Raw genomic sequence first — 116,351 nt, 5'->3', positions numbered from 1 at the left:
GAAGTGGAAGTCTCCAGTGGCAGCACAGACCAGTGACTTCTCCACGACAGTGGGACTGGGTGGGGACACTAACAGGCAGTGGTACCAGCCACCTATGGAGGCCTTACAGTGACCATTGCACTTGTCAGGCCAACACTGGGGAAGCTTGCTCACCAGGGCCCCAAGGGTGGGGCAGTGACATTGCTGAGTACAGTTGTCTGTCCAGAAAGTCTGGCCTTGGTGCAGGAAGCAGGGGCAGTGGGCACGGGGCACGCATCGGTCCCCTAGCAGCAAGTAGCCAGGGAGGCACTGGCAGGTTGGAGCACAGGGGTGGCTGCAGTGCTCTGGGGCTGCAGGGTTGGCACATGTGGCTGGGCATCCAGAGCCACATGGAACAAAGTGGGAGCTTTCTGGGCACTGGGGACTGGGCCTGGGGAGCAGGGGTGGGGAAGGTGGGGGAACCAGTGGTGGGGCCACAGAGCTCGGGGCAGGGCCCAAGGTGGCTGTGGGGGAGAGAGAAGATCAGGCACTTATGAGTCCCAGGGGTCTGGGTGACCAGTCCTCTCCTTCCCAGGACTTAGGAGTCATGCCCCAATCTCTGACCCCTCAGACCACAGCCCCAGGCACCTTGCAAACGGCAGCTTAGGACTCCATCTGTGATGCCACAGACCTCCTGCATAGGGCAGCTGAAGGGGACACAGGCCACACCCTCCCCTAGCTGGCAGGTACAGGAGGAGGAGCAGTTCTTGATGAGGACAGTCTGGTCCGGCTGTGGAGGAAGGGAGGAAAGCTGAAAAGGGAGGTAGCTTGAAAGGAAGGTGCAGCTAGAGGTTCTGAGATGAAACGCACACAAGGAGGTGCGCGGAGATCTGAGGCAAAGTGGGAGGACCCAAGAGGATGCTCACAGGGAAGTACTGGCCATTGTGGAAGCAAGGACAGTGGTCCACAGGGACGCAGTCACGCCCGGCCGGGAAGAATCCATTTTCACACTCGCAGCCCTCAGCGCAGGGAGTGGGGAGCCGCACCACTTCCTGAACACCTGGACAGGCCGCAGGGCAGGGATTCACACACAGACTGTAGTGGCTGTGGCGGGGGCACCGCATGGCTGTGGAGAGGGGGCTTGTCAGACTCCGGCAAGCCAGGGGCCTGCCCTCCACTGGCCCAGCACCCTCAGATCGCAGACCTCCCCCTCAGATTAATGGCGACAGCGATAACAACCCACAGGGACTGAGCAGTGTCCGCATATGCTACGCAATGCACTAATGCACTAGCTGCTTGAATGTATCCCAGATACGACTAACAGGGCTTCCCTGCTCTTTGTCTTTTATGGGGTTTTCCCTCCCCATCCTATGTCTGATCATGACAGACAGAGATGGAGGCGACCATCCATCTGTAAGTAAAGAGCACCCCAGATTCCAAGAGCAACCCAGATTCCCCCCAGGAACATCTGAACCTAGAGACAGAAGGAGGTCAGAAGGAGATAGACGCTGACACCACAATAAGTCAAGGTGAGGCCGAGAGTCCATGAGGATCAAGGAGAAGACGTGGACAGAGAAGTTGGAAGTTGATGAGAATTTGTTAAATGAACAAAATATTCAGATGCCAGCTAATAAGTCATTGTATAGGTGTGTGACACTGGGCAAATTCCTTAACTATCTATGCCTTGGTTTCCCACATCCATGAAGTGTACTTGCCTGATGGGGCTCTTGGGAGAACTGGCACAGTAAGGTCAGCTGTTCTTTTCATGTTATTATTGGAACTATTTTTACATTATTGTTGTGAGAGAAACTAGAGCCTAGGGCCCTAGAGAGGGGATTCTGGGGCCCGGTGACAAGCCAGTTCTGCCCCGTACTGGCTGTGAGATCTGGAAAACTCTCTGCGCCTCTGGCCTCGACTAGGGTTAGGGTTAGGGTTAGACAGTTGTCCCTAACTCCTGGAGCAGTTTGTAGATGGAGTGAGCAGACTTAAAGCAGCTAAAACAGGTTCTCAGACACAGCCTTGTGTCCAGGTCTCCTGCAGGACTTGTTTAAAACAGATTGCTGGGTCCCACTCCAGAGTTTTTGATTCAGTAAGTCTGGGACAGGGCAAGAATTCGCATTGTAAACAAACCCTGAGTATTGCTAGTCCAGGGGAACAATTTTAACACAGCACCTGATATTGAATGAGTGCTCTATAAATGTTAGCTAAGGGATAAAATCAAAACTGTTTTCCCAGCCACAGGGTGTGCAGGGCTTTGTCCCATTTGGCGCTGTATCATCAGCTGGAACCGACACATAGTAGGTCCTCAACTAACACCTGTGTTATGAATGAAACCCAGACCGCGGTCTCCCTCCCCGGACCCCACCCGGGCCGGCTCTGAAGCCCTCTGCGGGGGGACATACGGCAGAAGCTGGGAGCCCTCCAGGGCCTCATCTCCGCACCAGCCGTCTGGCAGGCAGCCACGTAGGCTTGCAGGAAGGCACAGAGCACTTTGCGGTTCCCGCGGGCGCGGCCCATGTCAGCCATGCAGGCCTGGAAGAAGGGCTCCGGCGGCAGGAGTGCGTGGCAGGGTGCCAGGGGGCCGCTGGGCTCGCGCAGGAGTCCGCAAGCGCCACGCCACGCTGCATCTGCGCCCGCGTTCCCGGCGGCCGGTGGACAGCCCGAACCCGGGCAGGGATGTGGCGCGCCGCAGGGTCCGGGCCTTGGCAGCTGTAGGTCATCAGACGCATTGCCGTTGAAGTTGCCGCAGAGGCCGCGCGTGAGGCCGCGGTAGGCCGCAGGCAGCTCCACGCTCAAGTGGCCACCGAGCCCGAAAAGCAGGCGCGGGCCCCCTCGCACCGCGAGCACCTCGGAGGCGCCCCGCGCGAAGGCGCGCACCCTGCGGTTGGTCAGCGCGAAGGGCAGGCAGCGCCGCAAGCCGTCCACCTGCGGGCAGGGGTGGGGCAGCCTAGGGTGAGGGGGAAGGACCGGGTCTGGGGAGAACGGGGAGAAGACTGTGAGCAGGGGTGGTGCGGGGAGGGTGTGCCAGAACCGGGGAAGAATGGAAGGGACTGCTGGAGTGAGAGGAGGGACCCGGGGAGGAGAGGAATCAAGGGGTAGGAACATTCAAGGCGGCGCTTGGGAGTGGGCATTGTGGGAAGGGGGAGGGGGGGAGTTGAGTGAGGGGTAGGGAGAGTGATGAGGTGGACCTGGAGTGCAGGGAGAGAGGGAAACTCCTTACTCAGGGGCTGGAGAGGTACCTGAGGCATCCACGGACCTGGGGAAGGAAGGCAGCAGAGGACGGTAGAGCTGGGAAAGAGGAGGGAGGGGATGTGGGGACAGGAGGAGGAGAGAAGGGAGGGGCCACTTTGGAGAGAAAAAGATGGGGAGACCTCGAGAGGAAGGGCAGTGGGGAGGCAGGGGCACCAAAGAGGGGGTTGGGCCAGCAGGCAGCAAGGGTCAGGGAAGGCTGGGTGGGCCTCCTGGGGAAGAGGTGATGGTAGTTGTGAAGCAGGAGAGGGCGCATGGAGCAGGAGAGGGCACCCTCCTTCCCGTGGAGGAGGAAAAGAGGCCAAGATGAAGACTGGCCACCAGGGAGATAGGCAGGGTGGGTGTGGGTGGTGAAGAGAGGAGGGAAGTGGGAGAAACAGATCCTGAGCATCATGGGACGGGAATGTGCAGACACAACTGTTGAGAGAGGGATTGAAAGGGGAAGGGGCAGAAGGAGAGGGGGCCCTGGAGACGGGAGGAGGAGAGGAGTGGAAAGGAGGTTGTTGGAGAGAGGCGGGCATCAGTCAGCGACTCTCAGAGATCCCACCTGTCAGAACAGAGACGGCCAGGCAGCTGAAAGGAGGCGGACCATGGGGCGGGGACTCACCGTGATGTTTCCCCAGTCCTCCCAGTCTAGGTCGAAGCGGTGACCATGCACGTGGAGCAGCACGCGCCGGAGCTCGGGCGTCCGTGGGCCTTTCTCCAGCACCACCTCGAAGGGCCACACACCCCGAAGGCGGCCCATGCCCGTGCCCACCATCGAATAGGTGCAGGCGTCTGGAAGGTGGAAGGTGGTGCCATCGAAGGTGCGGAAGCGGAGTCCGTCTGAGGCGAGGCAGACGCCTGGGCGGCCCCGGGCTGCGCGGCAGGGTTTGCAGACCACCTGGCCGCCAGCGTGGCAACGGCAGCAGCGGTTGGTCGCGGGGTGAGGGGGAGGCAGCGGCGCGCCGGGTTCCAAGTAGCGGCCGGCGCTCAGGCAGCCGCACTGAGCCTGGGGCACGCAGACGGCGCCACTCAGCAGAAAGCCCGCGTCGCACACGCAGCCCTCGCGGCAGAGCCCAGGGCCGTGGCAGCCAGGCGGTGTCTTCAGCCCCGCGCAAGTGGCTGAGCAATCCGGAGCGCACAGCGTGTAGTGCGAGTGTGCGGGGCACAGCGGGCCTGCGGGAGCAAGGAGGATTGGAGGATTACTTCAAGGCATTTGCTATTGGGAGTCTCACCCTCCACCTCTGGGGCTAGGATGGGGCATCTGGGGCCCTGCAGGGGTAAAGGTCTACTTGGGCAGAGCTGCAGGAACCTTCAGATAGCAAAAGACCAGGTAGTTAACCATGGATCAGAGGCAGAGCCAATCTGTAGGGCCTGGATGGATAAGGGCTGGGCGGCTGGACCATGAACAGGTCTGAGTCCCTGAGAGGTAAGGGGTGAAGGGCTGGTCCATAATCAGGGCTAAGAAGAGGGAAGGATGAGAGCTGGGCTGGACTTTTGTTGGAGTAGGCCTGACACTTTAGGATAGGCCAAGGTTGAGGGTCTGGTGGGGAGTGGAGGGATGCATGGAAGCCAGCGCAGTGGGAAGTCCAGGGTCTCAGGGATACATTGTGCAGGGATGAGCTGACACCCTGGGATGGGCAACAGCCCAGGAGCTGAACCTCAGTCAGGAGTGGGACCAGGTTCCCCAGATGAGCAAAGATGGAGAGGCTGGACTGAAGCCCTAGGCACTCACTGCACAGACTCGAGTTCCGCCAGGGGAAGACTTGGCCGCCCAGCAGCTGGCAAGTTTCACAGTAGAGGCTGAGCATGGGGCAGGGTCCAATACCCAGGCATACATCCACCATGCAATCTTGGACATAGGGGCCTGGTGCCAGCATCTCATGGCACAGCTGGAAGGGCCCCAGGGGGTCCAAGAGGATGTCACAGATGTGGGCAAAGTGGGCTGGGGTGCTGATGGTTGGCAGGGTGACACAGGATGCTGGCGGTGGCGGCATCTTGTCCGCAGCATTCAGGCACTCAGTCGGGGAACCCACCAAATAGCTATGGCCAAAGGCCCAAGCCAGTGCATCCTCAGGCATGTTGGTGCCCAGCACAATTCCAGGCACCTGGAGGTCATCCGCGGGATCCCCATTATAGTTAGCACACAGCCCCACCACATGGCCCATATATGCTGCTGGAAGATCCACTACCACGCGGATCCCAGGGGCATAGGTCACACGCAGGCCAAAGGGGCAGCTGATCACAGTGTCCCAGCCATGGCGAAAGATGAGGGTACTGTTGCTCAGAGCCTGGAATGGTAGATTCTGCCAGTCTCCATTCACCTGTGTGAAGAGGGTATGTCAAGCTGGGGCTCTAGGGACCCAGTATCAGTACAAAAGATGCCTATGCCCCTAGGTATGAGCAGGGCCTCCAGAAGACCTTGTTGAGGGACTAGGGGTCTCTTATGACCTAAAACAAAAAAAGCAAAATCAAACTAAATGCTTGGGATGCTGTCCATAGTACTGATACTTTTTCCAACAAATACTTGGATGATGAGAACTGTGGATTCTGGGGTTTGGGTCTGTGGATCAGATCAGATCAGATTCCTGGATCAGATTTGGGGAGTTGAAACCAACAGCCTCTGAAAGTGACACATGTGCAGTGCCTGGCACTTAGTCTGTGTTCAATAAATATTTGTTGAACTAATGCATGGATGAATGAGTGAGACTCATTGGTCAAGTTAGGCTGTAGAGTTCTAGAGATGCTGGGATTTCTAGGTAATGACAGGTGCTCCAGGGTGCTATGCAAATATACAAATGTTGAAGCTGCTGTTCCTGGTCTAACCATATTTGCCCACAGCTGCTGGGGCTGAGAGTGTAAGCATTGGGGGTGAGGGTTTGTAAGCTTTGGGAACTGGGGATTTGGAATTCCTGGATTGGGTCTGGGGATGCCCAGGACTTGGACTGAAATTGCGTCTGAAATACAGTTAACACATGTAACCTAGAATGGTGGCTGGAACACCGTAGGTATTCAATAAGTGATCATCGAATGAATAAATGGGATTCCTGGGTCAGGACTGGAGTTTCAAGAGCCCAGAATCAGGACTGAAAGCTCTGGTATACTGGGGATCACAATGAAGTCAAGACTAGAAGTTTTTGTCCCAGACACTCAAAGCCAAGAGTATCTGTCTTAAACACTTAGGTTGAACTATATGAAACTGCCACATTTGTAGGAAAAAACATTGAGTATTGGCAGCTTCACATGGTCTGATTTTAATAACTACATGTGTTAGGACAATGAAGTGAGGTAGTAAAGTGCCCTTTGATTTTGGAGTTAAGTTATCTGGGTTCAAATCTTTGCTCCTAGTTTGGTTAGCTGTCTCACTTTGGCAATTTAACTTCTCTGTAAAATGAAAGAAATAATAATATTCACTGGAAAAAACTGGAAGGACAAAGTAAGGATTTGTATCCTTCACTGGAAGGCAGTGTTCCTGGGCTAACTGAATTTAAATAAAATAAAATAAAAATAAAAAATAAAATAAAATAAGACTTATAAAAGCAAAAATATACCATATTGGTGGGCTGGCAAACTCAACAGTCTCTCCAATTGGAGTTATAGATTCAATAAAATTACAATGAAAAAATTCCTCCCCAAAAGAAAAAAAAATGGCAATCAGTGATAAATTTAAAATACAGCCAAGGCAAACTGCTGATGAAAAATAACTGACAGTGTCTGGGTCCTGTCCTGTGTTGGTCGGTGAATACTCATCCCTCATCCCCAAAGCTCCACAGCTGCTCTCCCAATGTCTCTACCCACTGTCCTTCCCACCTTGATGAGTAAATTTGCCACACTGAAGTGGTGTCAGAGTCATTGGAGACTCTGAATTATGTTTCACAAAGGAAGAAGTTGAGGTCATGTGTTGTTTGTTTGTTTGTTTACTATTTGCAGAGACAGCATAACAGACCCTGGAGCAAAACCGCCAAGGTTTAAATACCAGCTCTGTTATCTATGAGCTGTGTGACCTTGGGCAAATGGCCTCACCTCTCTGGGCCAGTTTCCTCATTGGAAAATGGCAAGGTCAATTGTATCTACCTTAAAAGGACTCTTGTGCATTCTTTGCACTAGGCACTCAGGCCTAGTGAGTGCCTTCCCTGTAGCCTTTTCAACATTACAACCTTTTTTCCTTTGCCACAAGAAGTTATAGGGGACTGGGTTAAGGGGCTTCTGGATTTAAGGTTTGGTCCTAAAGACTTAAGGCTTGAGTTCTGATTTGGGGGTTAGTTAGTTTTGGGGGATTAAGGTTAAGTGGCTGGGTCAGAGACCACAGGGCAAGAGGAAAGAGGTGGGAGTACTGGGTTGAGGGTCTAGTATCATAGGACAAAAACTCAAGGTATGACCTTAGCTTTAGGTTAGGGGGATCTAGGGATCAGGGTTGGGAGTCTTGAGGTGAGGACTCTAGGTGAGAGGTTATAAAGTGGGATCCCTTGGTGCATGTGTGGGCAGGGTTGGGATTTTCTCACCAGGACATGACCGGGTTCCTTGGGGTCCAGCTTCAGGTGGTAACCAGACAGAAGCACTTCGAGGCTACTTGGGACTCCATCAGGACCAGTGCCCAGGAGCACACGGAAGTCTGCCAGCTCCTGTGGTGCGGGAGAACTAAGGCCGCTCAGCAGGTACACACAAGAGCCAGGGAAGCGAAAATGGCGCCCATCGAAGGTGATGTAGTGACCTCCGCCGGCTGCCACGCATGTGGCCATGCTCCAGGGCACACAGGTGCGCAGGCCGTGAGACAGAATGCAGCGCTCGCCTGGTCTGCAACCACCCTGGGTGCAGATCACGCTCCCTCCTGAAGCTGGGCAGACACAGCGGCGCGTGCAGCCTACACCCTCCCATAAAGTGTCGCCTGGTCCCAGCAGACGTCCCTGGTGTGTGCAGCCACAGCCACCAGGTCCCCGGCGCCGCAGTACGCAGGCAGGACCGCTGTGAACATAGCCGGCGTCACAGGCGCACGTTTCCCCGCAGGGCAGCGGGCACGACGCTCCCAGCGGACCCATGCACGTCTCAGGGCAGGAGGAGCCACACGGCTCATAATGGCTGTTTTGGGGGCACTCGATAGCTGGGGGCAGAGGAGAAGAAGGTGGAGTGGAGAGAGTGTTCACATCAGGACCTCCCAGTCTGGTTCCAAAGACCTAATTATTCAGCTACCCCCGAAATGGAGACATTCTAGCCCTCAGCTTCCAAGAGTCGTGACTAGGATCCTGGGATCCTCCTTCTTAGAATGGAGGCTTTCCAGCAATCTTCATCTCACAGAGTAAATAAGTTTCTATCATCAGAAAGCAGAAGTCCCCTTTCTAGAACATAAAAGTCTGGCCCTGGGACACAGAACTCTCACCCCAGAGTCTGGAGTCCTTGTCACCCAGAGGACTTTTCCATCCACCAAATGCAGGAAACTTGCCTTTTAGAACTAACTAATTCTGGATCCCAGGGCCGGAAGCCTTCGCCCTAGGACCCAGAAACCCCACACTCCCAAGACCTAGGTGTTCTAGCTCCCAGAAACCAGAAATCCCGCCTCTAGGGCGGAGGAGTCTCCATGCCCAGACCCAACGAACCCAGCCTCTGGTGCTTCCGCAGTCCCACCCCAGGGACCCTGCAGGCTTGCCTCAGGAATCAACTCCAGCATCAAGAAGTGCCACCCCCTAAGTCCCAGAATCCCCTTCCCCAGTAACTCATAGCCTTTTCCATCTAAGGCTCACTCACGGCAGCCAGTCTGGAATCTCCAGGAGTCGATGCGGATACCCAGGCGCTGACACGCGTGCGCGTAGACCTGGAGGGTTAAGCAAAGCGCAGGTCGGTAGTTGGGAAAGGGGCAGATCCAAGCCCTGCAGCTGATCTCGAAGGGCGCAGGCAGCAGCACGTCGTGGCAGGGGCTAAAAGGCCCGTTCAGATCGGCCAGAATGGCGCAGGGCCCTGGGGTCTCGGCTGGGGACGCTGGCTTGGCACAGGGAGCAGCCCAGAGGTCGTGGCATGGGGCGTCCGGTGGCTGCAACGCCCAAGTGCGCAAGAAAGCGCGCAGGTCCGAACCGCCCACATCGTCTACCGGGTCCTGGTTGAAGTTGCCGCACAGGCCCACCACGTGCGCCCGGTAGCCCTCGGCCACTTGCAGAGAGAGCGCGTGCTGCCAGTCGTACACCAGGCGCAGCGCTGGTGGCTCTTGCTTCAGACCTGCCTCTGCCCATAGTTCTGAGCTGCGGAAATGCAACCGCAGCCTCCCTCCGTGCAGCGTCGCCGGCAGCCGGAGCCGCTGCTGGTCCACCTGCAGGGGTGACCCAAGAGCAGGAGTCAGGAGTTACTGGGACAGTGACAGAAAGCACGCATTCCTGAGCATTTGAGGGGAAGTGGGGGATGGAGGCTGAGGGGCTTGGATTTGGGGATGCGAAGGGAGTGGCGACTTTGGGCCGGGAAGGTGGGAATGAGTTACAAAAAGCACTTGGCACAGAGTCCACCTCACGCTTCATAGGAGGAGGGTTGCTATGCTTCTTGTCCCCTAACACTGGCATCTGGAACCTCCAAATCCTGTGAGCTTTGGACGTCTCCTAGGACCACATGAAGCCACTGGCATGTCTGAAATTTCTCCTCAGGGAAAGTTTAGAGCCATTATTCTGGTCGGATGGTCACTCCATCCACTAACCAGGAGTCTTTTTATTTTTAAAATTATTTTTAATTTTTTCTAACCGGGACTCTTGTTACCAATACCCAGATGTGACCTCGTGCAAAATTCAGAAGTCTTCCTTCTAGGAATCGAGATAAGTGATTCTACTAAGAAGTCTCCAGTTCACAGGAGAGCCTTTAGCTAGGACCCCAATATCTTTTCCCCAATTACCAACAGCCTCCGCCAGGAACTTCTGGATCATTTGATAGCTCTCCTCCCAATCCATGATTTCCATTTTTTTCCATCCAACCACTGAGAACGCTACCAACCCATCTTTTACTCTCATTCACGACCTCCACCCTGGTCCAACCATCATCTCCTGCCTGGACAATGGTAGCAACCTCCTCACTGCGCATCCTTCATAAGCCCCATGGTCTGTTTCCCCCCATGGCAGCCACAGGGATCCTGCTAACACCCAAGTGACATTTCATCCCTCCTCTGCACACAATCTTCCCTTGGCTTCCACCTCACACAGAATAGAAGACAAAGTTGTTGCAAGAGCCCTTATGGCAGCATACAGTCTGACCCCATGGTCTCTCCTCCTCCTCCTTCCCACAATCCCTCCTTTTCAGCCTGGCTTCTTGCTGTTCCTCTAACGTGGCTGTCAGATTCCCTCCCGCCTTAGGCATTTGCTGGAGTGCTCTTCTCTCGGATATGCCCATGGCTCTCTTCCTCACCTCTTTTAAGACTTGGCTCAAGTTTCATCTTCTTAGAGAGGTCCTCCTACTTAAAACTATGCTCTCAGACATCCTGATGCCACACTCCTGATCCGTTTTTTTCCTCCTTAGCATGTATTACCTTTGAACATATTACATAATTAACTTCTGTTTATTGCTGATCTTTCTCCAGTAGAATATAAGTACTGTGAGAACAAGGATTTTGTCTGTTTTGGTCACTGATACGTCCTCTGTGCCTTAAGCAAGGTCTGGTACATAATAACAAGACATTCCTTAATTGATGAAGAACCCGGGAGTATCAGGTCCTTGAGAGATGGGGGCTCATTTGATGAGAGTATAAATCTGATGCCCTGAGGATTTGAAGGTGCTAGATACCTGGGTTGGGGTGCTGGTTGCTGGGGGAGCCATAAGAGCACTTGGGGAACTCTTGACTCCTAGTGGCAGGTGGGTTCCCAAGAAGTGTGTGGAGGGGAGTGTGGAGAACCATGTGCTCCTGCAACAGGTCCCAGCATCTTGCTTCTGAATTTCCCATGCATGAGCCCATTGGAGCCCATTTCCACACATGAGCCCACAGTCTGATGAGTGAAATCTTTTCATCATCTTGATTTTTCCAGAGGAATTAACTAAGGTCCAGAGAGTTTAAATAATTTGCCTAAGGTCATACAGATAACAGATGGTCAACCAGGGATTTGAACTCAGGCCATTAGGTTCCAGAGTGCATTGTCTTTCTACAGTGGTGCTGAGGAGTGGCTTAGTACATCCATAACCTCATAGGTTTACTCCCTCTAGCAACCCTGATTAAATATATCCTAGTCCCCACAACCTTGCAGAGTAATGCCTCCCAACCTGAGGAGAAATTTCGCACCTTCCAGTGGCTGCCTGTGGTCCAAGGTTAAGTCCAAAGCTCCCAGAATGTAGAGGTTCCAGTTGTTAGTATTAGGGGACAATAAACCCAGCAAACACTCCTCATATGACACTTACCAGGAGGTGGACTCTGTTCCATGCTTTCTGTATGTTAACTCATTCCCACTTCACAGGAAACTGTTAACAGATGCTAGAGATCCACAATCCCTTAGCCCCAAATGCGAAAGTGGCCTGAAGACTGAGACGTTTTGTGTATTTGATGTTAAAATGTAACTGGCAGCCAAAGTTGATCTGAATTCGTGGTATGGCTTCTTAATGCCTTCATTTATCCCACTTAGTGTGCATATTCAGACCTTGCACTGCAGAGATATTAATGTTTGTAATTATGTACTACTTATTGGAATTATTAATAATATACGGCATTTGCATCGTATGACCACTTGAAATTCCACAATCAGAAATGCACCGGGCCCCAGGCATTTTGGATAAAGGACTATGGACTTATATATGATTGCCTCCACCGTAGAGCTGACAAAAATGAGGGACAGAGAAGGATACAGTTTCCCAGGATTCCATACATAATGGTTCTTACCTGCACAAAGCCGAACTCATGCTTGACAGCAGTGATGGTGACACCAAAGATACGCATTGTGACAAAGTGCATGGGCTGCCTCTCTCCAGAGGTGGCGATCCACAGCTGGAAGGCAGGGAGGCCACTGGGTAGGGCCTGAGGGCAATGGCTCAGCATGTAGGTACAGCCCCCAGGCACAGGAAAAGAGTAGCCGTCAAAAGTGTAGATGTATGGTAGTCCAGAAGCCCAGCAGGTGCCCCCTGTAATGTCCCCCGGCCCCTTACTGGAGATGCCCACTGTCTCCAACTTGGCCTCCAACGCCATTTTGGACTCAGACACAGTTTCAAGTTCTTGCCTGAAAGCCTCTGAGCCTGGTTTAGTCACTGCCACCACCTTGAGCCCCAGCTTGGCTGCTGGGATGGTTTGTGTCTTGGGTTTGGACTCTGGTTCAGCTGCGGGCACGGGCAGGGGGAAAGGTGCGGGTGCTGGTTCAGCCACAGCCACGGCTTCAGGAAATGGTTCTTTTAGAGCCAGAGGTTCAAGTTCTGGCTTTCCCAAAGCTAAAGATTGAGGCTGAAGTTCATTCATGGCCACGGAGACAAGCCCTGGCTCTGCTTCAAGTGTGCTATCTGATCCTGGTTTGGGCACTGCTGTGGTTTTAGACCTGGAGATGGACACCATTTTGGAGTCCTTCAGAGATACTGGCTTGGGACCAAACATGATCTCGGTGGCCGGGGTGCGGGGCACACACTCAGGTTTGTGCCTCACGAGGTAACATGTGGTTCCACTGGAGCATACATGGTCCTTACAGGATCCTGGGAACTGGAGTGGCATCATCAGGGAAGATTCTAGAAGGGGATAGAATTCTGTGGGAGGGTTCAGATCTTCCGCAGTCAGAATATCTGGAGATGAGATGAGATGAAATGAGGCAACAGAACCGGATCCTGGCATTTGGTCCCATCCCTTTCCTGTCTGCATGCCCTAGGCCTTTAGGGCCCTTGGAGACTCAACATCTACAAGCTAGCAGGGTTCCCAATGTAGAGTGAAGAGGGCCTATATCATCAGAAAGAGAAGGGGGGCGGCGAAGGACAATACAGAAATGGTCAGCACAGTGTGGGTATACAACAGGGCTCTGATGAGCTGGAGGGCACAGACTCCATCCAAGAACACCAATCAGTTACTACAAAATCTCTGTGCTGGTAAGTCTAAACACATCTGTGGGTCGACTTCCAGCTTGCCATGTTAAGCAGCCTTAAGAATGTGTGTGTATGTGTGTGTGTGTGTGTGTGTGTGTGTGTGTGTGTTCTGTTGGGATCTAGCCACCCCGTTTCCCAGGGAGGGGAGTTATTTTTTCATAGCTATTGAGGCATGACGCTCGACACCTACAAAGTGAACTTTGAAAAAATAACTTTGTTCTGTAGCGGTTTGCATATTTTCCATCAAAACATAATAAGGACTTTTGGTATGGATTAGAATATGAACCAAAGTGTCAGTGCCCTGTGGTAGGAATGTTTGTGTGCTGTACATTGCTGCATCTCTGGTGCCTAGAACAGGCCTAGCCTGAAGTAAATCTAAAAAAAAAATTGTGGAAAATTAATGTTTACTGCATGCCAGACACTCTCCTATTAACTCATTTTTTTTAAAATGCCACAACAACCTTATGAAGTTGTTGGGTTTTTTTTCTTTTTTCTTTCTTTTTTTTTTTTTTTTTTTTTTAATTTGACAGAGATCACAAGTAGACAGAGAGGCAGGCAGAGAGAGGGGGGGAAGCAGGCTTTCCGCTGAGCAGAGAGCCCGATGTGGGGCTCGATCCCAGGACCCTGGGATCATGACCTGAGCCGAAGGCAGAGGCTTAACCCACTGAGCCACTCAGGCGCCCCTGTTGGTATTATTATTCACACTTCACAGAGGAGAAAGTTGAGGTTCGGGGAGGTGACGTGACTTGCCTAAGGTCACACAGCTTGTAGCTGGATTTGAATCCAGGCCTTTTGCCTCCAGAATCCAGCTCTGAGCCAATTTTAATAAACGAATTGAAGTCCATGTTTTCATTTCTAAGAAACCCCAGCCTTTCTGACTCCTCCCTCACTTTTCTCTCACCTCCCTTGTCTCCCACTGTTTTTTTGGGGACTGGAAGCGATTGAGTGGGAGCACCCAAACTGCATTCCGGCCCATGGTCACTGTCCAGCTACTCTGTAGTCTGGGCAGAGCGCTGAAGTGACAAGCCTCTTTCTCAGCAGCCTGAGCAGGTTTTGGGCTTGCAGCTGCCACCTGCTCAGTGTGTAGCTTTGGATGGTGATTTCTTGCCTTCAGCCTTCAATTGCTTCCTCTATAAAATGGGGAAAACAGGGGCGCCTGTGTGGCTCAGTCAGTTGAGCATCCTGCTCTTGGTTTCGGCTCAGGTCATGATCTCATGGGTCCTAGGATCTAGCCCCACGTTGGGCCCACTTGGCAGGGAGTCTGCGTGAAGTTTCTCTCCTCTGCCCTTCTCCCCACTCTCTCTCTCTCTCTCAAATAAATAAATCTTTTTTTTTTTTAAATGGGGGTAATAAAGAGGCCTGCCTCCAGAGTGGCTGTGAGGAGTACACCGTATAATGTACATACATTATATATAAGAGAATTTACCACTTAGTTTAAAAGTCTAGACTCTAAGTCTGTGTGAAGCAGTACAAAATAAAGCAACACAAAAAGGTAGCTGAAATCTTGTGCTCTGGAAGCAAGTAGACCTGGGTTCAAATCCTGACTCCGCCACTTTCTAGCTGTGTGAACTTGGCAAAAGATTTGACCTCCAGCCCTTCCCCTCGCCAGAAAAAAGGAATTATTACAATACTGTTATATAGTCAACCTCAAAGATTGGAGGGAAGGTCAAGCACCCATTATTTTATCCCTTCCCCTGACCCCACTGTTTACAATTTACAGTGTAGTAAAGAAAAAGAACATGTGACCTTCAACAATAACTTCCTTTTTGAGCCCAGTGCCTGGCATATGATTTGGTACACACTTAACAACTTATAACCATTATTATTCATTCCACAAATATTTACTAAGGGTTGAACACTGTCCTACCTAAAAATCGTACAATTAACTGTGTATCTTGGAACTTCCTTAAAATTTTTTTTTAAAAAGCACTGACCTCAAGGAACTAATGGGAGACAGAGAAAGAGAAAAAGTAGGTATATAGAAAGTGAGATGAGCTGTGAAAAAAATCAGGGAAGGGCTGGAGTTTTGTAAGGGATAGGGAATTAGGATTTTAAATGGAGTGGTCAGTTTGGCCTTGGTAAGAAGGTGGCATTTGAGCAGAGACTTGAAGGAGATGAGGGTGCGATCCGTAAAGATATCATGGGAACGGTCAGTGTTGAAGGTTTTGAGAAGGGAGAAGAAAGTAAGGTGGCTGGTGTGGCTGGACTGGAGTGAGGGAAGGCAAGAATGAGAAGAGATGAGATCAGAGAGGTAATGGGAACATTTTGTATGGGGCCTCATTAAACACTGTGCTTTTTGCTGGAAATAATTGCATGGGGAGATTTTGAGCGGAAGATTTGCTTTAAAACAAAAAACAAAAAACAAGAAACCCTGCCTCTCGGGCTGCTATGTGAGCAACTAAAGGTAGTGTTACGATTTTCCCCGTCCCTGATCTGGAATCCCATCATCTGCTCAACTTCCCACCGCCTTGGGCCCCAGTGCTGCTCACCCACGCTTGGCTGCCCCATGGCCTGGGTCCCGAAGCCCGCGCCAGGGGCGGTGCCGAAGCTAAGCACGCCCACGGGCGGCCCGGGAGTCTCCAGGAAGTGCACCACTCCGGGCTCAGGCCCATATGCCACCTCGGTCCAGACGAAACCCGGAGCGGGCGCCTGGCTTTCACCAGAGTGCTGCTCTGGGCCGCCGGGGATTAGGCGCCAGTGCAGGTTGGGCAGCGGCTGCTGATCAAGGAGCACCGGGGTCGGCTCGCGCGCCAGCAGCACCGCCACGTTGGAAAAGCCGGGCTGCGCGGTGAGCGCGAAGCTGCGGCTGAACGCGTCCACCGGAGGCAGGAGAGCGAAGAAGGGATCGTAGGCGACGCCCCCGCGGGCCGCAGCGGCCGCTAGGAAGAGCACCTGCAGGCCGGCGGAGGAGCGCAGCACCAGGGGGCGCACTGGGTCCACCGCGAAGTGCAGCACGGTTCCAAGGCGCAGAGCTCGCGCCCCTTTGGCGCCGCCCCCCCAGAAGCTCAGGCTGCCCAGGCTGTCCGCCACCACGTACACACGGTCTCTGGGTCCGGGAGCCGCGGGCGCGAACGGGGGTACCGCGTAGACGCGGCCCCAGTAATCCTGGGGCAGCAGTTGTTCGGACACGTGGCCACAGGCCTTATCTCTCGCTTGCAGGCAACTGTGGCCAGCCAGCAGCGCGACGGGACGAGTGGCCACGACGCGGGTGCCTGAGAGGTCGCCTGCGCTCTGCACTTGCAGCGCCTGGAACGGGTCGAGGTGCACGAGGAGGGGCCGGCCGGCAGCATGCTCGACGCCATCCAGCAGGATGGGTACCGGAGGCGTGAGGCTCAGGCGCGTGGGCCAAGCGCCGGCCACCACCGCAAACTCCTTGTGCCGGTCGCTGGGCTGCAGCGACGGCGTCACCACCACGTAGCGAGTACCCAGCAGGCGGCGCGGAAGCGCTAGCGCCGTGTCTAGGGAGGTGCGCCCACGCGCGTTCACCACTGTCACGCCCACCGGTCGCGACGCCGCTAAGCGCACGGCGCCCCCCGCCGCCCGCCGCGAGCCCCGCAGCTCCACAGCGCTGGGCAGGCGCACCCACGCGGTAGTGCCTGGCAGCAGGTTCAGCGCGCGCCGAAAGGGCGGTCCCCCCGCCGGGTGCGCCCTCACTTGCACCGCCGTCGGGGGCCCCTTTGGCGGTGGCGACACGTACAGGCGGAAGTCGGGCTTCTCAGCGCCCCCATTCTCCAAGAAAGCCGTGATGAAGTAACGGCCCTGGTATTCCACAAATGCAACCGTTGGGCCTGAGGGAACCCGAGGGGAAAGGAAGGAGTCAGCATAATCAGATTTTGAGGTCAAATGCATCCTGACTTCCATGCCCTAGCCGTGTCAACGTGAGCAAGGTACCACCTTTGGGCCTCGGTTTCCTCATCTGTAAAATGGGAGTGTTGGCTGAGCTATGGGAATATTAGATGAGATAATATATGTAAAGGCCAGGGAACAATGGTAAATATTAACTTAAAATAAAGTTGCATCCTTTGAACCATCTGTTCCAGAAAGGCCTGCTCAGGCCCCTTCCCACCACTGGTTTGTCCAATTTCCCGCCACAGAGTCTATACAAACAGTCCCTGCTTCCAGCTGGCCAGGGCCCCGTCCCAAGAAGCTCCACGGTGGCCAGTCCCCTGTTACAGAACCATGCCAGGCAGCCCCAAACCCCAGTCCATCCAACCAGTCCCCTGCTGCAGACCCAGATCAGCTCACCAGTCTTCTGCATCCCCTGTGAATCACTCACCCCACAGGCAGCCCAGGGCACCAAGGCACAGCAGGGCAGGGGAGACGGCAGCCATGGCCCAGGGAGAGGCTGGACAGATACCGGCTAGTGCCGCCTCTCCTGCCAGTCTGCCTCCGGCCCCTGTACCACAGGAGCAGGAACAGATTGGGGGGCACAAGGGGAATGTCAGAGAAGGGCTCAGGCCTTGGAGCCCAGGGAAAAAGGCAAGGCTGGAGGTCTCACCTGCAGGAGCTGGGCTGAGGCCACAGGGCGGGGGTATTTATAATCCCAGATGTCTGAGCCCAGACCTCCCTGGGTCCGCACACCGGATGTCCCCATTAGCACCGGTTCCAGTCTGACCTGGTGCCATTGATCAGAATGAGGTCTAATTATGTGGGTGGGGGCAGGGAGACGGACAGATGGAGAGACAGAGGGGGAGGGACACAGAGAGAAGAAGGGAGGGGCAGATGGGGGAGGTGAATTAGGAGATCAAAGGGGGGCAGGGCGAGAATATCATGGTTTCCAAGAAAATTGGGACAGGACTCCTGAGCCTGCCAAGGACAGAGAGGCTTCAGGCTTGAACTTTTGGGGTTCCGGGAAGGAGGGGGCCAGGAGCGGGCTCCTGGATTCTGAGGAAGGAGGGGGAGTAGACGCTGGACTTCTGTGTCTGAGGGAGGAGGGGACTGGGGATCTGAACTCCTAGGTCGTGTAAGCGGACTTGCTGTGCTCCATGTGGGGGGTTGGCGGATACAGGGTGGAACTGCCCAAGAGAAGACAATGGCTTCCGTGTGACTCCCCTCCTTCCAGAACATCCTGAGCTAGAGAACAATGGAGTTGCACCCTACAAGGAGGATGGGACAGGGACAGTCTGGCACTCCAGACAAGGAAAGGCAAGGGACCTTGGATGCTGTTTGCAGCCCCTTCCTTTGCAGGTCGTAGGAGCCTGCACCCCTAGTTCCTTTCTCCCCCCCAGAACCCTTGCCTTTGGTAGGGGGGAGGGTAGAAGGAGAATTCAAGAAGGAATTCTTTGAATGGCTTCATTTCTCACCTGCTTAAGATCCTTCCCCTCCTCTTCAGCACAAGCAGGGGAGGTGAAGGAAGGCTCCCCCGAGGCACAGGGAACCGTGGGTGTGTAAAAGGGTGGGCTTTTCAGGGAGTGCTTATTTTCTTCCAGCCCGAGGTGGGGAACATAGATGCTAGAGATGGAGCTGCGGGCAAGTGGGGGAGGGGGCAAGGCCTGTCCTGCCAGGCTGAGTCGCCGGAACTTTGTCCCAGGAACCCAGGAGAGCCATGGAGGGTTCTATGCAGAGGAGGGTCAGGTTTGGCTTTACAAAGATTCCCTGATCTAGAGTGGGAGACTGAAGCCGGGACCCCAGGGGGAGGAGATGCAGGGACCCAGGTGGGTGAGGCAGGAGCCGGAACGGGGTGGGGCCAGAGAAGGGAGGATGGCCAGGTGGGAGGGCTGCCGGGAGGCTGAGTGGAGGGCGGCCCTGAGAGAGGATCCAGGGAAGAGGGGCAGGTTTGGGAAGAAGCTAAGGGCCTGTGTGGCACCCGGTGGATGTGCGAGGCCTGGGGGCAGTCCAGGAAGCCAGAGAAGGAAAGCAGAAGCATGGGGGCACGCGAGAGGTGCTGCCCCAGAAGGAGGTGAGTGGAGAAGCAGGAAGGGGGTCCGTTCCCAGCCCCGGGGGAGGAGGGCCCCCCACAGTGTTTAGGGCTGTGGATGAAGAGGAAGTTCCTCAGATCTGCTGTTTTATCCAGAGGACTGGGGAGAGGGAAGAGCACTCCAGGGGTTCCACAGAGTTAAAGCCAGAATATACCCAGAATAAAGTCCTTTGAAGTCTTACATTTTATACTCTAAATTCTTGCCAATTTTGCATTCACTTTCATCAGTCTATCCATGTGAGTTCTCATATAAAAATTTTCAAGTACCTATCAGTGACACCCATTAACCTACCCTTGAGCACACCCCCCCAACCGTGAAGATCTTCAAGTGCAAATGAAGCTCTAGATTCAGCCTGTGCCTTTGGGTCTCCCTGGCCAGTCTCCTGGTGCCTTGGGGGTCCGTCACCCATGTATTCAAGGATCTTCATAAGCCTGCATCCCGGTGACCAGACACTCTGACCCTTTCCATGGGCAGCCCAGCCTCCCACCAGACCTTGTTCTTTGTCATGTGGCCCTAGCCCCCCTCCCCACCACAGACAGATGGATCTTTCCGAAGTCCAGACCTGACACCGTTCCTCCGCAGTGGCTCCTTAGGGCCCCTGGAATGGAGTCACTGCTCGTCAGCCTGGCAGCTGACACCCGCCCCCCCAGCTTCTGGAACTTGCCCCTAACTCTCTCCCAGCTTCCACTCTGTGCTCTAGCTACACAGAACTTCGGCTAGCTCTTCAAGAGTACAATCCTCTCTCCTCGTGTTTGGCACACATTGTTCTCTGTCCTTAGAAGACCCTCTCCTCTCCTGGCTCTTTTTGTAATATCCCGCAAGGATGCAGGGCCCCGTGCAAAGTGCCAATGTGGAGTCCTTTGTCCAAAAATTACTAAGAATGTCATGAGGGTGACAGCAGGGCATTCAACCAAGCACAGGGCCCTTCTAAATGTGAGGTGTTGTGGTGGGACTCTGCAGGTCACAGTGCTGAAGCTGGCCCCGTCTTCAGGTCACCTCCCAAGCCAGGCGCAGTAAGATGCCCATTCTGGGCTCCCTTGCACTTAGGCCCTAATCAGTCTTCCCTGTGCTTCCGCCATCCCAGCCCTCTCCACATTGGGGTGCCATTGGTTGGTGAGCACGTATTTCCTCCAAGGCCTGGAGCTCCGTGAAGGCAGGGTCTGGGGCTAGGTTGGTCCCCCTTGTGTTCCCAGCATCGCTCTCTGTACAGGTCAGGGCAGCATCAAGCACTGACACCCATCCTTTTGTTTTGTGAAGCATGAAGGGGCACCAGGAAGACATCAGGGAGGAATCAAAGGCAGAGGCCACGCTCAGGTTCAACCCAGAATAGAAATATCCCTTTTCAGAGGACCCCTTTATCGGACTCCCCCACATACATGCCCAGGGAACCAGCTGTGAAAGCTCGGCTTTAGTTGAGGCCTGGCAGGGAAGGGATCCCAAACTTGGGGACACCCGGGGCCTGTGCTAGCTTCGCCGGACGCAGACATATAGGTTCGATGTGGCACATGCAGGTAGGGGAGCATCCTTGTATGAGAACTACACTTACTTTGAGAAAACGCTCCAGGAGCCTGGAACTTTGGTTCCGGGAAACCTGGTCTCAAAAGTGCACAAGGCATTCTCAAAGCCACAGTGGGGTTGGACCGTAGGAGGAGGAGGAGCCCTCGCTGAGCTCAGGAAATTGGTGGACTCTGCTGGGCAGAGTTGGAAGGCTACGCTTTACCTTTAAATTCTAGATACATGGGATCATTTGTCCATAGGAGTATTGTTCCTACATGGGGATGGGGGATGACCCAGGCGCCCAGTTGGGGAGGCAAGGGGGACCATGCTAGAGGAACTAGCATGCCCCCATCTCTCTCCTCCCATTCTCTTTGCTTCCAAATGCATAATTAGCTACTGCTGGGTGTGTGTCCCCCTTCCAGGCCTACATTTCTTGGAAGGAGATTCCCCCCAACCAGCCATGGTCTCTGCCTTGCAGAACCAACGTCCACTTTCTGCTTGGTACTTGAACCTGGAAAAAGTTAATTCTTATGCTACAGAGAGGTCAGCTTCCTCATCTGAGGGATGGATCCTTGCATAGCAGATACCAGGGTCCCACAACTCTTCTTTCCAGTCTCTGCAATCTTGCCCGAGAGCCAGATCATTGGATAGTGGTCCGCACTGTCCTCCTTTGCATAAGGAACGGAGGTCTCTGGTGAGGTAGCCTCAAATCTCTCTGCAGTCCATCCACTTCAGGCCTGATCTGGGTCAGCATTCTGCCTGGACTACTGCAGTAGCCCCTTCCCTGGTCTCCTTTCTTCGCTTCTGTCCCTGCACATGCAAACAGACCTGACCCTAGAGCTTCCAGAAGAGCAGGGAGCTCTACTCTCCTCCCTGTTCAAAACCTCCAATGGCTTCTCATGCCACTTTTAATAAACCCAGACTCTTCCCAGCAGCTTACAGAGTCCTGTATCACCTGTCCCCTTCCCTCACCCCACCCCACCCCCCAGCCCCTACTCTTCTGCACGTGCTGTACTCTTTGCGTCGGATCCCCTTTCCACCTCCGGTGCAGTTAACTCCAACCTGAGCATCCTTCAGATCTCAGCTGAGTAGTCACTTCTAGGAAGCCTCTCTCAACCTCAGTTCCTGGGTCAGGTCTCCTGGTTCACGGTTCCATGGATCTCTCCTTCATGCCGCTCCTCCCTCCCCCTGCCACGGTCACCACAGATGATTTACACTGGCCTGTGTGATTATTTAACATTTGTCTCCCCACCAAATGGTGAGATATGTGAGGGCAGGCCCTGTGCCTGCGTTTGCTCAGTCTTGAATTCCCAGCATGCTGCAAAAGTAGACACACAATAAATTGTTCAAATTTAAAAGAGAGGGTTGAGGCATGGTGCCCTCTGGCTCCCCCTCGTGGCACCAACTGGTATTTTGCGGTTGGCACTAGATCTCAAATCTTCCCACTCCCTAGCCCCCCTTGGCCAACACACCTCACTCACCCTGATGGCTTCACCTGACCTCAGCCACCAAGGGCCACAAACGGGAAGGACCTCATTATGCTTCTGGAGGACTCGGGAGTCAGACCAGGTCCCTGGGACTCAGATTGTTCCCATGGCTGGTGGAAGCTCGTTTTCAAAGCCTACACCCACCAAGAAAACCATTACAGAATCTAGGATGTTATCCCATGAGGACAAGGTCATGTGCACCAGGTCTTGAGAATGGCCAGCCCAGTCTTGGGCCCTCTTTACCATGCCCCTCACACCAGCATCATTCCAGAGAACACTTGTAGGACTTAAGTCCATCTCCCCTACCCCTATTTTCTCTGCCTCTGGACCCACCTCCAAAGGAGGACTGGGGCCTGTTCCTCTTACTGCCTATCCCATTCCTGGATCTCCAATGAGGTGCGGTGTTACCAAGACCCAGGGTTTGGTCTTCCAAACCTCTAGGTCTGGTGTCCGAGGGAGCCTAAGGCAGTCCAAGACAGAGTGAGAACCAGCCTTGCAGAGACACAGGGCTGACAGGTCCAGATGATCCAGGCCCTAGGTCCACAGAATCACAGGGACTACGTTCCCTAACTATACTTTCTGACTTCCTACTCTCAGATCAGCAGAATCTGGCCCCTGCCCAACCAATCCCCTAACACTGTTCTACTGAGGTCACTATGGCCTGACATAACTAAACACAATAGTCACTTGGGTCTGACTTGTCTGGTTTGCTTCACTCTGTCCCTCCCTCTACTGCTTCTATTTAGTAGTCTTTGTCAGGTTTCTCTTTGCCTGTCCCTTAAATATGGAAAGTCCCGGAGGCTGTCTCATCACCTCAGTGGCCTCATTCCCCATCTCTGCCAACATAGCCTTCTTTTCGGTTCCCAGCTCCAACCTCAGACCAGGGCCCTGAGGCCTCCTGGCCACCACCCCGTGGATGTCTTCTGCCCCCCCCCATTCACCCATCCCCCACTGGCCTCAGCATATTCCCCAAATCTGTACCTTCTTCCTGGTTCTGTATCAGGTGGCTCCCTCCCTTGGCCAGAGACCTGGGCCTCACCTTGTACACTTTCCTCCCCCACAGCCCTTCACCTCCATAACCTGTCCATTCAGCTTCCTCTCTTACTTACCCCTTACTCCTTTCCCCTAGCCCTACCCCTGTCCAGTCTTGTCCTTACCCACTTGGGTCCCTGCCTTGGCTTCCCCCACACTCCCAGCTTCAGTCTTCCCCTCTGGTCCACCTCTTCATGACAGCTAGAAAGAGCTTCCTAAAGCCCTTTCCTGACCCTCTCCCCCCCACCCCCCCATAGAATCCTCTATGGCTCCCCAGTGCCATCAGGCCAGAGTCTGAATTCCTCAGCCTGGAGGTCCTGTACCCTGCTCACCCCTCCTGCCTTACCTCTACCACAGTACTCCCCAGTGTCTGGCATTTACTCAGTCCTTGCTTGTGCTGGGCCCTCTGCCTGGAACAGCTTTCCCTTTGCTCCTTGCCTAATTATCTCCTTCTGATGTCATGCTCAGAGCTCATCTTTCCTCCAGGAAGCCTCCCTCACCACACCCTAGGTTGAGCCAGGTTCTTTTCCTGGGCTCCCGCAATCTCCTAGGTCTCCCTCATCACCACATCTCCGCTCACTCTGAATTGTCACTGTCTGAGCAGGGCTTGGGGCCACTTGGTTCATGGCAGCATCACCCAGGAGAGGGCATGCCCAGGGGCTACGCTCATGGAATTCTGTCAACTGAATGAATGGCCATTCTCAGCCTCATTCAGGAACCTCAGACAGAACAGGCTTGGGGGGGTCTCTTCCCAGAGGAGGCATTCCCAACTCCAGACCCCTGCATGATCCCCCCCAGCCCCCACAGACAGAGACAAGGGCAAGGGCCTAGGCCCCAGCTTAGAAAAATAGGACTTTCTTGTTGTGCCCCGGTGCCCCCGACACCCTCCCCATCAGAGTTTTAAAAACCGTGAGCAATTTGGTGAGTCTGAGGCCAGGTCCCACGGGGTGCCTGGCTCCTCCCACCCCTGGGGCCAGAAGGGCCGTAGAGGTGGGCGTGAGGCTAGGGTCCCGTGGGTTCGTGGCTGGGCCTCCAGGGCTCACAGTCCAGCTGGACCACGGTGTGGGCCCTGGGCGCGGTGGGCTCAGGGGCGGGCGGGGCAGGTGTGGGGCCCAGGGCGCCGTTGGTCTGCGAACAAACGCTGCTGACGGGTGCAGGTGCCTTGGCCTTGCCGGGGGGCTGGCCGCCGTGCACCTTGTAGCGCATAAGCAGCACGAAGATGAAGACCAGTACCGAGGCCACGATGACTCCACCGAGGGCGATGATCATGGTGCCGCCCAGGAAGGGTGCGTGTGGGGACCCGCACGGCCGCAGCGCCGGCTCAGTGGAGAAGCGGGCGCAGCCCACGGGCCGCGTGGCGGTCAACCCCGTGGCGCTGTCCTCATACACCGCCAGCACGCACAGATCGTAGGTGCGGCCCGACGCCAGGTCCGATAACAAGAAGGAGCGGCTGTCGGCGGGAATCATCCTGGAGGGACAGGCAGGTGGGGGTCAGGTCTCTGCTCTGGCTGCCCAGCACCCACCCTGCACTGTGCCGCAACCCCTCCTGTCTGGCCCATTCCCTCCAGCCCCCTGTTAGCCCAAGTTCCTTCCCATCACGACTCAAATTCCCTTCAGTCTAATACCCAGTCAGCCTCCTGACTGATAACCCACGGGTCCTCTTAGGTTCCTGGCGCTTGCCGCTCAAATCCCCGTTTAATCTCCCTCTAGCCACAGTGCCCAGATTCCCTCTGGGGACGCTTCCCACTGCTCCTCTGCTCTGTGGGTTCAGGGCAGCCTCATTGCCCAGCTTCCCTACGGTGCAACTTTCCCTCCAATCCCAGCTCTCCGTCTCCCTCTAGACCCTTGCTCAACTTTCCAGGTTTCCCCAGATTCCCCTGGTCAGCCCCGCCTCCATCTGGGGCCTGATTTCCCTTTTCCAGCTGCCCCACGTTGCTCCAGCATCCAGCTAGAATTCTCTCATCTAACCGCCCGATTCCCGCACACTGCTGATGCCCGCCTTCCAACCTGCCCATGAATGTCCCCTAGCCCCACTGCCTTCTTATCATTATCGTATGTATACCCCGCTTTCAGTGAGCCATCTCTGTTCTCATGAAACTGACGTACTTCAGCCATCACAGCTTTCTTTTTCTCCCTGTTGCCTTATTTCTTCCAGCTCTGGCTCTCAATTCCCTTTTTATCTCTGTTGCCTGGGTTTTATCCTCACCTTTCCCATTTCCTTTTATCCCTAGCACCCAGTTCTACTTTCCTTCCTTTGGCAGCAGAGCACCCTGTTGGGGATTTAACTTGTTTTACAATCTGTCTTATTCCTAAACTGCTTTAATAGGGGAATTACAGTGATTGTCTCTGAGAGGGTGACTATCTAAGAGAGCATTTGTCTCGCCCCCTGCCAGGCAAGGTGGACAGGGATTTGTGGGATTTCTAAGTGTGGGCCCTCCATGGAGCCGACTCCCCCCCTCCAGGCAGTATGGCCATCCGAGAGAGGGAACAGAATAAGCTCGCTAGATTTCCAGGGCTGTAAAGGAAATCAGATGACGACCTCTTGAGATGTGGGCCCCTGGGGTAGGAAAGGGGACCCAGGTCCTGGGTTTATAACATGCACACCCCAGGCATTGGGAGGCTGGCTCTTTGCAGGCAGGCCTCAGGGACTGCACCCTTTGCCCAGCCTGGTAGTGAAAAGAGGGAACAACCCACAGCCAGCCATGCAAGGGTAGAAGGGTGAGAAGTGTCAGCTGCAACTGGGTTAGAGCGACCACTCCTGACCACATGGGGCCGGCCACAGCAGATGTTCCAAATGCTCTCCAGCTCCGGGGCAGGAGATGTCCTGATCCACCTACGCATAAGCCCCCGAGTCTCTTCTATTGTTTGCCACAATTCCATAGAGAAGGGAGTCCCCAACACTGGGCAAATTGAATGTTCCCTTTCACCTAGCAGGTGGAGCATGAACTAGATTGAATTTGATTTAGAAAATAAAAAATGGAGATGTCACTGTATTGGAACTCTAACATCTGGAGCAGTTCACACTGCATAGACCCAAACCCTGATCTCTGTTCTGCCACCTCCCTCATTTCGTTTTCCACATGAACTCTGTACCTTCCTATTTGATCTCCTTTTCTTCTTACAATTTGGCTTCTATCTAGTCCTGTCCTCTGGAAACACCCAGTTCCTCTTTATGTTTTTATTCAATTTGTTTGTACTTCTCCAACCTTGTCCCCCTCCCCACAATTAACTTTCTATTCTTCTGGCCTGATTACTTTTTACTCTCGCTGCCTGATTTCTTTTTTGTATCTGTTACCATTGACTTTTGCTGCCTTGTTTCTTTTTATTTTTTTATCTGCCTTGTTTCTTTTTATGCCAGATTTCTTTTACCTTCTCTGCCTGATTTCTTTTACTTCGCTGTCTGATTTCCTTTGTAATCATTTCAGCCTCATTTCTCAGCTGCGTTGCAGCCTGGGGTGTCAACAGATGTATCTCCAACCCTCCCCCCACCTCCTTCTGCCACCCACGCTGCCCACTGCCGGGCTGTGCACCTGTAGACGAGGATGTCGTCGGCTGAGCTGTTGTACTGGATCTGGTACATGCGGATGCCTGGGATGGGCCGCTGGTCCGGCCACTGGACAAGAGCGGCTGTGGCCCCATGCTCAGTCACCTGGACCCCGCGGTCGGTAGGGGGCCCAGGGTCAGCTGCCTTGGCGGAGGCAGAGGCGGCAGAGGGCGGGGTGAGGGCATCAGGATCCCCGTCCCGCGGGGGGTCACAGCTGGTGCTGTTGGCTAGCTGGGGAGGTGGTGGGGGACCCACGGTCAGCTCAACAGCAGCGGTGGCCTCACCGGCTGCATTAGCCGCAATGCAAGTGAAAATACCCCCGTCGCCCGGCTCGGTGACCAGTAGCTCCAACGTCCCGTTAGGGAAGGCACGGGCACGGCTCGAGTTGCCCACCAGCCGGCCCTGGGGTGACACCCAGCGCACGCGGGGCTCAGGGTCCCCCACTGCCCGGCAGCGCAGAGCAGCTGGTCGGCCTGCAGGCACCGCCAGGGGTGGCGAGCGGTGAGTTACCACGGGGGGCTCACACACGAATTCCTCCTCACCCACAGCCCAGAAGTAGCGGCCACCCAGCGCAGGCGGGGAGGCGCAGGCCTCCAGGTCGTCCTCCCGGGCCAGGCGCCGCAGCCACACCAGCTCGCAGTTGCAGTGCAGCGGGTTTCCGCCGAAGGCCAGCACCAGGGCAGAGGCGGGGGAGCCTCGGGGCCTGGCCAGCAGCGGCAGGCGGGAGAAGAGCGGGTCGGGTGGGATGGTGGTCAGGCGATTGGAGGTCATGTCTAGCCGCGCCAGCTTGTGCAGGCGGGAGAAGGCGCCGGCAGGCACAGACGCCAGCAGGTTGTGGTCGAGGCCCAACGTGTTGACGTTGCCCAGGCGACCCAAGGCCTCCCAGGGCAGCTGCTCCAGGTTGTTGTAGGAGAGGTCGAGGTCCTCGAGCGTCTCGGCGCAGTCGTCCAGGGCACCGGCCGCCAGGGCCGCCAACTGGTTGTTGCTGAGGATGAGATGGCGCAAATTGACCAGGCCGCGCAGCTGACCCTCGCCCAGCGAGGTCAGCCGGTTTCCGTCCAGGTGCAGGGCCCGCAGGGCGCGCAGGTCCGCGAAGGCACCCACGGCCACGTGGCGGATGGTGTTCCGCGACAAGCTCAGATGCAGCAGGCCGGTCATGTTGGCCAGGTCGCGGCGGCGCACGGCCGCAATGAAGTTGTCCGCCAGGCGCAGCTCAGCGGCCCGGCGGTCCAGCGAGGGGGGCACGAACAGAAGGCCTGCCCCCGGGCACAGCACGCTGAGGGGCAAGGACTGCGTCTGGCAGCGGCAGCGGCGGGGACACGGGCTGGGTGTGGCTGGCTGCGATGGAGACGAGGCAGGGGCCAGCGGCAGCAGGCAGAGGAGCAGTGGGAGGACGGCCATTGCGGGCAGGGGCGGCCTACAGGGGAGAAGGGAGGCATTAGGGCAGACTGAGGCCAGAAGAGGAGTGCCAGAGGCCACTGGGGTGCTTCAAGACCCTAGAGAAGGTCACAGTGGGCTGGAAACCAAACAGTTGGGTCAAAGAGCGTCAGGCAGAGGAGCAGGAGTGGTCAGACCCATCAAAAGCCAAAGGAGATCGTCAAAGACTCAGAGGAACATGTCATGGAGGGTCAGAGGGAGCAGACACGAACAAAGACAGTCAGGGGAAGGGGAGGTAATTAGAGATGGTCAGAGACAGAGAATGAGAGCGTTGATCAGAGTGGATAGAAGGGAAGCCAGAGGGCTTGAAACGTGGTCAAAGACATGGTCAAAGACAGCCAGAGAGAAGAGGTGGTCAAGGTGGTGGGAATGACTAGAAGTAGTCAAACATGACCAGAAAAGGGAGGTGGTTAGAGATGGCCAAGAAGAGCAGAGGTGGACCAAGGAAGGGGACATGGTCAGGGTGCTCAGATCTAAGAGACATGGTCAAAAAGATGGTCAGAAATGGTCAAGAGCCGGAGAGGTAGTCAGATAGAGGAGGAATGGGCAGACATATCAGAGACAGCTGGAGATGAGGATAGCTGGTAGGATGGTGGGTGCGAGGAGAGGTCATCAGAGAGAGGAAAGGCAGACAGAGATACTAGAGATGATGAGACAACTCCAGTGCTCCAGAGAGACAGAGAGAGGAGAGGTGGTCAGTAAGGGTCGCAGAGTGGCTGTTGGGACAGGCGGTGGGAGGAGGGCGAGAGCAATGGCAAAGGATGGTCAGAGACAGGCCAAGGCTCAGAGTCAGGGATCGGTAAGAGCAAGAGAGCTAGTGAAAGATGATTAGAGAGAGGCATGGTGGACAGAGATGCCAAAGGTGGTCGGTGAGTGAAGAAGCAGACAGAGGTGGCCTGAGACAGCAGCGGTGGATGGAAGTGTTGAAGATGAACAGTGAGGAGTGGGGAACAGAGATGGTCAGTGAGAGGAGCGCTGGCCAGGAGAGGCGTCTGAAGATGGTCAGATGAGACAGATGGTGGGAAGAAATTGGAGAACAGAGTGCAAGATCAGAGACCTGGAGGTGCCATAAACTGGGGAAGAGGAGGTCAGAGAGGGCCAGTGCTGGTCAAATCAATATCCAGAGAGTATATGAGGCCCAGCAGGAGATGGGGGCAAACCCTTGGAGGAGGCGGGGGTGGGATATCTGTTTCCTGGGGAAACCCCAAGGGTGCCCAGGGGGACCTAGTCCTCACTTCCCTCTACCTTCAGCCACAAAGATCCTCCCAAGTCCCTCCCCACCAGCAAGCCCTCCCCCACCCCCTCACCCCAGTAGCCTTACCTGAGCTGGAAGCCGCCCCAGGGAGCAGAGTCCTCAGGCTCCAAGGGGTCAGGAGTCAGGGCTCTGGAGGGGGGGCCTGGTCATGCCTTCTTTGTTCCCAAGGCCTCTTCTGTAGAGGGACCGTGTTGTGTCTCAGCCCAGATCTGTGGCCATGGAGTCTCTAGACCTTGATACTTGGGGTCCTAGATCTCTAAATATATGGCCTCTAGGAACCAATTTTAGAGACCCAGGCTCCAGTTCAGGTTGGTCAGAGCCAGTGTCTCCTAGCTCTGGTCTTGGGATGCTAAACAGCCAAATGGAGAGTTTAGGTCTGAGTCTCAAGCCCAGTCCTGGGATCCGATACTGGGGTGCTGGGTTCAGAACTGGGGTGCCAAATCAAGATTTGGAGGTCTCTAGCCCTCAATTTCAGCATTCGGGTTTGCAGCAAGGACTTCAGGCTCTAGCACAGGCTTAGGCCCTTTGGAATGCCAGGGTTCAGATCTTGGAATTTGAGGCCTAAATCTCAGGGTTTGGGTCCCAAATAGGGGGTTCCAGAGTATAGATATGGGAATCTGGTCCCAGATTTCAAGGTCCCAGGCACAGCATTCAGAGTTCAGTTCCAGATTTGGGGCTTTAGATGAGAAATCCTGAGGTTCAGTTTCCAAATTTGGAGGTCCATATTCCAAGTCTTGGGGTTCCAAGTCTGATGTTGAGATTCCAGCCCCAGATAGTAGGTGTTCAGGCGCCAGGTCTTGGGGTCCCAGCCCCAGATCAAGGTCTCAGGCTCAGGTTTCCAGATCTCTGGATCCAATCTCGGGGTGCAGGCCACTGATGTCGGGGTGCGGGCCCTGGGTTTGGGGCGGCTTGGTCCCAGCTTGCTTCCCTGGCCGCGGCGGGGACTGGCCCGGAGGGAGGGGAGCGAATGCGGTGGGGGGGTGGTGGCAAGGCAGCCCCTGGGGCCGGGGTGGGGCGAGGCCTGGGCGAGGACGGACGGACAGACGGGGACACGCGGGGTGGAGACACCGCAGCGCAGGTTGGGGCACAGGGGGGAGGGGCCGCGCTCAGAGACCCCTCCCCCGCCGGGGCCGGGGCGGGGGCCGGGCGGGGGCCGGGCAGGCGGGCCGGGTCCGGGCGCTCCCGCGGCCTCCTCGCCGGGAACCCAGGGCCTCGCGCGCGCCCGCGCTTAAAGGCGCAGGCCCCGCGCGTGCCCGTGCTTAAAGGTGTAGGCAGCCCCCATCTCTCAAAGGCGCGCGTCCGGGCCCCATCTCCCATGGAGTCGCCCTGGCGTTGCTTGGGAGCGAGAAAAAAAAAATCCTTGGATACGGAGGGACCCAGAGAGAGACCCGGAGACTGAGACAAAGAGACACACAGACTGAGAGAGAGACAAAAGATGGGCAGGTTTAGATCCAGAGACAGGAGTAGAATGAGAGAGGCAGAGAGACAGAGAGATAGATACACGTATTCAAGGATGGAAATACACAGAGACAGTGGGAGAGCCGGAGAGAAATAGAGAAGGGCAAGACAGAGATAGACAAAGACAGAGACACAGAAAAAGTCAAAGAGACAGAGACACGGGTGGGCTGGGGTGTGGGGGTGCAGAGACTGAACAGGGTGTGTTTTCAGTTCTTATTCACAGCTTTGAATATGGCCTTCCATCCCAGAGCCTCGGGCCCCTAAGCCTGTCTCCTGCACCACCTTCCTGGGATGTCCTTCCCTAGGTGGGGTTTCCTTACTTGGACCCTGCCCAGCAACAGGCCTGATCTTTCAGACCAGAGAGGAGACTCTGCTCCTTCCCCCAAGCCTCCTTGCCCTGGCTGCAAGGGGAAAACTTGGCTTCCAGACCCTGTGCCCTCTGGAATTATAGTTAGACCTCAAGACGCACTGGATAGATATTCCATGAAGGATGGGCAAGATAGGAAATGGGACAGAGGCAGGGGGCTGGACAGGTTGACCCAGAGAAGTGTGTCCACTGCCTTCCCCTCCCCTGACTCAGGTCCACTGCCCCATAGAGGACTCTACTAGAATTATACTAACACATGACTCACCAGGAGTGGGGCCTGCCTGTCCTGACCATTGTGAGAGGGTACTGAAGGGGGGGGGGGCTCCACAGGTCTTCTGGCACATGGTATCGCAGGAAGAGGGATGTGAGTGGTAGTCTGCAAGCCTGCCCTGGGAACTTAGTTATAGCAACATGGGGGACCTGTTCTTTGGGACCCCTGCTCTGAAGGGAACATAGTCTTGGCCTTTGGTCATGGCCCTAACCCTGGGGGAACCTGAATGGTCACATACCACCCTCAGGAATGCCACCCCCCACCCCAAGTAGAGGAGTAAAGCCCCCTTGTTGGGGATAGGGACATGTATGCACATTGCCTTGCATCCCTAGATCGGCTGAAGGTTTCAGAACAGACTTTTGGCTCCTTCCACTCATGTGTATTGAAAAATTGCAGCTAAAATTAACTCAGCTCTAGGGCCCGCCTTTCCGATCATTAGCAAAGTTCATCAGAGCTCCCGGTCCAGCATAGTGGACACCAATTACTCAGACACTCAGAAAAAGGATGCAGAAGTCTCAGAGACACTACAGAAGTGTTGGAGGTGGGGAGATAGACAGAAATACCTGGAGATAGTCTAAGAACAGATTGGGATTAGAATTCAGTGGAACTGACTGATTTGGGGGTGACCCCAGGAAATGGGCAAGGGATTGGGAGGGAATGAAGGAGGGGAGGAAGAAACTTAATAGACAGTTCGGACAAAGAGCAGATTACCCCTCTGGGCAACGGGGGCTCAGTTCAGCTGGGGACCATTAAGGAACCTTGTAGAACACATCAGAATTATGGTTCCTCCCCTTTCTTTCCCCCCACTGCCCTGCTCCTGCATTTATACCCTAGTCCTTATGCCTTTGGGTGATGGTCATCTCTTTGGTGGGAGGGAGTGGCACTGAGAGCCTCTGAGATCTGAGGCAGAAAAGCAGAGAGGGATACCTTACATGAACTAAACCAGTTGTCCTCACACTTTTGTTGTGTTGGGATCACCTTAACAATAGATCTCCAGGCCCCAGTCCCAGAGTTTCTGATCCAGTACTTTTTTTTTTTTTAAAGATTTTATTTATTTATTTGTCAGAGTGAGAGAGAGAGCGAGCACAGACAGACACAGTGGCAGAGGGAGAAGTAGGCTCCCTGTGGAGCAAGGAGCCCGATGCGGGACTCGATCCCAGGATGCTGGGATCATGACCTGAGCCGAAGGCAGCCGCTTAACCAACTGAGCCACCCAGGTGTCCCTCTGATCCAGTACTTCTAGGTGAGGCCCAAACATTTGCATTTCTAACAAGTTCCCAAGGGATGCCAATGCTGTGGGTCTGGGGATCCCTGGATACACTTTGAAAACCACTGGGCTAAACCAGGGCCATCTGCTTACTTGCAGGGAACTGTCCACTACAGCTGTGCTGAAAGCTGGTGGATTGAGGGGATTTAGCATTCTAAGTGTGTGCCAGAGAAACCAATATACTTAGAGAGGTAAAGCGGGGCCCAGAAACAGAGAGGGGCAGAGGCAAAGATGCTAGTTCAACATTTACTGTAGGTATCTGGCTATGGTTTTGTGCTAAATGACACTGCACCAGACATGTGACCAAGGCAGTGTCAGGTCCTGCTTTCACTGAGCTCAAATTTCAAAAGCAAAAAAGACACTCCTCCAGACAGCCCAGAGTGATCAGGGCTGGGCTGGGAGAAACTTGGGCTGCACAGACTGGGGCTGTAATGACAGAGGCCCAGACCACAGTGGCTGGGGGTGGGGGTGGGGTGATAGGAGACACACAGGGGAAAATAATTAAGGGCTTTGATGGCAAACCGCAGGCCAGAGTGGTCAGGGCTCTGATAGAGGAAGCAGAGGGGATCCCAGAGGCAGAGTCTAACCTTTTAGGCTCCCCCAGCCCCTGTCCCCAGTCAGGAAGGCTTCCTGGAGGAGGAGACCTTTATGCTGAGGCCTGAAGGATGAGTACCAACAAAGCAGGTAGGCAAAGGGGCCCTCTGTATTGTTTGTGTGTCCTCATGCTATAGCATGTGCAGTCTGGGGCGTCCCTGCGGTACCTGGATAGTCCCGTGCATGTGTCTGTATGTGCTGTAATCCTTCATCAGCTCCTCCAAGGGGATCCTGGTGGGATGGTGGTTTGGGGGGCTCTGCTTAATTGCCGCATTTACTTAATTACAACATCTGGAGAAGGGGACAAAAGGAGCAGAAAGAGCCCCAGCAGGAAGAATGAGGTTGAACTTCCTGAGAGCTGAGGGGGCCTTGGGGGGAAGGGGACTGCTCGTATACACACACAGAACCTGCCTAAACATACAAATACGCACGGCAGACACATCCATATTCCTACATGCACGTCACGTACTCAGAGGCTCACCAAACACAGACAGGGCAGGTGCATGGAATGCGTGAACACCTGGTTTCATGTTCAAAAACAGGGGACATACACAAGTGCACACTTAGTCACACACCTCCAATACACACACACACAGACTCACACTCAGACATGTGAGAAATCATACATGCAGAAACATACTCTACTCAGATTCTCTCTTGCATGCATGGTGAGCTACATTCTCACACATGTACACAAGAAAAATATTCAGAAAGCCTATCAAACACCTACAAGGGATGGGCACACACACACGTGCATACACACATGCATGCACATGGACATTCAAATCAATGATGTCACTCTGTCAGAAAAAGAGTTTATAAATAAACTCAGGCCCCTTTCAAATTGGGGGTTGTTTGAGCAGTGATGGATAGAGGTGGTGTCCCTTTGTCCTCAACTAATACCCACCAACCCAAGTCCAGCCTCCGGGGTTCACTGGAATTAGCTCAGCTTTGTAATTAGCACATGAATCAGGACTGGGGACTAGGAACTCACTTTATTATTTTTTAAAGATTTTATTTATTTATTTGACAGAGAGAGAGAGAGCATAAGCAGGGGGAACAGGAGAGGGAGAAGCAGGCTCTCCACTGAGCAGAGATCCCAATGTGGGGTTCGGTACCAGAACCCTGGGATCAAAACCCAAGCCGAAGGCAGATGCTTAACCGATTGAGCCAGACAGGCACACCTAGGACCCTACTTTAAAACTTAGGTCTGGGGGTGCCTGAGTGGCTCAGTGGGTTAAGCCTCTGCCTTCGGCTCAGGTCATGATCTCGGGGTCCTGGGATTGAGCCCCACATCAGGCTCTCTGTTCAGCAGGGATCCTGCTTCCCCTTCTCTCTCTCTGCCTGCCTCTCTGCCTACTAGTGATCTCTGTCAAATAAATAAATAAAATCTTAAAAAAAAAAAAAAGATTAGGTCTGAAGGTGCATTCCCGTATGGATGGGTCAAAAGAGACAGGCAGGAAGATGTGTATATCCTCCCTACCTTCCCAAACATATACACTAACCACCCTAAATCAGACTGATGGGTTTCTGGTAAGCACGGACTTTTTTCAGGGCAACCACAAGATCCTGTGTATGAGACTCTGCTTAACGATGGTAGAAGACCTAACTCAATGCTTGAGGTCTGCTTTAATGACTTCCAACTGTCAGCCCGGAAGAGAACTTCCATAAGAACATCAGGGGAAAGTTTACATTTGTGCAAAGCATGGAGGGGAATATACTGGTAATTTTTGATTAGTAAACATAAAGCCTTTGGGCCACTGTATGAAACTGCTATGTGAAAGCCTGGACACCACAACTAGGGATTAGAGGTTCATGTCGCAGAATGACAGGCCGGTGTCCAAGGTTTACTGTTATCAGGGGACCAGAGAGGAAGGGTCGGAGTATCCGTGCGTACAATGTCAGCTACTGTAACAAAGAACCCTCTTGATTTCAGTGACTTCATACAATAGTTGATTTCTTGCCACAGGTGTCCTGCTTGGTTGGCAGCTGTCCTCCATCTGGTGACTCACACAGCAGACTTGTTAATCTTCTGCCTCCATTATTTCCTGGGGCTCAGAATTATCTGCTTCCACCTGGCAAATGGGAGGAGACAGGGTGGAGAAGGTTCACCATCTTAAAAAACTGGCCCCAGAAAAAAACTTTGATAAACCTCCCTTCTGTCCATATTTTACTGGGAAGAACTAGTTACATGGCCACCCTGGACGCAAGGAAGGCTGAGAATTTATTCCCAGGCTGGGTAGCTTCCTCCCAGTCACGATTATGCAGAGTTTATGGATTATAACGGACCCCACATCAACCATCACCAGATCTACAAGCTCAGGGCAGGCAGCAGGAACAGGCAGTGGGATCTCCTTCCATCGGCTGCACCAAATCTCCCTCCAGGGACACGTCTTGGCCCCACCCTGACCACCCATCCATCTATACTGGGCCCCTGCCTTTGGGCTGGGTGACCACAAATTTTACTTCTTTGAGGGAAAAGTGAATCTGGCTTGACTTGATAAATGTTTAGGTCGATGCAGAAAGAGGATGGTGAGTGTCCCATCCCCAAGCATTCTTTCCCCAAGCATTTATTGAGCCCTCGCTGTGTGTCAGACCTGATGCAGGGAATGTACCTGTGAATCAGATACGGTCCAGGCTTTGGTATTTTGTCTCCTCATAAGGCAGAAAGAGAATAGGTAATTTCTGAACTGTGGTTGTCACTGTGATATTCCGTTACGAACAAGATGGAGGAGAGGGGAGGAACAAGGACATCACCAAGTCTACCTGCCAGTGCGTGATGGTGGGTTGGGGGTGGAGGTTCAGTGAAGGGATGAGGACAACATTTAAGGAGGAGGTCACCTGGCCCAGAAGGGGGTGGGGCTTTCTAGGTGTGAATATAATCCCAGTAGGCACAGATCTGTGTGCTAATCAGAAACTAATGATTCCAGCTTCTAACACAAATGGCTTTTGATTCAAGTGCTAATCAGAAATCTGAGCTCTGTGAACAGATACTGTGCTGATTCATGTGCTAATTATAAATTTATGCTGATTGTAAACTCTGTCCTGGAGCAAGGCTAAATCACAAATTTGGGCAGAAACTCATAATCCCCAACTCAGAGATCCACATGCAAACGGCCATTTTGAGTTGATTCATGTGCTAATTACAATCTCGGGCTAATTTAACAGAGTGATCAGAGGGTGTTACCGTCTTAGTGAAGAAAAGCACCCACTGGGAAGACTGACAGCCTAAGTTCATATCCCAGCTCTGCCACTGACCAGCTGAACTGACTTTGGGCAAGTTATTCCCTTCTTTGGGCCTCAACTTCATTCTCGATAGTACCTCAAATGGCTTGTTGGGAGGATTAAATGAGATAATTCATGTACAAAGCTGGAAGCAGTGGTTCACATGTAAGTACTCTATAAGTACTAGCTGTAATGATAACAATAATATACAGCCAACAGTTCTGTCATTTCTCTCTTTTTTAAAAAGATTTTATTTATTTATTTGACAGAGAGAGAGAGTAGGCAGACAGGCAGGCAGAGAGAGGGGGAAGCAGGCTCCCTGCTGAGCAGAGAGCCTGATGAGGGACTCGATCGCAGGACCCTGAGACCATGACCTGAGCAGAAGGTAGAGGCTTAACCTACTGAGCAGCCCAGGCCCCAGTTCTGTACTCATTTCATTTAATCTTCATAATGGGCCCTACCTCCAACTTATTCACCACCACCATTCTTCCTTGGGCCAGGTGCGGGGCCCCTTCCCTCTGGACTGGCCTCCCAGAGGTTTCCAGGGCAACCTCAGTGTTCCCCAGTGCCGGCCGCTTCCGCTCCTCTCAGCACTATTCCCTGGTTTAGACATAACCGCTCATCTGCCACGTGGGGGCAGCAACACACCGCTCAGCCACTACGCGCGCGGTGCATTGTGGGGCGCGTAGTCTCGCGCGTGGGTTAAACGGTGGTTCTGGCCTACCAAGCCCACTGCATTTCCCAGAAGGCTACGCGACACCCTCTGCCTCACCTTGCTCAAATCTGGTGGCTGAGGAGGCCTCGCCCCCTCTTGGAGCGCGCCTCCAGAGCGGCGCGGGGGATTGTGGGATGTGGGAACTGAGCCCTGCGCCCTGTGGGGGGACTGCTGCGCAAGCGCGGGGGGCTGGTCAAGCCAGATGGACCTTAGCAGGTGGGTATGGGCCACTGTTCTGTCCCAGGAGTCGCAGCCGCTTTGAAGCAGCAGGGGGAAGGGTTATGGGGGGGGCGGGGGGGGCTGTGCAGTCCTTTAAGAACCAGCGAGACCCCACCGCTGTATATGTCCTGGAACCAGCCTGCGGCTCTCCTCAATCGCCACTATCCCCTGTCAGCTCTCGAGCCTGTTCATAGCGCTTTAGTCTTAAAAGAAGAAAAATCCCTTCCCCTTCTTTTCTCTCTTTTCCTTCACAGCTACCTCTCTACCCCCTTTAAAAGCAAAAAAACCAAAAACTCCACCTTATGGTAATGTTCAACGATGCATAAAACCAGAATAGTGTAATGATCCCCCAGGTACCCATCACCTTTCTTCAGCAATTATCAACATATGGCCAATCTTGTATTTTTCTGCCTCCCTCCCTGCAGAATTAGTTTAAAGCAAAATCCCAGACATCATACGCATTCATCCATAAATACTTCTTTATGTATCTCTAAAATACACGTTTCTTTAAAAAAAAAAAAACAACAACCTGTATCGCACCCAACAACAAATAATTTCTTAATTTTATTTAATACCCAACTTGTCCCGAAATTTCCCTGATTGTCTTATAAATGTCTTAACTGTTGACTGGCTCATATTAGAATCCAAACAAGATCTATGCATTGCATTTTGTTGGCACCTGTTTAAGTCTTTTATTCTAGGGCGGTTCCCCCTCCCTCTCATTTATCCCACAGTCTGATTTGGCTGGTTGCATTTCTTGGTGTCCTTTATTATGTTCTTCTGTCCCCTGTATGTCCTGCAAACTGGTAGATCTAGAGGCTGGGTCAGATTGAGGTTTAATTTATTATTTTTATTTTTTATTTTATTTTTTAAAAGATTTTATTTATTTATTTGACAGAGAGAAAGATCACAAGTAGGCAAAGAGGCAGGTGGGGGGGAGCGGGGAAGCAGGCTCCCTGCTGAGCAAAGAGCCTGATGTGGGGCTCCATTCCAGGACCCTGAGACCATGACCCGAGCGGAAGGCAGAGGCTTCACGCACTGAGCCAGCCGGGCGGTAAGAATACTTCATGGGTGATGTTGAGTTCTTCAGTCAGGAGGCACATAATAATGTCTGGATGTTTCTTTTGTGTTTGTGATATTAATATCCAGTGTTGGGTTTCAGTGTTGTCAGCCTGATCCATCCATTATAGTAACACAGGCAGACTTTAGGAGGGAAGTGTCTACATGCTCTCCCCTCCATCTCTTTTCCTCTGTTTCACAAAAAAACCCAACACTTTTGTGTTGCTAAAACTCCTCCGTGTAGCTAAACTCAAGAGGCAGTTCTCTGTCCTTAACACTAATCCTGCAACAGCCGGCCTATCCTGTGCTGTCCAGTATGGTAGGCACTAGCCACACAGGGTACTGAAGGTTTAACTAGTCCTAATTTAGATGTGCTTTAAGTATAAAAACACACTGGGATTTCAAAGACTTATTACTAAAAAAAAAAAAAAAGTAAAATATCTCAAGAGTTTTAAAAACATTGGTAACATGTAGGGGTGCCAGGGTGGCACGGAAGCATCCCATTCTTGGTTTTGGCTCAGGTCGTCATCTCGAGCTCCATGTTGAGCACGGAGTCTGCTTCAGATTCTCTCTTCTCCCTCTGCCCCTCCTGTTCGTCCTCTCTCTCTCTCTAAAGAAATTAATTAAAAAAAATTTTTTTAAAAACATTGTCAACTTGCTGAAACAAGAGTATTTGGGATGTATTAATAATAAAACATATGACTGGACTATTTTATTAAAATACTTTCACCTGTTTTTTTTTTTTCTTTTTAACTGTGGCTACTGGAAAATTTTATTTTATTTTATTTTTAAATTTATTTAAGTAATCTCTACACCCAACACAGGGCTCGAACTCATGGCTCCCATGATCAAAACTCACATGCTCTTCCGACTGAGCCAGCCAGGTGCCCCCCCCCCGCCAATTTTTAAATGATGCACATGGCTTACATTATATTTCTATTAGAAAGCATCGTTTTACACCTAGTGGTTTTCAAAGTGTGATATCTGGGTCTGCAGCAGCAGCATCATATGACAACTTGTTAGAAATGCAAATTATGTTGCTCTAGACCCACTGAACTGTAATCTCTGGGGACAAGACCCAGCAGTCTGCATTTTAACAAGTCCTCCAGACCAGTCCTGTCTGAAAACTCCCCTTCTGGTTTCTGTGACGTAGCTCTCCCAAACCCCACAACACTCTTGGTTTTGGCTTCTGCCATGTTGGGTTATCTGACAACATGGAGCCCACTTGTCTGTTTGGGCACAGTGGGCTGGAGCTGCTCTACCTGTGAGGGCCTGATGAAGATACAGATATTAGAACAGAGGGATGTTGACACATGGAGATGGTTATGCACCAGATGGAGGAGCTGGGGGGCTAAGCGGGAGCCAGCGAAGCAATCAGAAATTAGCAACAGTGGGAAGCCACTGTCACTCCACGCTGGAGGAAGAAAGGGAGGAGGTGGCATCAGGAAAGCCCAGAGACAAAGTCACCTAAAAGAAACTGGAGACCCAGTGGGACTGTCAAGCTGGCTGGAGCTGTGAGGAGGCACAACCACGGGGAGAGAGATGAATTGCCATGGCCCCTTGCTCCCACTCCAGGCTCCTGTCACTGCTTCCCACTGGCAGAACCCCAGATAAATCCAGATAAAGGGGGAGACTGGGAACTGTGGCTGGGATGCAGGCAGGAAGGGGAAGATGAGCAGTTCTGGGGGTAAATACAGCCTAGAGCAGCACAGCATGGGTTCCCTGGTAAATCAGGGTCCCCCACCATGCTCTGCTATCCCACACCAGGCCCCACTCATTGGCTTACATTACATGTCTGGCTACTATAGGATGCAGGTTAGGGTAGAATTTGCAACCCCAGTGTTTCAGTTATCTTTTGCTACAGAACAAATTGTCCAAAAATTAAGCAGCTTAAACCAACCATTTTCTTTTTCCTCTGACTCTATGGATCAGTTATTCAAGAAGGGCTCAGTGGGGCTGGGCTGTGCTCACTTGGTGTCCATCATATGGTTGAAGTCAGATGCTGAGTGGGGCTGGAAGCATTTGAAAACTCAACTGGAGGGATGCCTGGGTGGCTCAGTGGGTTAGGCAGCTGCCTTTGGCTCAGGTCTGATCCCAGGGTCCTGGGATTGAGTCCTGCATGGGGCTCCTTGCTCAGCACAGAGCCTGCTTCTCCCTCTGCCTGCCACTCCCTTGCTTGTTCTCTTTCCCTCTCTCTCTCTCTGATAGATAGATGATAGATAGATAGATAAATAAATAAAATATTAAAAAAGAAAAGAAAACTCAACTGGTCCGGGTAGCCAAGGTGGCTCACTCACATAGCTGGCAATGTTGACTGTTAGATGAAAGGTCAGTGGGCTGTTGATCAGAGCAAACACACAGGGCCACTCCAGCATGGTGCTCTCACATGGAGGCTGGCTTCTTTCTCCCAGACCGCGTGTCCCAAAAGTTCCAGGGCATTTTTTTTTTTTCTGAATTTATTTGGTCAGAGAGCCTGTATCAGCTGTTGTTGGCAACTGTCACTCCATTTCCTTCTTCCACATTCTTTTGACCTCATCCGTTCCCAACACCTGCTCAGATTCAAGGGCGGTGAGGGGGTGGGGGGAGCGGAATAGACTCCGCCCTTCGAAGGAAGTTGTGGTAAAGTCAGATGGAAAAAGGCAGGGAGAGGGGTGAAAAATTGGAACCATTTTTGTAGTCTTCCAGAGTCTCTGCTTTAGGGAGTGTATTAGGTAAGGTAAGTTACTAGCTACTGTTAACCAAGGAACCCCCAGATTTCAGTGGCTTAGTATAGTCTATTTCCTTCACACCATAGTGTAATGCAGTCAGGATCTGCAGCTGAGTCACCCCGGGAATCAGGCTCCTTCCATCCGTTGGCTCTGGGCAACTTTAGTTGGTTTGCACCTCCCTGCTCCCCGTCCTCTCTAATAGTGGTTGTTGAAAGAGGTGAGGGTCACAAGTGGGAGGTTTTTAGGGTCACACCAGTGAAACGCATTTGCTCATGTGCTGTCGGCTCACATACCTGACTGCAAGGGATGAGGGGAAATGTCCAGCTGTGTGCAAAGGAGCAAAGGGAAGCCATTTTAGTGACAAATTAGCCAGTCTCTGCTGCACATTTTAGAACGTGGTATCTCTGAAAATAGGAACGTTTTATTTATTTAGTTTTCTTGTCTATTGCCTGTCTCCCTCCACATAGGATGTAAGCTCTGTGAGGGCAGTTTTGTTCATCATTACATGTCTATCACCCATCCAGGGGCCTGGACAGTTATATATTGAATAAATGAATATGTGCATGAGTGAATAAAAGTTCAAAAACTTCAGAGGATATAATATTACAAATCCAGTAAGACTGATATTTTTTTAAAAGATTTTATTTATTTATTTGACAGACAGAGATCACAAGTAGGCAGAGAGGCAGGCACAGAGAGAGGGGGAGGCAGGCTCCCTGCTGAGCAGAGAGCCCGATGTGGGGCTCGATCCCAGGACCCCAAGATCATGACCTGAGCCGAAGGCAGAGGCTTTAACCCACTGAGCCACCCAGGCGCCCCAAGACAGATATTTCTAAGGGAGTTTTAGAAACAGGAGAAATTGCTCATGTGTAATGAGCACTTAGATAGGACATAGGTTAGTAGGATATGAACCCTATTATAGAATTCTACATAACAGTGGCTTAAACAAAGTAGAAGTTTGTTTCTCTCTCACCAATAAACCAAGTATAAACAGTCCAGGGCTTCATGGTATCAGAGATCCAGGCTGCTTTAACCTATGGTTTTGCCGTCCGTTGGGGAACAGCCTGACCTTCGTGGTCCAAGATGGCTCCCACCACTTCCACATTCCAGGCAGTGGGAAGAAGAAAGAGGAAACAGACTCACCCCACAGCTCTTTCTTAGCATAGGTGAACTGAGAAATGAAATCTTAGCTTTGGTGTCTAATATATTTTGCCCTCTGTAGTGTGATGGTTGTTTCCTTGGTTCCTTTCCAGGGCAAAGAGCAGAGGTCTAACAGCAAGGTCAGGTCACAGATGAACAGTTGAAGGGAATATAGGTGCTCGTTCCGGGTTCATACAAATAATTTACAAAAAGGGGCAGGACGAAAACTTGCATATATGATATGGTCAGAAATCTGAAGTATTTGCATGTACATTGTCATATCTATTGATTCTGCTTGTTCTTGTTCATGTTGTCTTAGACTTGTAGGAAGACTCTGAAGACCAAATACAGTTGTATGTTACTCCAGAGGGGATATTAATCCAGGACAAGACCTAGGTTTACCTGGCTTAGGGCATATAAGGATAAGCTATTAGTTCACATGAAGGCTACGTGACTTTGAGCTCACTCTTACCTTGAGTGCGACAGCATTCAGATCCCAGCTTAAAATGAAGAGCTGATGTTCAGACTCTCTGGTCAGGGTGGGTCTGGGCATTTACTTCTGCCTCTCTAGTCCCAAACTGTCTTCTGGATTGGAAAATGCCCGTAGAACAATGTGAAAGCATTTCTTCTGAAGGCATTTGCGCTCCGGGTTCCTCTCTTGTTTTATTTTGGATTTGGGGTAGTATTTCCTTACCCTTTTACCAGTGCTTTGCTACTTAGAGTAAATCTTCCCATATATTTCATCCTGCATTTTCATTTGTTCTTCAGTGAGATGGTGCTTTCTGATTTCTTAGACCACTATTACTGGCAGCAGAAGTCCCGTCTTTTTATCCCCCTGCCTTTATGTATTTGTTGTGTTTTCTGAAATTAAAATATTTTTTAATGATTATGCAAGTTAGAAATACTCCCTGTAAAAACAGAAACTTTAAAAATAAAGAAAATAGAAGCAACCTAAATCTCACCACCCAGAGATTCCACTGTTGATATTCTCTTGAATGTCATTCAGTTTATGCTGTGCGGATAAACACAATTTTACATGCAAAATTTGATATAAAAGGCATCTTGTTATACACATTATTGTTATCATCTATTTCTTTCACTTGCAACCCTGTTTTGCTCTTATCCTCCCCGATCTCCTATCCTGACCCCCAGGTCACCGGTGTTACCAATGGTGGCAGCCTGAGGTGTCTCCTTCCACAACTTTATGCATCACCTCTCAATATGCAAACCTATATCTACATGTTTACAAGGGATTCTTTTGGTCACTGTTTGGCCTCATACTGTATTCTCTTCTCTCTATCTTACTTTTCTCAATTAAAATCCCTTCAAACCAGCTTGAAGAATTCTCTTTCATTTATAATGACTGCATTGATGACATAGATGAACCACAATTGATATATCCATGGATCATTGCTCTAATTATATTTCAGAGACCTTCATTTCACAAATAAAAAGTCAGTTGTTGTGGTCTAGGATGTCTGTCCATGCCCAGTGTCAGGGTCATGTTCCTGCCAAGAGGAAGAATAGAGAAAGGGAGCCCACATCTTTGCCTCTAGGGACACAACCTGGAAGTTGTTTCTTCCCACATTCCACTGGCCAGCAGACAGTGACAAGATCTCACTGGGCTCCAAAGAGGCTGAGAAACATAGCCTCGGCTAGGAGACCAGATGCCCAATTACAAATTCTATTTTTTTTCAAAGATTTTATTTATTTATTTGAGAGAGAGACAGTGAGAGAGAGCATGAGCGAGGAGAAGGTCAGAGGGAGAAGCAGACTCCCCGTGGAGCTGGGAGCCCAATGCGGGACTCGATCCTGAGACTCCGGGATCATGACCTGAGCCCAAGGCAGTCGTCCAACCAACTGAGCCACCCAGGCGTCCCTACAAATTCTATTTTAATAGAAGGGGAGAAAACAATGCCCATCACCGGATCCTGCTTCATTCATTCACCTTGCAAGTCAGTATTTGCCAGCATTTTCCCAGAAGTCAAAGTGGGAAACATCTGTTTACTTGTCAGCGTTGCAACTGGTAGGAAATAAAGACATCATGAAACCTCTTTACCGGTTCTTTTGGTGCTTACAATTTTCATCTCTTTAAAACAGTTTTTTTTTTTTCAGGTAGAATTTACATAGAGTAAAATACATCCTTTTTAGTATATTGTTTTGTGAGTTTTGACAAGTGCATACAGCCATGTAATCTTCACCACAAGAAAAATAGAGAATTATTTTTTTTTCAATTTTTATTTTTTTATTTGAGAGAGAGAGAGAGCACAGAGGGAGAGGGAGAGGCAGACTCCCCACTGAGCAGAGAGCCTGGCATGGGATTTGATCCCAAGACCCCAAGATCATGCCCTGAGCTGAAGGCAAACATTCAACTGACTGAGCCATGCAGGTACCCTCCCCCCCCGCCTTTTAAAAAGATTTTATTTATTATTTCTTTGAGAGAGAGAGAGAGAAGCAGACACCCTGCTGAGCAGCTAGCCTGCCAGGACCCTGGAACCTTGACCTGAACCACAGGCAGATGCTTAACCGACTGAGCCACCCAGGTGCTCCTCAAGAAATTTTTAATTTAGAGAATTTTGAAAAGATGAAACATAAAAGAGTATGAGGAGTCCTCCACAGTCTATCTACCCCCCGACAACCATCCAACTAGGGCCCATCCTTTCCCACTCATTCTCCTCCCCTGTGTGGTTATGTATGTAGCATCGTATTTTACCTGGAAATAGTTTGGTATTCACATCAGAATTTTATCTGAAAGTGAGAAGAAGAAGGAGGTGCCTTAAGCACAGTCCCTCAGTGTGTGCCATTTCCAGGCAGGCTACCTGGCTTGCAACTGCCCGCACTGTGACTGTCTTAGGACTCCTTCCACAAGTTGGAGCTACCTACACCCACCTCTTGACTCTGGTCATTAAACCAAGGTTACGCCTGACCCAGATGAGGCAGTCACGTTCTTCATTGCATACAGTAGAAGCACTAACTCGTTTAAACAGCAAACGGGATGTGTTCAAGAATGTTAGGGCCCATCCACCACGTTCTTTGTCAAAGCAAAAGGCACTGAGGCTTCTTCTGTCTTCTCCCTCTTTCATTTTGATGATGTTGCCCTCATCTACTTGTTCTAAGATTCCTACATTCAAATTCCAGGGAATGAGGAAATCAGGAAGAGTGGAATGCATCCTTCCACAAAGGCTAGGACTTCTAAATTGCTCATTTATTCCCACATTGCTTATCAGCCAGAACAAAGTTCTATGACCACTCTAAACACAAATGAGGCCAGATGCCCTGCTGAAAATTTCATGGAAGAAGAAGCAGGAGGATATTGGCAGACACTAGCATTCTTATCTGACAAGTGATCAATTCAAAAAGAAATGGTGGGCATGTCTGGGATCCCTTAGACCTCGGCAGGGTTCAAGAGCCACCCTTCATCCAACCCATTACTGGTGGCCATTTATTGAAATATTGAAAGAGTATTTACTGAGCATCTACTATATGTGCTGAGGATATAACAGTGAACAAGGCAGGAAGGTTCCTGTTCTCATGGAGTTCCATTCTAGAGAAAGTAGCAGACAGGAAAAATGGGAACACACAGTTCAGAGAACTTCAGGTATGATAAATACAGGAAGAAAATGAAATTGATGGTGGGAGGTGGCTTGAGTGGTGGTGGGCAAGAGAGGCCTCTGTGAGGGTGTGACATTTGAGCTGAGATCTGGAGGGTGAGAAAGGGCTGACTCTACATGAACTTTGAGAAAAGCATCATAGGCAGGGGGAACAGCAGGTACAAAGGCCCTGGGGTGAGAATGAACTTGACTTAAACAGAAGGCCCGTGTAGCTGGAGTAGGGGAAGCGAGGGAAAGAGGGGTAGGAGGGGAGGACAGAAAGATGGGCAGGTCTTTATGTAAATATATGCTTTATTTCTCTTGGGTAGATGCCTGCTTCTGTGGGATTGCTGGATCTCTGAGTAGGTGAATATTTACCTTTATGAGAAACTACCAAATTCTTTTCCAAAGTGGTGGTTCTGCTTTTCATTTCCACTAGCAGCGTGAGATTTCCAATTGCTCCCCGTCTCTGCGGACACTTGAGAGGGTCAGTCTTTTTCATTTTAGTCACTCCAGTGGGTGTGTAATGGTATTTCATTGTGGTTTTAATTCGTATTTCCCTAATGACTAATGATGTTGAACGCTTTCACGCATGCTTATTGGCCATCCGGGTTTCTTCTTCTGTGATGTATCTGTTCACATTTTTTGGCCACTTACAAAATTGGTTCTCTGACTTTTCAAAAAGCCTCCTCTGACCACTACGGGGAGGATGGGTTGTAGGGGGCAAAAGTAGAAGCAGGGAGAGTAGGGAGGGGCTGTCGCTTCCACAGAGACAAGCTTCCTCACAGGCTCACCACATTGCCTGCTTTCTGGCAAAGTCAGCCTGGGCCTTGCCCAACTCTTGGGCTGCTTGCCAGGACAGATTAAGACACTTCACAGATCTCATGGGAGGTGAAGCAGCCCTACTTCCTAGAGCCTGGCACTGGGTGAGGGGTGTCTCCCAGTCAGCTGGGTGCCCTCCAGCTCACCCTTTTTTCATCCAATGGCCCATCTACCCACAGAGAGCCCAGGCCGACCAGCCCGGATCAGCATTCTGTGCTCCGTACCAGTATAGTCGTACCAGTTGCTAACATATTTAATACTTTTAGTTGGTAAGGAGCCCTACTCCCCGCCCCCCCCCCCCCCCCGCAGATATCTGCCACCACCTCAGTCTGTTCCTTTGGGATACCTCGGACTTCCCCACATCTCAGCCACTAAAAGGGGGGGTGGGCTCCTGGACCCAGACCCGGCTGTATGGCCACATTTGCTTGATTGGTTGGTGCACAAGTGTGCTGGCTATTTCTGGGGACAGCTCGGGCCTGGCTGGAGTCAGGAGGACCAGACCGGGAGGCCGAGTCTGAGGGGTTGAGAGAGGCTGGTTATCAAGGTGAGCCCAGAACTGGAGACTTGAAATACTAACAATAACAGTAATGAGGAGGACGGTGATTAAGAGTCACTGAGCAGGGCGCCTGGGTGGCTCAGTGGGTTAAAGCCTCTGCCTTCGGCTCAGGTCATGATCCCAGGGTCCTGGGATCGAGTCCCACATCGGGCTCTCTGCTCAGCAGCGAGCCTGCTTCCCTTCCTCTCTCTCTGCCTGCCTCTCTGCCTACCTGTGATCTCTGTCTGTCAAATTAAATAAAATCTTTAAAAAAAAAAAAAAAGAGTCACTGAGCAGATAGAACATGCCAGGCAGACATTACTCTGAGAGACCTCACAAAATCCTCACAATAAAACTGGACCACAGCAGCTGTGCCCCTCACAGTCTGCTCCCCCAGCCCAGCCACAGTGAGCCCGAGAGCACTGAGTGCTGGAGTCAGATGAAGCCCTTCCAGGCTCAGAGCTTCCCCAGCTCTCTGAAAGCCCGGAGGCTCATTCAGCTTCCTCCATCTCGAGGCCCTCTGGGGCCTGTTTTTCTGCGCCCACTGCAGGCCTGGTGGTGGTAGTGGTGGGGATGTTGGTTCTTTAGAGACTGGACGGGGCCAGACCTGGGTGCTCGTGGCTGTTGGCAGCCAGTGCTACCTGGGACTGGGCCCTGGCCCTCCTCCGGCTTCCAAATCCCCCCACCAGGAAGGGCCACTCAGAATCTGTCCCATGACCAGCATCCAATTTCCCCTTTTCTCTCCTGAGACCAGGCCCAGGGAGCTATGGGGTGTGACGCCTGGGTGGGGGAGGGGGGCTTCCTGCCGTGGGCCCATCCCCCCAGTGCCCTAACCTCAGGTTCCTCCTAGCCAGCCCCAGCTCAGGCTCCGGTGGTGGTGGTGGTGGCGGCGGGGACTAGAAGTCCCTGTCTCCTCCTGGGTGGCCTTCCCTCTGTCCTCACTTCCAGCTACTTCCTCATTCGGTGGTGCAACGCAGCCCAGCCCAGTGGTCCGCATGTCATGCCCCACTCGCCTCCCTCCAAACCCCCAATCCTGTGTCTGTGCTGTCTGTATCTGTGTCCCTGTCTATCCCTCTCTCTCCTTGGCCTCGCCACCCCTTTCTCCTTCCGTATCTTTCCTCTTGGCTCTTTTTTCCTTCTCTCTAAGGGTCAAATATCTGTCTTTGTGTCCTGTGTTTCCTTACCAAATTTATTTGCTATGTGACCTTGGGCAAGTGTCTGCACCTTTCTGTACAACGGGGATGACGATGACAAGGGCGTCTACCTCAGATGGCTGCTGTGGAATTAAAAGTGTTAACACCTTAGGACAGAATGCCTGCAGCTCATTAGTGCCCATATCCTGAGGGCTCTCTTAATATCCTATAAACATCACAAAGTTCTGATTATCAAATAATTATAGCTGGTGCTTATAAAAAGCTGACAAGTGTCAGACCCTGTTCTAGAGACATTAATCCATTTGCTCCCCACAAACTCCTACAAAATAGGCACTATTTTCCTCCTTATTTTACAGATAAGGAAACTGAGGCCCAGAGAGGTTGGATGACTTGTTCAAGGTTGCCCAGGCAGGAAGAGGCAAAGCTGGCTTCAGTCATAGTACTAACTTCCTGGTACACTGATGGCTGACCCCCGACTGGGCACATGAACCCTTTCCCCTTTTATGTCCAGTGATTAGGGGCTACAGCATGGCCCCCTGGGGGTGTCTTGGCCTGATTCTTCCTGGCGTTATCTGTCTCTGTCCCTCCTCCTCTACTGTCCCCTCCTCCCTCCTGCCACCGCCCACCTCAGACTTCCTCCTTCACTCGGACGCAACACCACATCCCACCGGCCCTTGGACTCCGGTGTCCAGCGGTGTTGCCTGCGTCATGGGGGTCCTTGGACCTTCCACCAGGCTCCTGTTCCTGCCTCTCCTTCTGACTCTGTGTGGTGAGTTGGGGGCTATCACAGCTGCCTCCCGAGTCCCTGGGCTCAGCTTGGGGCAGAGCAGGGAGCAGGGTAGAGAGAGAACCAAAAGGGGAGAAGGGGGAAAGCAGAACCCCAGCCCCCCAAAACTTATGGCTGTCTCCCAGAGCCTGAGACCCCAAGATGTGGCCTCTGGTAGCAGCGGGGGGAGGGGACTCTACCAGTGTTGCAACAGAACAAGTCGAGGTAGAAGTTAACACAGTCAGTGACCTTGACGCTGGCCCACAGGTCCCACCAGACATGGCTTTCCACTCTTATCTCCTGGCTCTCGGGACCCACCCTCCCCAGCTTCTGCCCCCACCCTCCAGTCACAACCCCCTGCCTCAGTTTACCTTCTTTTTCTCTCCTCAGGTTTCAGCTTTGTCCAGGCACAGGACGGTAGGCCTAGACTCTGCAGTCCCCTTCCCTACCTCCCAAAGAACTCCCCATCTCTGTTCCCCAAGCTCTCCAAACCTTCCCCTGTTGACACCTCCTCCCAGTTCCCAGCCCCCACTGACAACCCCCAACCCCTGTCTCACATTCTCAGGATGCAACTGCTCTGTGGTGAGTCCCGGGGTGCTGGCGGGGATCGTGCTGGGGGACCTGGTGCTGACCCTCCTCATTGCCTTGGCTGTGTACTCCTTGGGCCGGCTCTTCCCTCGGGGGCGAGGGGCTGTGGAGGGTGAGTGGGGCTGGAGGGGATAGCCTGGGGCCCTCTGAGGGAGGGGTAAGCTCCCAAGTCACAACCAGCCAAAGGGACAATGATGGAGGGGCTGATTTTGTAGCAGCAAAAGGATCCCAGTTCACCGCCTTAACTCTGCATTCTGCACTACCCCCCAACCCCCAACAGTGACCAGGAAACAGCGCATCACTGAGACAGAGTCGCCTTATCAGGTGAGAAAACCCGCTTTTCTTCCTCACATCTCACTCTTACCCTGTGGGTGTCTGTCTTAAACACTTCCCCAGTCCTTCTAGAACCTAGACCCTAAAGCCAATTTCTCAGCAGCATTTCAAACCCTCAAAGACTCATGGAGAGCATCTGTCCAAAACTGCTTTCTTTTCTTTTCTTTTCTTTTTTTTAAAGATTTTATTTATTTATTTGACACAGAGAGAGAGATCACAAGTAGGCAGAGCAGCAGGCAGAGACAGAGGGGAAGCAGGCTCCCCGCCGAGCAGAGAGCCCGATGTGGGGCTAGATCCCAGGACCCTGAGATCATGACCTGAGCCGAAGGCAGAAGCTTTAACCCACTGAGCTACCCAGGCGCCCCTTTTCTTTCTTTCTTTCTTTTTAAGATTTTATTTATTGGGGCTCCTGGGTGGCTCAGAGGGTTAAGCCTTTGCCTTCAGCTCAGGTCATAATCTCAGGGTTCTGGGATCGAGTCCCTCATCGGGCTCTCTGCTCAGCAGGGAGCCTGTTTCCCCCTCTCTCTCTGCCTGCTGCTCCGCCTACTTGTGATTTCTCTCTGTCAAATAAATAAATAAAATCTTTAAAAAAACCTACTTATAAGATTTTATTTATTTGACAGAGAGAGACACAGTGAGAGAGGGAACACAAGCACAGGGAGAGGGGATGGGAGAAGCGGGCCTCCCACAGAGCAGGGAGCCTGATGAGGGACTTGATCCCAGGACCCTGGGATCATGACCCGAGCTGAAGGCAGACGCCCAATGACTGAGCCACCCAAACACCCCACAAAACTGCTTTCAATGATCAATCATGACCTTATGCTCAGCTTAAAACATGTGAGGAAATACAGGGAGGGCTTTACCTTCGCAAGGGCAAATGCAGGCCTTAGCGAGAAGGCAGGCATGGAATTGTTCGGGACAGGATGATTTCTGGGAGAAGCTCTAGAAAGGCAGAGGACATGTTTCAGCCCTAATTTGGTAATCTGAAAAGAGAAGTTCTAGGATTTTTTGGTCCTGTATCCCTTTGAGAACCTGATGAAAGCGAGAGACTCCTCAGAAAAATCCACACAAAAATTTACGAAATTGTGAATATAATCTAGGGGTGGTACAGGGATCTTGAAACCCTTCTTAAGAACCACCGTGCAGGGGCACATGGATGGCTTAGTAGGTTAAGCACCTGACTCTTGATTTTGGCTCAGGTCATGATCTCAGGGTTGTGGGATCTAGTCCCCGCTGGCTCTGTGCTCAGTGGGGAGTCTGCTTGGGATTCTCTCTCTCCCTCTCCCTCTGCCCCTCCCCTCCCACTCTTGCTCTCTGTCAAATAAATAAATCTTTATTTATTTATTTATTTTAGATTTTATTTATTTATTTGACAGACAGAGATCACAAGTAGGTGGAGAGGCAGGCAGAGAGAGAGAGGAGGAAGCAGGCTCCCTGCGGAGCAGAGAGCCCGATGTGTGGCTTGATCCCAGGACTCTGGGATCATGACCTGAGCCCATCCCAGGACCCTGGGATCATGACCTGAGCCGAAGGCAGAGGCTTTAACCCACTGAGCCACCCAGGTGCCCCTAAATAAATCTTTAAAAAAAAAAAATTCTCCCCCTCCTCCCCCTCCACGTGTGCACACACATTCTCTCTCTCTCAAAACAAAAACAAAAACAAAAACAACAACCTCAATGAGAGGTATCTTTCCATTGCTTGCCTCTTTATCAATGCCTTTCTCAACTCTTTAGGGGGTCAAGGGCTTCTATGAGAATCTAATGGAGGCCAAACAGACCCCTTCCCATAAAGGTGCATACCCAGACCAGTCATTTGCATATGATTTCAGGGACTCAGTCTGAGGGCTGCCTCTTGGGGCCATTAGACCTCTCCTCCCAAAACTGTAAGCCTTGTTCTGTGAAGTCTCTTACTTATTTGCAGCCAGCTTTGCTTTGTGTCACTTGTGGATAAAAAGTCTCTTTGTAAAGCATAAGCATCTTGAGTTTGGCTTTGTGAGGTCCAGAAGAATGAGGGAACTTTTCAGTCATCAGGGGCCGTGAAATTTTAGGGCAAGGCATTATTCCAATTTATTCATCCTTAGGTGGAATTTGTTGAGCCCCTACATAGCAACAGAGTTTACATCCTAGGAGATGGACCTGAAGCAAATTAAGAAATAAGATAATTTGAGGAGGAAATAACAACTGGTGTGACAGGACCTGGAGTGTGTGTGTGGTGGGGAGAAGTTAGATGGCAAAATCAAGAAACACTTCTCTGAGGAAGTGACATGAGCTGAGACTTGAAGGGGGAGAAGGAACCATCCATGGGAATATCCAGGAAAGCAGTGTTCGGGCAGAGAGAACAGCTTGTGCAAAGGCCCTGAGGCTGGGGTGTAATGATGAGGCAGAGGAGACAGGGAAACACTAAATGCAGTTGATTAAAATCCAGATCTTTGGGGTGCCTGGGTGGCTTAGTGGGTTAAGCCTCTGCCTTCGGCTCAGGTCATGGTCTCAGGGTCCTGGGATCAAGCCCCGCATCAGGCTCTCTGCTCAGTGGGGAGCCTGCTTCCTCCTCTCTCTCTGCCTTCCTCTGCCTACTTGTGACCTCTCTCTGTCCAATAAATAAATAAAATCTTAAAAAAAAAATAAAATCCAGATCTTTTCCATGGCTACAAGGTTGAAGAAGCTGCTAGGAGCTGTATAGGCCACTGGGAGAAGGCTGAACTTTTTTTAAGTTTATTCAGTGGACCTTACCCACTAACGGTTCCCACCTTGTCCCTCCCATTAGGAGCTCCAAGGTCAGAGGTCAGATGTCTACAGTGACCTCAACACACAGAGGCCATATTACAAATGAGCCCACATTGCAGCAGTCAACAACCTGATGCCTGGATCGGGTCATTCCTGATGCCTCCCCAGCACCCTATTCCTACTCCCACCAAGATACAGATCCTCAGAATGCCCTGCCCGAGGGGTCAGACTTCTCTCCACTACTGCCCCCAAATAAACACGGCACACAAAACACTGTTGAGTTATTCCAGATCTCTCAGCTGAGGGGGCAGGGCTATGTGGGGTTCTGGGAGGTCATGGACCCAGAAACAGCTAAGTGGGAGGGAGGCTTTGGGCACCCTGGGGTTCTGTGAGGAAGAATCAGAACCAGAGGTGGTTCAATAGCTTTATTCCACCCCAAAGTGGGGAGTGCGTTTCCTGTGTGGCGGCACACGATGCGGGATGAGAGGGTCTGAAGTCAAAGGTCTCACTTACAGGGGGGTCAGCCCCTGCCAGGCATGTTGATGTAGATTTTGTCATCTTCTGGGGGTGGGGGAGAGAAAGCATGAGGCCTGACCACCTACCACCCACCCACATCCCCACCTTCCTGGGGACCCCCTGCTTCAGGGGTTTCCTCCGGAGTTCCCCCCTGCACCGCCCCTAGGGTTTCCCCAGCATCTCCTCCAGGGCTTCCCTGGGGGACCCCTCCCTGGGGACCCCCGCTCTAGGGACACCTCTCCCTCCGGGCCCCACCCTGTCTCTGCCCTCACCTAGGGTGGGCCGGCGGCGTGGGCAAGCACACGCAAACACGACTGCGATGATGAACAGTGACACCAGCGCGTCCGCGGCCATGAGCCCTGCCAGCACTGGCAGAGAGAGGGGCCCACATCCGGAACAGGAACCTGGAGGGTGGGGGCCGAGACAAGAAGGCGGTTGAGGGAGGTTCCAGACCCTCAGGGCTGCACTTGGGGCCAATGGGGCTGAGGAAGTCCTTGGTCGGGGAGGCAGGAGTGTCTGAGATTCCCTGAGGTTGACTTGGGGATGAAAAGGGAGGTGGGGGCCTGGAGAGAAGCGGGGTGTGGGGTGGGGGGGATCCCAGCACAGAGAGACATACATGGTGCTTTGGGCATAGTGGGTACTCCCAAAGAAGGCTGGGAGGTGGCTGAGTCCTTGGGGCTTCATTTTGGTGATGAGGGCAGTGAGATGGGGACCCAGAGAGGACCGTAGATCCCCTGCGGTTCTGATTTGGGGGTGAGAGGGGAGCTGGTGACCTAGACAGTATCCTCAGGCCACACTTCAGGGATGAAAGCAGTACCACGGCACTAGGGAAGGGGTGCTAATTTCTCACCTGGGGTCACCAGAGCGGCAGCCACTGTGAAAAGAGAGGGAACGTGGATTAGCAGGGAGAGGTGGTGTCCTGAGAAATAACCTCCATTCGGGAGAGAGCAAATGAGAAAGAGGCCAGAGAGATAGAAAATCAGAAGTGGAAGTAGAGACAGACTCAGCAGTGAGAAGGCGAGATCAACAGGCTCCAGGCTCAGCTTCTCTCCCACAAAGAACCAGGCTCTGCAGCCAAAATGGATCTCCAGGGAGGAAGGGGTCCTAGGAGGATGTGTCCTCAGCACTCCTCCCTTCAGAGGTCGCCCAAGCCACCCCTCTCATAGGGACTCTGCTTGCCACTCCCCCTCCGCCCCCCATAACCACTTTTGCTCACCTGGGAGCAAAAGAAGGAGCAGGATGACACCTGAAGGGGCCATGGTGGGCAAAAGGCTTTGGTCCAGAGAAGTTCTGAGGAACAGTGGGGGAGTAAAGAAGCAGAATAGCGGATGTCACCCTGCTGGTGGCAATGTCACCTGCTTCCTGTGTGAGGGTGGGGGAGGGGGAGAAGTAAAAAGTGGGTCCCTGTGACTGCCTTTGGGGATGAACTAGGAGTAGGGTCAGAGCCCAGGGAGGCTCCTATGATCGTCCAGGCAGGAGGGGATGGATGGCCTGGGTTGTGGGCATTGAGGAGATTCTGAGGAGATTTTGGAGGTGGAACCAACAAAACTTGCTGGTCATGTACATATGGGTGTGTATGAGAGAGAGGGATTCAGGATGACCAAAGCTTCTGGACTAAGCTACTGGAAAGACGGAGCATCCCTTGACAGAGATGGAGTAGGAGGGGAGAGTAGGTTTAGGGGAAAGTGCCAAAGTCTGGGGACACCGAGTTGGAAATGCCTCCTAGATCTCCCTGCAGCACTGAATGACCACAGCTGCATCTGTGAATTCAGGGATAAGTTTCTGGCCTGAGATGTAAATTTTCAGGTTGATTGCTTATGAATGAATAAAGCCACGTGACTGGATGAGATCACCCAGGAAGTGAGTTCAGACGGAGGAGTGCCCCTGGCCTCCAAGAATGGGTGAAGAGGTGGAAATAGCCCAGGAAACTGGGAAGGAACAATATGTGAGGGAGGAGAATCAGGACAGCCCAAGTCTTGAAAGGCTGGGAGAAATGATTAACATGGCCACGGAGATGGGAACTGAGAACGAGCCTCCCCTGGGAATGTCAGTTGGCTTGAGGGCTGGGAATTCCTGTCTGCTTAGTTCACAGCTATACCATGGCCCCCAGCAAAGGGCCTCCCTTGAAGTAATAAATTATCTTTAATGACGAATGAATAAATGAGAACTGACCTCTGAACAAGGTGATGTGGGGAAAGGGAGAAATTTGAGTCTACCGATGTCACTCTGACCTACAAACCTTCCCTCCCTTGGGACTAGGAAGTGCCGAATCCCAGCCTCCTCTTACCCTGGGACTCAGGAATACTATCCCCTTCCAGCCCAGGCTCCAGAAATCAAAGCCTCCCCTTCCAGCCCAGGCCCCAGAAATCAAAGCCTCCGGTACTCCCTTGGACAGAGCCCCAGAAGTCCAGGCCCCCAGTGCCCTCCTCCTTCAGGTGTCGACAATCCCTGGCCGCTTCACCCTCAGACCAAAGATGGGGGCCCCCAGCTCCCTCTATCCAGGTAGGAGGCTCGGGAGACAGGCCCTCAACGTCAGCCCCGCCCATTCAGAGACTGGGCTAGTTCAAGCGCCACACGGGGACTCCCGGGTCTGTGGGAGGGGCCCTGCCCTTGACTGGGCGGTGCCAAGAAGTCCAGTTTAAAAACTCGCGGGGCACAGGCCCTAGATCGGGGACCCGGCGGCGGCTCCGCGGGGAAAGAGCGAGGCTGGCGCAGCGCCGAGGCCGCGGCCCTGGGGGCCCGCAATCCGCGCCACGGAATCCGCGAGGTAATGGAGGGGGTGGGGAGGAGAAGCACGCTCGGCCCCTTGGGAGAGCGAGGGCTGGGAGTCCGGCTCTCACGAACCTGCGGGACTGAGCTGGAGCATCAAGCCTGGGTGCTGGGAGTGAGCGTACTCGGTGTTTGAAGGGGGTAGGGGGCTAGGACTTCTGGTGGTGATGGAGGAGCGGCTGGGATTCTGGGATCCTGGGTCCTGGGAGGGTGAGGAACCGGGGATTCGGAATTCTGGGTCAGGGGGTGGGGTAAAAGGGCTGGGAGCCCCGACCCCTGGGTACTGTGGGAGGAGGGGGCTGACGGCCGGGTCTTCTAGCTCTAGAAAGGAGCTAGACGGAGTCCTGGGGGCGTGGTTGTTTAAAAAATCAGCCACGAGTCGGAGTGGGTAAGGAGGCACCCGGCCGTAGGGGCCCACGCTAGCCTTGACCCTGCCCGGACCCCGGGAATTCCCGAGTCTCCACCCACCCCGGGGCCCCCGGCGGAGCAGGAATTCCCCACGTGCGGGGATTCCGAGCGCTCCACGCCTGGCCGCGCGCGCCGCCTCTGAGCGGGACACCTGCGGCGCGCCGCCGGTAGAGGAAGGGGTGGATGGAAGATTCCCTTGCGTGAGCGCCGTGACGTCAGCACGTCGTGTCTGGGCTGTTTCCGAGTCCGCCCTCCCCCGCTTAACCCTTCCTCTGCTGGAACCCGGGCTCGGAAGGCTGAGGGTTGAGGGTCCGGACTTCCGGGGTGGTGCGGACCAGGCTTCTGGAAAGTGGGACTCCCAGGTGCAAGGGAGGGCGAGGCTGAGGGCCCGGACTCCTGGGTCCTGGGGAAAGGGGTGCTAGGCTCTTGGAGTTCCGCAGAATAGGGGGCCTGGACTCTTAGGTCTGAAGAGGGGATGGGGTCTGGACTTCCGATCCCCGACGAGCTAGGGGGCTAATGATTCGTCGTTCCTTGGGGAGAGGGCCCGGGGACTTGGACGCCTGGTTTCCCGGGAAGTGTGTCGAGGGCAGAGAGGTGTTGGGAACCTGAATGTGCAAGTCTCCTGGGAGTGATTCCCAGCGACCCCCAAGGCCTCGGGACTGGGAGATCTGGGGGCTGGGATTTTTCACGGAAGGTGGGGGGAGGTGCTGTAGAGGAGCGCCCTCCACCCCCTTCCTCAGTTTCCACGACGCTGGTGGAAAGTTGGGTCAGAGGGGAAAGTGCGGAGCAAAGGGAAGGAAAAGGCGGAGGCGGAAGCTGCACCTGAAAGCTAAGATTGACTTTGGAGTTCTCAGGCGTAGTCAGTGTGCCAGTTTTTCCGCGCAGGAGGGCGAGGGAGGGTGCCCGAGGCCACACCCCCGCGTAGTTGGGTGACTTAAGGAACTCTGATTGCTTCCCTCCCGTCTCCTTCCGCCCCCCCGCCCCCCCGCCCCCCCCCCCCGCCTACCCCCCTCCCCCCCTCCGCCTCCCCCGCAGTGAGTCGTAGTGAACGCAGCCACTGCCCATCACAGACCGTGAAGAAGCTCCTGGAAGAACAGAGGCGCCGTCAGCAGCAGCCTGACGCTGGTGGAGCACCGGTAAGGCCCACGAAGCCCTCTAAACTGTAACTCGTGAGGCCATGTCCTGTTGGGCAGACACTTGATTGCTTGTGAGCCCTTGACCCTCAGAGCAGATCAGAGGTGTAGTCCTGACTTAGATGCGCTGTGGGCGGGGCATGGATGCTGAGGGATCTGTCCCATAAATTCCCCCTTGTTCCTTTTTCTTTTTGTTTATCCCTCTACAGGGACAGTTTCCATCTCCGCTGGCCCAGTCCCTGACCCCATCTGTGAATGAGAGTGAGGCCGGTAAGTCTGGAAACTCACCTGGTTCCCTCAGCTCACCTCCCCAGCTTTCTTCAGGGACTCAAACATTCCAAATCTTAGAACTTTGGGGAACTTGGGAGTCAGACCCTCTTTCTTGCTGGGACCCCGTAGTAGTTTGATCGCCCAGATTCTCGAGCCCATGGGTCTATGTACACAGTCCTTCAGTGTTCGAGGGGCCCAGGCTCCTAGCCTTTTGCTGTTCCTGGAGTCTAAGCCTTCAGCCCTCTGAGTCCCAGCCCTTTGGTGTCCCACAAGTACTAGCTCTCAGGACCCTGGGAGATTCCAGGCCCTCACCCCCGTCCTCCAGTCTTGGTCATGACTTCCCCAACCCTGGTAACCAGGCCTGCCCGTGCTCCTCTCACACACAGGCCATTCTCGATTCCCAGTACAGCAAGAGACTGTGGGTTCTGGACTTGGCAGCCTGGCTCCCACCACGGGCTTTCCAGACTGGGACCCCAACACGCATGCTGCCTACACAGACAGCCCCTACTCTTACCCTGCTTCTGCTGCTGAAGGCTTCCCGACTCCTGACTTCTACCCACCCTCCGACCCAGGGCGGCAGTGTCCATTTTCTGTGGGGATGGAGGTGAGATACAGAGTGGAACAGGATGCTGAAGGGCCCCTAAAATTCCCAGTTGCCCTTGTGCTAGATTAAGAGCCCATTCTTCAGATGGGCAAAACTGAGGCCCCAAGGTCCAAGGTCACTCCGTACGGATGGGGCACCCAGTCACCCTACCTGGCGCTCTGTGTGTGTGTGTATGTATATGTGCCAGGAAAAGGAGTTCTCAGCTGACTGGCTCTGCCCACCACGTGTATCCTTCAGGACCCTCTGGATACCCGGCTGTATGGAGAACCTTCCCTGCCACAGGCAGGATCCTGGAGAGGTTCTGGACTCCCCTTAGGACCCCCACAGTTGCCCCCCGTGGCCACCGGACCATCCCTGGACACAGCCCGTGCTCACATGCTGGCTCTGGGGCCACAGCAGCTGCTGGCCCAGGATGAGGAGGGAGACACGTGAGTATGGGGATTGCGGTCTGCCTGTTTTTGGCTTAGCTGGGGTTCTGCGCTCACTGCTTGTCCTCTACCTGTCCTCAGGCTCCTGCACCTGTTTGCGGCTCGGGGGCTACGCTGGGCAGCGTATGCTGCAGCTGAGATGTTGCAAGTGTATAGACATCTGGACATTCGTGAACATAAGGGCAAGGTGAGGGCCAGGGGCCCAGACTGCTGGATTTGAAGGCAGGAGGTCTGGGGGCCTGGATTATTGGTTTTTCAGAGGGGAGGAGACCAGGGGCCCAGGCTGACCATCTTATTTCCTGCAGACCCCTCTCCTGGTGGCTGCTGCCGCCAACCAGCCCCTGATTGTGGAGGACCTGCTGAACCTCGGAGCAGAGCCCAATGCCACTGATCATCAGGGACGTTCTGTCTTGCATGTGGCCGCTACCTATGGGCTCCCAGGAGTCCTCTCGGTATGACCAGTGGGCCGGTGGGGAGAACGGGATGGACTGGTTGCTCAGATCCTGGCTTCCAGGGCTAGGAGGCCTGGGGAGACTTGACTCCAGCACTGTGCCTTCTCCTCCCCAGGCCGTGATTAACTCGGGGGTTCAGGTTGACCTAGAAGCCAGAGACTTCGAGGGTAAGCTGGGTGGTGGGCAGGGTGGGCGTGGCAGGTGGGGCTGGGGTGGGGTGGGCGCCTCGGATGCAGAGCCCTCACCGCCTCTATCCTGCAGGCCTCACCCCTCTCCACACGGCCATCCTGGCCCTCAACGTGGCTGTGCACCCACCTGACCTATGTTCCCGGGTGCTGAGCACCCAGGCCCGAGACAGGCTGACTTGTGTCCAGATGTTGCTGCACATGGGTGCTGATCACACCAGCCAGGTGAGCTGGGCAGTGGGCAGCCGGCCCCTAGAAGGGTGTGTGAGATGGGGCACCCGGACGTCCAGGGCATTGAGACAAATGTTGACTTTGCCTCCTGCCAGCCATGTGAACTTGAGCACATGGCTATGTTTCCCTGGGCCCCAGAGAAGAAGATCAGTGATCTTAGGTTGTACTTACTATTCATCAAGCATCGAGTGTCACGGATTAGCTGATCGAATCCTCACCGACTCCCTTTGACATGTGTGCTGTTATTACTTTTACCGCTTTACTAATAAAGAAACTGAGGCATAGGAGTCAAAAATCTTACAGCTTGTAAGAGTCAGAGAGGGGATTAGAATCAGGTAGCCTCATGCCAGAGAACACAGACTCTCTCACTCTCCTCTCTCTCAAATGAATAAATAAAATCTTTCAAAAAAAATAAAAAGAATTTTGAACACAGATAAAATACAGAAAATAGTATACTCACAAAAAATTATGTCTTTAAAGTGAAGAACTCTTTTAACCTCAGTACCATCATTTCACCTTAAAAAAAAAATTAAACTCATAATATCAAGCATCCTGGCTGTGTTCATATTTCTGATTGACTCTAAGGTGATATACATTGTTTGTTTTTTTTTAAGATTTTTTTTTTTAATTTGTTTATTTGACAGACAGAGATCACAAGTAGGCAGAGAGGCAGGCAGAGAGAGGGGGGAAGCAGGTCCCAAGACCCTGGGATCATGACCTGAGCCAAAGGCAGAGGCTTAACCCATTGAGCCACCCAGGTGCCCCTACATTGTTTTTTCATTAAAAAAAAAAGAAAAAACAAACTCAGACCCAAATAAAGCCCACATATTGCCATTGTAAGACTTTTGAAGTTGTTCTTAATTTAGAGCTTTCCCCCTTCCATCTTCTGGTCTCCTCTTCATTATCTATTTGGTGAGCCAGCTAGGTTGTTTTGTCTTGTAGAAACACATCATATTTTTAATGAGGGCACATAATAAGGTCTCATTGTGGAAAATATCTTTATTTGCTCCAAAATATTGAAGAGAACAACTCAATATGGAAGTATATATGGGTTTGGTGAGTCCCCTGATTAATGCTGCTCAAGTCCCATCCTTATAGATCAAGTATAGTCCGTGTGGGTTGTGGGTACATTTTACCATGCCTAATGGAATGTGGGGTGGCCAGGGCAGCTGCAAGTGCAGAGTGCCTTTGGAGGATTAGGTAAGAGCCTTCTTCTCAAAGACACTTGGGCTGGAAAACTGTCAAAAGAAACACATGGTTCTGTGATGCGTATGATACTAATGGCACCCCCTTAAAGGTGGTAGTCTTGTATAGTGCACAACATAGATAACTGTAAGGAACCCCTGGGTGCTTGCTTGCAAAGGAGAGACATGGTGTCTAAGAGCTCTTGGATTCCATGGGAGGGGCTCTGGGTATGAGGATTGGCCTGACCTCCGCCGTTCCTTTCTCTACAGGAGATCAAGAGCAATAAGACAGTTCTGCATCTGGCTGTGCAGGCCGCCAATCCTACCCTGGTTCAGCTGCTGCTTGAGTTGCCGCGGGGAGACTTGCGGGCCTTTGTCAACATGAAGGTGGGGGGATCTAGGTTGGAATGGGCAATTGTGTGAGATGTGATGGAGAAGGGCGGGGGGCTTGGAGAGGCCTGTGGGCTGTGGCTGTGGCAGGGACAACATAGAGAACCCAGGTGGGGACCGGATAGGATGTGGATGGCTGTAGATTGCAGGAATGTATGGGACATAGACTGAGGGGTGTGTGGAATGTGATTGTGGAGGGGATTCCGGGATGTGAGTAGGGGCATATGGAATATGGCTGGGCAGGCAGCAGTGTTGGACTCTGGAGTGTACTGTGGAAGGCCCAGGCCAGCTGAGTCTGCATCTTTATCAGCCCTCCCCTCACTGTCCCCAGGCCCATGGGAACACAGCCCTCCACATGGCGGCTGCCCTGCCCCCTGGACCACCCCAGGAGGCCATCGTGCGGCGCCTGCTGGCAGCTGGGGCAGATCCAACATTGCGAAACCTGGAGAACGAGCAGCCTGTCCACCTGCTGCGGCCTGGGCCGGGCCCCGAGGGGGTGAGTGCTGAGCCCACCCTGACTGCAGAGTGGCCTCTGACCTAACGGGCTGAACCCCTGACCCTACCCACTCAGGACTTTAGAGGGTCTGTGGCCCTGGCCTCTCTTTCTAGCCTCCCTGACTTCTCCCCTGTCTTGTCCGCAGCTCCGGCAGCTGTTGAAGAGGAGCCGTGTGGCACCCCCAGGCCTGTCCTCTTAGGACTCAAACCCAGAACCTGGACTGATTTTCCAGTCCCCACCGTCCTGTGGGACAGCCAGCGTATGCTAATGTTGCAAATCCATGATAATGTATGTGGAATGTCCTGCCATCAGGGTCTTACATTAAAACCCCAAAATGGCTGCCGGGGGGGGTAAACGATCCCCAATATTTGGGGTGGTGTAATACCCCTCCCCTACCCACAAGGAGCCCTCTTGATGATTTCTGTGAAATCGAGGCCCCTTGATTGTTTCTGTGAAACACCTTAGACCCCTAACCCTTCCTCCATTGGGATCTTCTGGGATCCCCTCCCCTACTCAAGTCCAGTTCAACTCACCTAGAATCCCAGATGTGATTTCCCTACACAGTACTTGGGGTACCCCCAGAATAGCTCCCACTGTCATCTGGTAGAGCTCCCGAGATGACTCCCCAAACCCACACCGTTCAGGTCCTTACCCCTGAGACATAGGAAGGACTCTTCCTAGATTGGAGTCCCCTAGGTCCTATGCTTTCTAATTCAGAACTCAACTGGCTGGGCCCCTGTCCCAGATCTCCGCATTTCCAGTGAATCCCTCCCCTATTTGAAATGCCTTATTAAACTCAGTTTGGACTGCACTGTCATTGTCTTAATCTCTGGGGGCATTGGTGCAGGGGAGCGGCTGTGGTGCTTGGCTGAGGAGGCATGTTTGGATAACTGTGTGGGTGGGGTATGTAGCAGACTGTGGGTGCCAAGTCTGCATCCTTCACCCTGTCAGTACCTGGTGGTCTGACTGCCTGTGGACATCGTGACACGACTGGTGTCTGCTCTACCCTGGGTATGAGCCAGGTAGCCTTAAGTGCCGACGAGTTGATGCCCTTTCCCATCTAACAGCCCTCAAACCAGAGACTGAAAGGAGATGGTATAGAAGGACTCCAGGTCCCTCACCTCTCTGTGAGGGTAAATGTGGAAGTGTGTGTTCTACACATGCTCTCAGAATTCCCCAACAGAATTAAGCTTCAGTTCCCCGTACTGGTTCTGGCTTGATGACATCCTTTGCTGACTGCTTTCCCTTTTCTGTGTCCTTTCCCACCTCCCCTACCAATAGATTGTCCTCAAATCCTGCTTCTGGAGAGACCCAAACTAAGAAGACCTCCCAATGCCCCTTTCTCATAACTGCCCCACAGTCTCTGCTCTGGACTTCATCCCACTCTTATCACCAAAAGAGCCCCACTGAAAGCCCTCTGACTCATCTTAACCCCTCACTGCTCAGAGCCTCTCACAGACAACAAACAAGCCTACTTGGGGGCATGTGCCCATGTCTCCATCCCAAAAGTGAAGGCTTGAAACAACCATCACTATTTGCTAATGATCCTACAGTCTGGGCTGGGCTCAACCAGACCGTCCTGCTTTGGTCACTCATGCAGCTGCAGTCAGCTAGGGGCCTGATTGGGCTGGGCAACTTTGCTCACATGTCTGACAACTTAGCTGGGACCACTGGGAGTGGGCCAAGCACCTTTACTCCACATGGTCTCTCCAGGAACGTGGGTGGTTCCAAGAGGAAGTGTTCTCAGAGAACACGCACTTGCTTGCCACGCACTTGCTTGCCTCACACTTGTTGACATCACATTGGTCAAAGTCATTCACATGGCCAAACCCAGAATCCGGGGAGGGGGCACTACTCCAGGGCTTGAATATTGGGAGGCGGGGTTTCCAGAGCCACTTGTGTTAGTCTTCCAAATCAGCAGCCCTGTACCAGCATGCACTGCTCTTCTGTGGATGCACATTGTGGCAGCTGACTTGTGAAGAATTCATAGGAACGTTATTCCATAGATTCTAAGAACTTAACTGGAATGCATCTTACAGTCATTGTAGGGCATAGTTTAATTTCTGTATTTCTTCCTTTGCATAAAGGTATTTTATCTACCTAGCTCTCTATCTATACACCCATCTGTCTTCGAAAGTGTGTGAGTGGGGAGTGGGGCAGAGGGGGAGGGAGAGGGACGAGCACACTCCGTGCTGAGTGTGGAGCCCAACATGGGGCTCCATCCCAGGACTCATGATCACGTCCTCAGCTGAAACCGAAAGTTGGATACTCTAAGGACTGAGTCACCCAGGTGCCCCCATAAGGATATTTCTTATCATTGATGGCATCTTAGAGCCTACTGACATATAAGATGTATATCCCAAGATGTATCAACAAACACATACACACACATATTAAAAATGACAGAATGATAAAATGTCTCTAAGAAACTGTATTATTAAAAGAAAAATTAACAAATTGTTTTCAATGGGAAAAGAAGGGCAGCTTAATGGCACAAGAACACCAAATGAACAATAGCAATCCCCTGCTGGAATTCCAGTAATAAGTCTTTTTAAACTAATTACCCTAAGTATCACCGTTAATATGTAAGCATTAGTAAGGAATCACATGCTGAACATATGGAGCAAAATGGCCTTTCACTTCCGGTCCCACAGGCTTGGAGCTCCTTATTCAGTTAGCCTGTTGATCACCCTTGACTGTGAAAACACAAAGGCAGCATTTTCCCCCTATTTGTGGTGCTACTCATAGATTTTTGCTAGGTACAGTACAGTGCAACTAAAGGTTTAACCGGTATCGGAATGATGTTGGAAACCGGGTTCTCCAACGAAGCTGTGGCATTGTATGCAACTTGCGTCATGTAGGCATCTTCTTCCCGATGTCTACTAAGTCTATATTTAATATACATGACTTGTAATTACATGTATATATTATGATGAGACACTCTGAGCTCATAGGCTCTTTGGGAGAAAATCTAATTCTAGGAGCTTCCTCCCTAGGCCATCTGCCAGAAAATTGTGTACTAAGCTGACATTAGAGCATGACATATTACTGCCACCTGCTGGGAAGCTGTGGTAAAAAGGCAAATCTACAGTGTGTAGAAAGTGAAAGCTATCATTTGGAATTTTGCAGTGCACACCCTGAACAGCATATGGGACAGCCTCAAATTACTGGACAGCAGGTTAGCAAAATGAGTAAGAATATGGTTGCTGGAGCCAGGTTGTCCCGGTTGAATCCCTAGCTCTGACCCTTCCTAGATGGTGACCACTGGCATGTGATGTAATTTCTTACCTTCATTTCTTAACCTATAAAAGAGAAGAGTGATAGTACCTCCTTCATGGGGTAGAAGTAATGATTAAGTGTGTCAATGTATGTAAAAAGCTCTGGGAGCAGTGCCTGGCATAGGGTGAGTGCCTTATGAGTATTTGCTGCCATACCGTTTTAAGATTGTATTTATTTATTTGAGAGAAAGAAAGAGAGAGAGTGGGGGGTGGGGGAGAGGCAGATGGAGAGGGAGAGGCAAACTTCCCCACTGAGCAGGAAGCCCAGTGCAGGTTAGAGCCCAGGACTCTGGGATCATGACCTGAGCCGAAGGCAGATGCTTAACCAACTGAGCCACCCAGGCGTCCCTGCTTCCATATTGTTTTAATATTTATTTAGGGGCACCTGGGTGGCTCAGTGGGTTAAAGCCTCTGCCTTCGGCTCAGGTCATGATCTCAGGGTCCTGGGATCGAGCCCCGCATCGGGCTCTCTTCTCAGCAGGGAGCCTGCTTCCCTTCCTCTCTCTCTGCCTGCCTCTCTGCCTACTTGTGATCTCTATCTGATAAATAAAATCTTTAAAAAAATTTATTTAACAAATGCTTATGAAATAGCAGGCACAGTTCTAACATCTCCACAAATATTAACCCTTTTAATTTCCGTAACAACCCTCTTGGGGCAGGGAAAAGCATATGCAGATGGTTAACCCCAACGCCATAAGACGGGGTGCATGAGGGTTTGAATTCCAATTCCAATTGAATTCCAATAGGCATTTGCAGACATCACATTCCCCTCTCTGGGACACATAACTGGAATTTACACACTTCAGGGGGATTCCTATTGCCTCCCAAAGAAGGGATGAAAACTCGTGAATAGGAAGAGGGGTTCAAGATTCTCACTCCCTTCTTGGAATCGCAGGTTGGGGGTGGATGCTATGTGTGAATGAGTGTGAGGGTGAATAGAAGGCAGGAGAAACTGCCAGAACACACCTTCCTCGGAGTCTATCTTGGGATTTAGCACATAGAGGTCCCGAAGTAACAAACCGTTCAGCACCACGGAAAGCTCCTGAGTGGGCAGGGGGAGCCTGTCCAGTCTGGGCCCCGCCCCCTGCGCGCCAAGCCCGGCCCTCCCACAGGCTCCACCCAGACTTTTAGATCCCAGATCTTCAAGCTCCTTCCCATTGCTTGAGGAGGTGAAGGAGGCCTGGGCAGGGATCCACAGCAGCGTCCAGAGCTATGATTACACACTGATTCCCCCACAGAGACGCAGGATGGCATGGTGGGGGAAGGATTTTATTGGCTTGTTAGTGGGGAGCACGTGGGAGGGTGAATTCTAGGGAACAACAGACACTGGGACCAGGCTGGTGGTCACCTTAAGGAACAATAAATTAACTTACAAAATAAATTAAGGGTGAAGGAATCCCAAGCAGGGAGGCAGCTGGGAATATCTGGGGATTTCTTGGGGATGGAATTTGTAATTGGAAAGGGGAAATATGAATTTCCAGCCCCCTCACAAAGGGTGTGAAATGAACATTTTTGAGACCCCCCCAAGGCTGGGAGTTGGGGTTCTGGGGCTCCAGAAAGAGGGAAGGTCTGGGCTCAGCCAAAGAGGGTAAAGGGGGCTGGTTCAGGGCCGTTCCTCCAGGAAGCGGTAGGTGGGGTTCTCGTAGCCATGACGCTGCAGTTCCCGCAGCTGCTGCTCCTCCAGGGTCAGCATTGGGTCCACCTGCAGTAGGGGCCGGGAGGAACAGAGGGGCATAGGGACCTGACCACAGATCTCACAGTTCCTTCGCGTCCAGGGTCTGGAATTCCTCCCCCGTCCCTTGTCTTTGTGTCTCTCACCTCCACCACTCCATGGCTGATAGCCCCATAGGGCTTCTTCCTGCGCAAGAGCAGCAGGGAGAGGACGATCAGGGAGCCCCCACCTGCTCCCATGATCAGCAGACCAGACACGGCCTCTCGGGACACTCCCGTCCCTGCTGGTGCCTGCGTGGAGAGGACATGGGGCAGAGGCCATCTCTGAGGCTCACCAAGGCCCTGTGTGGCTTTGAGAGTCACAGCCTAGCCACTGACTTCTGACCTCTCCCCCTAAGTCCCCAGAATAGTCCTCCTCTTACCAGCTCATCTCTCTGAATCTCCGATGAGTGGAAAGGAAACCCCCTTGGAACAGACACATTCACCTGGGGAAGCAGGAGGTGTCAGCGACTCAGGAGTCTGGGCCCCGGCATCCTCCGCCCCTGGGCCCCAGTAGGGCATCCCCCAGCCTTCTTCTTCCCTAGGACCCCAAAATCCATGTTCTCAATCCCTTCTTCCCTCAGGCCAAGGAATCCAAACCCCTAACACCCTCCTCCTTCAGATGCTGGAGTCCAGGACCCCTCTCCCATCGACCCTCAGGCTCCCACAGGTCTGACTTACCTTTCGCTCATACTGCTCCAGGGGGGACATCTTCTCTTTCCCAGAGGATGCAGCATCTTGTTCTGTGGACCCTAACCCCCAAGTCCTATCTTATTCCTGAGGGTCGAGAATGGTGCTACGCCTGCCTGAGGAGGCGGTCAGAAGGGGCTCCGGACTCTACCCAGCATGTCTGGAGTTCCCAAAGGATGGACCCTTTCCCATTCTGGGCTCAGGGACTAGCGGGATTTGGTGGCTGGGGTCTATTCTGGGAGATACTCACCTTTCGGAAGGGCCACGGGGGTGTCTGCTGGCAGCCAGAGGAGGCAAGACAGGCAGAACAGTGAAGAAAGGAGGCATCATCGAGGAAAGGGTGGAGACACACCCTCCCAGGGGCCAAGGCAGGAGGATCAAGGATCCTACAGACGTCTGCACAACCTTAGACATCTGTTCCTATCCTCTCCCACTCACTGTGTTGGTAAGACACCCCCAGACTTTAGGGGATTAGCATGGAGGTTGGGTGCCTGTCCCCCAAAGTCTGGGGCTACCATATTTGGGTTAACTCACCATCCTTGGAATCCAGAGGCTGAAGCCCACCCTTGTCCTCACTGCTGCCCGCTGGGGCAGGGGCTTCTAATTCATTGGGATCCAGGTGCTCAGAGTGGAGGAGCTCCTCTGAGGGGAACATGAGGAAAGGGGGTTGAGATCATAAGCCTAGGGATGACTCAAAACAAAGCTGGGGGAACAAACGGCACCCTAATAGTAGAGTGATTGGGTATAGCCACAAGTATGATCTGGGAAAGTGGGGAGCTAGATGGAGACACCCCTGGCAGGGAGGATTGAGGTTGAAGTTTCAAGAGAATGGCTCCTTCCTTCCTTTCTTATCTTCTTTCTTTCTTTCTCTCTTTTTCTTTCTTTCTTTCAGATTTTATTTATTCAGGGGTGCCTGGGTGGCTCAGTGGGTTGAGCCTCTGCCTTTGGCTCGGGTCATGATCTCAGGGTCCTGGGATCGAGCCCCGCATCGGGCTCTCTGCTCAGCGGGGAGCCTGCTTCCCCCTCTCTCTCTGCCTGCCTCTCTGCCTACTTGTGAGCTCTGTCTGTCAAGTAAATAAATAAAATCTTTTAAGAAAAAGATTTTATTTACTCATTTGACAGAGACAGACACAGCGAGAGAGGGAACACAAGCAAGGGAAGTGGGAGAGGGCGAAGCAGGCTTCCCAAGAAGCAGAGAGCCTGAAGCGAGCCTCAATCCCAGGACCCAGAGATCATGACCTAAGCCAAAGGCAGATGCTTAACAACTGAGCCACCCAGGCACCCCAAGAGAATGGCTTCTTTAAAGAACAGGGTTAGGTGTGGGATATCCAGTAGGAAGTCACAATAGATCTGGGGCTGCGGTAGGTCACACTTTCTGGTGTTTGTTCTCTCATGGGGGGGCCTTGCCTTCAAATCTGGATTGGGTTTGCCACTTGCTTTAACCAATAGAAGGTGGGCCGCTGCCTTAAGAAGCCCTGGAATGGAAACTGGGGGTCACAGGCACTCACGGATCTGGGGCCGCAGCTCCTGAGCCAGGTGGGGATTCTGGTCAAGGAGCCCCAGGCTCTGATTCATCCTTTCTTCAATGACTTGAAGGTGGGTCTGCACCTGTGGGGGAGGAAGCAGTGGGGAGAGATAGGGAAACTGAGGCAGGGTGAAGCAGGAAGGTCAACAGGGTCCAAGGAAAAGTAGCATATACGACGGACAGGAAGTCGGGTCCAAAGGCCAGGGATTGGGCCACAGGAGGAAAAAAACTGGAGGAGGAGAAGCAGAATAAAAAGAAAAGGAAAAGATGTACAGCAGACAGGAAGTGAGGGGCCTGGAAAAGGAAGTAAGGCAGAAGGGAAAGGAGTAGTCACCGGGAAAAGCGCAGGAGAGACAATGTAAGTCCAGGATACAAGGAATACGGCAGAGAAGACAGGAAGTCAATGCGAGTGAGCAGGAGGAGCAGAAAGTAGGGTCTGTGGGATAGAAAGTGAGGTTTCAGGGGTTGCAGAGAAGGAAGTGGGATTAGGGGGTCCTATGGAAATGATGTGGCTCAAGGGCAAGACTTGGAGTTCAAAAGTGTGTCAGGTATGGAGCAGTCAGGGACACCAAGAGAACATCCAAGAGATAGGAATTGGGATCTGAGGACACAGAACAAGGGCTGCAGGGGACACAAGTGGGGTGAGGGAGAAAGGAGAGTGGATGGGCAGGAACAGGGTGCAAGGCCCAGGAGGGGGACTCTGGGAAAAGAAGTAGGAATCCAAGGGACAAGAAGGGGGTCAGAGGCACAGGGGTGGTGTGTGGGGGGGTGGGGGTGAGGGCAGCGTTCCAGGGTCCAAGGAGTAGGGATCCAAGGGGCTGGAAAGGGTCCCAAGGCACGGGGGTGGGGGGTTGCCAGGGATAGGAAGGGGGTCCGAGGGACAGAGAGGGTGTCTTGAGGGATAGGGTCCTAGACACTGGGGTCGGAGGGCGAACGGGGTGTTTGGGAGCTGGAAGGATCTGAGCACCTGGAAGCGCATCTGCTGGGCCTTCTCAGGGTCCACAGCTGCCACGTGCTGGTAGTGCCTCAGCGTGTGCCGCTGCTCCTTCTGCTCGGCCCGCAGGTAGCGCCGCAGGGCCAGCAGCACGCGCTCCGCCTGCCGAAGGGAGAAAGGCTGCCTGCCGGGGCCTGCCCAAGACCTTTCCACCCTCTGCCCTCCGCCCTCTCGGCTCCCACACCTGAGGCGGATCCCCCTGCAGCGCCGCCAGGAAACCTTCCAGGGCAGCCCGGCGCTGGTCGTTGATAAGGGCGATGACTCGGGTGGCGTGGGTCTCCACCAGGCGCTGTCGCTCCCCAGACACCTGCTCCTCCAGGGTCTGCAGGATGGACTGGAAGTGCTGGTGAGGGGCGTGAGCACAGGGTCAGGAAAGGTGAAGACGGGTGAAAGTCTGGGGCAAAGGCAGTCTGGAAAGGCAGGGCTCTAGGGCCACAGGGTAGTGGAGGAGGGTGCCGTGGGTGTAGGCATGAGTAGAATCCACCCTAGGGTAGGACTAGGTCCTGGGACACTGACTGGAAGGGGTGCGGATACTGGGCCAGGCAGAGCCAGGCAGGACCAGGCCAAATGGCAGCTGATCTGGGGAGGGAAACGGCGTTGGTGGGAACAATCTAGGAACTGAGCTGGCTCACATTCAAGGGAAATACTTTCCAAGTATTACAGGATAGGGAATGCTTTAGGCCTGGGCAGGACCGACTGGAGATGGTCTGTGCCTGAATAGGACAGAGAGGAGTGGATCAAGAGTCAGGGTGTGGGTCATGAGGCCGAGGCCGGGCCTACTGAGCCGGGATTGAGAAAAAGTGAGATTAGAGGGGTGGGACCAGAGTCGGGGGCAGGGCCTGAGAAGGCCCTGTCAGCAGGGGAGAGGAGCACAGAGCCGGCTCTCAGAGGTAAGCATCAGGTTAAGAGGAAGCTAAACATGGCCAGCCTGAGGAGAAGAGAAAGGTCTGGTCAGCCATAGGCCCAGAGAGGTGGGGCCAGATGGCAGGGTGGGGCCAGGAGAGACCAATATGGTAGCGGCAGAACTGAGGGAGGCCAGACCAGGCCAGAACCAGGCTGAGACCAGGTGTGTCCCAGGTAGTGGTGGAGGGTGAGTAAGACCCACTGGAGGGTGTCCTACCTCGTTCAGGGCCTGTCTGTCAGCCTTCGGCAGGTTCTTGGACTGGTTGTCTGCCATAGCCCATTCACGCATCACCTGGGGTCAAGGGGAGCTTCAGGATCCTGGAATCTTCCCTGCTCTACCCAATGAGTCCCCCCAAACCCTCTTCAAGACTCTGGAGGCTCCAGATCCCTTAGGTTCCACTGGCTCTTGGGTTCACCAGAGGTTAGGGCTCAGAAGGAATTTAAAGTAGAGGAATACAGTGTACCAGAGTTTTCATAGAATCTTGGTGGCATCTTAGTGGGATTTTAAGTGGGTCACGGATCCCTGATCATCTTGGAGGTGGTGTTGAGGGCTAGGGGTTGATGGGAGCTTGAGGAGTCTTTGGAGACAGCTTCAATGTGCGCCTGAGGAATTCTGTGTTTATTTAGGGAGTTCTGTGTTGTGGGAAATCCTGGGCTCCCAGAATCATTACCTCATTAATCTGGCGCATCCTACGTTCCTCCAGGTCCATCTTGGCCCGCAGGAACCCCTCGTGCTCGCTGATTTCTCCAGGCATGCCGAAGTACACATCCACACCATCTGTGGGCCTTGCGGTGGTGGTCGCTGCAAGGCCAGGAATCAGGGAGTCAGCCCGAAGGCCATCGCCAGGTCACCTTCCCTTCCCAGAGAACTGCATTTCCTAGAGCACACTGGAGGCCACCGCGTGTCCACATAACCATAGCTGCTGTGAGGCATCATGAGAGATCTAGTTCTGAACTGGGCTTGTTCTTGCAAAGCTTAGGAATCCATTACACCATCCTTCAGCCTTCCCCAAAAGAACCCTGAGGAACAGCCAGATGGCTCCTCCACCTCCAGGTACCCCCAAACCATCTTCAACCCTTTGTATCCTTCACAGGACAGCCCTTCCACGTTTTCTTTATCCAGAGTTGCTCCCATCCCTTCCATTCCCCTTAGTTGGGTCTCTCCCCAACAGCTCCCTCCTAAAGATACCCCTCCACCAAGGCTCTCTCAAATCATCCTCTGTCCAGGGTAGAGGGAACTAGGGGTCCAGAGACTATCTCACCTTTGCTGACCCCTGCAGGGCTGTGGGAGCTTGAGGGTAGAATTCTTTCCTCCTCTTCTTCCTCTTCAGCCCGTGGGGGCTCCACGAAGTAATCATCCACTGGCTGTAGGAAGGAGTCCTCTTCTTCCTCCTCCTCACCCCCCTCTACTCTGCCCCCTAGGGGCCAGGACCGGGTGGAGGGGTCACTGAGGGAACAGAACACTCAGGGCAATGAGAATCTGACCTGCGCCCCCAGACTTTTGTTTCCTGCCTCAGGAGCCTTGGGATGGGCATGGAGGATTCCCTCCCACTCACCCAACTGCTGTCCCAGACGGATCGGGGGTCACCGGAGGGGGGCAGCACACATACTCCACACCTCGGAACCGATCTGTGCCACAGGGCAAAAGCATGCCGGAGCCATGCAAGATGAGGCCCTGGGAACTGCAGGCCTGTGGGAAGAGTAGGCCCAGATGCCAGGATTGTGGGTTAGGAGAGGATAGAGGGGAGCCTGGATGCCTAGGTCTTGGGGACTGACAGGCTGGAGCCTGGATTCCGGATTCTGTTCCACTGGGAAGAGGGGGCTGAGGTCCAGACTCAGGTTCTGGAGGGGATGGGGCCTTAGGGGACTGAACTCCTGGGTTCTGGGGGGTGAGGATGGGATGGGCCAGGGTCCTAACCTCCTGTGCCTCCTGATGCCTCCGGGTTGAACTCTCGCACTGGTCCATGCGCTCCTGATGCAAGAATCGGCAGCCTTCAGGCACCAGCAGGGCCTCGCTAACGAATTCACCTGCTGGATATGGGGGCACCACAGTGAGACCTTCCCACAGACACTAGCTCCAACCTCCGCAGAATCCAGGCATTTTATCCCCAGAGGTTTCTCTGCCCCACTCTGGCACCAGACATCCAGATACCTAATGTGAACCTGAGTCCAGGGCCCAGAATCTCACCCCTGGGAGACACCTCCCCCCCACACACTTCTAATCCCCTCCCCCAGCCTGTGACTTACGCAGGCATCGGAAAGGCACAACCTGGTGGTGGGGGTGGGCACAGCGGCCACCCCGGGCACCCCCGCACCAGCGCTCCATGGGGATGGCCTGTGTCGCCTGTTCCACACGTGCAATCTGCAGCTCCGGGTACATCTGGGGGCACCGGGTAGGGGTGATCAGCTCGCAGCCTCGCCCCTGCCAGCCGTGTTTCTCCACTGGCCATGTCCCTTTTCAAGGGTCTAGTAATCTCCCTAGGCTCTGCTTCTCCGTAGAACCGGTTTTAGATATCTAAGCCCGCCAGGCCCCCTGGCCACGCCCCCAGTCGCTTTCCCTCAGAAGCCCCGCCAACCACCCAGAAATTTAATACCCACCTCTCTTCGTGTCACCTCTGTCCTCTCCCCCCAATAGGTTTGGCCCACCTTTAAGCCTCACCTCTTCCTCGGTTTGGCTTCTCAGGAAGCATCCCTTCTTTTTGTATTAGAACTGCCTTTTTGTAGCCACGCCTCCTAGCTTTCCTACTCTCATTGGGCCCCACCCCTTTTCCTATCTTGCGTCCACAAGATCTTTTTCTTAGCCCCGCCTCTCCTTTGGCCACGCCCACCTTTGCCCCTACTTTTTGAGGAGCCCACCACAGATTTCTAAACTCCGTCTCTTCACTAGATACTGCCCTTAGCTGGGCCCTCTTTGCCCAGTTCTCCTTTCCTGACCTACTTTCTCAAAAACAGGTCCTGCCCTATCCTAAATGTGCCTCTTTCTTGGCCTCGCCCCTAGCTCCTGCTGTCTACTTAGATCCCTCATTCTCCCTGGACTCTGCCTTTTGTACCACTAGCTCCTTTTGGGCGACGCGGCCCAGTCTCGGAACCACTTTCCCGCTGACCACGCCCCTCTCAGTAGGTCCCGCCCACCTGTCTGCAGTATTCCAGCACGCGTTGCGGGTCCCGGAGACAGCGTCGAGAGCGTTGTGGGTCTGGCTCCCAGCGGCCGGTGCGCAGGTCTCGGTGAAGGGTTAGGTGCCCGCATAGTCCGGCAACCTGGGCCGACCCCGGGGCCTGAGGGTCGGGTCGGAGGGGTCAGCGAGGGCCCCGGGACGCTGGCACGTGGGTCCCCCGGACCTTTGCTCCTTAGGACCCAGAGGTTCAGACCCCCAACACCAGCCCCCTTCACAAAGCATCGCGCACCCGCCTCCTAAGAGGTACTGTTCCCCGGGAAACAGCTCCCACAGGGCGGGGGCGCCCCAGCTCTCCTGTTGCTATGGCGACCCGGGTCCCCCGGGAGTCTCGCGGCCTTGTTGCCGCGGAGACAGGCTCCGCCCCCACCCGGGCGCAGCCGCACTGGAGCCCGAAGGGGTTAAAACTGAATCGCGGGGGAGGAGGCCAGAACCCAGGCGTTCTGGCCCCTCCTCCCTCCATCCCTAGCTCAGGGTCCCATTCTCCAGTGCAAAGACGACAAGGCCTGGCTTCAGGGCCCTGCAGGCCTGGACACCAGTCCTTCGAGGGCTGGAGAGCTACATCCTGGGTCGGGGGTCGGAGGCTGAAGACCTAGACTCCTGGGTTCTGGGAGGCTGCGGGGGCCCTCAAATGGGTCCAGAGGATGCAAGGGGCAAACATTCTTGGATCCAGCTGTCTTACTGTCTGGTGGGTCCCGTGTTCAGGTGGGAAGGGGTAGGGGCTGAGTCACCTAGGTCAGGAGGGTCTGAGGGGGCTAGACTTTCGGGACCAGCGGCTCTGTAACAGCCAGTTCCTAAGCTAGGGGCGGGAGGCAGCTGGGAGGACAGATGATGGGGGAGCTGGGGCCAGAACTCCTGGGCTCAAGAATGCCTAGTGCCGTTAGGGGCGTATAGGGGCCGGCCCCTTGGCTGGAAAGACTGCGCTTTCTGCCCTGGACGTGTCTGCGTCCGGGTCCAAGGCCCGGTCCCGCCCCTTCCCCCATCCCCCAGGACCCGGCCGGGCCTCACCTCGGCCGCGCCGGGGTTCCCACCGGCCAGGCTCCCGACGGCGAGCTGCGCGCGCAGAAGGAGCAGCAATAGCGGTAGCAACAGCGGCAGCGGCGGCGGGCCCCGGCGGCGGCCCAGACCGCGAGCGGCGGGGCTGGTGGGCCCCATGTCCCGGCCCTCGCGCCCTCACGTCCCCTGCACTCCCGCCCGGCCCGGCCCGGCCCCAGCGGTGACAGGAGCTCCCAGCGCCACCGCCGCCGCCGCCGCCTCCTCCCGCCGCCCCCGGGCTGCGCCGGCGCCGCCAGCCCCGCCCCACGCCGGCCCCGCCTTCCTAGCCAGGACAATAGCGTGGCAGCTCTGCGCAGAGTGGAGCAGCTCGGGAACCCCGGGTGGGAGCCAGCGCCAAGCCCCCGCCTCCTAGAGATTCCGGGAGTCCCACCCCCTGCAAGGGCCTAGCCAGGAGTCTGGGTCATAGGTTCCGCCGTTTTGAGCCCTTCCTCAGGACCCACACGCCCAGCTTTCTCTTCCCTCACACCCACTCACAAATCAGCCTTCTCTAACAGGCATGACAACATTGGAGATCTCTCTCCCCCCAGCAAATTCCTCCCTTGAGGTCCCAGGAATACAGGCCTGGGAAACTTCCCTAATCAAACACAGCAGCTGAGACCCAGTCCCCTTCTCCCTCAGATCCAGGAATCTGGGCTGCAGGAGTCTTCATTTTCAGGACCAGAGACCAAGCACCCTCGCCTCTCCCCCGCACCCCTTTCTTCCTAAGACTCAGGAGTCTTGGCCTTTTGCTCTGCTTTCCAAGGATCCCAGTTGTTTGGACCTTTAATTCCTAGCTCAAGGATTCATAAATCAAAGCCCTTTCTTTAAGGATGACCCGAGTCAGGTGCCCAGCACCACAGGACTCAACCCATCCTTGCTTTAAGGACAATGGCATCTCTATTCTCTCTAGCTTCTTCCTCCCCTCCTCCTCTTCAGGGCTCACTGCTTTGTCTCCTCAAAAAACTAGAATTCTGTCTACCCCAAGCCCACTGGAGCAGCCCTGTCATATATGTGCGTCTGTGCATGTATGTTTGTGTAGATGTATGTCAAAAGAACCTGGAGTGCTAAATGGGTGGCTCATGGTTTTGTTCCTATTCCCACTTCGTTGCCTAGGGTAGAGGAAGGGCCTAAGGGCAGATTTTTAAAATTAATTTTTTAAATTTTTTTATAAACATATAATGTATTATTCGCCCCAGGGTTACATGTCTGTGAATCGCCAGATTTACACATTTCACAGCACTCACCATATCACATATCCTGCCCAATGTTCATAGCCCCACCACTCTCTCCCTCCCCCCTCCCCCCGTTACCCTCAGTTTGTTTTGTGACAGTAAGAGTCTCTTATGGTTTGTCTCCCTCCTGATCCCATCTTGTTGCATTTATTCTTTTCCTACCCCCCAACCCCCCCACGTTGCATCTCCACTTCCTCATATCAGGGAGATCATATGATAGCTAAGCATAATACCCTCTAGTTCCATCCATGTTGTAGCAAATGGCAAGATTTCATTTCTTTTGATGGCTGCATAGTATTCCATTGTGTGTATGTATGTGTGTGTATATATATATATATATATATATATATATCACATCTTCTTTATCCATTCTTAGGGGCAGATTTAATGGAACCCTTCCTTGTGGTGGGTGATAATGCTAGGAGGATCCCCAAGACACATTCACTTCTCAACTTTTTTTTTTATTAAACATAAATATTCCCATCCCCAGATTCCACCCCGACACAACCCAACCCAGTTCCCTCTCCTCATGACAGTTCTCACCCTATCCTCACTCCTTGGATTCAATTCTTGAAGGAATTTGGAAGGAATCAAGATAGTGGGCATCTTGGGTTCCCAGAGAGTGAACAGCCATTTTGGCTGCACTTCCATTGGCCAAGCAAAATGCCCCTCAGGGAGAACCAGGACAGGGCCTGGTCTGGCTTCTATCTAGATCTTCTTCTGTTGCCTGTCTTCTCAGTACAGGTGGTCATTTTGAAATCTCTTCTTTCAATGTCTGGAAATAATTTCCATCCATGCCTCTAACTCCTATCACCCCCGTCCCCATCCCTCTACAAAGAGCCCATCCGCCATCTTGAATTCCTTTTACACAGGGGGAATAGTTGGTCAAGTGGCCATCTTGCTCCTTTTGGGGAAGCCCCTTTGGCTGACCTGACTATACACCAGTAAGTCAGACAATTGTATGATCTTTCTCTCCCATCAATGTTCAGTTTTGGAGGAGGAAGGTCACCAACTTGTTCTGGTTCCTCAGAAATCAGGACAATCCATTATGGCAAGTTGAGGATTCCAGGACTCTTCATTTGGAGAGGTGTCATACATGAGTCTGGAGACGAGGGTGGCTGGGTATGGGGAAAGCAGCATATGGGAAGGGTGGAGTCCTGGGGGCCAGATCTGGGGGTCCAATGGATGTGGGTTTGCTGTAGCTGGTAAAAGCTCGAGGGTGGGGTGTGGTGAGATAACCTGCCCGAGCTCTATAAAGTCTGCAGGGGGGGACCATGCCTAGGTGTGGGTTGAAGTCATAGAAGGTAGGGGTCCCTGGATGTCCAAGAGGGGAGGGGGGCGGCAGGAAGAGGCCCCCTCCAGGGCCTTCACCAAGGCTTAGGCTCACACTGACTCCTCGGACTTTGTAATAACCATTGGTTGGATCCTGAGGGGACAAATGGGATTATATGAGTTATATGAGGATATGGTGGGGAGAGGTTAGAGTCCCTAATGAGAGACACACTTAAAGCATGACACTGAGAGAGAGAAAAAGACTTAGAAATAGGAGCAAGCTGAGACCTAGAGACCGAGACAGACATATAGACCGATAGGAAGATAAAATGGGACAGAAAAACAGTGACAAGAGACAAAAAGACAGAAGGAAATGGGCAGAGAAAGGCAGCAACAGGGGGTTATAGGCCTGCTAAGGGTTGGTGGTGTGGAAGGAGATGGCAGTGGAGAACAGAGAGATTGAGACCAAGACATTCATTCATCTGCCCACCAGCCCCAAGGCTTTGATTCTGTGTCATGCCTTATGCTATTGCTGGAGGTGACTACCATGGGGAGAGACTGGGGTCCCCTGCCTTCATGGAGATCCCAGGCCAAAGAGGAAATGGCAAATCCCCAGAGTCAAGAGGCGTCAGGGTAGTGGTGTTGGAAGGATAGGCAGAGGGATAAGTCTTAATAGGGAAGCACAAGCAGGATTTCAGGGATGGGACAGGAAGCCAGGACAGAGTGGTCCCAGTTGTGACAGGCGGAACACAGCATGATCAGGGCTGTGAGGAGGGAAGCATGGGCTTTCTAGAACAAGAAATGTTTGAGCTGAGACTGGAGGAATGAAGGACAGAATTAGGTAGGTATGGGAAGGAAAGTAGTGTTTCAGGCCAATAGAGTGGCCTGTGCTATGTACAGAGGAGACAGAGAAGGGCTCTGGACTAGAAGCTGAGGTCAGTGGAGCTCAAAAGCGGGGACCCCAAAGGAGAGGCAGGTTTGGGGAGATATGAGGCCAGTGTGGGACCTGGTAGGTGGAAGGGGCCTAGCAGAGGCATCCAGGAGGCCTGAGGTGGGACTGTGATGGGAAAGCTCAAGAGGGAGGCCAAGTCTGGACAGATTTGGGGCATAATCAGCAGGTGTGCCAACAGGCTGCAGAGGTGAATGAAGTGGCCCAGGAGGCAGGAGGAAAGGGTGAAGAGGGCTAGGGCCCAGGTCTGGACCCAGAGTGAAAAAGGAGAGGACCAAGCTGGGAGAGAGCTGGAGACTCAGTAAAGGGAACCCTTCCCTTCCCAACACTCACCTTGGTCTCCAGAGCCCCCTCCTCATCCAGAACCAGGTCACTGTGGTCCGTGTGCACAATGGGTCCCTGGGGTAGGGTGCTTAGTGAGAGGGGGTACTCAGAGAATCCTCCTGACAACCCCCAGCTGGACAGTGGAGGCCAGGCAGGAGGGACCAAGAGCAGCTAGAGCTCAGGTCTGGACTCAAGACAAAGGGCCTTGGGGACATATTTGGTCTAGGGGATAACTGGGTCAGGGGAATATTTGGACTTGGGGGACATTTGAGCCTGGGGTCACTTGTTGGGACTCAGACCCTCTTTGAGTTGGGGGGCCCAGTTGGGACTGGGTTTCTCATTGTTCAAGGGCCAAGTTGTGTCAGGGGACCCTAGCATCCTACCCGGTCCTCGCCACTGCCTGTCTCCTCCTCCTCCGGGCCCCGAGAACTGGAACCGTCGCTGCTCCCTGGGATTCGCACCAGGTTCTTTTGCTTGGAGAAAGAGGCTGAGGCCAGGGACAGTGGGACAGCAGAGATAAGGGATGGGGCAGGGTTTCAGTTTGTGGAGACCAATCAGCAGGAAGAAAGAGAACTGGGTTGGGTCAGGAGGCTGGGAAACAATGAGAACCTGGGAGGGTAAGGACCCTGAGAAAATGGGCATAGGGCTTGAGGGAGGAATCAGGGCCCGAAGGTGAGCCAAGACCATAGAGGTGGGACTGGGGGCAGGTCAAGGCCAGATCAGTCAGTGGAGGGGGAGCGGGCTTGGGGGAAGGTACCGAGGTGGGGCTCAGTCACTGACCCTTGCCATGGCGCCAGCAGCAGAGGGTCACCCCAATGATGACCATAAGAAGAGTCATGGCTGCAGCAGCCACTCCAGCCACAATCCGGACAGTGGGCAGCAAGTCTATGGGGAGGACAGGGGGTGTTCTGAGGAGGCTAAGTGTGAGGCCCAGGAGGAACCGGGGAACAGGGGCTCAGAGCTTGCTTGGGGTGGATTCTCTGGGTTCAAAAGTCACCAAGTTTGGGGATACCCAAGTTTGTAGTCCTCCCTAGCTTAGGGTCCTTCCAGTTTAAGGGCATTAAGGGTTCCACAAGTTTAAACTGCCTGGCTTTAGAGAGTCCTAGAGTTTGAGCATTTTTAAACTTTACAATGCCCCATATTTGGAGCTTCCCTTCTTTGGGGTAACTAAGTGTGAGGGGTCTCTCAACTTAGAATTCCACATTTAAAAGAATTTACTGTTTTGGGGGGACTCAGGATTCAAGGGACTCATAGTTTTGAGGCTCTCAAGGTTTGAAGCTGTCTGCATGTGGAGGTCCTTGGCTTAGAGATTGTGGCGTTTGGGGGCTTAGAGTCTTCAGGCCCAGGATCTCACCTTGACGTCCCAGGCTGACCTGGGTGCCTCCCTCACCCAACCGGTTCCTGGCACTGCAGTTGAAACCCCGGGTAAAATCGGATTCCTGGGTCCCCGAAATGTGTAGCACAGAGATCAGGGCTGGGCCCTGTCCCTCGCGGCCTTCTGGAACTGGGAATGTCTCCACCAGGAACCGACCCCGTGACCCTGCCTCGAGAAAGCCCTCACCCCAAGACCAGACCTGGGGGCACAAAAAAAGGGAAGTCATTAAGGAGATTGGAAGGGGAGGGAAAGGCGGGCAGGGTATGGGTCATAGCAGTTTTGGAGGTCCGACTGGGGGAGGTCAGGGATCATTGGGCCGGTAATGACAGTGGTGACATTTCCTTACCACGGCATCTGGAGCTGGGGATGCGAAGACTAGACATTGGAGGCGGGCGGGGCCCCTCAAGAAGGCGGGCGCCGAATGCAGGGCGGTCACAATTGGGGGAGCTGGTTTGGAGATTGTGGACCAGTCAGATTGAGGCCGGGCCCTCGGAAACTCCAATTCTCAATAAGTCAAGGCCAGGTCTTGGCTCTCTCCACTAATGCCAATCAAGCAGGCCACGCCCCTCAATAAACTCTGAACCTCTCAAAGGCTCGCCTGGGTTAGGTCCGGCTCCCACCCCCAGACCCCAAGGTCTACAAAGCTCGCCTTTTCAAGACCACGCCCACTCCCGGTTAGAGCTCGCCCACTCTGCTCCCAGGCCCGGGCTCTGCCCGGTCTTCTAGAAACCGCCGCTTTCTCACCGTTTACAGTCAGCCTAGCCTCCGCAGCGCCGCCCCCCAGGCCCGAGAGCCCCGGCTCAGCCCTGCATACGTAGTCGCCTGCATCTTCGGGCCCCACTGACGGAAGACGCAGCGTGGGCCCGGAGCCCAGCACCTGGGATAGGGTAGGGGCGTCACGGACAGGACCTTGAGGGGAAGCCCCGTCCACCGCCAGGCGCAGCCACAGGTCCCAGATCGGGTCTCACCTGTGCGTCCCCGCTGCGGGTCCAAGTTACCCGTGGGAGCGGGTTCCCGCGCCAGGCACAGCTGAAGGAAGCGTCTTCCCCTACGTCTACTGACATGGGCTCTGGCCTTGCCTGCAGAATTGGCCCGACTGGAGGAGAGAGGGGAGGCGTCGCACGGCCGGGGAGGGATGCAAGGATGCAACTTCTGACCCGGGATCAGTCACTCAGAAACGACAGTCTCAAGGGCCCAAGGATAGGCGGCTGATCCATAACCACTCGGCTCACGCTCCCGGCTCACACGCCCCGGCCCCGCCCTCGCCCCCCCCTCCTTGGCACTGACCCAGCACAGCCAATCCCCGCCTACATCCCATTCCGGCTCCACCTCCTCCCTCTGCCCGTCTCAGCCACGCCCCACTCAAGCCCCAGACACTCGAAGGTCCGCCACACTTTGGCCCCACCCAGGGCCCCGCCCCGGCTCACACTGCACGTCGAGCGCGGTGCTGCGGTTGGCGCTACCCACAGCGTTGCTGACCTCGCAGGACACGGGCTCAGTCAGGAATGAAGCGTCTGCCACGACCTCCAACATTGGCCCGCGGGCCCCGAGCACCGGGGAGCCTCCCTTTGCCCACCTGCGGAGGGAGTGGGGCTGTTGGTGTTGTCTCTGCTCCCTAGGCACGCCCACTTACGTCCCAATCTCAGTCCTCCCCAAACCCGTGCTCCGGGGCTGAGGAGAGGTGACCTTTGTCCTCACCTATAGCCAGTGACAGGAGGTTGAGCTGTGGCCTGGCACAGGAAAGTGACCTTCTCTCCCTCCAGCACAGTCTGTGGTTCTGCAGACAGAGTCACCACTGGGGGGTCTGTAGAGGTGGGTCGTGGTCAGCCGTGAGAAAGGACCTGGAACACCTCCATGGAGCACCTGAGTCCGATGGCCAGCCTCTCACAGGCTGGGTCCCCAGTCTCCGCTTCCTTTTGAGCTAGGAGCCCAGGACTCCAATTCCCAGTTCCCCCAGGACCGCAGGTCCACAACCTCCTCCTTCCTAATAACCCGGACTCTAGCCTCAGGCCCCTCTTTTCTTTAAGAGCCAGGGTCTGATTGCACTCACACTGCAGGCTCAGTGTGATAGCTGTATCCTTCCCCGACGGCAGGGCCTGGCTCCTGGCCCGACAGACCAAGGTGGCTCCATCATCATGGCTGGAAGGAGTCAAGGATAAGATGCTCTCCACTGACCCAGTGGTTCCTTCCTTCAGCAGGGTCTGGAGGTTATGAATAATAATAATGATTTCATCTACCCTGTATGCAGTATTTACTACCTGTCACTTCTAAGCGTTTTATTTAATCTGCACAATTACCCCATGAAGTGACTATAACAATCCATATTGTACAGATAAGGAAGCTGAGAGATGGAGAGATTCAGCCACTTAAACTCAAGACCAATCAACCAGCAAGTGGCTGAGCCAGGATTTGAACCTAGGTTGTCTGGCTCTGGAGTTCTTGCCTTTAATCACATACCAAGAGTCCCAACACTTGAACCTCTTCCCTCACATGCCCCTCTCCCCTCTGGATAAGACTGTTTTCCCTGAATGGGCAAGGGCTGCATAGAGATTTGGACCTGACCTGGTGGAAGGTGGTCCCATCCAGTCGGATCCCATCTCGGAACCACAGCAGCTCAGGGGTGGGGCGGGCTTCCCCCCGGCTCCGACAGGTCAAATTCGCAGGAATTCCAGCCACCAGAGACACAAAGGGGCCGCCCAGCACCTGGGGGGCTTCTGGGGGCACTGTGGGGTGGATTGGGGGTCAGAGCTGTATCCCGGGCCCAGACACCCCAATCTTCCTGGCTCTAACTGACCACCCCTCTGGGTTCCCTGGACTCTGGTAATCAGTTAGCACTGGCTGTCCCCCTGGCTTCCCAGGGACAAGTGAGGGTCCTCACCCAGCACATGTAATTGGGCTGGTCGAGAGCGGAGGCCTGCTTGTGTGGCCTGACACTCATATGAAGCTTGATCCTCTAGCTCCACGGGCCTAATGTAAAGATCGTGCTGGCCACTGGCTGCATTTCCTGAAATCCAGTACCGGGACCACCCTGCGGTTGAGGAAGAGGCAATCACACCATGGTTCTGAGTTTCTGTCCCCAGAAACTCCCTCTCCCCACCCCCAGACATCCCACACCAGAAAGACACCCAAAAGTGGGTGCTGGGCCAGGGAGACTCTAACCCCCTCCCAATCCAGAGTCACAGCAAACTGGGGGTGGGTGAAAAAGTCAGAAAAAAGCAAAAGAGCAACTGCCATAGAAGTCAGATTAGATACTACCTCTGGAGTGAGCAGAGGGCTATGATAGGAGAAAGGAAGCCTTCTGGGGAACGGCCAATGAACGTGAGTAGTAGTCACGTGAGGGTCTACTTTAGAACTACTTGGCAAATCTTGCCTTTATGTTTTAGGTGTGTTTCTGCATTTATTTCATAATGCAAATAAAAATCCCCTACTCTCCCAAAGAAGAAGCTAAAACTTCAGTTCTTCCAGATGTTCATCTGAGCCCAACCATTTCCCAAATTTGAAAACATCAAAATAGAAACTTCAGATAAGGCCCAAGCCCAGCACCCCCACCTGGAGCCAACCCCTCCTGAGCAGAGAGAACAGTCTCACCTGGCAGGTCCCTTTCACCCCCTAGAGCCAGCCCATCCTTAGTCCACTGAACCAGCCCCCAGTATTCGCCCAGGACACAGGGCAGCCGGGCCTCATCCCCCAGCAGTGCCACCAAGTCATCTGGTTGTTGCAGAAAATGGGGCGACAGACCTAGGAGGATCGGGGGAGGGGACCAGGGTTGAGTTTAAAAATGAGCTTAGCTCCGTCATTCAGGACCCAGGAGTCCAGCCTCCCAGAGTTCTCCTCCTGCAGACCTAGGAGTCTGAGCACACCCCCCCACCCTGTTCCATCTACCTCAGTAAAGAGGCATTTGGCAAAACAATCCTCCCCCCAATTCACACCCTCCCCCCAGGTACCTGCATGCCCTCCGAGGCAGAAGAGGAGGACGAGGAGGGCGGGGACCAACATTCTGAATGTGTGTCCCCCAAGATCCCGTAGACTTGCTGTTGCACTGGCTTCCTTGGAAACTCCTTCCTCAACCGCACACCTCTCACCACCCTGGTCGGAGCTCCTTTCGCGCCCGACTCTTCGCCCCAGGTTAGGAGCCACCCCGTTTCTGGCCTGGAGTTCCCCAAGTCTGCTCAGCCGCAGGCTCCAACAATCTGAAACACCGGCGATTTCCGCGCGCTTGGTGTCGGAGAAACCGCGGAGGGTCTGATCCCACTCGCCCCGCCCCCTGGGAGATCCGCCCCTTCCCATTGAGAAACTCCCGCGACCGAGACGCGATGAATGGGGGCACCGCAGGCCAGGGTCTCCCGGCGGGCGGGCGCCCCAGCCAAATTGGGGTCTGGGAGCCGGAACACCTGGGTCGAAGAAGGGCGTCCTGGCTGTGTTGGACACCTGCACCCTGCCAGGCTTGTGGGGGGCATGGCGGGGGAGAATGGAAGAAACTTGCTCAGCCTAGGTCCTGGAGGGAACGCGCCGAGTGGAAACGGAGCTATAAATGGGAGCCCCTGGGGCTTCGCTAGTTTCCGCGCCTTGGGGAGGCGGGGCTCGGGGTTCCCCTGGGTCTGCGGGTCAGGAAGAGGACACCGAGGTGCCTGGAAGCAACTGGGACTCCTGAGAAGAGGAGGGGGTTCAGTTCTATTCGCCTCAAAACCCCAGCTCAAAATATGCCTCCCTTGCCTTGTCACTGCTGCAAACCATAGCATGCCCAAGGATCCAGGAATCCAGGCCCCCAGCCCTTCCTTCCCCGAGACCCCCCGCAGTCCAGGCTCAGCCCCTCATCCCACTCGACTGTGGTTGCCGGGCGACGGCTGGGAGGCGGCGGTGCCGGAGCTGGGTCAGGCAGGGAGGCTGGGAACCGCGCAGCTTGTCCTGACGGCTGCATGCCGCCCAGCTGGGGCGTTCCCACGCTGCAGGCCGGCCGGTGCGCTGCGCAGCTGGCGGGGCAGGTGGGCGGGACCCCGAGCCGACCGAGGGGGGTCTGGGGGCCTGGGACCCTAGGTCTGACATTCCTGAGCCTGCAGGGACTGGGGGGGGGGGGGCACACTCAGGTTCTCTGTTGTTCCTGAACTCGGATTCTTGCCTCTCCAAATGGCAGGGGCTTGGACTCCAGGATTCTAAGATAGGTCATTCAGACCTCCGTTGACTGAGAAGCTAATGGCCTGAACTGCGAGTTTCTGGGGGAGTTGGGGACTCAATTAGGTCTCCTGCCTGCAGTGTGGTGCAGTTGGGAGAGGAGGACAGGGGTCAGAAAATCTGGTCTTAAGTCTTAGAGTCCGTGGATTAACCACCAATCTCTCCCACCCCCACACAGGCCCAGGAGGATTTGAAAATCACAGACAGTGAACATCTGCCCTAAGCCCTGTGTGTGGTGGGGGGAAGGGTTGGAGGCCTGAACTGCTGGGTCCTTGGGGAGAAGCAGCTTCAGCCTTGGTACTGCTGAGTCTGAGAGGGGTGGGTCCTCCGGACCCAGACTTCTAGGTCTGGGGGCCTGAGCTGGCTTCTGTTTGGGGAATCCAGCCCCTGCATTTTGACAGAGGATGAGCTTGGAGCCAGGACTCCTGAGTCTTGGGGAGGAAGTCAGTTAGTAAGGCTGTTTTTCCAGACACTTGACATCGCTTCCCCTTCCTGGCTCTCTTGGGCCCCAGACATAGAAAAATGGAGAGTGGGAGGCCCCAGGAGTATCCAGAGAAGGAAAACAGCCAAGGTGGATGGTGGAAGGTTTGTGCTAATTAAAGGTCCCAGCAACTGACAGCTCTACACCCCGGCCCTGAGGAACACCATCTGGTGAGAGCCCCTACTGACAGAAACGCCAGCTCTGCATCCAGTCCATTCCCCAGGACGTGTGGGGGGCAGTTGGGAGAGGGAATGTGGGGGAGGGTGAAGAGTCAGTAACGGGAGGGAAGAAGAGAGACTAGAGGGAACATCAAGGATGGAGCTGGGGGGTTCGGGCCAGATGCCTCATCTTCTTGCTGGAGGAGGACCAGAGAAGGGAGTGGGGGTGGGGGGTGGGGGAGGAAACTGAGCAGTTCCAATTCCTGCAGGAGATAAGCAGGCAGAAGAAGCTTATCCCGTGTGTGTGTGTGTGTGTGTGTGTGTGTTTGTGTGTGTGTGGTGTGTGTGTGTGTTTGTGTGTGTGGTGTGTGTGTGTGTTTGTGTGTGTGGTGTGTGTGTGTGTGTGTGTGCACGCTGGGGTGGGGAGGGCAGGCCAAGCAGCATAGGGTTATAAAATTCTAAGACGGGACAACCAGGAGGGCTCAGCGATGGAGAAACAAATAAAGGAAAGAAGTGTAGTCCCATGTTGACTGAGAACAAATATTTACTGAGGGTCTGGTGTGTGAGAGAGACAGAGCATGGGGAGTGGGGGATAGAGATTAGAACAAAGAAAGACAGAAAACAGAGACACATAGAGGCATAAGGAGAGACAGTGACATAGATGAAGGTTGCCTGAGATGTAACCACCTAATGGAGGGAGGGAGGGGGAGAGAGGGAGAGACAGAAGGAAGCTTCATGAACTAGAATTCACATGGCCACAGGGTTCCCAAGCTGGGCTCTCTCCTATACCCACTTAGGGCAAGTGGTCTTGGACCCTGCCTTTCCCTCCACCCACTCTGATGGCCCTGCACGCTTGTATACCTTAGATACTCTTTTACACACACGTACTCTTGTGTATACTTTCACAGATCATGTTTCACTCTCACTTTCTCTGTGCTCACACGCATACTCCTGCACTCACACACACATATGCATGCAGATATCTGCATTCCCACAGTCTCTCAGACTCGCTCTTGCACACTCTCCCCCAGAGACCCCTGATGACAATGAGGACATGTCTACCCTGGGAAGGTAGAGACTTGTCAAGGTCATGTGCCAGGGGAGGGAAGAGCTGGGGAGTCCTAACCCCACACTGGGTCCAGCTGTCCACCTGGGTCTGACCGGCTGCCCCTTATCCCTGGCCCCGGCCAGGCCCTTGGGGTCATGGGGACTGGGGAGGCACCGTGGAATGTTCCTGGCATGTGCTGACAGGGGATTTCATGCTCCAGCTGGGCTGGGAGGAGGCTGCTGGGCCTGGAGCTGGAGACTTGGGACGGCAGCTGGGGGAGGCAGGGTCTGGGTCTCTGGGCCACTGACTGCATCAGTCTCCTCACTCTCCTGGCCTCCAGGAGCCTGCTACACTCTGAGCTGCTCTCCTCCCTGAGGGGCTGTGAATGGTGAGAGGAGAGCAGGGGTGGAGGTGGCAGGAGAGAAGGGTGAGACTGAAGAGGAGGAAAGGAGAGAGACAGAGAGACTGACTCACGGGAAGAGAAGAAAACAGAGAAAGAGGAGACAAATGGACGAAGAAAGACAAAAAGAAAAGCCAGAGACATAGGGAGAAGGACCCAGCGAAAGACAGAAACAGAGAGGAGGCAGGCAGTGGACCCTTTGGGAGCCAAGGCAGAGGACCTGAGATGGCTCTGAGGACACCCGTCAGGGCTCCCCTGCTCCTCATGGGGCTGCTGACCACAGGTGAGTGGGATCCTGGCCCTGTGACTCAGCACCAAGTGGTCCTTGTTTTCCATTCATGTTCTCCAGACTGACCCCTCTTCCCTCTCCTGCTGACACCCCTGTGTCCCCAGGCCTGGCCCAGTTGCCGCTTCCTGCCTCAGCCCCGAGAGGCTTCTGGGCTCTGCCTGAAAACTTGACGGTGGTGGAGGGGGCCACTGCTGAGCTGCGGTGTGGGGTCAGCGCCCCCGGCAGTGCGGTGCAATGGGCCAAAGATGGGCTACTCCTGGGCCCGGATCCCAGGATCCCCAGGTTCCCGAGGTATCACCTGGAAGGGGACCCTAGTAGAGGTAAGGGGTCAGGGCCTAAGACCCTGAACCACCAGCAGGGGCTGCCTAAGTTCCTGACCTGCCACCCCTGGTCTCACCTACAGGTGAATTCCACCTGCATATTGAAGCGTGTGACCTCAGCGACGATGCAGAGTATGAGTGCCAGGTCGGCCGCTCGGAGACAGGCCCTGAGCTTGTGTCTCCCAGAGTGATCCTCTCCATCCTGGGTACGGGTGAGAGACCCCCAGGATGCAAGCATCCAGATTTCCATCCCTCTCCTACCCTGGGGCCCAGGATTCCAAGCCCCCAGTCCCAGACCCAGGATGCACATCTGATGAGCACTGAGACTCCAAACCCAAATCCTCATCTTTTTCTCAGTGGTGGCAGCTCACCCCACACCTTTTCTCACCAGTGCCCCCCAAGGTGCTCCAGCTGACCCCCGAGGCAGGGAGCACAGTCACGTGGGTTGCTGGGCAGGAGTACGTGGTCACCTGCGTGTCTGGGGATGCAAAGCCAGCACCCGACATCACCTTCTTACAGAGTGAGTGTGGATGAACTGGCGGGAGCCCCTGGAATGGGGAGGGGAGTATCCTCCTAGAGGTCCCAGAAAATAGGATATTCCTGAGTGATGGGGATGCAGGAATGGACTTGGGGAGATGTTGAGGCCAGTGTGAGACCCTGGAATGGGAGGGAACCTACAGGGAGAGACACCAAAGTGATCGCAGGACTGTGACCCTGAGTCTGGGACTCAGGGAAGAGGCTGAGGCTCCAGACGGAGATATGGGTGTCATCATGGGTGCAGAAGCAAGAAGCAGGGTGATGGAGGTGGGTGACTCAACCTGGCCAGGTGGTGAGGGCAAAGGTGAGGCCCAGGACCTCCAGCATTCAGGGAGGCTTGAATGTGTGGAGGAACCGAGCTGGAGCTTTCCCCCTGGAACCAGGAGGGAGGGCACACTGTGTCCACCCTGAGGATTTCCAGGCCATTCTCTCCAGAATCAGCCTTGGGGGGAACCTGGCATCCCTCTAGCCCTCTTGTTGCCTCAAGGCGGACAAACAGTTTCCGACGCCTCTGCTAATGTGAACGTGGGGTCCCAGGAGAAGCTCTTCACCACGGAGGCCACAGCCAGGTATGAAATTTGCGATGCCCTCCTCTCAGCCTGACCCCCAAGTTTCTCCGTGAGAACTCCAAGCATGGAGACTAGAGTCAGGCATGAACATCTGGGACCTAATTGTTCACGACGACCCTCCAAAACTAGTTCCAGAGTATCAAGTACAAGGATTTTGGCCAGGAGTGGGCCTCTGGAATCCCAATTTTCACTGCTGACCACCCCCCCCCCCAGATTGCTTCCATGGAATTCTAGATCCTAGAGGAAATCAGCAGAGAGACCTAGACCAGGTGTGGGAACCTGGGATCACCCACCTCGTCTCCCTGAGTCCCCAAATTTCAGACGATGACTCTGACTCTAGAACCCCAACTTCTCACCCCAGGGTGATACCCCAGAGCTCAGATAATGGGCAGCTACTGGTCTGTGAGGCATCCAGCCCAGCATTGGACACCCCCATCCGGGTCTCAGTCACCATGAATGTTCTGTGTAAGTGGGGAACTGAGTCAGCTGTGGGCACGGAGGATGGGAAGCAGGAATTAGGGGGTCCTGGGGGAGTGCAGGGATTATGGAAGGTTCAGGTTATCAAGGAGAAACACAGGGTTTCAGGGGCAAATTGTGGGGTCTGGAAAGAATGGATGGGTTCCCCAGGCCCACTGAGTGATTGCTGCTTCCCAGTCCCCCCAGGACCTCCTGTCATTGAATGGCCAGGCCTGGACGAGGGGCACGTGCGGGCAGGACAGAGCTTGGAGCTGTTGTGTGTGGCCCGAGGGGGAAATCCCCCAGCCACACTGCAGTGGCTGAAGGTGAGGGCAGAGGCCCGCCTGGGGATGGGAGGGGCAGCGGGGAGGTCGGGGGAGGAGCTGGTCCTGAGCAGGCGCAGATCTCTCTCCGTCTCCAGAATGGCCAGCCCATGTCCACAGCTTGGGGCACGGAGCATGCTGAGGCGGTGGCCCGTAGCATGCTGGTGATGACCGTGAGACCGGAAGACCACGGGGCGAGGCTCAGCTGTGAGGCCCAAAACAGCGTATCTACGGGGATCCAGGAACGCGGAGTCACGCTGCAGGTCACCTGTGAGTCCTGATCCCAGCTGCCCATCTGTCACTCCGTGCCCCAGAGAACCATCTGTTTGTGCCCCCATGCCTATCTGATGCCAAAGACCTTGTCATCTGTCCCCAGTCTCCTGGCGGGGCTGGTCTGTGAGGCATCCAGCCAAGTTTCACGTCTCTCCTCTGCCCGTCGTCCCTGCAGTCCCCCCCAGTGCCATTACCATCTTGGGATCCGCATCCCAGTCTGAGAACAAGAACGTTTCGCTCTCCTGCGTCACCAAGTCCAGTCGCCCACGGGTCCTGTTGCGATGGTGGCTGGGCTGGCGGCAGCTGGTGCCCACGGAAGAGATGGTCATGGATGTGAGGCAGTGGCCAGACTCCTGGGTCTGAGGGAGGAGGGAGCCGAGGGCACCACTCTTGGATCTGGGAGAGGATGAGCCTGGAAGCCTGGGTAACTGGGTCTGGCCTCCAGGGTCTCACAGAGGAGGAGGGGGTGGAGATGCTTTCCGTGTCCTTGCTAGGGTCTGGGGTGAGCCCGGACCTTGGGTACCTGGGATAGGAGTGCTGTTGTTGCCAAGTCTGAAGCTCGCTCCTTGGCAGGGCCTGCATGGCGGCCACATCTCCATGTCCAACCTCACGTTCCTGGTGCGGCGAGAGGACAATGGTCTGACTCTCACGTGTGAGGCCTTTAGCGAGGCCTTCACCAAAGAGACCTTCAAGAAGTCACTCACCCTGAATGTGAAATGTGAGCCTCCACCCTTGCCCCCGGGGGTGCCCCATTCCTTAGAGACCCTCCCTCCAACCCTCAGGCCCAACCCAGAGAGAAAAGCCACTCTTCCTGCTTTCCTCACAGATCCTGCCCAGAAGTTGTGGATAGAGGGCCCCCCAGAGGGACAACGCCTCCGGGCTGGGACTCGAGTGAGGCTGGTGTGTCTGGCCATTGGAGGCAACCCAGAACCCTCTCTTACCTGGCTCAAGGTTGGTGCCAAACAAGGGCTTATGGAGGTGGCCAGAAGGGCTGCGGGGTGGGGGTGGGGAAGACAGAGCCCTTTTCTCTCTCCTCCAGAGTCTTGGGAAATGTTGGGAAAATGTGAATTTCTTGAAAAATACTGAAGAGTTTGAGTTTTGGTAGGGAATTGGAAAAGACACAAATGCCATGAGGATGAAACGGAATCCTAGGAAAATTCTGGGAATTCTGGGAAAACAGTGAGAATTCTAGGAAAAAGGAAGGTATTCTAGATGAGGATAAGGAATTCTGGAGAAAAGGCAATTAATTTCACCAAAAGTAAAGGAAATTCTGGTTAAATCTGAGGGATTCAGACGAAATGGCTGGAATTTTAGGGAAAGACCAAGTATTCCAGGTCCCAGGACAATGATGGGCAAAGGCTAGAAATTTGGGGGAGAGACTTGTTATTCCACAGAACATTTGAAAATTTATTAATATAAAATTGCGTTCATGGGATTTGGAGGTAAGAAAGTGAAATTCCATTAAAATTAAAAGAAATTCAGGACACCTGGGTGGCTTAGTCGGTTAAGCATCTGCCTTTGGCTCAGGTCATGATCTCAAGGTCCTGGGACTGAGTCAGGATCTTTGCTCAGCAAGAAGCCTGCTTCTCCCTCTGCCTGCCACCCCCACTGCTTGTACTCTCTCTCTCTCTTTCTCTCTCTCCCTCTCTCTCTCTCTTGCTCACTCTCTGGTATCTCTTGCTCGCTCTCTGGTAAATAAATAAATAAATAAAATCTTAAAAAAAAAAAAAAACAAACCTTGGGGCGCCTGGATGGCTCAGTGGGTTAAAGCTTCCGCCTTCAGCTTAGGTCATGATCTCAGGGTCCCAGGATCAAGCCCTGCATCCAGCTCTCTGCTCAGCAGGGAGCCTGCTTCCTTCCCCTCCCACCCCCTCTGTCTACTTGTGATCTCTGTCTGTCAAATGAATAGATAAAATCTTTAAAAAAAAAAAAAACCTTGACAAAATAAAATAAAATAAAATAAATTCTGACCAAATTCTGAGAAAATCCTGGGAACTTAGGGGCTAGTGAAAATTCCAGGGGAAAGACTAGGAATTATAGAAATGAAATTTAGTTGGGTGGAGTTTGGGGAAAATGCCAAGAATTTAGTCAATACAAAGGATTCTAGTAAAAGACTAGTGTAAGGGGCACCTGGGTGGCTCAGTGGGTTAAAGCCTTTGCCTTTGGCTCAGGTCATGATCTCAGGGTCTGGAATCCAGCCCCGCATCAGGCTCTCTGCTCAGCAGGGAACCTGCTTCCCTCTCTCTCTGCCTGCCTCTCTGCCTACTTGTGATCTCTGTCTGTCAAATAAATAAATAAAATCTAAAAAAAAAAGACTAGTGTAATAAGGGAATATTGGGGAAAGATTCAGAAATCTGTAAAAGACTATGAAATTAAGCGAACAATTGAAGGAAATTTGGGGGGAAAGTGGGAATTTTAAGAAAAAGAACTAAGGATAGGAAAAGATGAAGAAATTCTGGGAAAGGCTTGGGGATTCCATGGGACTTTCCTGGCGTGTGGTTGTTTGCTTAGTTGGAATGGATTTTGAGGAGTGGAGGGGAGGGTCGGCAGGGGGCACCAACCATTGCTGGCTTCCAGAGAGCGGTGAAGGTGGGGACTGGAGGTGGGTTCCCACCGCAAAACCTCAGGGCTCTGGTGACCCAGGATAGGCTCTGGGGACCCTGGTGGGAGGTGCTCTATTCTAGTCCCCATTCTTCTACCTTAGCTGGGTGCCAGGGGAAGGAGGCCCCTTTTCCTCATCACACGAATGGGGCTATTTTTGGGGTGAATGGCAGGGCTACGCGGTCCCCCAGTCAGTGTTTGTCCTCAGGACTCCCGGACGGTGACCGAACCGCGGCCGCCCCAGGAGCCGCGACGGGTGCAGCTGGGAAGTCTGGAGAAGTCAGGGAGCACGTTCTCCCGAGAGCTTGTACTGATCACGGGTCCATCGGACAACCAGGCGAAGTTCACGTGCAAGGCGGGTCAACTCAGCGCATCCACGCAGCTTGTGGTGCAGTGTGAGGGCGCTCTCAGCCAGGGTCTGGGGGAGGGCTTGGTCGCGGCAGGGAACTAAGCCAGAGCCAAGCTGGGGGACAGTGGATACCGAGAGCCAGGACGCTGCTGCAGAGCCTGGGATCTAGGCAAGGCGGATGCAGGCTCTGAGTCTTGCTCTTCTGGCCCGTTCTTGAAGTTCCCCCCACAAACGTGACGATCTTGGCCAACGCCACAGCTCTGCGCCCAGGGGATGCATTAAACTTGACTTGCATCAGTGTTAGCAGCAACCCTCCCGTCAACTTATCGTGGGACAAGGAAGGGGAGAGGTGAGAGCACCAGTGGCCCCTCCTCTGTCTGGTTCTGTGCCCTCCTCCCCACCCCTGGCTGGTGTCCTGTCCTGTACCTAGTACTCCTCTGGCTCTGGTTCCATCTCTGCGCTAACCCTGACCTGACCCTACCACCCCTGCTCGGGCCACAGGCTGGAAAGCGTGGCCACACCACCCCGTAGTGCCCCATTCAAAGGCTCTGCAGCAGCTAGGAGCGTCCTTCTGAGAATGTCCTCCCGAGACCACGGCCACCGAGTGACCTGCCAAGCCCACAGCCCTGAACTACGGGAAACCATGAGCGCCTTCTACCGCCTCAACGTGTTGTGTATGTGGAACCCCTCTTGATTCCCTCCTGACCTTATACTACTTGGGTCTTCACCTTGACACCGTCCTTTATCTCCATTCTAAACTTGAAACTTTCCTGATCTTTATCATGGACCCTGGCTCTACACCAATTCCTATCCTGCCCAACCTCCGTTTTGCCTTGCCTTCTATTCTAACCCCTGCTGTGAACCCTCCTGAACTTCTCTCCAACTTTTTTTTTTTTTGGCATTTAAAAAAATTAATGTATAATGTATTATTTGCCCCAGGGGTACAGGTCTGTGGATCATCAGGCTTACACATTTCACAGCACTCACTATAGCATATACCTTCCCCAATGTCCATAACCCAGCCACCCTATCCCTACCTCCCCACCTCCCAGCAAGCCTCAGTTTGTTCCATGAGGTTAAGTCTGTTTTATGGTTTGTCTCCCTCCCGATCCCATCTTGTTTCATTTTTTCCCTCCCTACCCCTCAGGACCCCCCTTCCTGCCTCTCAAATTCCTCATATCAGTGAGATCATAGGATAATTATCTTTCTCTGATTGATTTATTTCACTTAACATAATACCCTCTAGTTCCATCCATATCTTTGCAAATGGCAAGATTTCATTCCTTTTGATGGCTGCATAGTGTTCCATTGTATATATATTACCACATCTTCTTTATCCATTCATCTATTGATGGACATCTAAGTTCTTTCCATGGTTTGGCTATTGTGGACATTGCTTCTATAAACATTCAGGTGCACGTGCCCCTTCGGATCATTACATTTGTATCTTTAGGGTAAATACCCAGTAGGGTGATTGCTGGGTCATAGGATAGCTCTATTTTTAACTTTTTGAGGAATCTCCATACTGTTTTCCAGAGTGGCTGCACCAGCATGCATTCCCACCAACAGGGTAGGAGGGTTCCCCTTTTTCTGCATCCTCGCCAAGATCTGTCATTTCCTGACTTGTTAATTTTAGCCATTCTGACCAGTGTGAGGTGGTATCTTATTGTGGTTTTGATTTGTATTTCCCTGATGCCGAGTGCTGTTGAGCAATTTTCCTTGTGTCTGTTGGCCATTTGGATGTCTTCTTTGCCGAAATTCATGTTCATGTCTTCTACTGTTCATGTCTTCTGCCCAGTTCTTGATTGGATTATTTGTATTTTGGGTGTTGAGTTTGATAAGTTCTTTATAGATTTTGGATACTAGTCCTTTTTCTGATATGTCATTTGTGAATATCTTCTCCCATTCTGTCAGTTGTCTTTTGGTTTTGTTGACTGTTTCCTTTGCTGTGCAAAAGCTTTTTATCATGATGAAATCTCAATAGTTCATTTTTGCCCTCGTTTCCCTTGCCTTGGTGATGTTTCTAGGAAGAAGTTGCTGAGGCTGAGGTTGAAGAGGTTGCTGCCTGTGTTCTCCTCAAGGATTTTGATGGGTTCCTGTCTCACATAGAGGACTTTCATCCATTTGGAGTCTATTTTTGTGTGTGCAGTATAAGGAAATGGTCCAGTTTTATTCTCCTGCATGTGGCTGTCCAATATTCCCAGCACCATTCGTTGAAGAGACTTTTTTCCATTGGACATTCTTTCCTGCTTTGTTGAGGATTAGTTGACTATAGAGTTGAGGGTCCCTTTCTGGGCTCTCTATTCTGTTCCATTGATCTATGTGTCTGTTTTTGTGCTAGTACCATACTGTCTTGATGATGACAGCTTTGTAATAGAGCTTGAAGTCCGGAATTGTGATGCTGCCACCTTTGGTGGTTTTCTTTTTCAACATTCTTATGGTTATTTGGGGGGCTTTTCTGGTTCCATATAAATTTTAGGATTATTTCCTTCATTTCTTTGAAAAAAATTGATGGTATTTTGATAGGGATTCATTAAAAGTGTAGATTGCTTTAGGTAACATAGACATTTTCACAATATTTGTTCTTCCAATCCATGAGCATGGAATGTTTTTCCATTTCTTTGTGTCTTCCTCAATTTCTTTCATGAATACTTTATAGTTTTCTGAGTACAGATTCTTTGCCTCTTTGATTAGGTTTATTATGTATCTTAGGTATCTTATGGTTTTGGGTGCAATTGTAAATGGGATGGACTTCTTAATTTCTCTTTCTTCTGTCTTGCTGTTGGTGTATAGAAATGCAACTGATTTCTGTACATTGATTTCATATCCTGACACTTTACTGAAATCCTATATGAGTTCTAGCAGTTTTGGAGTGGAGTCTTTGGATTTTCCACATAAAGTATCATATCATCTGCAAAGAGTGAGAGTTTGACTTCTTCTTTGCCAACTCGGTTGCCTTTTATTTCTTTTTGTTGTCTGGTTGCTGAGGCTAGGACTTCTAGTACTATATTGAATAGCAGTGGTGATAGTGGACATCCCTGCCATATTCCTGACCTTAGAGGAAAAGCCCTCAGTTTTTCCCCATTGAGAATGATATTTGTTGTGGGTTATTCATAGATGGCTTTGATGATATTGAGGTATGTACCCTCTATGCCTATACTGTGAAGAGTTTTGATCAAGAATTTTGTCAAATGCTTTTTCAGCATCTATTGAGAGTATCATATGGTTATTGTTCTTTCTTTTATTGATGTATCGTATCACATTGATTGATTTGCAGGTGTTGAACCAACCTTGCAGCCTAGGAATAAATCCCACTTGGTCGTGGTGAATAATCCTTTTAATGTACTATTAGATCCCATTGGCTATATTTTGGTGAGAATTTTTGCATCCATGTTCATCAAGGATATTGGTCTGTAATTCTCCTTTTTGATAGGGTCTTTGTCTGGTTTTGGGATTAACGTAATGCTGGCCTCATAAAATGAGTTTGGAAGTTTTCCTTCCATTTCTATTTTTTGGAACAGTTTCAGGAGAATAGGTACTAATTCTTCTTTAAATGTTTGGTAGAATTCCTCTGGGAAGCCACCTGGTCCTGGGCTCTTGTTTTTTGGGAGATTTTTGATGACTGCTTCAATCTCCTTACTGGTTATGGGTCTGTTCAGGTTTTCTATTTCTTCCTGGTTCAGTTTTGGTAGCATATAGGTCTCTAGGAATGCATCCATTTCTTCCAGATTGTCAAATTTGCTGGTGCATAGTAATATGTTCATAATATGTTCTTATAATTGTTTGTATTTCTTTGGTGTTGGTTGTGATCTCTCCTCTTTCCTTCATGATTTTATTAATTTGGGTCCTTTCTCTTTTCTTTTTGATAAGTCTGGCCAGGGCTTTATCAATCTTATTAATTCTTTCAGAGAACCAGCTCTTAGTTTCGTTGATTTGTTCTACTTTTCTTTTGGTTTCTATTCCATTGATTTCTACTCTGATCTTTATTACTTCTCATCTCCTGCTGGGTTTAGGCTTTCTTTGCTGTTCTTTCTCCAGCTCCTTTAGGGGTAGGGTTAGGTTGTGTATTTGAGAACTTTCTTGTTTCTTTCTTTCTTTCTTTTTTTTTTTTTAAAGATTTTATTTATTTACTTGACAGAAAGAGATCACTAGTAGGCAGAGAGACAGACAGAGAGAGAGAAAGGGAAACAGGCTCCCAGCCAAGCAGAGAGCCCAATGCGGGGCTCGATCCCAGAACCCTGGGATCACGACCTGAGCTGAAAGCAGAGGCTTTAAGCCACTGAGCCACCCAGGCACCCCTCTTTTTTTTTTTTAAGATTTTATTTATTTATTTGACAGAGAGAGAGAGAGAGAGAGATTACGAGTAGACAGAGAGAGTGGGGGAAGCAGGCTCCCCACTGAGCAGAGAGCCCGATGCAGGGCTCGATCCTGGGACCCTGAGTTCATGACCTGAGCTGAAGGCAGAGGCTTAACCCACTGAGCCACACAGGTGCCCCACCTTTCTTGTTTCTTGAGAAAGGCTTGTATTGCTATATAGTTTCCTCTCAGGACTGCTTTTACTGTGTCCCAAAGATTTTGAACAGTTGTGTTTTCATTTTCATTTGTTTCCATGAATTTTTAAAAATTCTTCTTTAATTTCTTGGTTGACCCATTCATTCTTTAGTAGGATGCTCTTTAGCAGGATGCTCTTTAGCCTCCATGTATTTGAGTTCTTTCCAACTTTCCTCTTGTGACTGAGTTCTAGTTTCAGAGCATTGCAGTCTGAAAATATGCAGGGAATGATCCTAATCTTTTGTTACTGGTTGAGACCTGAATTGTGACCCAGGATGTGATCTATTCTGGAGAATGTTCCATGTGTACTAGAGAAGAATGTGTATTCTGTTGTTTTGGGCTGGTATGTTCTAAATATATCTGGGATTTCCATCTGGTCCAGTGTGTCATTTAAAGCCTTTATTTCCTTGTTGATCTTTTGCTTAGATGATCTGTCCATTTTGGTAAGGGGGGGGTGTTAAAGTCCCCCACTATTATTGTATTACTGTTGATGTGTTTCTTTGATTTTGTAATTGTTATTGTTTGTTATGAATTGGTTCATATAATTGGCTGCTCCCATATTAGGGGCATAGATATTTAAAATTTTTAGATCTTCTTGCTGGACAGGCCCTTTAAGTATGATATAGTGTCCTTCCTCATCTCTTACTTTAGTCTTTGGCTTAAAATTTAATTTATCTGATATAAGGATTGCCACCCCAGCTTTCTTTTGATGTCCATTAGCATGGTACATTGTTTTCCACCCCCTTACTTTAAATCTGAAGGTGTCTTTGGGTCTAAAATGAGTTTCTTGTAGACAGCATATTAATGGGTCTTGTTTGTTTATCTATTCTGATACCTTGTGTCTTTTGATTGGAACATTTAGCCCATTTACATTTAGGGTAACTATTGAAAGATACGAATTTAGTGCCATTGTATTGCCTGTAAGGTGACTATTGCTGTATATTGTCTCTGTTCCTTTCTGGTCTGTTACTTTTATGCTCTCTCTTTGCTTAGAGGACCCCTTTCAATATTTCCTGTAGGGCTGGTTTGTTGTTTGCAAATTCTTTTAGTTTTTGTTTGTCCTGGAAGCTTTTTATCTCTCCTTCTATTTTCAGTGACAGCCTTGGCTGCATATTTTTCTTGTTTAGTGCTCTGAATATATCATGCCAGTCCTTTCGGGCCTGCCAGGTCTCTGTGGATAGGTCTGCTGCCAATCTAATATTTCTACTGCTGTGTGTTACAGATCTCTTGCCCTGAGCTGCTTTCAGGATTTCAGGATTTTCTCTTTGTCTCTGAGACTTGTAAGTTTTACTATTAGATGATGGGGTATGGACCTATTTTTGTTGATTTTGAGGGGGGTTCTTTGTGCCTCTTGGATTTTGATGCTTCTTCCCTTTGCCAATTAGGGAAAGTCTCTGCTATAATTTGTTCCAGTATAACTTCTGCCCCCCTCTCTCTTTCTTCTTCTTCTGGGATCCCAATTATTCTATTTGTTTATTTTCTTTTTTAGAGAGAGAGAGAGAGAATGAGAGAGAGCATGAAGGGGGAGAAGGTCAGAGGGAGAACCAAACTCCCTGCAGAGCTGGGAACCAGATTCAGGACTCAATCCCATGACTCTGGGATCATGACCTAAGCCAAAGGCAGTGGCTTAACCAACTGATCCACTTAGGTGCACCAGAGATCTCAATTATTCTAATATTGTTTCATCTTATGGTATCACTTAGCTCTCGAATTCTCCCCTCATGGTCCATTAGTTGTTTATCTCTCTTTTTCTCAGGTTCTTTATTCTCCATCATTTGGTCTTCTGTATCACCAATTCTCTCTTCTACCTCATTCATCCTAGCAGTAAGAGCCTCCATTTTTTATTGCACCTCAGTAATAGCTTTTTCAAAATTTCAACTAAATTAGATTTTAGTTCTTTCATTTCTCCAAAAAGGGATTTTTATCTCTCCAGAAAGGGATTCTCTAGTACCTTCCATGCTTTTTTTGAGCCCAGCTAGCACCTTGGTAATCATAATTCTGATCTCTGCTTCTAACATCTTACTAATGTCTGTATTGATTAGGTCCCTAGCTGTTGGTACTGCCTCTTGTTCTTTTTTTTGAGGTGAGTTTTTCTGCCTTTTCATTTTATCCAGATAAGAATAGATTAATGAGAGAACAAAATACTAACAGGGTAGCAACAACCCCAGAAAAATATACACTAACCAAATTGGAAGAGACCTGAAACTGGGGGGTGGGGGAGAAGGAAAAAAAATATATATGTATATGTATGTATATGTATATGTATATATATATATATATTAGACTGCTGAATAAAATAGAGCTACACACTTGATTTTGGTTGTATTTTCTTCTGTTAGAAGAAACTACTTCCCAAAATTTTAAAGAAAGAAAAACTTATATATATACAAAAATAAGGGTAAACATGATGAAGGGATAGAATATGTCTGTAAAGATGAAAATTTAAAAAAACTCTAAAAAAGGAATTGATAAGAAGTGGTTGAAAAAAGAAAAAAAAGGAGGAAAGAATGTGATCAGGCTGGAGACTAGAACAAAGCCATGCGCTAGATTTAGGGTATATTTTGATCTAGTAGAAGAAATTGTATCCCAAAATTGTAAAGAAAAAAAAAACTTTATGTATACAAAAAATAAGTTTAAATACAATGAAGGGATAAAATATGACTATAACAATGAAAATTTTAAAAGATTTTTTAAAAGGTATTGATAAGGTAAAATTGTTTAAAAATGTTAAAATAGGAAAGAGGAAAAATTTTAAAAGATAGAATAAGAAAAAAATAAAATTAAAAAAATTTAACTTTGAAAGACTAAAAGATCTTGGGAAAAAAGCCATGAATTCTGTGTTGCTTTCCCCTAACTCTGGAGTTCCACAGTTCTCATTGATTGGTGAACTTGGTCTTGGCTCACTGTTCTTGTTGATATTCTGAGGGAGGGGTCTGTTGCTGTGAGGCTCAAATGTCTTTGCCCCAGATCGAATTGCTTTGCACTGCCCTTGCTGGGGGCCAGGCTAAGAAATCTGCTTGGGTTTGCTCTCTGGAGTTTTTGTTCACTGCAACTTTTCCATAGAGCTTTCCTGTTTCCTGTTTCCTGTTTTCCTGAACATCCTCCATAGAGGACGGGAATGAAAATGGCGGCCTCCCAATTTCCAGCCCAGAGGAGATGAGAGCTCGGGCCCCACTCCTCAGTTGTGCCCTCAGAGAAAAGCCATCAATCCCTCCCGTCTCCCTGGTCTCTGGCCGCACTCTGAGGTCACCCAGCCTGTGACCGAGCATTTCTATCTCTGGCACACCACCCGTTTGGAGTCTCCAAACCCAGCAGATTCCTGCAGTGTGCTTTCATGCTGCTCCTCCCAGAGGAAGAAGGAGGGGGTCTCCCCAGATCTGCCACTTGTGGGGTCCCTGCTGAAGAGCAGTGGCTCGACTGTGTCATGGATCACAGTTTAAGGTAACCCCGAGCTGAGAGCTCACTCCTCGGCTCCGTCTCTGTAGCTGGCTTCCCGCTCTGATACTTGGGAGCTCTGCTACATTCAGACACCCTTGATCCTTCTGTGACCCGGCGGAACCTGAGACCACACTGTCTCTGCAAGGGCTCTACCCCCCACTTAGCCTCTGGAACGACGTCCCTCAATGGAGCAGACTTCTAAAAGTTCCAATTTTGTGCTCTGCTGCTCCACCGCTTGCCAGGAGCTGGCCCTCCCCCTGAGGTCTATCTTCCCGTATATCATTTTGGATTCACTTCTCTGCATGTCCTACCTTCCAGAAAGTGGTTGGTTTTCTGTTCCTAGAATTGCTGCTCTTCCTCTCTTCTATCTCCTGTTGAGTTTGTAGGTGTTCAGAATGGTTTGATAACTGCGTAGCTGAACTCCTGGGACCTGATATTTTGGTCTCCTACTCCTCAGCCACCTTGCTCTGGAGGCCTTCTCTCCATCTTTTAACCTTGATTCTAGCCTTTATTCTCTTCCTAAGCTGGATCCTAACCTCTATCCTGAACCTAATAGCTGAGCTCAGCTCTGAATACCTTGTCCACAACCTTAAATCTAGTCATGACTCCAACTTTAACCCTTATACCTGATCTCAAATCCATCCCAGACCCCAACCTTGACTCCCGGTGACACCCCTCCCACAGACCCTCCGGAGTTCCTGGGGGAGCAGGTGTTTGTGGTGACCGCGGTGGAGCAGGGCGAGGCACTGCTGCCGGTGTCTGTATCTGCCAACCCTGCCCCTGAGGCCTTCAACTGGACCTTCCGCGGCTACCGCCTCAGCCCAGGTGCGTGGAGAGGCCACAGAAAGGGGTGCAGGTCTCTCGCACCGGAGAGTCAGGCTCCTCACACTGACCTCCCCCAGCTGGCGGCCCGCGGCATCGCATCCTGTCTGGTGGAGCCCTGCAACTATGGAATGTGACCCGCGCTGACGACGGCCTCTATCAGCTGCATTGCCAGAACTCGGAGGGCACCGCTGAAACTCTAGTGCGGCTGGACGTACACTGTGAGGCCCCATCATCACCCTAGGAAACTAGGAAGTTCTGGGAGCCCTGTCCCCCTGCTAACCACACCCACTCAGGGACTCTTGCCCAATGTGGAGTCTCATCTTATGGAAGCTCTGCCTACCTAGGGATGTTCACTCATCCTGAAAGCCTTTCACTTTGGGAGCCTCCACTGTGATGGAGTCATTCCCACTTTGGGAACCTGCCCACTAGAGAGACCCTATGTGGAATCTGCTCAGACAGGGGGCCACCTACATGGGACTCAGTCTCATCAGGAAGCCCTGGGGTGCCTGGGCGCGTCAGTCAGCCAGGCATCTGACTTTTGATTTCAGCTCAGATCATGATCTCAGGATCCTGAGATTGAGCCCTGGCTCCTCTGTGCTCAGGGTGGAGCCTGCTTAAGACTTCAGATTCTCTCTCCCTCTCCTTCTGCACATATGAGCTCTGTGTATGCAGGAGCTCTCTCCCTCTCTCTCAAAAAAAAAAGTGGGGGGAGGTGCCTGGGTGGCTCAGGGGGTTAAGCCTCTGCCTTCTGCTCAGGTCATGATCTCAGGGTCCTGGGATCCAGCCCTGCATCAGGCTCTCTGCTCAGCGGGGAGCCTACTTACCCCTCTCTCTCTGCCTGCCTTTCTGCCTACTTGTGATCTCTGTCTGTCAAATCAATAAATAAAATCTTAAAAAAAAAAAAAGGAAGCCAAACCCACTGTGGAAGATCCACTTCCATACAATCCTGGAAGTCCACCAGACCTCCTCTTGTCACCACAGAGGTGCAGTACGGTAGAGGGTGGGGGAATGCCTCACTAACCCTGAGAACTTTACTCTAAGTGCTCTGCATAAAGGGAAGACTGAATACCTGTGACTTTCCTGAGCACCTCTAAGACACCTCTCCCACCTGGGGCCTTCTCCTACCATCATCTGTATGGCACAAGCACCTTCCTCAACCCCTTGCCTCTCCAGATGCTCCCACTATCCGAGCTCTCCAGGACCCAACTGAGGTGAATATTGGGGGTTCTGTGGATATAGTCTGCACCGTTGATGCCAATCCCATCCTTCCAGAGATGTTCAGCTGGGAGAGGCTGGTAAGGATCCGACCTTTGGTAAATGGAGGTGGGGGTGGGGGATGTGGTTTCTTGACTGTGAGCTCCTTGGGGGGAGGGATCTTAGCTATATGATCCTATATAATGATACATTTGTTGGGACATCCTCCAAGAACTAACTAACTGTTGAATGGCAGATGGATGGGTGCATGAGTGGGTAAATAAACAAATGAGTGGGTGGGCAGGTGGATGGATAGGTAGGTAGACGGTGCATAAATGGAGGGAAGAACATATGGACAAACAGACAAGTGAATGGATAAATGATGAGTAGATGAGTGACTTAATAGTTGAATGAGAGAAATGAATAGATAAATTGATTAGATTTGAGGGTACATGGATAGATAAATACACCATTAGTAGGGCACCTGGGTGGCTCAGTGGGTTGGGCCTCTGCCTTAGGCTCGGATCATAATCTCAGGGTCCTGGGATCAAGCCCTGCATTGGGCTCTCTGCTCAGTGAGGAGTCTGCTTCCCCCGTCTCTCTGCCTGCCTCTCTGCCTACTTGTGATCTCTCTCTGTCAAATAAATAAATAAAATCTTCTAAAAAAATACACCATCAGTGGAAATATGTCTGTGGAAGAGTGATGGATGGATGGATGGATAGGTGGATGGATGGATGGGTGCATGGTCAATGGAGAGATGGATAAACAGGTAGATGAACATTTGCATGTATTTATGGGTATGTGCATGTATGAGTAAATAGAAGAGGTGGATGGTTAGAGAGATGGAAGGGTGGATAGGTGGAGGGCAGAAGGAAGATAAATGAATGGGTGAATGCACAAAAGGATAAAGGAGAGGTAGATGAATGGATAGATAAATGAATAAATCAATGCAGAGATGGATGGTTAAATAGATGGTGGATGGGTAGATAGATCATTCTGAGCATGAATGATTGGATAAATGAATGGGTGAATAGTTTTCTTGATTGGTGGATAAATGGATGGGCCCATGAATGAATGATTAGATGCGTGGATAGATGGATGGATGACTCAGGGAATGGATAGGTGGGAGAATGTTTTCTTTGCTAGATCTGTGGAGATTGATTGTGTCTGGGAGAATAAGGATGGATCCAGTTTGGGGGAGAATGAGGCTGGGGCCAGACTTGGGGGGGCATCTCCTGTATCTTGTGCCTCAAGGGAGAAGAGGAGGAGGACCAGAGCCTGGATGACATGGAGAAAATGTCAAAGGGAGCCACAGGGCGTCTTCGAATTCACCATGCCAAACTGGCCCAGGCTGGTGCTTACCAGTGCATTGTGGACAATGGAGTGGCACCTCCAGCCCGAGGACTGGTCCGACTTGTTGTCAGATGTGAGTAACACTTAAACTCTGATTTTAAGGCCTCCACTAAACTCACATCTCTCATGTCTTTCCACATACCTCATGTTGACCAACAACCCCTTCTAGTTCCCCCCCAGGTGGAGCACCCCACCCCCCTAACTAAGGTGGCTGCAGCTGGAGATAGCACCAGTTCTGCCACCCTCCACTGTCGTGCCCGAGGTGTCCCCAACATTGTCTTCACTTGGACCAAAAACGGAGTCCCTCTGGATCTCCAGGATCCCAGGTGAGTCAAGGCCTAGCCAGGGAGCACTCTAGTCCTAACTTTGGTCCCCCAACCCCAGTTACCTTTCCTAAATCTCTGCCCCACTTCCCCCCCAGGTACACAGAGCACACATACCACCAGGGTGGCATCCACAGCAGTCTCCTGACCATTGCCAACGTGTCTGCAGCCCAGGACTACGCCCTGTTCACGTGCACAGCCACCAATGCCCTTGGCTCAGACCACACCAACATTCAACTCGTCAGCATCAGTATGGTGGGAGTGGGCTGTGAGGGTGTTGGGCAGATGCTCCCTGGGTCAATCTGCAAGTCTCTGGTTGGCCCAGAAAGGCAGTGTTCCCCAAGCCCAAGAAGTGTTTATGAATGGAGATGGAGTTTCAGCCTGCCTTGAAAATACTAGTGGGGAAAAAAAAAAGAAAATACTAGTGGAGACTGGATCTTCAGGGAACCCCACAACAAGGAAAAGAAGTGGGGGGAATTATTGGCCCAAGTAATCGAAAAGTAGATTGTCGGGAGTTGCTGGATTTAGGTTCAGCTATCATCTAGAACTATCTGACTCTTAGGTCTGCTTTTCTCTGTGTTGGCTTTATTCTAAGGTTCTTCATAGAGGCTGTTAGGCTTCCCAGGGGAAGTGGAATTTTTTTCTCTTCTGAACAGTGGTATGAAATTACTAGACTTAAGATTTATTGGCTCTATTCAGGTCCCATCCCATCCCTACACCAACCCTGTGGTGAGGGAAGGCGACACCCTGGTTGGCTTGGCTCAGTCATGTATCTCTCCTACAAGGAGTGGGGTCATTTCCATCAGAAGTACCTGGTCTGAGAATGTGGACAAGTGGTTTTCCAAAGGATACTCAGGGTTCTGCAACCAGAAGAAATAAGGAATGAATGTGACACGGGCACCAAAAAATCCACACAAGGAACATATGTCATATACAACCAGTGCTGATATTTGTCAAATCTATTTGCAAATTTGCCTACGTGCTAAAATTTATTTATAACCCCAAAATTGATACTCATGCTGCTTTCTTGGTCATTCAGGAACATGTACAGAGCAGATTAAAAAAATTGAGTCACCCAATGAACACATTCTCGATTGGGTTAGAACAGGGTGACACTCTGCTTTCTTGTTCCAGCTTTCACACTATAAGGAAATGTCCTCTTTGTAGACTATTTAGTCCCACATTTTTTGCACTTTTGTGCTTTTTGTTAGTGATTTTGCTATTTAAAGTGGCCCTTAGCCATAGTGCTGATGTGCTGTCTGGAGTTCCTAAGGATAGGGAGAAAACACTTCTGTTGGATAAACTTCATTCAAACATCAATTATAACACTGTTTGGCAGTGAGTTCAGTGTTAGTGAATCAATAAGATACATTAAATAAAGTGTCTTAAACAGAAACACACAAAAAAAACAAGGTCATGTATTGATTGGTTGATGAAAATATTGTGACAGGAGGTTCACAGGAACCTAACTGCATTTCCCCTAGAAGCAACGATTTGATGTTCTGTAATTCAGTGTTCATAGCAACTTTACAGAACGTAACCACTACTAATTACAAGAATCGACTATATATTTAAAATCATTCTTAGAAAAACCTGGAAGGAATCTCCTTTTGTAGCCTCTGACTACTCCCCTCATCCTTCTCCTCAAAGGCCGCCCGGATCCCCCAACAGGATTAAAGGTTGTGAGCATGACTCCGTATTCAGTGGGGTTGGAATGGAAACCTGGCTTTGATGGGGGTTTGCCACAGAGGTTTCGGATCAGGTGGGTCCCCATCACGGCGGGAAGGGATGGCAGCCAGCAGGGCTGGGGCACCTCCCTGAATGACTACCCTCTTTTTCATGCAGATATGAGGCACTGGAGACTTCAGGGTTCCTCTACATGGATGTCCTACCACTCGAGGCCACCACTTTCACCCTGACTGGACTGCAGCCCTCTACACGATACAGAGTCTGGCTGCTGGCCAGCAATGCCCTAGGGGACAGTGGAGTAACTGACAAGGGGTCCCAGATCACTATCACAACCCCAGGTGGGAAGGGACAATCTTGAGCAGGTTGCAGAGCGCCTCAGGGGACTTATGAGGTGATACAGGGATGTAGATACTATTCCCTTTTTATAGATGAAAACACTGATGACCAAAAAGGCTAAGCAAAGTGCTGAGGCTCACACAGCTAGAAGGAGGTAGAGATGAGACTGGAACTCAGGCAGATGAACACCAGGAACCAGTTTTTAGCCACTAAACGATTCTGTCTGAACGTAGTTAATGACGAAGGGAAATTAGAAAAACGTTTGTATTCAATGGAAGGGAAACATGGAAATTGTGGGGTGCAGCTACAGCAGTGTGAGCAGGACATTTACAAAATTAAGTGCTCGTTTAGATTTCTAAAAAGGTTGCAGACTGATGCTTAATTTCCATCTTAAGAAATTTAAAAAAGAAGAGTAAATGAAACCCAAAGTAAACAGAAGGGAGGAAATAATAAAGAACAAAAATCAATGAACTAGAAAACAGAAAAACCATAGAGAAAAATCAATGAGAACAAAAGCTGTTGCTTTGAAATGTCAAATAACTTTTATAAAGCAAATCAAGGTGAAAAAGAGAAAAGACACAACTACACCTGTATCAGGAACGACAGGGGGCATTAGTACTAATCCTACAGGCATTAAGGGGAAGTTAGGGAGTATTACGGGCAACTTGATGCCAATAAATTCAGCAACTTTGATGAAAGGGACAAATTCCTTCATATGACTAATGAAAACGTTTGAGTGGCTCATCACACAGAGGCGGGTTTAGATAAGCAGGGATTCAGGTCGCAGCTCTGCCGCTTCCTAGTTGTGAGACCCTGGGTAAGTTACTTAACATTTTCGGGCCTCAGTGTCTAAAAATAAGGTATCTCAGATATCTGTGCCTATTACTGAAAGTAAGGTCTCTCTCAGTTGTGAGGATTAAATAAAGTAATCTATCTACAGTGCTTAGAATGGGGACCTGTATAAAATAAGTGCTATGTAAATACTGATTTAGAGAAACTTCTGTTTACTTTGCCCCATTAAAGGTCCCTCTCTCTGTCTTTCCCTTTCTGACAGAGCAGCCTTCTTCCTAATGGAAGTAAGGAACTTCTCCCATTCCTCCTCTTTCTTTCCCCCATTACCGTCTTTCCTCTAAGTACTAAAGCATAAAGCACACTCATTTGCTTGCTCTAGAACTAATACCTCAATTAAGACATTCTGAGGCCCAGCATCTTTTTTGGCCAACCCTCCAACATTGATAATTTGAGTTAAAAGGATCTTCCATACCATAAAGCACTCATCAACAATAATCATCATCTTCATCATCATCATTATTATTGGCATTAGAATGGCTATTAATAGTATTGCCATTATTATCAGCAATTTGCAGGTCTCTTTGAAGTATTCCTAAGAAGCCATAAATCAGTACCTCAAAATGGGTTGAAAAGCTTAATAGGAAACCGTGAAATATTTAAGGCTTACCCAGATTCTTGGTGTTAATTCACAATCACTATATCCACCGCCCCCCCCCCCAGGTCTAGACCAGCCTTCTGGAGACCCTGATTACCAGCTGCCCACAGAGCAGCCTGAAGGTAAGTTTTCAATCCCTTGAATATCCCTCTCTCTGCATGTGACCACAGCTGCTTAAGACTTAGCTCTGTCCCTTATACACATCCTAAGTTCTTTCTCTTTCCGGATGTGACGCACTTTCTCCCTGCCTAATTCAGTTTAATTCTGAAAGAATTAGCTGGTTCTATGCCCTATGCAGAGCCTGTATCAGTTGGCTTAAAAAAAGAGAGAGAGAGATGAGGTGCCTGGGTGGCTCAGTTGGTTGGGCGACTGCCTTCGGCTCAGGTCATGATCCTGGAGTCCCGGGATCGAGACCCACATCGGGCTCTCTGCTTGCCAGGGAGTCTTCTTCTACCCCTGTCTCTTTCCTCTCATGCTCTCTCTCTCTCTCTCACTCAAATAAATGAATAAAATCTTAAAAAAAAAGAGAGAGAGAGAGATTCATTTATTTATATTAGAGAGAGAGAGAGCAAGCAGGGAGAGGGAAAATCAGATAATCTTTTTTTAAAATATTTTATTTATTTATTTGACAGACAGAGATCACAAGTAGGCAGAGAGGAAGGCAGAGAGAGGAGGAAGCAGGCTCCCAGCGGAGCAGAGAGCCTGATGCGGGGCTCGATCCCAGGACCTTGGGATCATGACCTGAGCCGAAGGCAGAGGCTTTAACCCACTGAGCCAGTCAGGCGCCCCGAAAATCAGATAATCTTAAGCAGATTCCCCACTAAGCAAGGAACCAGAGGTGGGGGCCTGAGGCAGAACCCCACACAGGGCTGAGACAGGCCTGGACATGGGCAGTCGTGGAGCCCCAAGCGGTACTTGATCTCAGGACCCTGAGATCAGGACCTGAGCTGAAACTAAGAGTCAGATGCTTAACTGACTGCACCACCCAGGTGCTCCTGTATCATTTGGCTTTTGATGCAAAATAAACCATTTCAAACATGGGCACTTATCATAACAACCATAGTTTCTCTTGATTCTATGAGTGGCTGAACAGTTCTGGTCTGGGATATAGGTAGCTGGAGGCTCGGCTGGGACCGGTTGATCTAGGATGACCTCCTCCTCACATATCTGACAATCTGGTTCTTTGTTGGGACAATGGAGATAACTGGGCCACATGTCTCTCCTTGACTTGTTCACATGGAGGTGGTCACAGGAATCCCAAGAGCAGCAGGACTGAGCAAACACTTTTGAGCTCCTGATTCTGTCACATTTGATATTGTCTTATGGGCTGAAACAAGTGACATGTCTCAACTCAGACTCAATGTGGAAGGGGACTACTCAAGAGTGTAGTTACAGGGGCGCGGGTGGCGCAGTGGGTTAAAGCCTCTGCCTTCGGCTCGGGTCGTGATCCCGGGGTCCTGGGATCGAGCCCCACATTGGGCTCTCTGGTCAGCAGGGAGCCTGCTTCCCTTCCTCTCTCTCTACCTGCCTCTCTGCCTACTTGTGATCTCTGTCTGTCAAATAAATAAATAAAAATCTTTTTAAAAAAGAGAGTATAGTTACAAGGAGAGAATTACAATCCCCCTTCAAAGCCTGAGAAGAAGGTTGCAAGTGACAGAAATTCAGCTGTTGTGCACAATAAAAAGAATTTCTTGGCCTGTGAGGTTGAAAACTCCAATAGGTGCTCATGATTTTCACGAAGGACCTATTTCTCACTCTCTCTCAACTTTGCCTTCATCGCTGATGGCTTCCTTCTCAGATTCTTTCATCAAGAGGGCAAAGAAGTACCTACGCCGCTCCACATACCTCCAACTTTGTTCCACTTCTCAGCAGCCAGCAAAGAAGTGTCCTAAATGTTCTGGCAAAAATCTACCTTGGGTCAAATGCTGGATGGGTCTGAACTCATCACTGTGGAAAGAGGAACGGGTGCTCTTAGCAGCCAGGGAGGTCCGCATGTCCTCCATGGAGATCTGTGGGAATGAATATACAGCCCAAGAGTGAGGAAGGGGTTATTTCCTCAAAGGAAAATGAGTGCTGTTAGCAGAAGATGGGGAGATGGATGCTGAGCAGATGACTGCTTAGAAGGATTTAGTCTTGTCCTTAGGGATATGGCAGAGGACTCCAATATTACCTTGAATGGAAGTTTGTGCAAAGGGGAAGTCATTTGAGAAGAAAATCAGTTGAGAAGACAGGACGTTTAAGGACAGACATTTGACTTTTCCAAGGCTTAGGGGTGTGGCTTTGGCTCAGTGATTCTGGAAACAACTCCACTGGTTAGTTTGCGTGGCTGAGGGGTTCAATACCAGGGTCTATGGTTGATGGGCAAGGCTGAACACATGGGAAGAGGTCTTGAACACCCAGCTGGAGCTCCCATCTCAGTCTACACACAGGGCTCATGCAAAGGTAGGAACCACTGTTAGTGGTTTGACTTTTGAAAGAAGCCACCTGCCCTGAGGTGGCAAGAAGGAGTGGACCTGGAAATCTCTGCCCATGTCCTTCCTTGACCTACGAAGAAGAGCTTCGCTTAGTCAGAATTGGGCTTTCTCAGAGAATGCTGCTCGGGGCCTAGAGCCAATTGTTTTGGGTTCACTGAGAGATACCTTCTTCCCCCAGGAACCCCAGGGTTGCCCCTGCTGCCTGTGCTGTTTGCTGTTGGGGGTCTTTTGCTGCTTTCTAACATCTCCTGTGTTGGGGGATTCCTCTGGCAGCGGAGACTGAGGCATCTTGCTGAAGGTGAGGAGAGAGCATTCTTCCCCTACAGAGATGTTGGACCAACGGTGACAGAGAGCCCTGGGGCTGGTCCGTATTAGTCTCCCAGGGCCTTTTTGGCCAGATGAAGGGTGTCTCTGATCCCTTTTTCCCTACTTTCCTCAGGCATCTCAGAGAAAACAGAGGCAGGGTAAGTGGGAATATTTTTCCATAAGAAAGGCTCTGAGGAAGGAGGTTTGGGGATGAGAGGTGTCAGAGTCGACACCCAGCTGCCCTCCATACCTCTGTCCTGGAAGGTCGGAGGAGGACCGAGTCAAGAATGCATATGAGGACAGCCAGTGGACTGGAGACAGGGACACTCGAAGCTCCACGGTGAGTGGGGATATTCTCAAAAGTTCTGCTGACAGGAAACTGCAGACTAACATTCTGTTATTAACTTCAGGGTAATCATTGGATTATGGAGCCAGAGGATGGAAAAGATTTTATCTGGCTTTTTTTGGGGGGGGGCGGGCTGTTGACAGGTTAGCACAATGGATGCAGAACCATATTACCACTCCATGAAGAACTTCAGCCCCCAGCTACCACCAACACTGGAGGAGGTGTCTTATCCCCGAGGTGAGTCATGACCATATCAGAGCTCCCTCTGCTCATAGATACCCCTGACATCTGGACAGGTGCCCTGATCATCCCTTCCAACTCCAGGTTTCACACATCTTGAAGAGGAAGATGTGGCTTTTCCTGGACACCTGTATGATGAGGTGGAAAGACTGTATGCCCCAACTGGAGCCTGGGGACCCCTCTACGATGAAGTACCAATGGTGAGGTGATTTGTATCAGGAGAAGTCTTTCCTGGCTAGTGACAGAAACCCACCTCCTACTGTTCATATTAGTTAAGGGTAAGCTAGAGGCCATAGCACAAAAGCCTGGCTACGATCCTATTTCCTTCTCACATAGCAATCAGAGGTGAGTGACCCTGTTGCACATGGTTATTCCAGAACTCAAGTTCTTTCCACTGTGTTCCTCTGCCATCCTCTAGTGCATTGTTCAAGTTTGCATAGATAGGCTAGTTCACTGTAGGTTTCAACTGGTGGGAGAGGGAAAAAGAAAGTGTGGTGAAGGTACAACCCTGGCTTATGGCCCAGGCCCAGACATGGTACACTCTACTCCTTCCCTGATGAAAACACAGTCAAATGGTCACACCTAACTGTAAAGGAGACTAAGAAACATAGTCCAGCTTGGCAGCTGTATGCCTCACCAAACTGCTATTACCATGGAAGAAGGAAGCTATGCATTCTGCTGGATAATTAGCCTTCTCCACTACACTGGTTAATCAGACAGATATAGAGAAATACGTCTTTAGCCCACTCAATTGAAAAGTCAAGGAACAAAATAGACTCCAGGCTGTGCCCAGGTCGACCCAGAGTTTCCTCCCTAGAGATGTCCTTAGAAAATGCAGGTTTGTATCCTATTAGACTGGTAACCTTCAGAGCAAAAGAGTGTCTCTTTTCCAATAGCTCTAAAGTTCCAGAGCTCACACTCTATTAGTCTAGCTTTGGTCACATATTTATTGCTGGATGACTGATGCAGGGGAAAGACTATGCTAATCAGACAGGTCAGAACTGGTGTCCAGCCACGGCATCAGAGAGTAGGGGCCAACCACTGGACTTAGTAAGAGAGGAACAGAGAGTCCGAGGGAAGTGAGGATGGTGACTGGGCAAGGCAAGAACAACGGACCCTTTGTCTATCAACTACCCCCACCTACTGTAAGGGGGGTGGCACAGAATGCTTGACTTTCTGTGTGGCTTTGGCTGATGCTTTGGGACCTCTGGGCAAAGGATTTCCCTCCGTAGCTCTGTCCCAGATAGGGCACTGTTCTCAGCAGCGTGGAAAAAAAATGTGCATTACAATGCTGTCCGTGGTGCTGAACCATACGAGCCGTCTGAAGCAGAGATGCAGTCTGCACACTTTCTCTGTGAAGGTCCAGAGTAAATCCTTTGGGCATTGCAGGACATGCTGTCCTCTCCGAAACTACTCAGCTCAGCCGCTGTCATGTAAAAGAAGCCACAGACAATACATACATGAAAAAGTGTGGCTGGGCACCTGGGTGGCTCGGTTGGTTAAGCAACTGCCTTCGGCTCAGGTCATGATCCTGGAGTCCCGGGATCGAGTCCCACATCAGGCTCCCAGCTCCATGGGGAGTCTGTTTCTCCTGCTGACCTCTCTCCTCTCATGCTCTCTCTCTCTCATTCTCTCTCTCTCTCTCAAATAAATAAATAAAATGTTTTAAAAAAAAAAGAAAAGAAAAAGTGTGGCTAAGTTCCAAAAAAACTGTATTTTTAGACACTGAAATTTGAACTTCATATAATTTTCATATGTCATAAATATTCTTCATTTGATATTTTACCATCAATTAAAATATGTAAAACCATTCTTAGCCCCAGGTGGTATGAAAACAAGCAGCAGGCTGTATTTGGCCTATGGGCAAATAAGCTCTAAAGTTTGCTGAGCTAAAACAACTCTTTTCTTCCGATCCTAGGGTAAAGCACATCTCCAGTAAGGACCACTCTACGTGGTCGTTTTTGTCTTCTATTTTGATGAAAATTTTGAAATTTATAGGACGAACAGAATCCTAACTCACATTCCACTCCAATTCCCTACATCATGCACTTTTTAAAGTTTCATATTTCTGACATTTAAATTATTTTTCTGACAGAAATCATGAGATATCTTAGACTTGCTTTAAAATAACTAGTTAGTGAGGTTAGGAGATGGAAAAAAGATGGAGATATAGATAAACCAAGATCGACCAAGGGTCGATATTGTTGAGGTTAGGTGATGGGCACAGGGAGGTTCATGATGGAGGCTCACTGTAATTGCTCTCCTCTTTGTATTTGTTGGATCCCCCCAAAATTAGAAACGAAAACTTTTCTTTTTTTCTGGGAAGTTGAGTAGGAGTGTGTATCCCTCCTAGAGCTGTAAGGATGACCCATAGGGCATCTTTCTATGGTTCCAACTCCACCTTTGCTTGTCAGGGCCCCTGCGACCCCGGCTGGCCTGAGGAGACATATGAGGACGCAAGAGGAATCTATGATCGGGTGGCAGGAGACTTGGACCTCATGGAACCTGATTCTCTCCCCTTTGAGCTGAGGGGACACCTGGTGTGAGAGCCTTCTCAGCATCCCTTTCCTACACCTGAAGGACACAATATTCCAATGGTCCTTTTTACTCCAACACGGACTGAGCTTGTTAAGTGAGCTCCACAAGACACAAAGGGACAGGACTATTTTCAGGAGAGGTATGTGTAAGTGACAGCAGATGATTCAAGCTGGTGTCAACAAGGGAACTGACTTTAGAAACTTTACTGACTTTAGAAACTAAACTTCTCCAATGGGAAACAATGAATCGTAAAAGACATCTCAATAATGAAAAGCTATTCCAGGGTCTTTATACTTTTTAACAGTCCAATTTTCAGAACTTGGAAAAGATATATTAAAAATAGTTCATTTTGAGTTACACTACACCTGAGATAGCTAATAATAAGTGGAATTTGTGAGCCATTGTTATATCCTGCTTGTCTTGTTATTTTCCACAGGTATCTAAAATATGATGTATAAACTATGACACACATGTAAACATAGACTCTATAGAAAAAGACAATAAACAAGCTAGACACAAAAGAATGCGTATTGTATGATTTCATTTTATAGAAAATCTAAAGCAGGCAAAGCTAATTTAAGGTGACAGAGCAGATCAGTGGTTGCCTGGGGCCTTGAGAAGGGAATTGACTGCAAAAGGTCACAACAGAACTTCTGAGGGGTGAAGGAAATGTTCTACATCATGATTATGGTTGTGGTTTCATAGGTGTAAGCTGGGGCACCTGGGTGGCTCAGTGGGTTAAATCCTCTGCCTTTAGCTCAGGTCATGATCTCAGGGTCCTGGGATTGAGCCCTGCATCAGGCTCTCTGCTCAGCAGGGAGCCTGCTTCCTCCTCTCTCTCTGCCTGCCTCTCTGCCTACTTGTGATCTCTGTCTGTCAAATAAATAAATAAAATCTTAAAAAAAAAAGATTTGTCAAAGCTCATTGAACTGTACACTTATGATGGGTGGATTTTATGGTATATAAATTATACTTCAGTAATGGTGATTTGTGAAACACCCTCAATAATTAAGCAGCCCAGCAAGAGAATGCTTATTGTTTATATTGAATAGCAGAAAAACTGAGAAATCTGCCTATTTTCATGGAGAACACAGTATAGCTAAGTATAATCTTCATTTAGGTCTCCACTTCTACTTGATTAGTCATATAATCAAAACTGTAGGTTCAAATGCTCATCGACATATTATTATTATTATTTTTTTTTTTTATCAGTGAAGACTAAAATACTAGCTTTCAGACTATAGCACTTGAATACACAAATATACAGGTCCAAACAATTCCCCTTTAATTTAAAAGATGATTTGATTCCTAAAAGTAGAATTTTTCTAATTGTGTATTTTTCCTTTTCAAAGAAGACACCTGCAGCATTCTGTTTCCACACTGGCTAAGAAGGAAAGGTAAATTTATTGGCTGTTCTAGCTGACAACAGCAGGGGAATGCTGGCTTCAAGCATTGCTGGATCCAGTATTGAAGCCAAGCCAGGAAGGGTCTGTTCTTCTATGTCTCTTGGCTCTGCTTTTCTCTGCATTGATTTCATCCTCAGGTAGACTCTTCTACAAGACCACTCTTGTAAGTGGTCACTTACAGCTCTAGGCTGGTGTTCTACAAACTCAGCAGCCACAGTGCCTCTTTTGCCGATAGGTCTGGGAAGTCCTGGGGCTGTTTTTCCCTCAGCCCAGGTTGGGTTTTAATCCCATCCCTGAACCAATCATTGTGACCAGGGAAGATAATATGCTGGTATTCTTGGATCTCGGTTGATGGGTACCACTTGAACAGCTTGGGTAAGTCTCCCCAGAGGAACTCCAGGCTGTGGTTGGGTCTCTTCATGCACTTCCTGTTTCCTCTTTGCCATTGTCTGAAACAATGTAGCAAGTATCTATTGCTTCCGTCTGCCCACAA

General features: G+C 51.8%; 7 protein-coding genes across 23 annotated transcripts; 3 read left to right on the top strand and 4 right to left on the bottom strand.

The window, feature by feature from the left end:
* Positions 1-23,961: 23,961 nt before the first annotated feature.
* LRFN3 (leucine rich repeat and fibronectin type III domain containing 3) lies at positions 23,962-29,990 on the bottom strand. Its single transcript, XM_080829589.1, has 3 exons — positions 29,425-29,990; positions 26,653-28,083; positions 23,962-24,590 (listed from the first exon to the last, which is right to left on the bottom strand). The coding sequence occupies exons 2-3, from the start codon at positions 28,065-28,067 to the stop codon at positions 24,125-24,127; spliced, it is 1,881 nt and encodes a 626-aa protein (XP_080685715.1). The 5' UTR covers positions 28,068-28,083; positions 29,425-29,990; the 3' UTR covers positions 23,962-24,124.
* Positions 29,991-37,378: 7,388 nt separating this feature from the next.
* Positions 37,379-53,168, top strand: TYROBP (transmembrane immune signaling adaptor TYROBP). 9 transcript variants are annotated; one of them, XM_080829513.1, is made up of 8 exons: positions 37,379-37,471; positions 38,469-38,528; positions 46,301-46,458; positions 49,114-49,251; positions 49,639-49,665; positions 49,814-49,948; positions 50,117-50,160; positions 52,933-53,168. In XM_080829513.1, exons 4-8 carry the CDS (start codon positions 49,191-49,193, stop codon positions 52,996-52,998), a joined length of 333 nt encoding a protein of 110 aa, XP_080685639.1. In that variant the 5' UTR covers positions 37,379-37,471; positions 38,469-38,528; positions 46,301-46,458; positions 49,114-49,190; the 3' UTR covers positions 52,999-53,168. The 9 variants fall into 9 exon arrangements, with proteins under 9 accessions (XP_080685639.1, XP_080685634.1, XP_080685631.1 ...); XM_080829508.1 differs by having other exon boundaries at positions 37,380-37,471; positions 46,301-46,337; positions 48,839-49,251; positions 52,933-53,160; XM_080829507.1 differs by having other exon boundaries at positions 37,385-37,471; positions 48,839-49,251; positions 52,933-53,160.
* Positions 53,169-53,302: 134 nt separating this feature from the next.
* Positions 53,303-54,732, bottom strand: HCST (hematopoietic cell signal transducer). Its single transcript, XM_080829088.1, has 4 exons — positions 54,625-54,732; positions 54,259-54,282; positions 53,681-53,812; positions 53,303-53,453 (listed from the first exon to the last, which is right to left on the bottom strand). The coding sequence occupies exons 1-4, from the start codon at positions 54,665-54,667 to the stop codon at positions 53,413-53,415; spliced, it is 240 nt and encodes a 79-aa protein (XP_080685214.1). The 5' UTR covers positions 54,668-54,732; the 3' UTR covers positions 53,303-53,412.
* Positions 54,733-56,079: 1,347 nt separating this feature from the next.
* On the top strand, positions 56,080-62,768 carry NFKBID (NFKB inhibitor delta). Of its 3 annotated transcripts, none has more exons than XM_080829085.1 (12): positions 56,080-56,175; positions 57,621-57,721; positions 57,928-57,988; positions 58,375-58,592; positions 58,830-59,020; positions 59,102-59,207; positions 59,326-59,472; positions 59,588-59,639; positions 59,734-59,882; positions 61,343-61,459; positions 61,794-61,958; positions 62,104-62,768. In XM_080829085.1, exons 4-12 carry the CDS (start codon positions 58,587-58,589, stop codon positions 62,155-62,157), a joined length of 987 nt encoding a protein of 328 aa, XP_080685211.1. In that variant the 5' UTR covers positions 56,080-56,175; positions 57,621-57,721; positions 57,928-57,988; positions 58,375-58,586; the 3' UTR covers positions 62,158-62,768. The 3 variants fall into 3 exon arrangements, with proteins under 3 accessions (XP_080685211.1, XP_080685210.1, XP_080685212.1); XM_080829084.1 differs by lacking the exon at positions 56,080-56,175 and adding an exon at positions 56,858-56,947; XM_080829086.1 differs by lacking the exon at positions 56,080-56,175 and adding an exon at positions 56,858-56,947 and having other exon boundaries at positions 61,343-61,473.
* Positions 62,769-66,485: 3,717 nt separating this feature from the next.
* Positions 66,486-75,501, bottom strand: APLP1 (amyloid beta precursor like protein 1; the record flags this gene model as incomplete). 3 transcript variants are annotated; one of them, XM_080828829.1, is made up of 17 exons in its annotated part: positions 66,486-66,938; positions 67,055-67,198; positions 67,330-67,392; positions 67,628-67,698; positions 67,887-67,910; positions 68,171-68,278; positions 69,145-69,244; positions 70,129-70,257; positions 70,340-70,498; positions 71,276-71,350; positions 71,730-71,860; positions 72,321-72,505; positions 72,615-72,748; positions 72,977-73,089; positions 73,306-73,438; positions 74,191-74,334; positions 75,240-75,501. In XM_080828829.1, 17 exons carry the CDS (start codon positions 75,384-75,386, stop codon positions 66,840-66,842), a joined length of 1,959 nt encoding a protein of 652 aa, XP_080684955.1. In that variant the 3' UTR covers positions 66,486-66,839. The 3 variants fall into 3 exon arrangements, with proteins under 3 accessions (XP_080684955.1, XP_080684954.1, XP_080684956.1); XM_080828828.1 differs by having other exon boundaries at positions 67,887-67,913; positions 75,240-75,386; XM_080828830.1 differs by lacking the exon at positions 67,887-67,910 and having other exon boundaries at positions 75,240-75,386.
* A 2,043-nt stretch (positions 75,502-77,544) lies between these two features.
* Positions 77,545-84,414, bottom strand: KIRREL2 (kirre like nephrin family adhesion molecule 2; the record flags this gene model as incomplete). 5 transcript variants are annotated; one of them, XM_080828762.1, is made up of 16 exons in its annotated part: positions 77,545-77,616; positions 77,886-77,924; positions 79,053-79,118; positions 79,427-79,530; positions 79,824-79,928; positions 80,398-80,617; positions 80,765-80,865; positions 81,163-81,295; positions 81,387-81,514; positions 81,846-81,994; positions 82,117-82,222; positions 82,469-82,619; positions 82,981-83,141; positions 83,297-83,446; positions 84,007-84,156; positions 84,363-84,414. In XM_080828762.1, the coding sequence occupies 16 exons, from the start codon at positions 84,412-84,414 to the stop codon at positions 77,545-77,547; spliced, it is 1,887 nt and encodes a 628-aa protein (XP_080684888.1). The 5 variants fall into 5 exon arrangements, with proteins under 5 accessions (XP_080684888.1, XP_080684889.1, XP_080684885.1 ...); XM_080828763.1 differs by lacking the exon at positions 84,007-84,156; XM_080828759.1 differs by having other exon boundaries at positions 77,589-77,924.
* A 3,344-nt stretch (positions 84,415-87,758) lies between these two features.
* NPHS1 (NPHS1 adhesion molecule, nephrin) lies at positions 87,759-114,460 on the top strand (the record flags this gene model as incomplete). The annotated part of the gene is made up of 29 exons (XM_080828732.1): positions 87,759-87,957; positions 88,068-88,283; positions 88,367-88,489; positions 88,675-88,803; positions 89,308-89,389; positions 89,751-89,854; positions 90,044-90,171; positions 90,267-90,438; positions 90,617-90,774; positions 91,015-91,159; positions 91,268-91,392; positions 93,251-93,437; positions 93,611-93,740; positions 93,893-94,065; positions 102,065-102,205; positions 102,283-102,423; positions 103,379-103,500; positions 104,655-104,826; positions 104,923-105,079; positions 105,175-105,326; positions 106,727-106,838; positions 106,922-107,103; positions 108,614-108,670; positions 111,201-111,320; positions 111,462-111,486; positions 111,593-111,668; positions 111,818-111,911; positions 111,999-112,114; positions 114,329-114,460. Exons 1-29 carry the CDS (start codon positions 87,900-87,902, stop codon positions 114,458-114,460), a joined length of 3,729 nt encoding a protein of 1,242 aa, XP_080684858.1. The 5' UTR covers positions 87,759-87,899.
* Between the last annotated feature and the right edge of the window lie 1,891 nt (positions 114,461-116,351).

This window comes from Martes martes (assembly GCF_963455335.1).
Source record: "Martes martes genome assembly, chromosome: 17".
Classification (NCBI taxonomy): Eukaryota; Metazoa; Chordata; class Mammalia; order Carnivora; family Mustelidae; genus Martes; species Martes martes.
Note: the sequence above shows the minus strand (reverse complement) of the source record. Positions and strands in the feature narration are given on the sequence as shown.

Coding starts and splice junctions, on each gene's coding strand:
- NFKBID (XM_080829085.1), top strand. Junction 59,473..59,587: donor GGCTCCCAGGAGTCCTCTCG/GTATGACCAGTG, acceptor TCTCCTCCCCAG/GCCGTGATTAACTCGGGGGT. Junction 61,460..61,793: donor GGGCCTTTGTCAACATGAAG/GTGGGGGGATCT, acceptor CACTGTCCCCAG/GCCCATGGGAACACAGCCCT.
- HCST (XM_080829088.1), bottom strand. CDS start 54,667: ATGGCCCCTTCAGGTGTCATCCTGCTCCTTCTTTTGCTCCCAG. Junction 54,283..54,624: donor GCTCCTTCTTTTGCTCCCAG/GTGAGCAAAAGT, acceptor CTCTTTTCACAG/TGGCTGCCGCTCTGGTGACC. Junction 53,813..54,258: donor TGCCGCTCTGGTGACCCCAG/GTGAGAAATTAG, acceptor CCCACCCTCCAG/GTTCCTGTTCCGGATGTGGG.
- LRFN3 (XM_080829589.1), bottom strand. CDS start 28,067: ATGGCCGTCCTCCCACTGCTCCTCTGCCTGCTGCCGCTGGCCCCTGCC. Junction 24,591..26,652: donor GACGACATCCTCGTCTACAG/GTGCACAGCCCG, acceptor CTGTCCCTCCAG/GATGATTCCCGCCGACAGCC.
- TYROBP (XM_080829508.1), top strand. CDS start 49,011: ATGGCCCCCTGGGGGTGTCTTGGCCTGATTCTTCCTGGCGTTATCTGT. Junction 49,252..49,638: donor TCTCCTTCTGACTCTGTGTG/GTGAGTTGGGGG, acceptor TTCTCTCCTCAG/GTTTCAGCTTTGTCCAGGCA. Junction 49,666..49,813: donor CTTTGTCCAGGCACAGGACG/GTAGGCCTAGAC, acceptor TCACATTCTCAG/GATGCAACTGCTCTGTGGTG.